The sequence below is a fragment of the Triticum urartu genome, chromosome 7 (assembly GCF_003073215.2).
Source record: "Triticum urartu cultivar G1812 chromosome 7, Tu2.1, whole genome shotgun sequence".
NCBI lineage: Eukaryota > Viridiplantae > Streptophyta > Magnoliopsida > Poales > Poaceae > Triticum > Triticum urartu.
The window spans coordinates 4331512-4466585 of record NC_053028.1 but is presented as its reverse complement, the minus strand read 5'-3'; the positions used below and the strand labels follow the sequence as shown (position 1 = coordinate 4466585).

The window sequence follows — 135074 nt, the reverse complement described above, 5'->3', positions numbered from 1 at the left end:
CCCCCAACACACACACACACACAGCTCATCCTCAGAAAGCACTATTGTGCACAAACAAATCAAGCAATCCAGCTGCAGAGAGCGACCATGGACCTCGCGACGGGGGCCATGGGCAGCCTGCTCCTCAAGCTTGGCCAACTCCTCACGGAGGAGTACAAGCTGCAGACAGGCGTCAAGGAAGATGTTGAGTATCTCAAGAGAGAGCTGGAAAGCATGTATGCTGCCCTCCGCAAGGTGGGGGGCGTGCCGCGAGACCAGCTCGACGAGCAGGTCAAGCTCTGGGCGAACGAAGTCAGGGACTTGTCATTCATAATGGAGGACATCGTCGACAAGTTCTTGATGCGTGTCGAGGGAGCTGAGCCAGCCATCAAGCCACACAAACTCAAGAAGCTCGTGAAGAAGATGGGAAACTTGTTCAGCAAGAGCAAGACCCGCCGTGAGATCTCGGATGGGATCAAAGACATCAAGGTCCGCGTCAAGGAGGCGGCCGACCGACGTGATAGGTACCGGGTCAACGGCATGGCTGCTAATCCAGTTGATGCAATCACTATTGACCCTCGCCTAGTGGCTCTGTACAAGGACCAGAAAGAGCTCATTGGTATTGATGATTCATTGAATGAGCTAACCAAGATAATGAGTGATGGGGATGGTGATGCGTCCAAGCAACTCAAGATACTCTCTATTTACCGAAAAAGGGTTTCCCCCCGCTTTGTATACAAAGCAACCAACCGAACCATACTGAGATAGGTGCTGGGGCGGAAGTAGCATAGACACGTCCAAAAGAAACGACAGAGAAAGAGAAAAAGAAACAAATGCCGACAACGGCGGATCAACAAAAACGAAGAAGCCTCGTGATCGCTGCGCCCACCGGAATCTACCCCTAGGCTCCAAGACTCCGAAGCGCCGGCACCTATCAACACCTCCAAGAAGGATCGCGACGATGATGACGCTGCTGCCAAGGGTTTCCCCCGGTACACGATGAGGCGAGAGGCAGGGTAGCCCCCGACGCCCTCCCGGAAGGTCAGGTGGCACCCTCAGGCGCCACCGTGCCGGTGTCGGCCACGCCGACAGGGGTTTCCCCCGATCCCAACCCGCACCTCGGGCACTCCGGATCCATCCACCAAACCAACCACCACCCAGCGCCAACGCGGTCATGAGGCCCCCACGCCGTCTCACCACGGCACCACGAAATGAGGGCAGTGCGGCGAAGGATCAGAGCCGGGACTAGGGCATCAACACCGTCGGCACGCGGGAGGGCCCCACCTTCATCGTCAGCGACGGTAGCCATCCAGACGCAATAGCAGGAGCACACCAGGCCCGTGGGCCCACAGGCCCGGCCGAGCCCTCGTGGGCCCGTAAAGCTCCCGCCTTCGCGCTGCTGCCGGCACGCCATCGGCGCCGACGCCCCATATCCGAGTCGCTCCTCCTCCTCACCGCGCCGCAGACAACGAGGCCACGCCGGGGGCCGGCCCACTAGGACCCAGATGGGGCCCGCCGGGCCCAGATCTGGGCCAGGGGCGCGACGTTGGCCACCCAACACCACCACGCCGCCCCGCCACCAAGGAGCAGCGCCGCCACCACGTCTGCCGCTGGCCACCCCGTCGGGTCACCGAACCGCCGCCAAGCCGAGCGACACCGCCGCCGCCCCCCTGCCCCGGGTCAGGAGGACGCGCGCGCGGGGAAGCGAGATCCTGCCGCCGCCGGCACCCCCCGGGCCGGAGCCGGGGGCGCCCACCGGCGACGGCAGGGGAGAGGAAGAGCGGAGCGAGGCCGAGTGCAGCGGCGCGGGGGCCGCCCCGGCCGCCTCCCGGGGAGGCGGGGCGGGGGGGGAAGGAGGGGAGGGGGAGGAAGGGCGAGGGGAGGGAGGGCCGGATCCGGGCCGCGCGCCGGCAAGGGCGGCCGGATCCCGCCGGCGACGGGCAGGGGGAGGCGGCGGCGGCTAGGGTTGCGGGGACGGGAGCGGGTCGCGGGAGCGGCTGCCCAGTCTGGCTATACCAATGGGATCAAGATACTCTCTATTTTCGGATTGGGAGGCCTTGGCAAGAGCCAAAGCACTGTATGATAACCTCAAAGTGGAGTTTGATTGCAGTGCTTTTGTTCCAGTTGGACGGAATCCGAGCTTGAAGAAACTTCGCAATGACATTCTCTTTGGAATTGACAAGCTAAAGCATCGGGATTCTACCTTATCGTCATGGGATGAAAGGAAGTTGATCGACGAACTTCGACTATTACTTGAGAACAAGAGGTATGCACCCTATTATGTAGCTTCATATACTTCAAGTAGTAAATGGGAAAATTAGCGTGCTGAACACACCTTATTATATAGTTTCCATGTTTCATACATGCTAAGTAGTAAATGGGGAAAAATAGCATCAAACCCAGAAGGTTTGAGTTAGATATGAGTGAAAAATTCTTTTTGAGACATCTTACATCGAGGGTTTGCATGCCCTATGGTCATTCTTGTATATTTTGCAAAAGGCTGTATTCTTGTATAATATCAAGTTTTTCACAACCTTCTTTGCCATAATTTGGGTTGGGACTTGCCCTCAGATGTTCGCCCACATTCATATATTCTAGAACTTCTTACAATAGATGTCAATTCAAAAATATCTCTAATATTGGATTAATCTTTTTAGATGGGGAAATTTTGTTAATAAAAACAGAGTTCTGGTCGATGAAATGGAATCAAACTCTGATAAGGTGTTGCATGCATGTCTCTCTCCTACACCCCTCCTTTTCCTTATTCAGTAATTTTTTTTGAAAATGAGGAATACCCCCGGCCTCTGCATTCCTTATTCAGTAATGTCAATTCAAGATTCGACAAGGAGGCTGACATTCATGCATCCCCATTTTAAATATATTTTACATACTTAGGGGGATTGTAGATGATTTTCACTAATTTTTTATATCTCTTGCGCTGTGGATGCCAATGACAGGTACTTGATTGTCATTGATGACATATGGGATAAAAAAATGGGAACTAGTTAAGACCGCTTTGGTGTGTAACAATCGCGGAAGCAGGACAATCACAACTACTCGTATACACGAAGTTGCCACAATCCCCAGTGAAGTATACAAGCTACAACCACTTTCTCTTGATTTATCCAATGATTTCATAGAAGATTATCTTGTGCTGCAGTAGAATGGCCTAATAATCTTCCAACAGAGGTATATGACAAAATTTTACATAAATGTGGTGGTGTACCATTGGCTATAATCACAATAGCTAGTTTGCTTGCTGGTAAACCTGTGGAGTTTTGGTCTAAGGTATACACTTCAATTGGTTTTGGGCATGAAGTAAATGAAGACGTGGAGAACACAAGGAAAATACTTTTATTTAGCTATTATGATCTACCTTGTCACCTCAAGACTTGCTTATTGTATCTGAGCATATATCCCGAAGATCATCTGATTGAAAAAGATAGTTTGATATGGAAGTGGGTCTGCGAAGGTTCTATCCATGCGGAACCAGGGGTAAGACTGTTTGAGATTGGTGAGAGGTACTTCAATGAGTTGGTAAACAAAAGCATGATAATGCCGGTAGAGAAGCGCAGGGATTCTGGCGTAAACATGGATGTGGATGTTGGCATCATAACTGGATGCCGCGTCCATGACATAGTGCTTGATATGATATGCCTATTGTCAAAGGAAGAAAACTTTGTTACTGTATTGGATAGTAACGAGCAATATGCAACTTCACATTGCAACGCTCATAGGCTAGCTGTTCATCGTAGAGTCCAACCACACTGGCTAGCACATCCACATCACAAGCAAGGTCACTGAATGCCATGTGCAATGCTGATATGTTACTATCACTTTCATGCTTTGAAGTTTTGCGTGTCCTAGCTTTAGAAGGCCCCGATGGCTCACACAATCCTAATCATCTTGAGCATGTTGGAAAGTTAGTGCACCTGAGGCACCTCAAACTAGCGAGCATGGATATCCGTGAGCTCCCAAAGGAAATAGGACTTCTGAAGTTCTTGCTGGTATTGGAGTTGGGTGGTGGAAATAAAATAAGTGAACTTCCAGAGAGTATTGGTCGACTAGGTCACCTCAAGTGCTTGAACATCTGTGAAACATACATTGAAGTGCCATACTGGATCGGAAAATTGACATCTCTCCAAGAGCTATGCCTACAAAAAATTAGTATGTACTCGAACTTTGTGACAGAGTTGGGCAAGTTAACAGAGTTGAGGAAGCTCCGCATTTCTAAAGGTTTAGTTATTTATGATGATAGTGCACTGAATAGTTGGGCGGAGTCTGTAGCCAAAGTGAGCAAGATCCAAGTCATAGACATTGGTTTTGTTCTCGTATATAGACTTTCCAGTCATGCCGACAACCCCTGGGAACAAAATATCCTTCCTCCGCAACTTCGTGTTCTACACATGGCCTACGAAGACCGTGGGCTATTGGCAAGGATCAATCCACAGGTTCTTCCGAACCTGTCCCGTTTAAAACTGTATGTATGCAGTCCAGAACTGGAGGTCTTTAGAAAATTCCGAGAGCTTGTTAGCCTTCAGATGGAAAATGTGTCAGCTTTCCACATTGACACTATGTGTGGTGCCGGTGCGTTCCCCAAGCTGAGAGTCTTCGAAACATATGGAACTCTTGGCTCGTTTGTACAAGGAGATATGCCGGTCCTTGAATCTCTTCAGTTCACCGTCATAGTACAGAACAATGATGACAACATTAGTGTTGACTTTGACTTTGGTAGCCTAGGGAACCTCCCTTTGCTTCAGGTAGTCCGAGTCCTTGTGCGGGCAACTGATGCGGACTACAAGAAGGCTAAGGCCCCTCCCAATGCTCCACCTTGTACAGGTGCTAAGCTTTCTACGTAGGCAAAAAATCTGATGTGGCAAGTTATTTAAAAGAAGAGAGATGAGTGTGGTGACCCCAAGAAGAACCAATGCTAAGCGCGTGAACCTAGGCAAAACATTTAAAAGAAGGGAGCCCACCAATACATGAAGAGCTTTAGCTGTTAAATCATTAAATGAAGCAAGCTTAGCAACCATAAGCTAAGCACCTATACATTGGGGAGTATAGTTGCTAAGCTATTTAATGTGCTTAGCATCTCATCTAAGCACCCATGCATTGGCAGCAGCCTAAGGAAACGGTGATGCATGCAATTTATATGCTTCCCAACCGTCCCCTAGTCACTTTCTACTATTAAACGAATTTATCTAAAGCATCGGATACGAGGTAATTTATCAGTGCTGTTTTCCATGGGCAGCTCGGGTTATTTTAAAGATTGAGCTAAGCTAGCCTTGTGTATCTAATCTCACGGATCTTTTCCTTCACTTTTTTCAGCTCCTGTACTGTTTGAGGTGCTAGTCGCGTATCTCAACCTGCACGAATCAAGGTACGTACGCTCCCTATCTACTACGTACTCCCTTTATTTTTATATACAAGGCCATTATAGAATATACATTTTGCATTTATATAAGGCCACCAACAATAATCAAGGCAAAATTAATGATATTTTCTTGTACTAAGAATCGGTTTAATACTTGCATGCATGCAATCATAATGACAGTCAGCTACTTCCTCCACTCAGTTTCTTTGCATGCATGCGGAGTATTAATAATCCCGGTAAACAAGAAGAAAAGTTGACTTCTAAAACAGACATTAAATTTGACATTGATACCTGTAATCCGAGTTTGTGGCCTTGTATATAAAAATGGAGGAAGTATTTGTTTCTCTTGTTTACATCTTGTCTTTTTTCTTTCTAGAGTAATTAGAGTAAAAGAGGAACAATCAATTGTTAATCAACTATAACAAAAAGCAATTTCCAATCTGCGTGCGCTACATATATATCTTTCTCATCATTTCAAATAACCATGCATGCATGCATGCTCCACTTGTACGTTTTTTGATAGTTACTTCATATATGTAGGCTGGAGGCGGTGTTAATAAATCGCAGTGGATACAGAAAAGATAGCAGGATGCTTCCATTTGTTTACTCTATTTATTGCTCTTTCTGACGGTGAAAAATTCAAAAAAATATATTTTGTGATCCGTAGAAAATGGAAAATGAAACCGCACTAAACCAAAAAGGAAGTGGTTTTTTTGGTATGTTTTCTTTTGTTGGCAGATGAAAAAAAAATACAAAATAAGGCTTGTTTGTTTTACTACCTTTTGTAGTAAATGAAAATGAAAATCACAGAAAAAAAGTTTGTTTCTCTGCCTTTTTGTAGTAATGGAGAATGAAAGTCACAAAAAAATGTTTGTTTTCAGGGTCGAGTAGTCTGTTGCTTCGTGTTAACTCAGAAAAAGAATTCTAAAAGAGGGTCTTGGGATTTCGTTACCATTTATTCGGTGTGTCGTTTAGCTTTGTATCTTGGGTTTTGGTTTTGCAGATCATGCCTGCGTGCGTGTGTGTCTTGTTCTTTGGGTTTGGGTTTTTGGTTTAGGGGGGTTCCATGTGTATATGGGGGTGTGTGGAGTGGGGGTGTAACTCCGCCTATGCTAAGATGATGTTATGCTTCATGTTGCATAGCCGGTCTCAAGCCCGAAAATAGGAGGAGGGGCCAAACTCTTCTTATCCTTGATTGTACCCATTACCTGTAGCATTTGCAGAGGCAGAGTATACAGCTGGTTTTTGGCATTTCCCTTTTTGCCTCTTAGAGTTCCATTTCCATTTAGAGTTATTTTTCCTGAGGGTGCAGCTATATCCTGGCTGCCATCCATACCCATTTGGTACATGATGTCTAGGAGAGATCTAACGGGCGATGGAAGTATCAGGTATGGCATGTTTATGTATGAAAATTTTGATGTAAAGGTGATGAGTCAATACCTTCCGTCTATAGTTTGATTCATGATTTCCGATCTGGATTGACAAAATGAAGCTCTGGCTGAAAGAGCAAACTGTTGTTGAAAGCTACTCCCTGGACAGGCTTATGCCAGATCAATTACCAGATACAGATAATCTTCCTATTTGGATTGCTGCGCAAAGGGCAGTCTCTCATTATGAAGGATCTCTGCCAGAAGCAATGCTAAAGTCTGATATTGAAACGAAACAATCTCAAAGCTATATGAGGTTAGATTCTGAGTATATGCTGATTACCTTCTGCTACTTAAGGGGCACATCTTTGGCTTCTGCTTTATATGAACTTAGGGGAAATCTACTTCATTAGTACTAGCTGAGACCAGGGTTTGACTATGAACCTCATAACCACTTGCTTATTATAAGTTTCCATAGTTTACAGTCTCATTTTCAGTTGCGTACATGCTTCCATGCCACCAGAACCCCAAAAGTACCGCTGTCACCCTTTTTTATCGGTTTCTTTCTTTTCCTACGTATATTATCGTTGAAAGAAGTGTGATATAATGAACACTAAATTGATAATCTAGTGTTTCCCTATTTATTTTTGGTGCCTACGTTGGCACTTGACCAGTATATATTCATGAATTTATGAAATATATTCTGCTTTTGCTTCAGGCCAAATTTTTTGCCTAGAATTACCCTTGCAAACATGTAGGAGCCAGCAAGCAGAGAATCTCGTGGCAAAAATATTTGGGAGATAATGAAAGCTTCTTTGGGGATTTTATTTGCCAAGTTACTCTCCGGGTGTCTAGGATTTGATATCTGAATCCGCTTGCTTACCAGTAGCTTATGAATATAACTATTTATATTATGGTTGTGCAGTATTCGCCATGTTGTGTGCAACATGTAACCATTTGGAGATGGTCTAGTGGAAGTGTGGAACAGAGGACTGGCCAATGTAGAAAATGTTGATAGATCCTTCAACAATGTGCAAAAACGTGATTCAGAACTCTCCCTTGTATTTTTTATAAGATTAAAAGCAGATGCATCTACAATGATGCGCATTGTTGTATAACTTAAGATGAGACCATAGACTGGGTAGCGCCACCTTGATTGAGAAATTCCAGTGCCTTCTGCGATGTGAAGAAACAGCTAGGACTGAATATTCCCAACTTGCCTGAAGAACAGTTGGAGTTACACAGTATTATGCTACTTAGGGATCGAAAGTAAGCATGTTGCATATACAAAAACAAGACTGTAGCCAGTTACCAACTGCAGTGTCAATGTCCCTGACGAACGCTTATTGTGCATTAACTGAAGGCTACAGAATCTTTCTGCAGCATATAGCAGTTGCTATCAGAACCGTGCCTTGCAATCCACCCTTCCCGATTAACATATCTGGGATTGGAGAAAAAGAATTAGCTTTCACTTTTTCTGAAAAAAAGGGAGCATGTACACGAAAGTACCTGCTGATGAGAAGTTTGATGTGGCAAGTTTCAGTTTCTCATAGTAACTCAACAGCCTGCACACTGACTGAAGAGTAATTTCATTGAAGAGATTCTGATTCACTGCGGTAGGCCACACCATATATTATTAAGATTTGTTGCCTAATTGGAAAGAACTGTAGCGGCTTACGCGTCATCGCCGAAGCGCGCTAGACCTCCACACTCCTCTCCGACCTTCGCTGGTGCTCCTCTCCTCTCCCCTCTCCCCTGCTTAGCAAGAAAGAAAACTGCGGTTGCTGAAGCCGTGCGCGAGAACTCCTGAAGTTACCAAGACAGAGAATAGCGGGGAAGCGCGAAGGGTGAAGTATGGATAGGGCGACGGCGGAGGTTCGTCGCCGGCGGCATGGAGCTTGGGGATCTGGGTGGTGGAGGCCGACGGCACGTGCCTCTGTCTTTTCTTTTTTCCTTTTTCATTCAAGGAGAGAAGCTGATGGTCTCCTTCCAAAAAAAACGAGATCAACCCAGGCTAGACTAGCCTGTTGGCATTTTTTTATAAAAGAAAACTCCGTGAGCACCAAACGCTCAAAGCCGAGACTTGAACCCTGGTGGACTGCCTGCAAACTCTCGCGCCTTACCAACCCAAGGGCTAACCCTCATTGGCTTTTATTTATAGGAGAAACTCCGCGAGCACCGCGTGTTAGAGCCAAGGCTCGAACCCGGGTGGACTGGCAGCTACCCCAGCTGCCCAGCCAACGGGTCGACGCCCCGTCCTCCCGATGGTCTCCTTCCTAGCTGCACTAAACTGGGCCAACTGCACATTGTTTCTGCTAGCCCAGTTTTTTCTGGCTTCCCGCATTCTAGGGCCCATTTCATCTTCTTCCAATCCCTCTTTTTCCATGCCGATTGTACGGTTGCCAACAAGGATGGTTCCGCCAGAGGAAAAGAGAACAAAAAGTCATGAAAAACTGTGGAGGACAGAGTATGACATGTGGACCAGGTGCCAAGTCCACAATATGAACATCCAAGCAAGATTTAGAATTGGTCTCGATATCAATGTCGAGGTCTGAATATGAACATCCAAATGAAGCATTATGGTTTCAAACGATACATACATATCTCGGGAGCATTATTTTTTCAATGGTGATAAATTTTATTCAATCGGGCGGAATTGGATCCATGAAGATCAGTGACATATAAATTACTGTTTAGAAATTCATCTCAATATTTCTGTCATTCATAAATATTTTCAATTGTACGAATATGTTTTAAAATAACACGTGAATTCTTTTGAAAATGACATGACGATTTTTGCATCCTTTTGAAATTATTTTTGTTATACAATCATAAGGAGTACTTGTAGTTTTGTTGCATGGGACCTTATTGGTTTGGAGTGGCATCCATGGCTGGTCTATAACCTTTTGTCGGATGTTCAAATCACAGACCTGGTACAATTTTTGCTGGATTAAATTTCTTTTATTTATGTTGTTCTGCCTAATTATATTTATAAAGCTTATGAATCACTAATTGATTGACTGGCTAGCACGCATAGTTTTAATTTTATAATTTGTCAGTTTATCCTCGAGTGACTTTTTTAATAAAAATATAATGCAAAAACCAAGTCCACACGCGTCTGTCTTTGCTATCTGGTCGCTGACAGCGGGTCCCATGCCATGCTGGCATGCCTCATTGGTGTCACAGACATATACAAACGAGTTTTAAACCATATAGGCACGAACATGTCAAGTTTTGGAATCGGTTCAGGGCCCGCTTGGATTATCGTTTTCCCTCCATAAAACATCGCGGTTACAAAACATCTGATCGGCTTGCTCCAGGTGGTTGTTTCACCGTATTGGGCTTGTAATGTTTACACTTGTGTCCTCACTTAGGTGCATAATCGGCCGGTTTACGATACACGCCTCGGCTGGTTGTTTTTAATCCGGGTGGAAATCAATCGTGGTTGGTATTATACATCTGTAAGCTAAATACAGCCGTATAAAGTTACACCGAATCCAATCGGGGTCTCAATGTATTTTGCAAATTCAGGCAGTAAAATATACATTCGTAGCAAATTCAAACACCACTGATGTATTTACCTTTCTATTCTAATGCTATCCGAGGGCTTCTTTTAAGTAGACGAGCCACTTATGTGCAGGCATGGGAGGAACAGGAGATGCCGGAGCTTGGGATGTTTGCCTCCTAGAAGCCGCTCTGGGGCAAGTGCGAAGAGCGACGCGCCCAACATTGGAGATTCTCTGAGATAGATGTTGTTGATGCCAAATGAGATGCTAGTACTACCTTGCTATGACTGTGGATCTTGATTTCTAATGTGCATGCTTTCTGGACTTAAAGATGGCAGCAATTCACAGCGTGGGAAGAAATTCCTACAGGTTCGGCTTGCTTGTGGAGAACTGTATCTCTTAACTGAGGAGCACTCGTTGCTCAAGCGTGGTTAAGTGCTGCACAGAGCACACTGATGGTCAGCCCAGGGCCTTAACCTGAACTTCCCCTGCTCTGCTCTGTTCTCTCAACTCTGCTTTGTCTGTAGGCTGTAGTTTACTTCCTCCGCTTTTGTTCTGTTTTCTCAACTCTGAATATTTGGCTGTAGCTATCTATACTCTCTTTCTTTTTGTTAGCAAGGAGAATACACACTAAATGCATATATCTATCGAAATGGCGACAGCTACATGTCTCAAACTCTTCGGTGCACTACTTGATGGTGGCAACACCACAGAATTATATATATCCACTCAGACTCTTGGGCGCAATGACAAATTACCATGTAATTAAACTAAGCACTCCTGACAGTATAGCATTTCTTGTTCAGATCGAGCTCAGTTATATATGGTTCATCGATCAAACACACACACACACATAATCTTTTTATTACAAACCAACACGATTTAGCCAGCCAGCCAGCTTGATGGATAGTGGCCCATTTCACCTCTTCTTCCAATCCCTCTTTTTCCATGCTGATTGTACAGTTGCCAACAAGGATGGTTCCGCCGGAAGAAAACAGGACGAAAAATCATACTGTGGAGGACAGAGTATGACATGTGGACCAGGTGCCAAGTCCACAATATGAACATCCAAGAAAGATTTAGAATTGGTCTCAATATCAATGTCGAGGTCTGAATATGAACATCCAAATGAAGCATTACGATTTCACAAGATACATAAATATCTCGGGAGCAATAATTTTTCAATGGTGATAAATTTTATTCAATCAGGTGGAATTGGATCCATGAAAGATCAATGACATACAAATTACTATTTAGGAATTCATCTCAAGGACGGTTATTCTTATCAACAGATGCACTAAGTTTCTTGGGAGAGCAACAACATTGGGCAGAAACTCCGTCTATCTGTTTGCAATAGGGAATTAGACCGTCGCAGTTACGCTTGCACAAGTCCAGATTGCATTCCACGAAAGGCATGAAGCATCCTCCTTCTGCATGTTCACAAAAACAATATTGTTTAGAAGAATACCCAGACAACAGCATGGCAAGCTATCATCCGCAAAAAAAAAAAACAGCATGGCAAGCTATCATCTGCAAAAAAAAAAAAAAACAGCATGGCAAGCTATGCAGATGCAAAACGATCCATATAACTCAACATTGTGAAATACATAGAAAATTAGCATCACATAGCAAACCATAGTGACTTATAGTTAGGTCAGAGATGCATGTACCTGGGCCAAACGCATCAGAAGACGAAATGACAGTAGCCACGAGCACAAGAGCCAACAAGCACTGGCCACTTGTGTTCTTCTTGAATATTTCCATCAGTTCCTTTTTCTTTCTCTAGCTTATGATGTTCTTCTGAATTTTCTGTGGGTTGCACTGATCTCTTTTGGCAGTACTTATATAGAAGCAAATTAATGTTTGCACTATCAATTTGATTCATTTACTATTCGAATTAATGCAATATTTGAGAAGAAAATGAATATTGTAAATTATTGGTGGGTGGTATTTATGATCATTAATTTTAGAAGGAAGAAATATTTAAATTACAGGCCATTATTGCCATTGTACCATGGCATGAAGTTACTTATATAGAAGCAAATTAATGTTTGCACTATAACTTGATTCATTTACTATTCGAATTAATGCAATATTTGATAAGAAAATGAATATTGTAAATTATTGGGGGAGGGGGGTATTTATATGATAAAAAAAATTAGAAGGAAGAAATATTTATTTACAGGCCATTACTACCATTTTAGAAGGAAGAGGCTCTGGAGTCGTTGTGGATGGCATCGGGAAAGTTTCAGGTGATACTGAACTTCATATGCTACCATGATACGGGCTTGTAGACCGTCGGATCTCAAATCCAACGACATCTGAGGAGTTGTTTTACTTGTGTGCAATTTTAGGACTCTTGGATGACTTTTTATAGAATGTTCAAGAACTCCTGGAAACCATTTGATCTGAGATCCAACGGCTCGCAAGAGCCCGTATCATGATAGCATCTAAACCTTGGTAACACCTGATATTTCTCCGGTTGGCATCGGGTGGTGGTTCTAATATCTCCGCAACACTTGCACCTCCATCTGACGCCGCGCTGTGAAGTAGGGTGTTGCCAGCCTGTGTTTTGCATCTCTCTCACAGCAATGTTGTACGTGGATTATTCCAACTCTTTGTTTTTCTGGCGTAACCAAAATACCTGAGAGAAACTAGAAGCTAGATTCATTTGCTGCAGGTGTACACAACACACTTACAACTAGACGATTTAATGGAAAATGGTCAAGTAGGAATGGCAGAAATGTAAATGTTCCTAAAACAAAATCATCGCGGCAATTCCAAATTGCCCAGCAAAGAGTGTGCACCGCGACCCAAATTTGTGCCTTGAGCTTTGGAGTCAACCCAGCTAACCAATTACTGAACATATTCGTGATGCTCCTTGGTGGAGGTAATAAATTAAAAGCAACGTGAATAGTAGTCAATACTGCAACTTGAGCTTTTCATGACAGGCCCGTTCATGCCCGTCGGTGGAGGACCCCGTGCTACGGTCATACCAAAAATAATACTAGCATGAATCTCTCATCTTTGGAAAAGAAAAAACTGAACATTTGAACCATTCTGGATGTGGATGGTGTGCCTTCGGTAAAGTAGATTCGGCGCCGCCGTAGATCGAGTATCACACAGTCTAGTGTCTGTTATCCTTGTTAAAAAGAAAGAGAGGATAGATTCCAGCCGCCATTAGCGTATGACACATCAAAGGTACAGCCAAATATTCATAGTCCAAAAAACAGAGCTAGAGCAGAGGAAGCGAGAGGCAAGTATTCACAGTCGAGGAAACAATTGTAGTCTGTATCAGTTCTTAGTGTTCATCTTTGCCCAGTGCTCATTGATGATCAATGGATCTTCGGCAGGTAACTTTTCCTTTATGTCTGTTGCACAACAAGCACGACACACAGAGAAACCGCAACCGTCAGCGTTTAGCCGATAAATCACAGTCACTTTCGTCATTGAGCACATGAATATGTTGAGCAGAGGAGCTGTTGGACACTGAATCCCGCTGCATCCTTCTTCAGTTAAGCTAGGTGTCGATTTATTCAGTTTCGTCAGAATAAGCATGCACCGGGAGTCTGTTCTCGTACATACACGTAGTCTTTGTTTTCTGCATGTAGTAGCTAGTTTCGCAGTGTTCGCTCTCGTGGGATGGCACGAGATCATGCCGGACAAGGCGGCGTTGAGGCAGCGTGGGAGTGGCCGTGGGATGGCGCGGCCGTTAGCTCAAACGTGGCCGGTAGACTAGGAAGAATCTGTTCCGTAACAGCATATAAATAAAAGTGAAGAAAACGCTGCAGTTGGTTGCACGCAGCACAAAATACTTTGTCTTCGTTCTTCAGTTCAGAGCGACGAGAGAGTGACAGAGCGCCAGCTGCAACAACAAGTGCGCAAGGGACTCTTGATGTTCAGAAGTAACTGATAGTACATATAAAGTTTGCTGATAGTAACATTTTTTGGAATCCAATGCAATACAAAAACAAAACATCTAGCAACTAAAAAAAGCCGATGTTTCTTCACGCACTTCGTCCGAGACTCATTCATATCTTCTAGTATTTTCCGAATGAAGGCCAGGCTGATGTTTCTGCAGCTACTGCATGACATATGAACAGAAGAGCGGTGTCAGTCAAAGATGATCATCTCATAGCACGTAAACAACAACAAAAGTCATTATAAGCGGAACACGATATCATTGCTATCAACATTTTTTTCCTTTATTCCCAGGAGGTAAAATATATGTTTTCTTCAAAGAGTTATATGCACAATTATTTAGGTATGCAAACATTTTTTAAACTATATTTTTAAATACTTGAACATTAACCTAAAAAAAGTACTCCCTCCATCGTAGAATAAGTGACTTAACTTTGTACTAACTTTGTGATGGAGGGAGTACATGAACATTTTTTTCTAAATTTGAAATAGTATGAGCACTTGACCATTTTACCCGCTTCTTTCTTATAAAATATAAAACGTTTTGACAAATACATTATGTTTCAAATATATGATGACATATTAATACACGTTGGACATCTTACAAATACACTATGATTATCTTTAAATAGATGATGAACTTTAAAATGCATGATATTTTTTGTAAATGGAAGATGAACATTCTTCTAATTACAATTAATTTTTTAATTCTTGTAGAACATTTAATATTATAAGATGGATATTTTTTTACGTGTGAGCATTTGTCAATACATGATAAACATTTACAATAAAGAGTTTTTCATGCATAATGGACATTTTTTCATGCACGATGAACAATTTTTAAATACACCATGAACATTTTGTAAATAAATGCTGCACATTTTTTCATGCACGATGAACAATTTTTAAATACACCATGAACACTTTGTAAATAAATTCTGCACAGTTTTTAATACGTAGTCGTAATTTTTCTATATACATGATGAAAATTTTATAATACACCATGAATATTTATAAAATACTACATGATTAGTATTTATGAATTATTTGATGATACTTTTTAAGCACACGATGACATTTTAAAGATGCATTGAGATATTTTCAGGTACACATTAATTTTATAAATATATGATGATCATTTTACAAACAATGTTATATATTTTGAATCATGGAGTACCGTTTTTAAATTATACATATGTTTTTTATATTGACCAATTTTTTTATGGCCATACTAGAACATTGTTTTTAAATTACAAGAATATATCTCTTTTGTATGATAACGTTTTTGTTATACAGAAATAAATTTTCCAATAGACATGATTTTTTTATATATACGCGAGTACTTTTTGAAATACATGAATATTTTAATTTAAAAACAGGTGATATTTTTTTAATTTACTCAAAAATATAAACAAAACAAAAATGTAAGAAGAAAGAGAAGATTAGGCGCTGCTGGGCCTAGTGCAGTGCCAAGCAGTGTAAGCGACTGGCCCCCATCGGAACTCCCATGGCGACTCCCCCCGCCGCCGCCGCCGCCGCCGCACTCACCCTGCTGCTCTCCTGCGCCTCGCTCGCCGCCGACCTCAAGAGGCTCCTAACCGGGTCCTCCGCGCCTCTGCGCCGGCCGCGCTCGGCAAGATGCCTGCCGTGCACGGGACTTTTCGCGCGGCGGCGCCAGCTCACCGCTTCCGTCAGGACTGCTGGGGAAGTGGGACGGCTCTGTCGCTGAAACCGGCGAGGGGAAGGAGGAGGAGGCTCTGATGGGGCAGGCCACAAGCCTCGTGTGGTCGGCGCACTCGATGTGCAACTGCAAGCTGAGCAAGGGCCATTGCTGATGCTGAGCTATGGGCAGCAGCTCATCTGAGAAATCGAAAGGCGACATGAAGAACAAGAAGAATAAGTGTTTCGGTTGGGAATTGAGGAACCAAAGCTGTCGCTCTTGTTTGATCCCTGCTGTCCCAAATCGGAGTCCGTTATGGATAAAATGAAGGAAGCTATGGGAAGTTCCAGAGGAGCCAATTTAGATAAAATTAGCGAGGAGGAGATTGCCTAAAGTTCCCAAGGTATGAATCAACCAACCACTGCGCACGTTTTTGTTACTTATATTCACTAGATTTCAGAAGCATCTTGAACAAATAGCAAGAGTCAATTCTCTGTATATAAATGTTTATCCTTACTCCTGTCCTGCTAGGGAACACCTGACTTTGGGGCAGATCAAATTGCCATAAGGCGGCGTGCGCTCTCGATAATAGCATGTGTATTTCAGTTGAAACTGATAGACCAGAGGACCGGCACTACTTGTTTCGATAATAACAAGTGTATTGGAGATGCACGGTGCTGTTGAAATTGATACACCCTCATGGGCAAATATGGTGAAGACTGGTATCTGACCTTGCTGTGCTGATCAGGTACATGCAGTTTCAGTGTCCTTTTATAATTAATTAATGTTAGCGGATGGGTTTGGTTTTGCTGAAAATCCCAAATTGTGTTTGATTTGTCATCTGCTGGTTCTGTATATAAATTATATTCAGGCAAGTTTAATTGTTGAATTGTTAGTATGGCGCCATTCAGCAACTCCCTCAGTCCTTTATTGCATTATATACATTCCTAAATGTTTGAACTTTGCAGTCTGGCCATCAAGTAACCTGCAGGGTGTTGAGCTTTGCTCTCTGCGGTATGACTACGATCTGACTTATTGCAGAGACATCCAGTAAGATACCATCTAAGCTCTCCTTGTTTTTGGTGATTAAACTACTCTGTTTGACTATGATCTGTTGACTGTGGCCAGATCTAACCATCTAAGCTCTCCTTGTTTTTGGTGATTCCAACTATTTGCCCTGTGCTTAATTTCCAAAGCGATTAATGTGTATGCAGATCAATTGATTGCTCATGGCTTTTTATGTCTCAATTCCAGGAAATCATTTCGACACGCTATGCATGCAGTGGTAGTAACTACTCTGTTTCTTGGCACCAGATCATACTGACACTTTGCGTCATTCTTTCGCTTTGTCGGCCAAGATGAGGTACCCTGTTCTCTTCCCCCTGCTCCTGGTTAGCTATTCAGATTAGCATGCATTTCGGTGATAAATGTGTAGGATCTACTCTCCTGAGCTCTCTGTCACCTTACATTTTGGATGTATACACAGCTAAAATTTAAAAAACTGTTACTGGTACTATTGAACATTACCGAAAAAGGCTTTCGCCCCGCTTTATAGATAAAGCAAACCACCAGAGCCATTCAGTACCACAAGGTTAACCCCCACACACACAGAGTAGCACAACATGAAATACAAGGGGTTCTGCTGAGGGCACAGCTCAACAAGCCCTAAAAATAAACAAAGGGGGGCGGTACAACCGCAGCGCTCGATAAAGCATCGAAGGATCTAATCCGGCTCGGGAGGTGGCGAGGGGAGCGGCGGAGCAAAGCGGAGAGCCATCAAGCGAAGGTCGGTGATGATGGAGGTGATGGCGTCGCGATCCTGGTGATGGCTAAGCGGCCGCCAAAGCTGCAAGAAGCCACACAATTTGAACACAGCGTCAGTAGCACGGCGAAGGGGGACCCGTTGAATGACAAGCTTATTACAAACGGTCCACAGCGTCCAGGCGAGCACCCCAATGAGCAACCACCTAATGTGGCGACCGGACTAGGGGGAGGACTGAACCTCGGAGAGGAGATCAGGGAAGTTAGTGTGACACCAGTTGCCACCGATGACCTCTCGGAGGCAGCCCCAAAGAAACTGGGCGGACACGCACGAGAAGAAGATGTGATTCGAGGTTTCCGCCGTCCCACATAGGGGCAGATACCATCACCGGGACCCTGGCGCCTCAGGACCTCCACGCTCGAGGGAAGCCGGCCACGGATCCATTGCCACATGAAGATTCTAATCTTGAGGGGGACGCGAAAAGACCATATGGAGTCGAGGACGCTTGGTCCGGGAGCGTGTGCGATGGCGCAGTAGAGTGACTTCGTGGAAAAGCGGCCCGAGGGCTCGAGACGCCAAGATAGGCGGTCGTCGAGGTGTTGCGATAAGTCAGGCTCATGGAGGGCCACTGTGTCAAGGAGCTCATGCCAAGCGGCAACCTCCGGCGGCCCAAATGGCCGCTGGAACGCGAGACGCCCTAAGTCAATAAGGGCCGACTCGACGGAGATCCTGGGTTCGACCGCTATGGAGAATAGGTTAGGGAACCGGGCCGCGAAAGGGAGGTCACCTGCCCATCGGTCAAACCAAAAAAGCGTGGCCGAACCGGTGCCAACCACGATGGATGTCCCAATGCGCAGGACCGGGAGGAGCTGAACAACAGACTGCCAAAACTGAGAGCCACCCGTCCTGACGCAGAAAGCGAGGGGCTGGTCGTGCAGGTACTTGCGACGGATTCCTATGATAAAATAAATGACTTTGTTGCCAATGTCCAAGCACAAAAAATTGCTGTTTCCAAACACGAAACATGGCGTAGTTTGCCACAGTATGGTCACAAAGAAGAAATCTTCGAGCATTGATATACAAAACGGGGGTTTCTTCTTTGCTTCGCTAAGACAGTCAAACACATACAAAGCGGGAGTTCCTGGTAAAATAGGTTAACACAAACTCTACATTGCCTGCATGCATTTGACGGCAATCTACCTTCCTAAAACTCCAGCACTTTGGGCAAGAGACCTCCATACACCAACTGAACCATGTGACTGCTATTTAGTTAAATATACGGTACAGAAATCTCAATCAAACACATACTGTGTGATATATACATACGATAAATGAACACGAGGTATGTTCAAAAAGATCAATAGTGGAAGTAACATTACAATAGAAGTACAAATTACAAGAATCAGTGACGGATTCAACAGTACGACATACATATGCATTACAAGAATCAATAATGGATGCAGTCTGTTTATTTAGCCCTCTAGAAGGCAACGCATACTTGATGAAACAACCCCCACTTAATTATACAATAGGTACCAGATGGTTTGTTGGTCAAATGAAAGATAATGTGACATATTCCAATCTCTTCACTCGGTGATTATCTTTGGCCACTTGCTGGCGTACTTTTCATCCAAGTACTTGGGTGTGTCCTTCAAATCATCTACCAAGAACTTGGTTATTTCATCTGCTTGATTACCAACACTGAGATGCACCTCTTGGAGGCTTTTGAGAGTCTCGATGCCGTAAATCCCTTCAAAGGCTTCGAACCGCATATCAATCCTCTCGAGTGCTGGCATTACCTCTTTTCCTGTAACTGCAAAGCTCAGCCTTGGAACCAGAGTTGCAAAGAAGCGAAGCAGCTTTAGACTCTTGAATCCTCCGGGTGGAATAATGATCTCCCTGTCGGTAAGCTGTTTATTTTCCTCAAGAATGTCCACTATGTCCCTATCATCCTTGGCTGCACTGAGTGTAAAGGTGAGCGTAAACAATTTGGGTAGGTCCTGGATGAGCTTGAAAGTGTCAGTCCGAAGAACAGTCACAGAAAGGGTCAGCTTATAGAGGTTATTGAGTTCTTTGATCCACTGTGGCGGCCTTTCCATCTTGCCAGACAACTCTAGGCCGATGATGTATCTTGGAGGAGTGGTCATGGTGTCTAGTGAGTTGATAAAATTAGAGCTCTCATCATTGATTGCCAATGTCTGCAGACCGCAGCTACAGAGGTACTCGATGGAGGAGCGTAATTGTTTGAAGGTCTGACCGCCCTCCCTTATATTGAGCTTGTAAATGGCAAGTTTCCTTAGCCCTGTCAGCTGATGAAGGCTTGCTACAGCTGATGAGTCCTCACCGATCTCAATCCCTGACAAGATCCGAAGTGCTCTCATCGGCTCCTTGTTCTTCTCATGTGGCAATTTCAAAGCCTTCTTTGTGTTTTTGTTCCCTCCATGCATGCTACGAAGCTGTTTGAGCTGTCCAAAAGCTTTTGGCAGCACCCCGACATTTGTCTCCCTTATGTCAAGAGTTTCTGGATACTGGAGCTTCTCAATCTTTGATGGGATCTCAGAAACCTCTGTTCGTCTGAGGCTCAAATACTTCAGCACAAGCATTTTACATATGTCATTCAAATGCTTATCTGTCAAACCCTTCCAGCCCTCAAGATCAAGCACTTGTATTATTCCATTATTGAATGAATGGAATGGGAGTCGTCGGTTTTGGCTTCCAAATGCTGTCAGTGACCGCACTTGAGACAAGTTCATGCCTTTTGTTGAATTCCCATGCTTGGAACCACTGCTTTGCATGGAGAGTCGACGGACTTTGTTGCTAGGAGTTGGCATCAGCCAATGTCCACCAACAACAGTAATAAAATTCTCTTCGCTTGACTTGGACACGATATATTCCAGGATCAGGTCATGAACTTTAAAGGATTTTACCTTCCCATTGCTGCTGTGATCCACGGGCCGTATTATCTTCCTGCTTACAAGTTGATTGAAGTATGTTTCTGCCACTTCCTCTGCACTCAGCCCTTGCTTCTCAGCAACAAAACATTCTGATATCCACCGCCGGGTCAGACGCTTCTTACTAATTTTCGAGCCCTTGGGGAATATGCTCAAGTACAATGAGCAGGTCTTGAGATCTGCTGGCAAATCATTGTAGCAATAATCAAGTATCCTTGTCACCCCCTCCAATGTAAGGGGAGCTACTTGCTCTGGAAATAATGACTTGCAAACTTTATTCCAATGGTTATTATCCTTTGTTGGGTTGCAGGCCACAAGGCCAGCCATGGTGACTATGGCCAAAGGCAGCCCCCCACAATATTTCCATATCTCCTCATGGACCTCTTCTTTCCCCCTTTCTTTGCTTCTCTGTGGATCAGAAACACGGTCATCAAACGGACCTTTGGCATTGGCATCACTTGGGACATCAGCTGAATGCAGATGATCAGTTCCATCTCCTTCAGAGGACTCAGCACCAACAGTATCCATTCTTTCGCTTTCTTGGCTGCTTGGGGATTCAGGAATACCCTGATGAAATAGACTTTTGGAGGCGGCATCACTTAGGGCATTAACTGTATGCAGATAATCAGTTCCATCTCTTTCTGAGCAAGCTACACCAACAGCTTGAAATCTTGTAGTTACTATTACTCTACTATCCTTATTATTATCATGTGGCAACCAATTCCTAATGGTCTCCCATGTTTGTACAGACCATATATCATCAATCAAGAGGAGATACCCTAATGGTCTCCCATGTTTGTACAGACCATATATCATCAATCAAGAGGAGATACCTGCCAAGAAACAGGAAACAAAATACAAGTGAGAAGAAGCATCCTTAGCTTATTTAAGTTCATACCACTGAGAAAAAAAAAATCCTCCAAACAGTCCAAGAGAGCCTTATACATGTTCAGATTCAACACAAATTTAACTAGTTTGACCCAACCTTTGTCCAAATTGCCATATTTTTATGAATTGGATGGATATAGTTTTCTGATTTTGATTCCAGTTTTTGGTCCAATTTTAGTATGTTACCTGCTGACTTTTTTTACAGAAATTTTTATTTATACTTGACTAGGTTCAGCTATAAAATTTGCTATTGGTAACAAGTTGAGGTTCAGTTATAAAATATCCACAATTATTCCTTGTGCAACCTTTTTTTTTTTTACGAAACTTCGTTGTGCAACTTTAACTAGGTGTTTAATTATCAAGGCTCAACTAGTTAGATATGGTTTTTATTTTCTGAAAAAATTTCCCTTTTCTCTTTCACCATTGTACATACTTCAGAATGAAATTGCTGTGGTAAACAACACAATTTTATCGCAGCATTACTACAATTTAGACACTTGATGCATATACACAGTCGTTACTAACTTACTACGAGTAATTTAGAAAAAAACAAGGAAATGATTTTGAGGTACCTCCTTCCAAGCAGGCGCGTTTTGAGTTCTTCAATAAGTTGGTCGCGATTCATTGTTTCTATCTTACTCTGCATGCTGCCATCATTGCTTTGCGGCCTGTGACCAGAGAGCAGTGGCACAACTCGCTTAACTGAACTTTTAATGTTGGTTGCTAGGCTGTTCTTCTCCACCTTCCCTGTGTTGCTTCCCTCCTGCACCTCCTCCTTTGTCTTGATTTGACTGTCTGCTGGCTTGATTTGCCCAAGACAATCCCTTAGGACTTCATCTTCATCGAAGTTCTGAGACACCATGACTGATGCCCGACAGTCAAATTCATTCCTGAAATCTCGGTACAATGCCATGGCAATGGTGGTCTTTCCCACACCACCGAATCCAATCAAGGACACAACGGCTCGATGAGAGCCTTTATCATGTTTGGTTAGCCAACCCTGGAGCTTCTCCATGTCCACCTGCACTCCCACGGGGTTCTGTGTGCGGATGAGCTGACGGCTTGCCACCAAATGCTCAGCAATGCCATACGTAACAACATGGGTTGCTCCGGCTTCGGAGCTTGTTCTTGGGTTTGGATTGTTCACTCCATATCTGCTGCGTCGTTCAGCAATGTACTGTGCTCGGACCTTGAGCTCGGCAATCTTGGAGGCAATGTCGCGGCGAGGCCAGAACGTCCACATCTCGTAGACTATCGTCACGATGAAGGAGCATCTTGCATCGTTGAGAGAGTCCTGAGGGAGGCGATGAGCAAAGTCATTGATGCAGTCTTCCATGTCGTATGCCATGTCACGAATCTGCTTCATCCAGTTCTTGAGCCGGCGATCATGGTCATCCAGGGCAGAGCCGAGGTCGCCAAGAAAGGCCTGCATGCTGGCGAGCTCGTCGCTGATGTACTGGATGTCGCCGCAGACACCACGGATCAGAGTGTACTCTTGGGCAAGGAGGCCGCCCAACTTGCCTAGGAGAGATCTCATGGTGGCTTCCGAAGCACCCACTACAAACTCCATCTTCCTTCTCTGTGCTCTTCACTACAACAATCTGCCCCCGGTTGTTGTAACTTGCATGTGCAAAGACAGTGCTCAGCAGTTGTTGATCTATGAAAGGAACGGAAAAAGGAAGATAAGGGTCAGCATGAATTATGGCTAGAAAAATAATTAATCATAAAAAGCTCCACAATCAGATCATGGAACATTTCTAGCGAATACCAATTTGCCCCCAATCAAAGAAATTATACGAACAAAAGTTTTACCAATGACTGTATTTTTTGCATATAGAATTTGCTAACCACAATATATATCAACACCACTAATCAAAAATGAAGATTGCATATAATGCTGAGGAAATTGTGGACGTTATGCACTTCATGGGATTTTCGAATTTGTACTTTTTATATGTCATAGTGCTAATTAATTGAGTGAAAAACATGCTCGCAATGATGGTAGGTTGCCAAGATCAACTGCCATGGCAAGTGGAACAAAAAGCTACCAGACAACAGAAATTGGAGTTGGGGGCAGAAGCGGCACCTGCAAACTGGACAATAAGCTGCTGGTCGCTGAAGTATGCACCCACCACAATCTCCATCTTCACCTTCGCTGTTGTTGCAAGTGCAGCAAAGGATGAGTGGGCCATAGAAAGTTAAAATCAAGTATAGACAGAGCTAGTCTATAGAAGAAACGGAAAAACAGCATAAAGGCGGGTCATCAATCATGGCGAGAAAAATAATTTAGGTAAAGGCTAGGCACATATAGTCAGAACATGAAACACTAAATTGTCCCCAACCCGATAACCTACCTATGGAAATATGGCAATTTGTACTCAGGTGGAAATTTACTCACCGATAGAAGGTAGATGCTAGTAGATAATACTCTGTTTATTAGGCATCTAGTATACCCTGTAGTACGGCTAGAAGATCTGGCTAATTAACCACAAGATTGAAACGAAAATCAACAAAATGTAGGTATCGCAACTTTTGTCCATGCTTGCACAGTTATGAAATTAATTTTCAGGCAATTGTAGACATTACATACTTCCTAGTTTTCTTGTCAACATGGCAAGAAAACAAGAGGCTATGCTCCTGATTGGTTCGATCTCTCTTCCTCTCTTCCCTCAAAAAGAAGAGAGAAACAAAGAAGGGGGGACACGAGAGGTGGGCACCTGCGATACTGGCCGCCAAATAGGCTTTAGCAGTCGGTGGCCGCCGTCGAAGGTGTCAGCAGCGGTGGCCTGCGTAGTGGCTCCCGGCCGGGCAGAGGGTTTAGCAGGCAGATGGAGGAACACTGCAAGCGGTGCCAGCGTCTTTGTTAGACTGGTTTGCCAGGTAGAGGTTGGGGAACCGAGGATGGTGGTGGACACAAGTGAAGTTGGCAAGCTGCTGGGCTTTTGCTTTTGCTGCTTTGCTTGCTGCATGCATGACTGACATCATGGCCATGGCCGTGCAAAGACACAAAGACATCATGATGGAACTTTGCACCTTTGAGAAGGGAAGCATCATTCCTGGAGCATGTCACCCCAAAGACACAAAGAAAAAAGAAGTGGTGACGCGTTATTGAATTATTCGAGGAAAGGTGTGGAAGGGGGACTTGACCAAAGGAACAAGATGCAACATTTTTCATTAGCGTCATTTCGTCATTTATCAGGCGCAACATTTTCTCTGGATTATGCAAGACACCAGGAAAGGTGTGGAAGGGGGACTTGACCAAAGGAACAAGATGCAACATTTTTCATTAGCGTCATTTCGTCATTTATCAGGCGCAACATTTTCTCTGGATTATGCAAGACACCAAAGGATCGCACACATCATAAATTCATCATTACGTTAAAGCGCTCAAAGCAAAATGGCAAGCTCAAAAAGAGAAAAAGAGATGGAATCACGAGGGAGGGACCTTTCAAAAGAAAAAGGAAAAAAAAGGAAGAACGATTCTTTTTCTTTTGGAAAAGAACACAAGTAGCTTTGCTCGTTTTCCAAGGAAAGCATCCACCAACAGGCACTCTATTCTTGGATAAAAGATTCCTGCTCTTTTTACTCAAGGAAAAAGAGAATCCCGTTTCTGGCTTCGCTTGTACATTGCCAGATCATGAAGAGAAAGAACCATTTTCTTATTGGTTGGATCAAGTTAGCCAGTTGAAACTCTGTCTCCTTCTATTCTGGGTTTGCTGCACACACACACACACACACACACACACACACACACACAGAGAGAGAGAGAGAGAGAGAGAGAGAGAGAGAGAGAGACAGAGCAGCCCGGGAAGGAGCCGGAGCTAGGCCTGTTCCTTCAGCTCCAGTGCATACGGCCTAGCTGAGCCATGGAGGGGGAGGGAGCTCCCGTGACAGCAGCCACGGGGGTCCTGGGACCCGTCGTAGCAAAGCTGGGTACTTTGCTGGGCAGCAAGTACAAGCTTCGGCGCCGGACTCGCAAGGACGTTAAGTCCATAAAATCCAAGCTCAAGTATGTGCACTCTATCCTTTGGATGGTATGGGGGAAGGAGACTCTTGATGCGCAATCCAAGGAGTTGAAGAAGGAAGCGCTGGACCTCGCCGATGATATGCATGACGCCATCGACGACTTCATCCTCACCATGGAGCCCAGCCGCAGAAACAAGCACCTGATGATGCAGATCAAGATCGAAGCTAGCCCCTTCGAAGGTTTCAGGACAAGAGTAGACGACGTGGTAGTCCGGTGCCGCAACAAGTGGACGAACAAGTCTGCTCAACCCATCTCCAACTTATTTTCAAGGAAGAAAAACACCAACCCCAGAATACCGCCGCCTCCTCCTCGAGCTCCATTTGTCCACAAGGATGCGGCGGAGCTGGTCGGTATGGGAAAATGGAGGAATGACCTCATCACATATCTGGTAGGAGGAGGAGGAGAAGAAGAGGCCACAACGGTGCAGCTGCAACTCAAAATGGCATCCATTGTTGGAATGGCCGGTGTGGGGAAAACAACCCTTGCCAGCCTTGTCTATGAGGAGATTGGAAATAAGTTCCAGTCCCAGGCTTTTGTGTCCGTCACTCCAACTCCCAACATGAAGGAGGTTCTCACAAGCATTCTCCAACAACTAGGAGCTGAACCACCTACTGGCACCCAAGCAAGAACAGAGGAACATATCATCCACACCATATCCAGTTTCCTGGAGAACAAAAGGTGCGCAAGTTTATAAAAAGAGCCTCTGTTTAGTTAATGTCTTCTGAAATGTGCACTGCTAACTAAATTCAAATTGTCCACTAACTAAATTTGGTAAAGCTGTCTACTAACTATCTTAATTGTACGTGCAACCAACTTGCCTAGGTACCTAGTAATAATTGATGACATATGGCATCATGGAGAATGGGACATCATCAGGAGGTCTTTTCCAGAAAATAATCTTGGCAGTAGAATTTTCATCACAACTCGTATTGCTTCTCTACCAGGAGATGATTTGGATAATAGCAAGCTCTACATCAGAATGAATCCTATATGGAGTTCTGAAAAGGAAAGATGGTTTTACGGACATGATACAAACTGGCTCTACATGCCCGATGAGGAAGAGGAAGATGTCGTTGCTCGGATGAAGCCTGAAATTGTTGGAGAAGGCTTTGACTGTGACCATCCTGTTGTGCGCATGTGTGGTGGCGTGCCGTTAGCACTACTTTGCATGTTTTCAGCAATGGCAATGGTCTGACAGCAACAAGAACAACTAGGGGTGCATGTAAAGGCATGTGATGTGCAAGATATGATTGAGAAGCAAGCTAAGCAAAGTGGAATTCAGAACACTCCAGGGTTTGAACCGTTGGTAGAGAGTTTGCAGCTTGGCTACACCAATCTTCCTCACCATATGTTGAAGACCTGCTTGTTGTACTGCAGTATATACCCTGAGAATTACCCTTTTCACATGAATGATTTTGTCATGAGATGGGTTGCTGAAGGATTTATTTATAAAGAGGATACAGGAAAAGATTATTTCGAAGAGCTTTGCAACAAGGGATTTATGCTGCATGTGGAGGGTCCGTTGGTTATGCCCTGCTACCAAATGAATCCGATGATGCGAAATTTCCTTGGATGGAAATTGCGTGAAGATAATTTCATTACTTGCAGTTCCGACATCACACCGCCATATGCATGTCCAATCCATCGGCTATGTATTGATGATTATCTAGTTGATGACGGTGCGGTGGAGGTGGTGGATACCTTGTTGGAACTGGATTGGTCCCAGATTCGATCTCTTGTTGTTTTTGAAGGTGCTAAGAGATATGTCCCTTTTGAGAAGTTGGAACGTGTGCGGGTGTTGGATCTTCAATATCATCAGCAATATCTTGTATTCGAAAAGTATCGTTTGATTTTTTTGGGGGATGTTGAAGTCAGAAAGGCTCTTGGGATTCATCATGTGAAGGATATATGTGGACTGCTCTCTGTGAGGCACCTATTCGGCCTAGAAGGGACAGGAATCAGTGAGATACCACTGGAAATAGTGAGGCTGCAACATCTGGAGACTTTGCAGGTAAGATTTACATGGATCACAGAGTTACCCAGTGAGATTGGAGACCTACAACAGTTGAAGACTCTGGTCGTGAGTCGAAACGCTAAGCTGGCGAAGCTGCCCAGGGAGATAGGTGATCTGCAACATTTAGAGACTCTGGACCTGAGCTATAACAGTCTCACGGAACTGCCACGTGAGATTGGGAACCTCCAGAATTTGAAGAATCTGAACCTGTATGCCACCAAGCTCGAAGAGTTGCCTCCGGAGACTTGGAAGTTGCAGCATTTGAAAACGCTGGATGCGGGTGATACAAGGATCACAAGGCTAGGCACTGAAATTGGGGACCTGCATCATTTAGAGACCTTGAACCTGAGTTACAACGAAGGGCTCACACAGCTGCCTCGTGAGATGTGGAAACTGGAGAATTTGAAGTGGCTGCTCTTGAATGGTACAGGGGTGGTGAGGATACCAAGGGAAATCCGAGGGCTGAAGAAGCTGGAGATTTTGAAATTAGACTCGACCATCATCGCACTACCATGGGAAGCAAGTCAGCTCCCAAAATTGGAGGGGGTGCCTGAGTGCGTCCGCCAAGCCTGGAAGAAGAGTGATCTTGTGTCTGAGTTAGCCGGGGAGATTCTGTCCATTAAACTGGTTAGTTCGACTGATTATAGGGGGGGCCTAATCGTCGGCAGGAAACACATGCACATTCCACGGTGGATCAAGGATCACTTGAACGACCTTGGCTCCTTGGATATCAGTATCTGCAAACTAGAGGAGCAGGATCTCAAGATTCTACGGGAGATGCCCAACCTGGAGTATCTCACGCTAAGGCTCGTAGTCATCCCAAGAAAGCCCATAGCCATCAGCGGTGAAGGATTCCCAAGGCTCTGGACACTCGTTGTTGACAGCCGCTGTGTGCCGCGGTTTACCTTCCAGGAAGGAGCGATGCCGAGGCTGCATGTAGTCCACTTCGAGTTCCAGTTCTATGGTGGCCCACCTCCACCTGCAAATAAACATCCTCTGGCTATGGGTATCAAACACCTCCAATGCCTATGGTGTGTCAAGTTTAGATGCAACGAGGAATGGTACGGAGGGGCTGCAGAGAGCAGCCTGTGCATGAGCACCATGATTGACGTCGTGAGGAAAGAAGCCCAGGAGCATCCCAACGAGATCGAATTTTCTGTCTCTGGTCGCAAGCGGGAGGATTTTCCAGCAAATGAGGAGCGCGGACATGCTTCCAGCAGTGGGACAAGCAAGATGGACAACACTCGGAACAGTGGGACGGGCGACATCGCGGCGGGGGAGGAAGAGACTTTTCCAGCGAAAGAGAGCGGAAAGGTTTCCACTTTCCAGCAGTGTGACAGGCGAGATCCAGGAAGAAGCGTGATTGGGTTTCGGGACAAGTATTGCTGAGGTAATCCATGGTGCTGGCTTCCCACTCACTTGTAATCTTATTGGCTCTTTCCATGCTGAAGTTTTTCGTTTTCATTTCAGTAAGCCTTGCACCGATCGAGGAACACCGTGCTGACACCTTCCAGGCTTTCCTCCTCCATATATGCATGAGATTTTGACCGTCCTGTTGAAGATGCATGAAGTAGGTGGGTGCGAAAAATGAGGAACAAACCTACCTACCTACTCCTCCATCTGATGCTGTCTGTGGCTTTCCTCCTCCTTCCTCCTGTTACACGCACGCACGCACGCACGCACGCAGTTTCTTCTTTGCCGTCCAAGTTATACATTTTTGGGTGCTACTGTAATATTTAGTCAAGCTTCCGTATCTTCATGGCCAGCCGGCCGGTGTTACTTGTTCATTTTTTATTTCAATATATAATATGCAAAACTGTCTTGTATTTAGGGACAGAGGTAACCCATGATATAAAACGTTTTTGGCAGCTAACATAACTTGCAAAAACGTCTTCGGGTGGAACGAATTAGATTACCATATTATGCTCTCATTTTTTTCATTCCTACTTTAAGTTAATGGGAAAAAAACTCCACAGACTAACGTCGATCATTGTAGGCAGGTCCAAACAGAAATAAATGTTAAGTAGAATCTTACACTTTTTATACTACATGCAAGATGCAACCATATCATACACGGGTAAAAGCAAGTCACATCACAGACGAGGAATTAAGCAACATTTTGGTTTGATACATACATAGAAACATATATAGGTGCCCTCAGGATTTCTCTTCTTCTTCCATTGTAATAGGAAGGACCTTGGTAAAACAACTACGTGTAGTACAACAGCAACCCGGCAAAAGCTAACTGATATCTTTTGCTACAAGATTAACCAAAATGATCAGGAACCAACAGAACAGAACAGAAGGAAGTAAGGCTAGCTGATAATGTTTCAATCTTCTTCAAACAAAGTTATACATCGACCAACAAATCTCAACATCAGGGAGCGCACTCCTGATCTGCTTTAAATTAGTAAGATCTAAATGAATACCAAATAAATTTTCTCTGGGTCACCATCCTCCAATCTATATATATATCAGTAACACAACATAGAAGAAGAAAATGCATTTAATCAACAAGCATAAACAACATACTAATACAGAAACCCTTGTAATTACATTCTTATTCTCATTCTTCTCACCAGTAATTTTCCCCCAGATGAATGACCAGTAACAAATGTAAAAATATATAAATGCGGCTCCAACTTAATGACACCCGCTAAAAGATGCGACGCATGCTCTCAGCCCGCCTCAAGGCTAACTAAAACCCTGGTAAAACCGAGAGATCAGCTATCCCCTTGGTCAAACTCGCAACCTTTTGTAGCAGCGCAAGCCGATTGTTACTGATCTTCATGTCGCATGAGCCATCACCATATACAAACATGATCAATTAGCCAAGGTACATGTGCGTATATACACTGTTCTTCTAACGGTAAAAGTGAAATGAATCATGAGATCTTGAAATGCATAGATTTGTGCTCACCGCCATGACGAAAACGTTATTGAAGAAAACCTCCAGGGGCTGTATCAAGAGCAGAGAAGCCTCGGCAAAGTTTTGACGCCAACGCCTGCAAGAGCGGTGAACAGAACACATGTGAGCTGAGCTGCATGAACCGTGCATCTGAAGCTTGTCGCTTTGAGGAATGAAGATAGGCTTGTGTACCAGGATGGATCTTATCGGCAACCTCCAAGTAGGCGCTCCACATGGCTTTTTCTTCATCTTTCTCGAATATGCTTGCATTGATCTGCGTGTTGCATTCACGGTGAGGCAGGCCGTTGATGGATACCACATCGGCAAGCTTACTTCATAATTCAAGCTGCACTCTGAGTTATAATGACAGTACATAACTATGTAAAAACAGCCAGTACCTCCCAAGCAGACTCAATTTGCTTTCCATGTATTATTCGAACTGGCCTTGAATACGCCTTGAGCCCTCGACAATTTTTGGAAAATCTTCAGTCCTTGAGAATGCTTCCATCTGCAAGTATCCACATAGCAAGACCGTCAGCAACAAACCCAGGACGCTTCCATAAATTTCAGCAAAGGTGTTAAGCGCATAAAACTTGAACGATATGATTTCTCACTTCAGCTGCTGTTTGTGATACCAGCATCTGTTTTCGGAAACGCAACACCAGAGAACCTTGGAAGTGTTACCTCAAACAGTGCTTGTGCAATATGTTCTGGAAGACCATCCCTCCAAGCACAATGGCGTGCCATAATTCCAGCAAGTGAAGTAAACTCTGTAACGGTCTAACATAGCCAATGAAGCTGCATCTTTGACAACTGGTATCATCCTCTCATTTATCCCGATGACAAGGGCCAGCCTCTGCAACAACATTTTCAACACGCGCTGCATAATCCAAATGCTAAACATGTTGTCATAAAGGACATGCAGACTGCCGAACGAAAGGCTCAGACTGGTGAACCAAATCTGAAGAATCATCGACAGAAGGAACCTTTTAGCAGAAGGATGCCTAGGCAGAAAGTATGATAAGCAAAACCGAACGTGTTTGCGTCTGAATTTGTGTATACAAAATCTGAAGAATTCTCAACAGGAGTGTCGACCGTGAACTGTTCTTCGGGCATCCCAGCCAGCTTACCTGCGGGAGATCCCTCGATGATGATGCTGTTAATTTTGTCTGTGTTTCGAGCTCAGGGCCTGGATTGCAAACTTCATCTTCACCGGGTTGCTGGCTCGACTCAGTGGGTTATCAGCGAGCTTTGAAGGCGGAAAGCAGTGGACAAAGATGGACAATCAGAACTGATGCATATACAGATACATATTGTAAGTGCGCTTCCTCTGCTTTGCTTTGCTTTCTGAACACTGAACACTTGCCTGTGGCTTCCTCTGTTTTTTGCTTTGCTTTCTGGACTCTGAACACTTGCCTGTGGCTTCCTCTGCTTTTGCTCTGCTTTCTGAACCCTGAACACTTGTTTGTAGCTTGTGGTTTCAGGTGTCGCACTAGACTTTCTTTTGAACAAATGTCGCACTAGACTATCTTCCTCCTTCCGAATAGAGCACGGGCGGAGATGCTGCCTTCTCACGTATATGGCGGCTGCTAAATCTCTTTCCGTTAGCAAGGAGAATACACACCAGACTTCGTGATATTTAGATACTCGATCTACAGCGCCGAATCTACTGCATCAGGAAACTTAACTAAGCCCGTGGGAACCCCACTCGAGCTCTCGATCATATACTAGCCACAGACGCAACACTTCTCGAGCTCTGGATAAGGGTCAAATAGTACATCGATGACACTTACTCAATCTGTATATGTTTGCATAGAACAAAGTCCATGTCTGAACGAACCCTACCTTAGAACAGAGACACTCGGGATGGACTTCTTTTAGTAAGTGGAGTGGCCCATGGTTGGAGTCTGTCCCACTCGAGTCTACTCGGGATGGTCTTCTTTTAGCCGTCCCACTCTTGAGTCTGTCCCACCACTCAGCCACCGGCTTGGGGCCTTCACGTGACACGGCCCCAAAATACTTTGATTATTCCAACACTTCGATTTTCTGGCGTAACCAAAATACCTGATAGAAACTAGAATCTAGATTATTGATTTGCTGCCGGTGTACACAACACACTTACAGCTACACAGGCTGCTGCCAAGCGCTTAGCACTAGGTACGATCGGTCTCATCTCGGACACGTTGTGAAGTATTTCGCCTTGGGTGATGAACGCAGTGCACTCAGGAGATTATGAAAAATAATCAAAGATTTGGCAATGTTTATCTATATTCAGTGCAGCCTTTGCTGACTAATATAAGGCTGAATAATTCGAGTATTATATTTATACAGACCAACCTTTTTGAAATGATGGTGACAGCCATTGCTGACCAAGATATGGTCGACATTCTCCCTGGAAAACTCTGCATGACTTTGGTGGTCATCGGCCATTTTCCATGTTGATGCTGATTGACATTGTCCTTTTCACCAGCCACTGCTAGGGAATGGTGACGCCTCTGGAACAGTCTGCAGCTAGGTGTCCGGTCTAACTTATTTCAACGAATGGTGATTGCCTTGTTGGAATATTCTACTGTAACAAAGTTTCTGGTATATGAAAGTTAAGGGACACAAATAACATCATATTTTGGTTGGAATATTCTACTTGCAGCATACACACGGCAGGCAAACATACACGACCATGTCAGGGATCTTCAATGCGGACCCTATTGACACCACTTTTTGGCTTGTAGATAACATCCTCAAAACTATCTCAATTGGAAATGTGTTTAACATGAAAATTCTTCACCTCGTCGCGGCGAACGGTTTTGCCTGTTGAATCATCTCAATCCGAGGCCGTTTGCAAAATTTAAATATCATACAGTCTAGTGTGTATTCCTTGCTAAAAAAAAGAGGGGATAGACAGCAGCCGCCATGAACGTGAGGTGGCAGCATCCGCCCGTCCTGTGGTCGGAAGGCGGATGATTTTCAAGCCCCTAATGGAGTCGACCTGATGCCCGAAACTGACCTGAAGCTACAGCCAAATATACAGGAGTTTAGAAAATAGAGCAGAAGCAGAGGAAGCTACATGCAAGTATTCAGAGTTCAGAAAACAGAGCATAGCAGAGGAAAGCTAGCTACAGGCAAGGCAACAACGATGAGAGGCAAACAGAGCAAAGCAGATGCTTGATTTCCCATCTTTGTCCACTGCCTTCTGCCTTCACTGGTCCACAAAGGTGAAGTCGCTGGAGTATTGTGTTTGGAATCCAGGCCTTGGTCTCAAAAGACAGATATCATCATCATCATCATCAATGGATCTCCGGCAGGTAAGCTAGAATATTGAACTGCCTACGAATATGCTAGAATATTGTGAACTGGAAACTCTCAGTATTCAAAGCATAGCTAGGGTTTCTCATCAAGATGGCCAGGTGCTGAGCTGGATCTTTCTTCAGGTGCCTAGTAGAAATCACTGCTGATGTTCTCTTTCCATTTTCTTACCACGAGTTCCTTCACAAAATTGTTCTGTTTTGTGTGCAGTATCTGCATTTGAAATAGTAACCAAACCTTGTGTCCTTTCAATTTTGGAGGAAGCAATTGTAGAACTCTGGAAACAGGGTGAACAGCCTATGATGGATCAGTGTCTCGTGAGTTTTTTTTTTTTTTTTGCACTTCTGCAGTTAACTGTTTTCATCCCATGATTCAAAGCCTTTGAGGTTCTTCTCTAGTTAGCCCTTTGGCTCTGCTCACAGTGACCAGAAAATTTGTGGCCAAAACTTTACGAGATCAAGTGCGCCCGGTCAACGGGCCACCAGATGGGTCCATGGAGAAACTGTGCCCAAGGGCAAGCTTTTCATCTCTGACAAGTGCCGACGCCTCGGCGAGGACGTCGAGCGTTCATATTCAGATATGCATTTCGACGCCTCATGGTCGATTCGAGGCAATTGGCAGTCGGAAGATAGGTTTTTGTTGTGATCCACCCCCCCCCCCCCCCCCCCCCCCCCCCCCACCCCCCGAGTAGTGTAAAAGATGGTTGTATCCTAAACAGATGGTTCTGCTGAGAACAGCTCTAAACACGGATACAAAAATGTATTCATCAGACAGAAACATTTCTTGCTGTGTACCATATACCTATTTCCTTGGTTGTTTTTAGAGAGGAGACAAGTGTAGAAATCCGAGACAGTTATATTCTGTCAGTATAGATCAAAGACCAGCATTGATTGATCTCGATTGATTAGTTAATCTAATTAATACCTGCAGTGTACGTATATAAACATACACTTCTCCATATGTCGTCTAGTTAATACTAGCTTATCTTGCTAGTCTGATATGGATCATATCATTAGTAGACCAAAAAAAAAAAATTAAAGTTCAAGGGCTCTCTCTTTGTCCTTCTTTCCGGTCTTTGCACTTGCACTGCACTACTTACTAATTGAAATGAAGAAAAACACATCAACATGGAAAAAGGAAGGAAGGAAGGAAGGAAGGAAACCAGCCTGAAGAATATAGGTTCAGATGGTTGCATACTTGCATGTACATTATCCCTGGAAACCAGCTCATTAATACTTATAGCGTGCATAGACAAACAATGTTTCATATTTCATCACGTTGATACTTCCTCTGTCCCACAATATAAGATCGTTTTTCAAGCTAACATAGCTAGAAAAAAATCTTATATTGTGGGACAGAGGGAGTAGTAGCTTATCTTTCTAGCCTGATGTGAATCATATCACTAGTAGACCAAAAATGCTAAAATCACAATTTAGGGCTCTGTCTTTATAGTTCTTTCCGGTCTCTGCTCTTGCTTCTGAAACCAGAAACTGAGCCAGTAAAAGAAATAATTTGCAATTCTAGAATCATTTCTGTGTGGCATATTTTCTAGCTAGAATCTAGTTATTTATTTATTGCGGGGACTAGCTATAATCTAATTGTTTCACGCACACAGAAAAACAAAGATACATGTATTATTTCTAATGGTGCTTAATTTAACCCATCATATTCTTGTTGATAAGCAACCAATGGATCTTGTTGCAGCCCGCAAGTGACACGCAATAGCTGAAGGGTGGATCATTTTGTAATGGCTACAAGGGCCCAAACGGATTTTCTGTTAATGATTTTGAAGAAATAGGAGGAGCTCTGTCTTCTGTACACACATTTATTTATATGTAGCTAATTGTCATACAAACCGGCAGCTACGTATGGTACGTATTACTAGTATAGGGCATGAAGGGTAATGCAGAAAACAAACTGCCATACAGATAAACTTATGTCTTACGGACAGTGTCTACATAATCAAACCGAAGAAAAACAACAGTCTGCTAACTGCACTGACGTTCATGGGTCAGGACGAGCATGCGGGGATGGCAATGGCAGTGTGGAGATAATCAAGATTATTAGCAGGTGACCGTTCAGCTGTTGAGAACACCTTAATCACTTGCTGCATCGTTGGACGGTGCGATGGATCAGGCTCTATGCACCGAACAGCGACGGCAACTACTTGAAATATTTCACTTGCGGTCTCAGCTTCAGGGAGTGGGAGACGGGTGTCCAGCAAGTTCCCAAGTAATATAGTTTTGTTGGGGTTGTCCATGGATGAAAGGAGATCCGCTGGATGATGTCCCATGAACAGCTCTAGAACGAGCACTCTGAAGCTATAAACATCACACTTCTCTGTCACCCTTGTTGTGTATGCAAGCTCTGAAGAAACATCAATGTAGAGTTAGTTTTGAACTTTTGATAATTATAAGACAATGCAAAATGCACCTTAACTAATTCACACAAACTTAACTTTGGTAATTATTAATTTTGAACAGAAAATGAAACATGGCCATTAACATGTTTGATTAGAGCCATGCGCGATCCTTGTGTATATAAAGCTAGCTATCTAAACTTTGGAGGCAGAATGCATAGAACTATATTTAAAATATTGTCATGTTACAGACATATATCTTCCAACTATTTAAACTATGCCAACGTTTCATCAATGCTGCTCCTGCATATTTAAACATGTAGTCCACTCAGAGAAGACAAAAACATTCAATATGTAAAATATCTAGCCATGGTTGATAACCGAGGTATACTAATGTACACTGTATAAACTAGAGAAAAATTGTATCATGGTCCTTACAAAATATGATAGCATTTTGCTGTAACCAACATACAGAGGTAAATTTTACCTGGGGCAAGATATCCTTTTGTGCCGGCAAGACTTGTGCAGTTTGACGCATCCACATCTAGTACTTTCGCTAGACCAAAATCCGAGATGTGGGCTTTAAATTCCAGATCAAGCAAAATGTTGTTGCTTGTTATATCTCTGTGAACTATTGGCGCAAAGCAGTCGTGATGCATGTAAGCCAAAGCAAGAGCAACATCCCGAGCAATATTTAGCCTCCTTGTCCAATCCAATTCAAGAGCAGTTTCCTTATGCTTCAAATATGCTGATAAGCTTCCTCTGTCCAAGTATTCATACACAAGGAATCTTCCCTGAGTTGCGGAGCAGTAACCAAATAACTTCACAATGTTGCGATGTCTAATATGCATCAAAGCATGTATTTCACGGTTAAATTGATCATCATCATCCACCATATGGATCTTCTTCACTGCAAATAATTCACCTGTTGATAACTGAGCTTTGTACACATATCCACTTCCTCCAGATCCAATGCAATGAGTGTCACTGAAATTATTTGTAGCATCAACAATTTTCCTATACACATCTTCCCCATCAAAGTTCCAAATGGCGAACATCTTGGTTTGTTGTACTACATTTGCAATTTCTGCCTTGGGTTTCTTCTTTCTGCATTGCCATGTTGCTAGTGCAGTGATAAACCCAAAGGATAGAACAACGGGTATAATAGCTAATAAAATAGCTCCAGACTTTTTTCCGTGTCCACTACTTCGAGGAAGATCACAAGGGGTCAAACCTTTCACGACACCGCACAATTCCTTATTATGCCAGAACCATCTGACCGGAGCTTCTTCAAAGAGCCTAGTATGTGGCACTGGCCCTTCTAATTTGTTGTAAGACACATCCATGGATAGGAGGCTGGTCATGCTCTGAAATGACGGTTGAATGTTGCCGCTGAGTGCATTGTGAGAAACATTCAAGGCTTGAAGCATATGAAGACCACCTAACACACTCGGAATAGCACCATCAATTGAATTGTCACTTAGATCCAACAGATCTTGCAGGTTTACCAAAATCCCTAGCTCGATAGGAATGGTGCCATTGAGGTGATTATGGCTCAACTTTAGAAAGTGAAGCTTAAGACAATTTCCAATTGATCTTGGTAACTGCCCAGTTAGGTTGTTTGATGATAAATCAAGATACTCCAAATTGTTCAGCGATCCAATTTCTTGTGGCACTTTTCCCTGGAGCAAGTTACCATAAAGGCTCAAATTGTACAATGTTGTTATATTGCCAATTTCTGGTGGAATTTGTCCTTCAAGCTTATTTAATGAAACATCAAGTTTCCTCAACTGAGATAATTTCCCTAAGCTTGATGGTATTACTCCAGTTATATTATTGTTTGATGCACGTAGCATGGTAAGTTTGTGGGACTCACCCCAACGATGAGATAATTTACCAAATAGTCTATTTGAACTGATATCAATATAGTCAAGATTTGGATGAGCTCCCATTCTGGTGATATCTCCTTCGAGGTTATTACGCTCAAGTCGAACTCTGACTAGGCTTGTACAACTTAGCAAGCTTGATGGCAAGGGGCCAACCAACTTGTTGTTCGTAGCGGACAAATATTGTAGCCGACCTCCCGCACAAAGACCAGATGGAAAGGCACCAGAGAGGTTGTTAAAAGCGATTGCCAACAGAACAAGATTCGTTAAATTGCCAATTTCTTGAGGAACTGAACCAGAAAGTTGGTTTTCGTTAAGCTGCAATTTAGTGAGTTTTGTTGAATTCCCTAAATTGTTTGGGATGGAACCTGAGAGTTTGTTATAACCAAGATCGAACACTTCCAAGTTCATAAGGTGACCTAACTCGTGTGGAATTTGACCAGAAAGTTGGTTTTGGTAAAGGTACAAGGCACTTAGTTTTGTCAAATTTCCTAAGTTGTTTGAGATGGAACCTGCGAGTGTATTTTTGCTAAGACTCAAGTATTCTAAGTTCACAAGGTAACCTAATTCTCGTGGAATTTGACCAGAAAATTGATTCCTTTGAAGTTCCAACCTAGTGACTTTTGTCAAATTCCCTAGACTCCTTGGGATGGAACCTGAGAGTGTGTTGTGACTAAGAAGCAATACTTCTAAATTGTTTGTGTAACCCAAGTCATTTGGAATTTTCCCCGAAAGTTGATTTGCACTAAGAAACATAACCTGCAAGTTCATGAGGTACCCTAATTCTCGTGGAATTTGCCCAGAAAGTTGGTTCTTGCCAAGGTACAAGATAGTGAGTTTTGTCAAATTTGATAAGCTATTTGGGATGGAACCTACCAGCTTGTTGAAGCTAAGGCGCAAGTCATTCAAGTTGACCAAATGACAAAGTTCTAATGGAATTTGGTCAGAAAGTTGGTTCTCGAAAAGGAGCAATGTAGTGAGTTTGGTCAAGTTACCTACATTGCGTGGGATTGAGCCAAAAAGATTATTACTAGACAAATCTAACGTAACCAAGTTCTTTAGGTGGCCTACTTCAGAAGGGATATGACCAACTAAGTGATTGTATGACAAGGTGAGTGTCATGAGATTGGTCATGTTGCCTATGTGCCTTGGTATTTCACCAGAGACTTCATTCTCATCAAGCATCAAGGAAGGGAGTTTTGTGAGGTTTGTTAGACCTAGTGGGATTGAGCCTCTTATCTGGTTGCCTTGCAGAAGGAGATTCTCAAGCTCCACGAGGGCCTTGATGTCAGGAGGGATGCTCCCGGCGAGGTGGTTGTGCGAGAGGTCAAGGTGCGCTTGGGTCGCCAGCGCCGAGAAGTTGAGCGACCCCAGCGAACCTCTCAGCCGCCTCCCCCGCAGGGAGATGCCACTGATCACTGGCTGGCGCCGGTGCATTGTGCATCTGATGCCGCGCCAGCTGCAGGGCGCGGAGGTGTTCTCCCAGGACCGCAGAGTGTACCGGCTTTCATTATCAAGGCTGACTTTCCAGGTGAGGAGCGCCCTTGCCTGCTCTGCGGGCACGGCTGCCAGGTCCGGCGCGGGGGCGACGGCGGTGGCCATCAGCAGCAGCAGCAGGGGAAGTGTGGCGAGAGAGGAGAGCATTTTGGTTGGCTCCGTCTCCATGACTATCATTTTGGCTGGATGGAAATCGCTCCGATGGTTGTGTGGGCGTTGGTGAGAGGTGTTTGCATGCTTGGCACCCCCTATTTAATACCACTACGTAGTACGTAGAGCTTTGCTAGGTCGACTCAGCATGGCGGTAAATGCTGGGCACCTTCTCCTTGGTTCTCAGCCTAGCTTGTAGATCGTTGCTTGTCCAAACCAAACAAACAAACCCCCACATCGAGTACTACGTAATACAGGACCCATTGAACTAATTATTTGTCGCTCAGATGGATGTATAGTACTAGATATATCCATTTGTATGACGAGTAATTTGGAACGGAGGAAGGACTTCTTTGCTCGGTGGTCTTTGAGTAATTGATGAGTATTTTCTCAGATTCTGTAGCAGTACTCACATCTGACCGAAGACGTGCATCCCACACCGTACTTCATCTGACGCTGCTGGGTTAGCACATGACCGTGTGCACACCATGCATGTTCAGAGATGAATTGACATGCCGTGTGTGCCCGGTCGGTCGTCTTCTCTCTCGACACATCATGAGCTAGCATGGCACCTCCACAATTGCTTGTGAGCTTCGCGTTGCGTCGGTCGTGAAAGTTGTACGCTCCAATCATACCACTTTAGACAATTGTATGCACAATCAATTGTGGACTCCAATCATACACACATATTGTAACTGATTTTTACAGCTCCATCGTGTAGAAACAAGGAAGACCACCTACTACTCTAGCTACACAGGTCAAGCCGTCAAGTACCCTAGCCCAGCAACAAATTCATACTACCTAGTACTCCTTTCATCCCAAAATAAGTGACTCAACTTTGTACTAACTTTAGTAAAAAAATGACTTAATTTTGTACTAGTTTTAGTATAAAGTTAATACAAAATTGAGTCACTTATTTTGAGACGAAGAGAGTACATGCCAACTACCAAAGACCGCCAAGACGACTGACTTGTCCCGGAATCACACCACTTAACCAGCCAAGCATTTGTACACTGCAAACAGCTAGCACTCGTCAAGTCATAATGAATGCATGTCGTTCACATGCAAGCGGAATCTACAACTTGAACCCTCATTTCCACGTCAAATGTCCCAACCGGACTGTCCGAACACTTTTAAACCTTGAACGTGGATGCCTATTTTAAATCGGTCATGTCTAGACGTCCGGAATCAAAAGACCGAGCCAAAATTGAGGGCCTGAGTAGGGGTCGACCCAGCCCCCTCCCCTGTCACTCACTCTACTCCCTACAAAACCCTAGCAACCGCTTCGTAGCGATGGGCAAGAAGATGAAAAAGGAAGAGCGCCAGCAATGCCCAGGCAATGTGGCTGCTCAATGGCTACCGCTCGGACGTAAATCTGATGATGCTCAGGGTTAAATGCAAATGGAGAAGTCTTCTGCAAGACCCGTACCTCATTTTGAAATTATCATTCCTTTAATGTTTTTGACTCTAACAGGAAGCTGATTTTTGTTACTCCATCTGAGACAGCAGCCCAGTTACATCACACACAAAGAATAGATGGGCCATTTTTATATGTAGAAACATATGCAAGTTCTTTCAGTTATCCGTAGTTTTTCAACTTGCATGGTAAAAAATGTATTTGTCCATAGATAAATACTGCCTCCGGTCCTTTTTAGTTCGCATATAAGGTTTACCTGAAGTCAAACATCGTAAACTTTGACCGAATTTATCTATACCAATATAAAAAGACCCAAATGGGCAGATCCGATTAATCTCGGCCATCAAATCATGTCAATCCCATGAAATCCTTTCATGTCGGACAGAAACATCCCAAAAGGGGTTGTGGTCCTACTTGAAACGCTTCATGAAATCCACATGAAAAAACTAGATGGGATGGTTTTCAAAGTGGATTTTGAGAAAGCATACGATAAGGTAAAATGGCCATTTCTTCAGCAGATTCGATCAGTCCTGAAGAATCCAGGTAGATTCTTTCATGCAAAAAGGGAGTGTTGGAATCAAAGTGAATGATGGCATAGGTCATTACTTCCAGACACACAAGGGTCTGAGGCAAGGAGACCCGATGTCACCGGTTCTGTTCAACATAGTGGTCAACATGTTGACAATCCAAATAGGAAGGGCTAAGGATGATGGCCAGGTAGGTGGCCTCGTTCCGCATTTAGTTGACGGAGGAGTGTCTATCCTACAGTACGCTGATGATACTATTATCTTCATGGATCATGATTTGGCAAAAGTAAGAAACATGAAGCTTGTGTTATGCTTGTTCGAACAACTGTCGGGGTTAAAGATTAAGTTTCATAAAAGTGAATTGTTCTGTTTTGGAAGAGCTAAAGACGAACAAGAAGCTTACAAACAATTGTTCGGGTGTGAATTGGGGTCTTTATCTTTCACGTATTTGGGTATGTCAATCCACCATCGCAAGCTTTCCAACAAAGAATGGAAGTGCATTGAGGATCGATTTGAAAAAAAACTAAGCTGCTAGAAGGGCAAGCTTATGTCATATGGAGGCCGACTAATTCTCATTAATTCGGTACTCACGAATATGCCTATGTTTCTCTTGTCCTTTTTTGAGGTATTAGTTGGAGTCCAGAAAAAGCTAGATTTCTATTGATCGCGCTTCTTCTGGCAGAGCAATGAATTAAAACGAAAGTACCGACTCGCTAAATGGGATATCATTTGTAGGCCGAAAGACCAAGGGGGTCTCGGCATTGAAAATTTAGAGGTGAAGATAGATGTCTTCTCAGCAAGACGGATGCCACATGGGCCCAGATTCTTCGTAATAAGTACCTTCAATCCAAAACCTTATCCCAGGTGACGGTAAGGCCGACTGATTCGCTTTTTTGGAAAGGACTGATGAGAGTGAAATCAGTCTTTTTCAACAGGACAAAATTTGTAGTTGAAAATGGTATTACCATGAGATTCTGGGAGGATACATGGCTAGGGGAGACGCCCTTTGCACTTCAGTATCCTTCTCTCTATAATATTGTTCAGCGAAGAGACGCTTATGTTGCAACAGTATTACAGTCCAATCCTCTTAATATTCAATTCAGGAGGACGTTAGCGGGAAACCGTTGGGAAGCTTGGCTCATCTTGTGAGAAGATTGATGGATGTTCACCTATCTCAACAACTCGATCAGTTGCGCTAGAAACTAACTAAGAATGGAGATTTTTCGGTTCAATCCATGTATTTGGATGTTATCAACTCTAGCTCTATTCCTCGGTCGAAACATGTTTGAAAAGTCAAAGTGCCTTTAAAAATTAAAGTGTATATGTGGTTTGTCCATAAACAAGTCATTCTAACTAAAAATAATTTGGCAAAACACAACTGGACATGATCTACAAGATGTAGCTTCTGTGATCGTGATGAATCCATCAAACACCTCTTTCTTGACTGCCCATTGGCAAAAAAATTGCGGCGGTCGGTCCACATAGTATTTAATATTACTCTTCCGAATACCATCAACACGTTATTTGGGACGTGGCTAGATGGGATAGATTCAAAAACAACGAGACATATCCGTGTAGAAGTATGTGCTTTACTATGGGCAGTTTGGAACTGCAAAAACGATTTGGTTGTTAACAGAACAACAAATATTCATTTGTTGCAGGTTATTTTCCGGGCCACTGCACTGATCCGTATGTGGTCGCTACTCACTTCGCCGGAAGGCAGAGAGCGTATGGTTACTGGATCTATCCGATGGGAGACGGTAGCACGGGCTATCTTCAACCGGTTTGGACGACGGTCATGTAATAGGATAGGTGTCTGTTTCTTATCTTATTTTTTGCCTGCCGGTTGTGGCCATCCTGTTATTTTGTTTATGCTCTTTGTGAGCTTTTTTCTTTTTTAAAATTGAAGACTTTTTTTAAACCTTTTGTTTATCAATAATATGGCTGTATGCATCGTTCTGATGCAGAGGCCAGGGGATAACCTCTTTTTTGAAAAAAAAAGAAAAAACTATCCATTTAAACGATGAGTAATTTGGGACAGACGGAGTACTTCGTTGCTCAGCGGTCTTTGAGCAATTGATGAGTATTTCCTCAGATTCTTTAGCAGTGCTCACATTTGACCGAAGACCGAAGACGTGCATCATCTGACGCGGCTGGGTTAATTAGCACACATGACCATGTGGACACCATGCATGTTCATCTGGGCGCCAGGCCAGAGATGAATTGACATGCCGTGTGTGCCCGGTCGGTCGTCTTCTCTCTCTCTGACACATCATGAGCTAGCATGGCATCTCCACAATTGCCTGTGAGCTTCGCGTTGCGTCGGTCGTGAAAGTTGTACGCTCCAATCATACCACTTTAGACAATTGTGCACTCTAATAATACATACATTTTGTATCTGATTAATTTTTACAGCTCCAACACAAGGAAAAAAGGGAAGACCGCTTACTGCTCTAGCTAGACAGGTCAAGCCGTCAAGTACCCTAGCCCAGTAACAAATTCATACTACATGGTACATGCCAACTGCCAAAGACCACCAAGATGTCTGAATTGTCCCAGAATCACACCACTCAACCAGCCAAGCATCTGTCCCCTGCAAACAGCTAGCACTCGTCAAGTCATAATGAATGCATGTCGTTCACATGCAAGCGGAATCTACAACTTGAACCCTCATTCCCACGTCAAATGTCCCAACCGGACTGTCCGGACACTTTTAAACCTTAAAAGCGGATGCCTATTTTAAATCAGACATGTCTAGACGTCCGGAATCGACAGACCGACCCAAAATTGAGGGCCGGAGTAGGGGTCGACCCCGCCCCCCTTCTTAATCCCCCCCCCCCCCCCGTCACTCACTCTACTCCCTACCAAAACCCTAGCCACCGCTTCGTAGCGGGGGCAAGAAGATGAAAAAGGAGGACCGCTAGCGATACCGGGCGTAGGGGCGATGTGGCTGCTCGGCCGCTACCACTCGGACATGTCACCGCCTCGCCCCGATGGGCAAGAAGATGAGAGGAGGAGCGCCAACAATGCCGAGACGATGTGGCTGCTCGGTGGCTACCACTCGGGCGTAAACATAGTGATGCTCAGGTTGAATGCAAATGGGGAAGTCTTATGCATGACCCGTACCACATTTTGAAATTATCATTCCTTTAATGTTTTGGATTTTTGTTACTCCATCTGAGACAGCAGCCCACTTACATCACACACAAAGGATTTTGTTTTTTTTTCTATTTTTCTGCACGCGTTTTCGGCTTTTAAATGGTTTTTTTCCCGGGTTTTTCAACGTTCCGGTTTTTCACCGGTCTTCCTTGGGATAAAAAAATGAAACTTTTTTTTGTGCAAAAAAATGCGTTTTATTTTTTTTCTTTCACGAGAGTCACGATTTTGCTTTCGCGAGAGGCACGGTTTTACTTTCGCGAGAGTCACGGCCGTGCCTCTCGAAAACGAAAAAAACACACATTTTCTATTTTTTTTCTTTCACGAGAGGCACGGTTTTGCTTCCGAGAGAGGCATGGACGTGCTTCTCGGAAACAAACGTGTTTTTTATTATTTTTTCCTTCCAAGTGAGGCACGGTTTTGCTTCCACGAGAGGCTCGGTTGTGCTTTGACGAGAGGTACGGCCGTGCCTCTCGGAAACGGCTAAAAAACCTGTTTCTGTTTTTTTCTTTTCGCGAGAGGCACAATTTTGCTTCAGCGAGAGGTATGGTTGTGCTTTCGCGAGAGGCACGGCCGTGCCCTCCTTGGAAACGAAAAAGAAAACGTGTTTTCTTTTATTTTTCCTTTCACGAGAGGCATGGTTTTGCTTCTGCGAGAAGCACGGTTGTGATTTTGCAAGAGTCACAGACGTGCCTCTTTCGAAAAGGGAAAAAACCGTGCTCCTAGTTCGGTGTTTTCGTCTGGGTTTTTTCGTCCGGTTTTTTTTGTGAAAAAAGTTTGTCAAAACCTATCAATATAGGATCTAGTTTTGAAGATCTCGACTCGAGAAATACAACGGTGAAAACGGTTCGAGATTTGGACGCACGGTTTAAGAGATAAAACATTTTGAATAAACGAATGTACGAGAAAAGGGTAAACTCCCAGGTTGTGACAAGTGGCGCACATGCAGTACGCCACTTGTCGCAACCTGGGAAAGTGGGAGTGATCTTTGTAACAAGTACTCCTCAACTAGTGATTTCTTTAGTTTGGATGTCGGATTTCAAGCAGCGAATATCTGTATATCAAATCATCTCCCTACTACAACAAAGGGTCCCGATAACGCCCACACGTGTGGGCGTTAAGGGGTCTGGCCACACATTTCGTGTGGTATCTAAGAGAACCAGCCCACACGTATACGTGTGGGCAAAACAAGTAATGCACACACGCCCGGTCTTTTGCCTCGCGGTTCCTCCAACACGCCTACATGTGGGCAAAATAGATAACGCCCACATGCCCGTACGTCCGTTCTCCTACCTCACGGTCCCGCATGCCCCGCGTGAAAGTCACCACGCGTCCCCGTAGTTGCCATGGTCCAGACCTTCTTTCATGTTCGTTTACCTGCAGTTACCATGTTGCTGAACTACAGTTGCCATGGTTGCTCAACTGCAGTTGCCATCTCAGGTCAAGTGCCAGATGCCATTTTTGGACAACTGCAGCTGTTGCCATGTATGGTCTGGTCTACTGCAGTTGCCATGATTTGAAAAACTTTAGGAGTTGCCACCTGCTAAAACTAGGCAGTTGCCATGTAACACTACAAAAAGACATGGCAAAATAACATGTTCGGGTAAAAGAGAGAGTTGTGATCGAAAATTCAAAGTGCTCGTCCTCGCCTGGGCACGTTATCGTGCGCCGTTGAACATCTTTGAAGTCTGACACAGCATCGGTTGTTGGACCAAGTTGCTTTTAATGTACTAACGGGTGGAGAACTATTCTGCTTTTAATGTACTAACGTCGTTTGCATGGCCGTCTAGTAACGGGAGTTGCGTTCTGTACTCGTGCCCAGTTTGACGTGGGTTGCACTTGGACTGTTTGGCCGGTCTGCAAAATCATTTTGGAACCCTGTTCCCGCACATCGCCACTAGACATACTATGCTTCTTGAAGTTACACGTTTATTCAGCTAGCAGAATCCTATAGTTACACAAATTCAGTTCTCACACCACACATGAAAATTTGATACAGCAATTCTCTACAAATCATTATACCCTACTCAACACGTTAGGATTGCTGCAACTGCAACTGTTCTACCCACAGTAAACTAAAGTGAAGACCAAGTAGCAGCATTACAACTAGGTTATTCAGCAGCAAGTCAAGGACCCGACCAGCCAGTATCACAATCAGCTATGCACCGAATGGCATGCAACTTTTAGGGCAAAACCACATGTCGTGATTGTCGTACCCTCACATCATAGCAGCACAGCAACACAGAATGCTCGAAATTGTCGCACTTGCAACCAAACTCTGATCCTCCATCACGCACCTAAACCTCATACACCACGCGGCACCATTTGCAATGCCTCAGGTATTTTACGCCTTTCTCCTCTTCAACTTGTATCACCCTGCCTCGTACAACACCTCTCCAAACTTCGTGCAAAACCGATCGCGGCACCATTTGCAATGCCTCAGGTAGGCGTCCTGATCCATATCAGGCACCTTCGTGCGAAACCGATCGCGGGGCACCTGCAGTGTCCCGAACGGCCGGAAGGATCGGACAGAACGGCCATATCCGATCCAGGAGCTCACCCCGGATCCCCACACACGTTGACCCACGTGGAGGCGCGGAGCTCCTCCGAACGGCCAGGTGGATCCGATCCAGGCACCCACCATCGAGCTCGACAGCAAGCTCCCTGTCGCCGCCTTCATTGGCTGTGTCCTGGGCTTGCCTGGTGCTGGCCTTTGGCGGCGGCGAAGAAGGAAAGGGAAGCGGGGGAGGCTAGGCTTTGCGCTATCTTCCGAATCTGTGAACATTTTTTTAATTTACTACAAACAAGTTTTTTATTCGCGAACATTTCTGAATTTTGGAACAATAGTCAAATTCATGAATATTTGTTTTGAATACTTGATTTTTTCAAGAATCCTTTAACATATTTTGAATCCGCAAACATTATTTTTGTATTCACGAACATTTTTTTCAATAGTTGAAATTTTTTCAAGAATACTTGCACATATTTTGAATTCGCGGACATTTCTTGATTTTGCCGTGAAGAAATTTTGTATTCGCGACACAGGGTGGACGTTCAAGAGGTTCATGCCCAACACAGACCTGTGGGATTCAGAAAGGAATCAATCAAAGATTTTTTTTGCTTAATTAACTATGATTGCACGAGAAGGCGCGGTGTGCCGTGATGACATCGATATCAAACGGCGCAGGCACCGTATGCGAATGTTTGACCCTACGTACCAACCTCCTGCTCTATACGACGGCATTCAATACATCATCCAACACGTCCTTGCGAGCTCGTCCCCGTCCCGTCCCGTCCCGTCGCCGATCGAATAGAAACTCTATCGATTAACTATTCCACATCTTGTAATGCAAAAATCCATTAAAACATGATTAATTGTGTAATTATAGGACAAGGAGTATTTGAGCTCGAGCTCAAATGACCCTGCAAGAACAGTAATATCAGAAAAAAATTAAGAAATATTCAAAAACATTCCGATGAACTTTGACAAATTTTTGAAGTGCTTGCAAATTTTCATCATGAGATCACATTTGAGGAAGGCGTGACGAAACGATGCTCTGAAAATGCTACTTTGAAAGCGTTTAGGAGCACTGATTTTGTTTTTTTGTCACGCCTTCCATGATTGTTACCATGATAAAAATTTGCAAGCACTTCGAAAATTTGCCAAAGTTCATCAGATTTTTTTTTGGAATTGTTAGATTTTTTTGAATTTTTACTGTTCATGCGGGCATATTTGAGTTCGAGCTCAAAAGGGTACTGTTTCTACTAATCTTTCGGCAAATTATAGCCTTAGATTGTTTAAATATCCAACTACGGCAACAGCTGAAATAATTTGAATATTATAGACCATGTAGAACTTCAACATTTCCAATGCGGACAGTGTCATACAATCTATTAGTCCATTGAAAAAAGCATGTCACCAAAATACCAAATTATAGGTACATATCTTGGGTACATGTGGCAATAAAATGATCAGTAATAGAGATTAATTAGCAATTGGCTCTACCTTCCTTTTCTTAGGCATGGTTAGTTAGTTCTTAGGAACTCTCTACTCTTTATCCGTTAGCAACAGACAAAATGTTGATCCTTAAAAAAAAAACAGACCAATACTATTTCTAAGTACAGGGTCTACAAAAAGAAATTACGTACTAGTTCATCCTGTGGCGGTTAGCTAGAATCAGGGAAGTATTACTGGCCGAAATGCATTAGTGCGTACAAATTTCTTAGAAGCTTCACGTAAGAATAGGATTTTTCTTAGGAACACGCCGTTTGCGCGCCGGACCGCGGCTGACGACAATTGTTATGTACCGCCATACGAGACCTGTACCAACGGAATACATGCACGATGGACCGTCCACCCAGCGTTATATTACACAGAGCCGTCGCCATATGACACTGTTGAACAGGGCATATCCGTTTCTATCTGTACGATCTCATTCAATGCACTGTTGAACGTGTCGCTGTCCGATTGGTACCTATACCGGGAGCAGGCGAGCTCGAGCGTGCCATCGTCGCTCTTGAGTTGTCATTTGCTTAGAAGCACACTGGGACAGTTGCCATGTACCGTGCAAAACACATGGCAACTGTCAGCTTTGAGTGTGGGAGAGGAGACAAGCATGTGGGCGAACTGATAGACGCCCACACACCAGCCCCTCTGCGTACGTGAAAACTGGCGTGTGGGCGAACTGCTAAATGCCCACACATCAGCCCCTCCGTGTGGGCGACCGGATGAATGCCCACACACCAGCCGAGTCCTAAGTGGCATAAAAAATCTGGCAAAACATGCCAAGATTCGTGCAAACACAAACAGATGTTGATCCATGTGTGTGGGCGAGATACAAACGCCCACACGTGTGGGCGTTATCTTTTCCCACAACAAATTATCAATTATAATTTTATTGTAAACTATAGAGGAAAATGAGAGGAAATTGGTGGAATTTGTTGAGAAATAAAACATAATGATCAATTGTATGGAAGAGATGTCTTTCAGGAGGTGTCTGTTGGGGAAAAGATGTCTCCCTAACACACTCCTTCACTATGTATATAAGTGGGTCCCCCACATTGCCATAAAACTAGTGAATCATTTGGACTCTTCCCTTGTCTCTTTTACTTTCACTCTACAACAGAATTGATTGTTTATTGCTTGAGCCTCATGGGCATATATTGTTGGGGAACGTAGCATGCAATTTCAAAAAAAATTCCTACAATTATGCAAGATCTATCTAGGAGATGCATAGCAACGAGAGGGGGAGAGTGTGTCCACGTACCTTCATAGACCGAAAGTGGAAGCGTTAGCTTAACGCGGTTGATGTAGTCGAACGTCTTCTCGATCCAACCGATCAAGCACCGAACGTACGGCACCTCTGAGTTCTGCACACGTTTAGCTCGATGACGTCCCTCGAACTCTTGATCCAGCCAAGTGTTGAGGGAGATTTTCGTCAGCACGACGGCGTGGTGATGGTGAAGTGATTCGCACAGGGCTTCGCCTAAGCACTACGACAATATGACCGAAGGAGTAAACGGTGGAGGGGGGCTCCGCACATGGCTAAGAAACAATTGATGGAGGTGGCCCCCCCCCCCCCCGCCCCCGTATATAAAGGAGGAGAGGGGATGAGGCCGGCCTAGGCACGCCCCATAGTGGGGAGGAGTCCTACTAGCGAGGACTCCAAGTCCTATTTGCCCCTCCCTTCCTTTTATAGGAGGGGGAAAGGGGAAAAGGAGAGGGAGAGGGAGAGGGAGAAGGGAAGGGGGCCGCGCCCCCTCCCTTGTCCAATTCGGACTCCCCATGTGTGTGGGGGGGGGGGCACCCCTTGCGGGCTGCCTTGCCTCTCCCCTATGGCCCATGTGGCCCATTACTTCTCCTGGGGGTTCCAGTAACCTCCCGGTACTCTGATAAACATCCGAAACATTCCGGAACCATTTCGGTGTCCGAATACTATCGTCCAATATATCAATCTTTATCTCTCGACCATTTCGAGACTCCTTGTCATGTACGTGATCTCATCCGGGACTCCGAACAATCTTCGGTCACCAAAACACATAACTCATAATACAAATTGTCATCGAACGTTAAGCGTGCGGACCCTACGGGTTCGAGAACTATGTAGACATGAGCGAGACACCTCTTCGGTCAATAACCAATAGCGGAACCTGGATGCTCATATTGGCTCCCACATATTCTACGAAGATCTTTATCGATCGAACCGTTATGACAACATACGTTATTCCCTTTGTCATCTGTAGGTTACTTGTCCGAGATTCGATCGTCGGTATCCTCATACCTAGTTCAATCTCGTTACCGGCAAGTATCTTTACTCGTTTAATAATGCATCATCTCACAACTAACTCATTAGTCACATTGCTTGCAAGGCTTATTATGATGTGCATTACCGAGAGGACCCAGAGATACCTCTCCGATACTCGGAGTGACAAATCCTAATCTCGATCTATGCAAACCCAACAAACACCTTCGGAGATACCTGTAGAGCATTTTTATAATCAACCATTTACGTTGTGACGTTTGATAGCACACAAGGTATTCCTCCGGTATCCGGGAGTTGCATAATCTCATAGTGGAAGGAATATGTATTTGACATGAAGAAAGCAATAGCAATAAAACTAAACGATCAACATGCTAAGCTAACGGATGGGTCTTGTTCACATCATTCTCCTAAATGTGATCCCGTTCATCAAAGGACAACACATGTCTTATGGTTAGGAAAATTAACCATCTTTGATTAACGAGCTAGTCTAGTAGAGGCTTACTAGGGACACGGTGTTTTGTCTATGTATTCACACATGTATCAAGTTTCCAGTTAATACAATTCTAGCATGAATAATAAACATTTATCATGATATAAGGAAATATAAAATAACAACTTTATTATTGCCTCTAGGGCATATTTCCTTTAGTCTCCCACTTGCACTAGAGTCAATAATCTAGTTCACATCGCCATGTGATTAAACATTAATAGTTCATTTGGCTCTGCTCACAGTGACCAGAAAATTGTGGCCAAAGCTTTACGAGATCAAGCTGCCTGGTGGACGGGCCACCCAATGGGTCCATGGAGAAACTGTGCCCAAGGGCAAGCTTTTCATCGCTGAGAAGTGCCGACTCCTCGGCGAGGACGTCGAGCGTTGCGACTCAGACATGATCATGGACGATTCGATGCAATTGGCTGTTGGAAGATAGGTTTTGCTGTGATAGTTGTATAATCATGTATGTGTCCCCCCTCCCCCGAGTAGTGTAAAAGATGGTTGTATCCTGTAAATACAGATGGTTCTGCTGAGAACAACTCTAAACACTGATAGAAAAATGTATTCATCAGACAGAATAATCATTTCTTGCTGTGTACCATATACCTAATTCCTTTGGTTGTTTTTAGAGAGGAGACAAGTGTAGAAATTAGAGGCAGTTATATTCTGTCAGTATAGATAAAAGACCAGCATTGATTGGTCTTATTAATACCTGCAGTGTACGTATATAACCATACACTTCTCCATATGTCGTCTAGTTAATATTTAGGGTTAATTATCCTTTTGCCCTCAGTGGTGTCCGTGTGCTCAGTTTTGCCCTCAGATGCGAATTGTGCTCAGTTTTGCCCGTAGTCCGTGCGCACCGACTCGTTCCGTGAACTCTCTGTCAGGTCAACGTTTTGACTCGGCCCTTATAGGTGGGACCAGGCGGCAGAGACGGCCAATTCTATTCAGACTGTTGCATGCGTGGCTTGTGGGACCCAACAGAGAGTCGTTGAGCTGAGAGCCGTTGCGGGTGTGCTATATAAGCGGGCGACACACAACGGCGGTGACCAAGGAGACAGAGAGCACGACGGTGACCACGGCGAGAGAGAGAGCACGCCGGTGGGAAGCTAGCTATGGAGGGCGCGGCGGTGGGAAGCTAGCTGTGGAGGGCGCGGCGGCGTTGAGATCCCCTTCGGCTCTGAGCTCCATGTCTTCCTCAAGCTCCCGCGCCACCTCGCGGATGCAGAGCCGGGCGCGTGTGGACATGCCTGTCTTTGTCTGTCCGCGGTGCCGGGCGGGCGTTGTTCGGAGGGTTTCTCACACACTGAGGAACCAGAATCGTCCGTTCTACATGTGCAGCGAGAATGGGGTCAGAATCGGGGCAATTGCACCATTTTCGTGGTCGGGATCTTTGAGGAATGGGTTGATCTGTTTGGTGTTCATGCAGGTGACATGCTTCTTTCTTTGGGTCGATGCTCTGGCCAAGACTCTGATGAATGAACTGCAAGAAGAGCATGAAGAATGGTTGTGCATGCTGCCACGAACGGCAGTGGCCGCAGCACGAGCTCCGGAAGAAGAGATGGAGGGCGAAGCATGCACTGACAGAGAGCTAGCTGTTGAGCTTAGTACGTTGAAGAAGAAGGTTAGGAAGCTTGAAGATCAAGCACTACCAATACTCATTTGCAAATACTTTTAGGCATTTGTAGGTATGGTAATCACACTGGTTGTAATGTTGAAAATGTATGGAAAGGCATGAATTATGGAGGAATTTGTAAGCTTGAAATTGTATGAGAAATTCACCTAGTTTAAATCTTGGTCAAAGTTGTTTAAATGTTGAAAAAAAAGAGAAGAAGTGACCAACATTTAAATATGTTGAAAAAAGAGAAGAAATGAGGAATTCAGAAACTTTTGATCAACGAAATGCAGCTCTCTGCTCTGCCTTTCTGTCAAAAAAAAAGGTTCCTCTTGGGCCAAATTCAGAGCGTAGAGCCAAGTGCAGGCTAGACTAATGGGCCAACTGCATCCAATTAGGCCCATTCGGGGGTTCTCTTGCGTGTTTTTCTGTTTTCTGTTCTGATTTAATTTAGGCAGTAAATCATCATGCTGAAACTTTTTGTGGAAACTAATTGAATTATTCCAGAGCCAAACAATTAAGGTTAGAAATTTTTTGGAGCTGTTAAATATTTAATAGCATTTTAATTAGTCCAATTCAAATACACCGTGATTTAAATCAAAGACCAAAATGTCATGGAAAATGTGCCTCAGCTCTGGTAGAGGTTTGCACCTGGTGCCAAAATAAATGAACATTTTTAAGGGCATTACATTGAGAAAAAAATAATTTGTCTAAAAAATGAATGGTGGAAAATGCACAAAAAATTGGTGCGGCTGGGGACTCGAACCCAGGACCGCGTGAGTTTGTGGCGTTTAGGGCTGCGCTGGTAACCGCTAGGACAGATGGAAAGACTTTGACATGCGTAGGGAAGGAAGGTATACATAGTGAGACCGTGAATGTTTGCACATGCGTGAGAGTGGTTTTCCTTTGTTTTGCACTGAAATTTTGGAGGGTTGGAAGGTTGAAAACGTATGTTTGCACTGCCACATGATTTTGGTTAGAGTGACACTTGGTTTAGGATATAACGGGAATAAATTTGCATGTTAGTTCATGACTTGTTTTTTTTGAATGAAAGAGAGGGCTTGTCACCCCCTTCGATTTTCATTAATGAAAACCACAAGTTCTCGAACTTCATGACTTGGTTTAGGGAAGAAATGATATGTTTGGGCATAGACATTTTTAACACACATAATAAACCCTAATAACTTAGATAAGATGCAACACACCGTACCCTTACATTAAGCAATAATAATAAGTTCACGGACACATGACGAAACATGACACGACATAACACGACATAGAAAAGCAACAAAATAAAAACGAAACATGACGAGCTTGACTCCGGGCTTGAACATCTTCATCTTGACCTCCTTCTTCAACCTTGGCCGAGCACCCCTTCAACACCGTCTTCAATTTCACACCTCCTCCTCCTCGTCATAGGGAAGGCAGTGCATCTGGCCTGGAGTGGGGAAGATGCTCTCGTAGTTGGTGTAGATGTTGTACACGGTGAAGAAGATGGCCTCGCAGCCGCACCAAAAGACTTGGCCGAGGAGCTCGCGCGTGTCAAACGGGTTGGTGAAGGTGACCGTGAGTAGTAGGAGGGTGTCGCCGCGGTCACGAACCTCGTTGAGGGTGAACATCCTAGGCAAGCCCCGTGGGAGGTGGGCATAGCTGGCTCTGAGGAAGGTGCGGGTGAGTTCGACGGAACCCCTCCACCTTGAAATAGCCCACACACGGAGCTCCCTCTCCACGAGCATGCCCGGTGGGTAGTGCAGCTCCGGCATGATAGGCGGACGGTTGAAGATCGGCCCGTTGAACTGCATCTTCACTTGGTTTCGCTTGGGGAGGGCTTGGTCGCTTGGGTGTTTGAAGTTGGAGAGAATGGATCGGATCTGGCTTGTGGGTGGGAGAGGAAGAGAGGCACCCCATGTATAGGCCTATGGGTGGGAGAGGAAGAGAGAAAGGATGAGAACGGTGCATGTGTGAATCCGGATGCGTGTGTATCCGTTACGTTTTGCACTCTTTCATTTTGCACGAAAACGATGCATGGGGCGCGTGCTTGCATCTGAATCACTGCATAGCTCTTTGACCGGGCCCGTGCATCTGACTCGCTGCCCTGAACCACTGCCGTAATGCCTAACTCTGAATCAATACGTGCATGGCCACCTAGCTCGCCTCGCTCGCCTCGCTCGCATGCATGCACGTCTGCCTCCCGCGCATGCAAACCCACGTCACCACCTCCCATGCATGCAAAGCCTGGAAAGGCTGAGACGGGCTATTTACTGCGGTCTCAGGCCCAGACAACGAGACAGCCCAACGGTCCATCCAGCGCGCCCGGTATTTGTTAAAAAAACAATCTCCCAGCCAATCAGATTGAATCTCGCGGATCGCCCCCTCCTCCCCGCAGATTCCTTCTAGAACGGTTAGATCGACGGCCCTTGATCGCCGCTAGGGTTAGACGGACGGTCCTTGTTCAGCGCTAGGGTTAGCGGGGTTTGGGAGGGGTTTGGAGCAGTCAAAGCTATGTTTGACCAGATTTCAAATGAGTATAATAAATTAAATAAAAATCATAAAAATAAAAAACCTGCGCACATAGTCTTCTTATGTCATATACTAACGATTTAAGTTGATAAACAAGGTTTACATACATTTAAACGATAAGTTCATGTGTATTATGTGATATCACGAGTATCTCAAACTCTCTTGTATGAAGTGAAGAGAAGTGTTTTGGGGAAATGAACATGAAAAATTCAAAAAACTCACCACAACTTCATTTTGGAGTGACTAAGAAGGATCCAGGCTTAGTTTTTCATTTTGATGTTTTAGACTTGTTTAAATCTTGGTCAAAGTCAAGTTTGACCAGAATTCAAATGAGCAAAACAAATTAAAATAATCAAAAATGGAAAAACCAGCGCACATAGTTTTGTATATATAGAATATATGTGTAGAAAAGTTATTTGGCTGATTTAGACAAGGTCGAAAAAAATCTTGCTTAGAAATGAGGCCATTTACCCTACCTTTGGACCCCTCTTTTTAGCACATTTTTCATGAAATTTAAAAAACCTCACCACAACTTCATTTTGGATTGACTAAGAAGGATCCAGGCTTAGTTTTTCATTTTGATGTTTTAGACTTGTTTAAATGTTGGTCAAAGTTTGGTTTGACCAGAATTCAAATGAGCAAAACAAAATTCTAAAAAATCAAAAAAAGGAAAAACCATCTGCTCATGCAAACATCATCCAACAGATTTAAACATCATGTCAAACATAGTTCTAACATAGGTCCAACATCATCCAACATAAATACAACATTATTCATAATGTTTCATAATTATTCATAAACAGCGTTGGGGCTTCTGCCTGTTCCTTGAGCTTCTTGCCATCACTTTGCTCCTCGTGCACCTTGTGCGCATTGATTCTTCTCTTCTCCTCTTGGTTGTCGGTACCTTGCGCGTCTTCTTCAAACCTATCATAGAGCTGTGCAAAACATAAATGGTAATGAGATCATGTCAAGTGATAAATGTACAGTACTATTTGACCCTTGCAAGATTTACATACCTAGTAGAACTCACAACAACAGAAGGTTGGTCACCATTTGGAGCCTCACTTGGATCATCATTTGGAGCCTCACTTGGATCACCATGATCACCATTTGGAGCCTCACTTGGATCACCACGATCACCATTTGGAGCCTCACTTGGATCACCATTTGGAGCCTCACTTGAATCATTATTTGGAGGATATTTTGGATCATCGTCAAAATCATGCGGCTGTTGACCATCATCATTTGGAACCTCGTCAAAATCCTCATCCGATGCAACCGGCTGTTGACCATCATTTTCATCATCTGTTGAGGCAACCGGCTGCTGATCAACATTTTCATCGAAGCCTTCATCGAAACTCTCTCCGAACGCTGGATCTACGTACTGTGTTATCACAATACTTACCGAAATGACCAGACCCACCACACCTTGTGCACTTACGCTTCCTCGCTCCAAGTCCAGCTCCTTCGCTGCGAGGTCTAATTCGACCCTTCCTTGGTCTACCTGCTGCTCTCTTCAGAACTGGAGCGCAAAGCTTGAATCCAGTGTCCACCATATCCCGTTGTTGTTTTCCCTCCATAGCAGGCAAGGCATAAGCATATGTGGCTTTGAACCTTGCAACAGAGTAGTAATCATGCACATACTACTGTATGTTCCCTACTGGACCTGCATGATAATGAAATTTCTGCATGTATTCTATCCTTATCCTATTCCTGCATGTTGATTTGAAAGACTCTACTAGATTATTGTGCACATAGTCAACTTTGCTCAGTTCACTGAATTGGCTTCTGGCCCATAACTTGGAGTGATGTGTTTCCAAGTATTCTTTCACTTTGGGATTCATGTATAACTGTCTCAAGTGGTATTTGTGCTTCCTCACACTGCAAGTCAAAGATGCTGGCCATAAATTGTCAGTATACACCTTTCCTTTGAATTTCTTCATGAAATTTGCAGCAAGGTGACGCATGCATTCCCTATGCTCTACTCCAGGGAACACATTGTCCACGGCCACTTCTAAACCTTTTGCAGGCATCTGTATGAATGACCAACCCATTGGGATGTGCAATAGCCTGGCGCAGATTATGCAAAAACCAAGTCCAGCTCTCCTCAGACTCTGTCTCCAGCACGCCGTAGGCAACTGGAAATACAAAACTGTGTGCATCTGAAGGAAATATGCCCTAGAGGCAATAATAAAGTTATTATTTATTTCCTTATTTCATGATAAATGTTTATTATTCATGCTAGAATTGTATTAACCGGAAACATGATACATGTGTGAATACATAGACAAACAGACTGTCACTAGTATGCCTCTACTTGACTAGCTCGTTAATCAAAGATGGTTATGTTTCCTAACCATGGACAAAGAGTTGTTATTTGATTAATAGGATCACATCATTAGATGAATGATCTGATTGACATGACCCATTCCATTAGCTTAGCACCCGATCGTTTAGTATGTTGCTATTGCTTTCTTCATGACTTATACATGTTCCTATGACTATGAGATTATGTAACTCCCGTGTGCCGGAGGAACACTTTGTGTGCTTCCAAACGTCACAACGTAACAGGGTGATTATAAAGGTGCTCTACAGGTGTCTTCAAAGGTACATGTTGGGTTGACGTATTTCGAGATTAGGATTTGTCATTCCGATCGTCGGAGAGGTATCTCTGGGCCCTCTCGGTAATGCACATCACTTAAGCCTTGCAAGCAATGCAACTAATGAGTTAGTTGCGAGATGATGTATTACGGAACGAGTAAAGAGACTTGCCGGTAACGAGATTGAACTAGGTATTGGATACCGACGATCGAATCTCGGGCAAGTAACATACCGATGACAAAGGGAACAACGTATGTTGTTATGCGGTCTGACCGATAAAGATCTTCGTAGAATATGTAGGAGCCAATATGGGCATCCAGGTCCCGCTATTGGTTATTGACCGGAGACATGTCTCGGTCATGTCTACATTATTCTCGAACCCGTAGGGTCCGCACGCTTAAGGTTTCGATGACAGTTATATTATGAGTTTATACGTTTTGATGTACCGAAGGTTGTTCGGAGTCCCGGATGTGATCACGGACATGACGAGGAGTCTCGAAATGGTAGAGACATAAAGATTGATATATTGGAAGCCTATGTTTGGATATCGGAAGTGTTCCGGGTGAAATCGGGATTTTACCGGAGTACCGGGAGGTTACCGGAACCCCCCGGGAGCTATATGGGCCTTAGTGGGCCTTAGTGGAAAAGAGAAGAGGCAGCCTAAGATGGGCCGCGCGCCCCTCCCCTCCCTTGGTCCGAATAGGACAAGGAGAGGGGGCCGGCCCCCTTTCTCTTTTCCCCCCTCCGCGAATCCTATTCCAACTAGGATTGGGGGGGGGGGAATCCTACTCCCAGAGGGAGTAGGACTCCTCCTGGCGCGCCTCTCCTAGGCCGACCGCACCCCCCCTTGAACCTTTATATACGGAGGCAGGGGCACCCCAGAGGAACAGAAGTTGATCCACGTGATCATATTCTTAGCCGTGTGCGGTGCCCCCTTCCACCATAGTCCTCGATAATATTGTAGCGGTGCTTAGGCGAAGCCCTGCGACAGTAGTACATCAAGATCGTCATCACGCCGTCGTGCTGACGGAACTCTTCCCCGACACTTTGCTGGATCGGAGTCCGGGGATCGTCATCGAGCTGAACGTGTGCTAGAACTCGGAGGTGCCGTAGTTTCGGTGCTTGATCGGTCGGGCCGTGAAGACGTACGACTACATCAACCGCGTTGTGCTAACGCTTCCGCTGTCGATCTACAAGGGTACGTAGATCACACTCTCCCCTCTCGTTGCTATACATCACCATGATCTTGCGTGTGCGTAGGAATTTTTTTGAAATTACTACGTTCCCCAACAGCATCAACTGCACAAGCTGCTACTAACTGTCCTTTAAACCTCCCTGTGAGAAAAGTGGCATCAATAGCCAAATAAGGCCTGCAGCCTGCCAAAAAACCCCAGCGACGAGCCTCAAAGCAGACAAAAACCCTCCTAAAGCATTCCTTGGTCTTTGTCACTCCCCTGAATGTGTACTCCACGGTGTGGTGATCAATATCTACAATACTGCCTGGGCTTGTCCTCTCCACTTCACCTTTGAATGAATACAACAATTGAAAACTTTCCTGCCAGCTACCATAAATAGAATCCATAGCATGTTGTTTACCATTGAACAACCTCATGTATGGTAAATCTATCTTGAACTTATCTTTGATGTTCTTCTGCAATTCCTTTGGACCCGCTGGTTGGTTTTCTTTCACCCACTTCTTTACTTCTTCTGCCACCCATCTTGACTTGGCTCTACTGATTGTATCCTTCCTAAGGGTTGATTCCTGGCATGTGTGCTTAAAAGGGTTCACTTTGACCTGAACATTAGTGCTATTTCGCATTTTAGATGCGAGCAGCCTCCATGGACAACCCTCAGTCGGACAGTGCACTCTGTAACGTACTTGATCGCTCTTGTCAACTTTGAAAGTACGTTCTACCTTGATGCAGTATGTCACAAGTGCATTTCTACACTCATTCATGGATGCAAAAACTGTACCTTCTTCCATATGAGGGTTCAAAGGGTCCCATTCTACAGCTGCAAGGTCTTCGTCCTCACCCACCGCGTCATCATCCACACGGACTGCATTGTGAGCCTCATCTTGGTTTTGAGCCCGAGGTGCCCGTCGTAAATTCTGAATAACATCAGAATATAGCTTCTCTTCATCAACCCCAGAATTGTAGTCATCAGGCTCCACTTCAAGGGGGACCCTACTGCCGTTGCCCAAACTTGTCAAGCCACCACATCGTCGCGCACCAACTGAACCGTTCTGGCTAGAGATGCCATTACGACGACTTGGTTCTCCCCGAGATGTTGCACCCGTCATCCTAGATCCAAATGCCTGCTCAAGCACATCAACTTGAAGCCTCACATGAAAATTATCTTTCTCTTTAATTTATGCCTAACAAACATGGTAGCCAGCTCTTCATCATTACTAACTATCACCCATTTCTTTTCCCCATCATAGTATTTGTATACCACTTCATCAAGCAAACTCCAAGGATATTGGCTACAAATTACCCCCCCCCCCCAAATTGTCTGAAACTTCAATTACTAGCCATTGGCAACCGATAATCGAAACCTCCTTGGTATTTCTTCGTATCCTTTGCATCAAACATGTACCGGTCCCTTCTAATGTGCACCAAGAAAGCAAACCGCAACTCCATCCTAACCGACGAAAAACAGAGGCGCAATCAGCACAGTAATTGGGCAAACCTACTCGAATCGACTATTCAAATGCACAAGTAAGCTCAATCTAAACAGGAGGCGTGACTTACCCCTCAGGAACCCAGTCGTGGACGCGGCGGATCTCTGGCCCGATGCCTGCCTCGCCAAATACTCCGGGGTCGCCGCTGCTCGCCATTTCGCCCTTGGGTTCTTCCTCCTAGTTCAAACAGCTCCAGCAACCCCCCACCTTTGAGCGCTCCGGCCGGGCGCACGGAAGGAGGCCGCACCGCGGGTCGAGCAAGTGGCGGGCGCTCCACCAGTGGCGTCGCAGGAAGGTGGCGGGCGTCGCAAGTAGTCGTGGAGCGTCGGTGCAGGACGGTAGCGGCGGAGCAGGCCGTGCAGCTGGTGGCGGGGCAGGTGCTGGCCGCGGCGCAGGTGGCGGCGGCGGTGGCGCAGGACAGAAGGCCGGCGGATGGGCAGAGTGGGCGTCGACGTGGACACCACTGGTGATTTGGGGATTTTGTTGCACGGGCCCACATGTCAGCTCCGGACCCACGTCCACGCGGTCCCACGTGTAAGCTCCGGACCCACAATCACTAACGCCGGCGGACGGAATGGACTCAAATCTGGCCGTTTGGCCTCGTCATAGTAGCTGTGCATGGACTAGGGGCAAAACTAAGCACAATTCGCATCTGAGGGCAAAACTGAGCACATCGACACCACTGAGGGCAAAAGGATAATTAACCCTAATACTTAATACTAGCTTATCTTGCTAGTTTGATATGGATCATATCACTAATAGACCAAAATAAATAAATTAAAGTTGAGGGCTCTCTCTCTTTGTCATTCTTTCCCCTCTTTGCACTTGCACTACACTTCTTACTAATTGAAATGAAGAAAAACACCACTACTTGGCAGGGCCGTCTACAAGCCTGTGCGAGCTGTGCACTTGCACAGGGCCCCAAAAAGTCAGGGGCCCCCAATTTGGGTCCAAATTCATGTACTAGTCTGAAACGTGCACCTTTTAGTTTTGGGCCTACGTCTGCCTGGTCGCTGAAGCTCACAGTTTGGGCCTCTTGGGGCTGGTCAGCTCCCGCTGATCGCTAGTCCATCATTCGGAAGTCGATCCCCCAATTCGGCACGTATGTGTATACGTAATTACGTATCCTGGGCGGCTTGGGGTCTTTCTCACTTTGGCAGTCAGATCGGCTAGTTCATAGGGCCATCAGGCGGCACGCAGCACGGCGGCATCACAATGGCACAGGAATTGGAGGCGCCGGTCCCGACGACACCCTCGCACCCACAAAGGAATAGAAGGGGGAAGGCTAGCAGGTTGAAGGAGTAATCGGTGCCCTGCGGCCAGCGATCGGCTACCCCATTAATTCATCTATCTCTGAGTTCTTGACAAGCCTATAATTTAGTATTCGAGAAGGAAAAAACAAGCCTATAATTCAAGGTTTTATCTTCTTCTGTTCTACTACTATCTTGAATTCTTTTTATTTTTACGGGGTACTATCTTGAATTCTTGGCAAGCCTATAAGTCATGGAGTTCCAATGCATTGATATTATTTTTGTTTTGGTTCATAAATAGAAACACTCATGCATTCTTGGTATTCTATGTGCGTTCTACTATGACACATGAAAGATTCAATGGATTGGCGACAATAGCACTTGAAAATGATGCCTTGGAGAAGATTAATTAAGAAGATACTCCCTCCGTTTCTTTTTAGTCCACATATAAGGTTTGGTCAAAGTCAACCTTTATAGAGTTTGACTAACTTTATATTAAAAAATATAAACATTCACAATATGAAATCAATATTATCAGATGCACCATGAAACGTTTGTTCATACTATATAGTTTTAGTATTGTAGATGCTCATATTTTTTTATATAAATTTAGTCAAACTTTATGCAGTTTGACTTTGACCAAATCTTATATGCGGAATAAAAAGAGACGGAGGGAGTATAATTAAAGAAGTCATTTCAAAGGACACAAGACGAAAGAATACAAGAAGGATGCCACATTTTGATAACACGAGGTTAGCTTATTGTTTTACTTATACCATTTGTGTTTTGCATCGGTATTTGGTATACTCCCAAATATTGTAAGAAATAACATACATTTAGGCCTCCTTTGGTTCATAGGATAGAAATTTTATAGGAATAGGAAAATCATAGGAAGTGAGATGACATGCATCTCAATTCCTATAGAGGAAGAGGTGTCATTTGGTGCATAGGATAGGAATTTTTCCATTGAGTCTAGGCTAATGTTTTTTTTCCTCCAAAATATGAAGGATAGAATCCTATCCTACATAGGAATAGGAATCCATTCCTACAAACCAAAGGCTTCAAAGGAATTTTTCCTTTGCAAATCCTATCCTATAGAATTCCTATAAAATTCCTACAAACCAAAGGAGGCCTTAGGTTATATAATCAAATGAGATTCTACTTGAATTATACTATAAGCTTTTTAAAGAAAATTAGGGCCCCATTTTGCTTTTCGCACTGGGCCCCTGAATTTCTGGAGACAGCCCTGCTACTTGGAAGGAAGGAAGGAAGGAAACCAGCCCGAAGAAGAACGATCTTATATTGTGGGGCGGAGGGAGTTGTAGCTTATCTTACTAGACTGATGTGAATCATATCACTAGTAGACCAAAAAGACTAAAATTACAATTTAGGGCTCTTTCTTTATAGTTCTTTCCGGTCTCTGCTCTTGCTTCTGAAACTAGAAATGGAGCCAGTAAAAGAAATAATTTGCACTGCTAGAATCATTTCTATGTGGCATATTTTCTAGCTGGAATCTAATTATTTATTTATTGCGGGGGCTAGCTATAATCTAAGTGTTCCACGCACACAGGAAAACAAGATACATGTATTATTTCTAATGGTGCTTCATTGTACCCATCATATTCTTGTTGATAAGCAACCAATGGATCTTGTTGCAGCCCCCAAGTGACACGCAACAGCTAAAGGGTGGCTCATTTTATTTTATTTTTGGAGAGAGTAAAGGGTGGATCATTTTGTAATGGTTACAAGGGCCCAAAGGGAGACCTCTGACAGAAGATGCAAATGGATTATCCATTAAAGATTTTGAAGAAATAGCAGGAGCTCCGTCTTCTGTACACACATTTATTTATTTATATGTAGCTAATTGTCATACCAGCCAGCAGCTATGAATGGTATGTAGTACTAGTACATGGCATGACGGGTAATGCAGAGAACAAACTACCATACAGATAAACTTATGACTTACGGACAGTGTCTACATAATCGAACCGAAGAAAAACAACAGTGTGCTAACTGCACTGACGTTCATGGGTCAGGACGAGCATGCCGGGATGGCAATGGTAGTGTGGAGATAATCAAGATTATTAGCAGGTGACCGTTTAGCTGTTGAGAACACCTTAATCACATGCTGCATCGTTGGACGGTGCGATGGATCAGGCTCTATGCACCGAACAGCGACGACAACCACTTGAAATATTTTACTTGCGATGTCAGCTTCAGGGAGTGGGAGACAGGTGTCCAGCAAGTTCCCAAGTAATGTACTTCTGTTGTGGTTGTCCATGGACGAAAGGAGATCCCCTGGATGATGTCCCATGAACAGCTCTAGGACGAGCACTCCGAAGCTATAAACATCACACTTCTCTGTCACCCTTGTTGTGTATGCAAGCTCTGAAGAAACATCAATGGAGAGTTAGTTTCAATAATTATAAAACAATGCAAAAATGCACCTCAACTAATTCATAGAATCTTAACTTTGGTAATTCTTAATTTTGAATAGAAAACAAAACACGGCCATTAACATGTTTGATTAGAGGCATGCGCGATCCTTGTGTATATAAAGCTAGCTATCTAAACTTTGGAGGCAGGATGCGTAGAACTATATTTAAAATATTGTCATGTTACAAAAGACATATCTTCCAACTATCTAAACTATGCCAATGTTTCATCAATGCCGTTCCTGCAGATTTAAACATGTAGTCCACTCAGAGAAGACAAAAACATTCAATATGTAAAATATCTAGCCATGGTTGAAAAACCGATGTATGCTAATGTACATTGTATAAACTAGAGACAAATCGTATCATGGTTCTTACAAATTATGATAACATTTTTCTGTAACCAACATAGAGGCAAATTTTACCTGGGGCAAGATATCCTTTTGTGCCGGCAAGACTTGTGCAGTTCGATGCATCCACATCTAGTACTTTCGCTAGACCAAAATCCGAGATGTGGGCTTTAAATTCCAGATCAAGCAAAATGTTGTTGCTTGTTATATCTCTGTGAACTATTGGCGCAAAGCAGTCGTGATGCATGTAAGCCAAAGCATGAGCAACATCCCAAGCAATATTTAGCCTCCTTGTCCAATCCAATTCAACGGCAGTTTCCTTATGCTTCAAATATGTTGATAAGCTTCCTCTGTCCATGTATTCATACACAAGGAATCTTCCCTGAGTTGCGGAGCAGTAACCAAATAACTTTGCAATGTTGCGATGCCTAATATGCATCAAAGCATGTATTTCACGGTTAAATTGATCATCGTCATCCACCACATGGATCTTCTTCACTGCAAATATTTCACCTGTTGGTAACTGAGATCTGTAGACATATCCACTTCCTCCAGATCCAATGCAATGAGTGTCACTGAAATTATTTGTAGCATCAACAATTTTCCTGTACACATCTTCCCCATCAAAGTTCCAGATGGCGAACATCTTGGTTTGTTGTACTACATTTGCAATTTCGGGCTTGGGTTTCTTCTTTCTGCATTGCCATGTTGCTAGTGCAGTGATAAACCCAAATGACACAACAACGGGTATAATAGCTAATAAAATAGCTCCAAACTTTTTTCCGTGTCCACTACTTCGAGGAAGATCACAAGGGGGCAAACCTTTCACAACACCGCACAATTCCCTGTTATGCCAGAACCATCTGACCGGAGCTTCTTCAAAGAGCCTAGTATGTGGCACTGGCCCTTCTAATTTGTTGTAAGACACATCCATGGACAGGAGGCCGGTCATGCTCCGAAATGACGGTGGAATGTTGCCGCTGAGTGCATTGTGAGAAACATTCAAGGCTTGAAGCATACTAAGACCACCTAACACACTCGGGATAGCACCATCAATTGAATTGTCACTTAGATCCAACAGATATTGCAGGTTTACCAAAATCCCTAGCTCAATAGGAATGCTGCCATTGAGGTGATTATGGCTAAGCTTTAGAAAGTGAAGCTTAAGACAATGCCCAATTGATCTTGGTAACTGCCCAGTTAGGTTGTTTGATGATAAATCTAGATACTCCAAATTGTTCAGCAATCCAATTTCTTGTGGCACTTTTCCCTGGAGTAAGTTACCAGAAAGGCTCAAATTGAACAACATCGTTACATTGCCAATTTCTAGTGGAATCTGTCCTTTAAGCTTATTTGATGAAACATCAAGTATCCTCAATTGAGATAATTTCCCTATGCTTGATGGTATTACTCCACTTATATTATTGTTTGATGCACGTAGCATGGTAAGTTTGTGGGATTCACCCCAACGATGAGATAATTTACCAAATAGTCTATTTGAACTGATATCAATATAGTCAAGATTTGGATGAGCTCCCATTCTGGTGATATCTCCTTCGAGGTTATTCCGCTCAAGTCGAACTCTGACTAGGCTTGTACAACTTAGCAAGCTTGACGGCAAGGGTCCAACCAACTTGTTGTCCGTAGCAGTCAAATGTTGTAGCCGACCTCCCGCACAAAGTCCAAATGGCAAGGCACCAGAGAGGTTGTTAAAAGCGAGTTGCATCAGAACAAGACGCGTTAAGTTGCCAATTTCTTGAGGAACTGAACCAAAAAGTTGGTTTTGGTCAAGTTGGAAGATAGTGAGTTTTGTCGAATTCCCTAAACTGTTTGGGATGGAACCAGAAAGCGTATTATCACGAAGAGACAAGCTTTCTAAGTTCACAAGGTAACCTAATTCTCGTGGAATTTGCCCAGAAAGTTGGTTATGGAAAATGTGCAAGGAACTGAGTTTTGTCAAATTGCCTAACCTGTTTGGGATGGAACCTGAGAGTCTATTTGAACTAAGATCCAACACTTGTAAGTTCATAAGGTAACCTAACTCGTGTGGAATTTGACCAGAAAGTTGGTTTTGGTAAAGGTACAAGATACTGAGTTTTGTCAAATTTCCTAAGTTGTTTGAGATGGAACCTGTGAGTGTGTTGTTGCTAAGACTCAAGTATTCTAAGTTCACAAGGTAGCCTAATTCTCGTGGAATTTGACCAGAAAGTTGGTTTTGGTAAAGGTACAAGGCACTTAGTTTTGTCAAATTTCCTAAGTTGTTTGAGATGGAACCTGTGAGTGTGTTTTTGCTAAGAATCAAGTATTCTAAGTTCACAAGGTAACCTAATTCTCGTGGAATTTGACCAGAAAATTGATTCCTTTGAAGTTCCAACCTAGTGACTTTTGTCAAATTCCCTAGACTCTTTGGGATGGAACCTGAGAGTGTGTTTTTACTAAGAAGCAATACTTGTAAATTGTTTGTGTAACCCAAGTCGTTTGGAATTTTCCCCGAAAGTTGATTTGCACTAAGAAACATAACCTGCAAGTTCACGAGGTACCCTAATTCTCGTGGAATTTGCCCAGAAAGTTGGTTCATGCCAAGGTACAAGTTAGTGAGTTTTGTCAAATTTGATAAGCTATTTGGGATGGAACCTACCAGCTTGTTGAAGCTAACGCGCAAGTCATTCAAGTTGGCCAAACGACAAAGTTCTATTGGAATTTGGTCAGACAGTTGGTTCTGGAAAAGGAGCAATGTAGTGAGTTTGGTCAAGTTACCTACATTGGGTGGAATTGAGCCGGAAAGATTATTACTAGACAAATCCAACATAACCAAGTGCTTTAGGTGGCCTACTTCAGAAGGGATATGACCAACTAAGTGATTGTATGACAAGGTGAGTGTCATGAGATTGGTCATGTTGCCTATGTGCCTTGGTATTTCACCAGAGACTTCATTGTGATCAAGCATCAAGGAACGGAGTTTTGTGAGGTTTGTTAGACCTAGTGGGATTGAGCCTCTTATCTGGTTGCCTTGCAGAAGGAGATTCTCAAGCTCCACGAGGGCCTTGATGTCAGGAGGGATGCTCCCGGTGAGGTGGTTGTGCGAGAGGTCGAGGCGCGTCATGGTCATCAGCGCTGAGAAGTTCAGCGACCCCAACGAACCTCTCAGTCGCCTCCCCCGCAGGGAGATGCCGCTGATCACTGGCCGGCGCCGGTGCCGGTGCATGGTGCACCTGATGCCGCGCCAGCTGCAGGGCGCCGAGGTATTCTCCCAGGACCGCAGAGTGTGCTGGCTTTGATTATCAAGGCTGGCTTTCCAGGTGAGGAGCGCCCTTGCCTGCTCTGCAGGCACGGCCGCCAGGTCCGGCGCGGGCGTGACGGTGGTGGTCGTCGTCAGCAGCAGCAGGAGAAGTGTGGCGAGAGAAGCGAGCATTTTGGTTGGCTCCGTCTTCATGACTATCATTTTGGCTGAATGGAAATCGCTCCGATGGTTGTGTGGGCGTTGGTGAGAGGTGTTTGCATGCTTGGCACCCCTATTTAATACCACTACGTACGTAGAGCATTGATAGGTCGACTATGACTATGAAGGTAAATGCTGGGCACCTTCTCCCTGGTTCTCAGCCTAGCTTGTAGATCGTTGCTTGTCCAAACCAAACAAACAAACCCCCACATCGAGTACTACGTAATACAGGACCCATTGCACTAATTACTTGTCGCTCAGATGGATATATAGTACTAGATATATCCATTTGTGTGACAAGTAATTAGAACGGAGGGAGAACTTCTTTGCTCGCTGGTCTTTGAGTAATTGATGAGTATTTTCTCAGATTCTGTAGCAGTACTCACATCTGACCGAAGACGTGCATCCCACACCGTACTTCATCTGACGCTGCTGGGTTAGCACATGACCGTGTGCACACCATGCATGTTCAGAGATGAATTGACATGCCGTGTGTGCCCGGTCGGTCGTCTTCTCTCTCTGACACATCATGAGCGAAGACCGAAGACCGAAGACCGAAGACATTTGACAGAAGACCGAAGACGTACATCCCACACCGTCACGCCATGCGCTTCATCTGACGCTGCTGGGTTAGCACACATGACCATGCATGTTCATCTGGGCGCCAGGCCAGACATGAATTGACATGCCATCCGTGCCCGGTCAGTCGTCTTCTCTGTTCTCTCTCTGACACATCATGAGCTAGCATGGCACCTCCACAATTGCCTGTAAGCTTCGCGCTGGGTCGGTCCTGAAAGTTGTACGCTCCAATCATACCACTTTAGACAATTGTATGCACAATCAATTGTGGACTCCAATCATACACACATATTGTAACTGATTTTTACAGCTCCATCGTGTAGAAACAAGGAAGACCACCTACTACTCTAGCTACACAGGTCAAGCCGTCAAGTACCCTAGCCCAGTAACAAATTCATACTACCTAGTACTCCCTCCATCCCAAAATAAGTGACTCAACTTTGTACTAACTTTAGTAAAAAAGTAACTTAATTTTGTGACGGAGGGAGTACATGCCAACTACCAAAGACCGCCAAGACGACTGACTTGTCCCGGAATCACACCACTTAACCAGCCAAGCATTTGTACACTGCAAACAGCTAGCACTCGTCAAGTCATAATGAATGCATGTCATTCACATGCAAGCGGAATCTACAACTTGAACCCTCATTTCCACGTCAAATGTCCCAACCGGACTGTCCGAACACTTTTAAACCTTGAACGTGGATGCCTATTTTAAATCGGTCATGTCTAGACGTCCGGAATCAAAAGACCGAGCCAAAATTGAGGGCCTGAGTAGGGGTCGACCCAGCCCCCTCCCCTGTCACTCACTCTACTCCCTACAAAACCCTAGCAACCGCTTCGTAGCGATGGGCAAGAAGATGAAAAAGGAAGAGCGCCAGCAATGCCCAGGCAATGTGGCTGCTCAATGGCTACCGCTCGGACGTAAATCTGATGATGCTCAGGGTTAAATGCAAATGGAGAAGTCTTCTGCAGGACCCGTACCTCATTTTGAAATTATCATTCCTTTAATGTTTTCGACTCTAACAGGAAGCTGATTTTTGTTACTCCATCTTAGACAGCAGCCCAGTTACATCACACACAAAGGATAGATGGGCCATTTTTATATGTAGAAACATATGCAACTTCTTTCAGTTACCTGTAGTTTTTCAACTTGCATGGTAAAAAATGTATTTGTCCATAGATAAATACTCCCTCCGGTCCTTTTTAGTTCGCATATAAGGTTTACCTGAAGTCAAACATCGTAAACTTTGACCGAATTTATCTATACCAATATAAAAAGACCCAAATGGGCAGATCCGATTAATCTCGGCCATCAAATCATGTCAATCCAACGACCTAGACTGCTTCAATGTCGAGCGCTCAACACGTTTAGCGTGCAGTTAATTTCATGCCAAATTTAGTGCTAATCACATAATAACAAGCAAATAATATCCTACTTAATATCCGCATGCACCTAATATACTTCCAAATTAACGTGAATTGCACGTACACATTGACTAGTAGAGAAAAATACCAACATTCAGAATGTGAAAATCAACAACATTAGATGCATCATGACTTTAGTTTTCATATTGTATAAATTTAGTATTGTAGATATTAATATTTTTTCATATAAATATGGTCAAACTTTATGAAGCTTGACTTCAGACAATTCTTATACGCAGAGTAAAAAGGACCGGAGGGAGTATGTAGGTACATAACTAGCTTCAGTTTGGATGTCGGATTTCAAGCAGCGAATATCTATATATCAAATCGTCTCCCTAGTACAACAAATTATCAATCATAATTTTATTGTAAACCATGTCTAGAAAGAAAGAAAAGAGTAATTTATTTACTCTGTTTATTTCCCTCATCTAGTGGGCATCTAGTGAGCTAACTAATACATGGAATGTTGTACTAATTAAATAACATGACGATGACCTTCTTAAGAATACTACCGGGTAATGTCACATGGGCAAGTATAGTACATCCATATATCTTCTATAAAATTAAGTTCCAACTAGACAAAAAGTACATATATTTAAAAATTAAATCGAAAACTTTGTTTGGAGATTAGGGATAAAACCCACTTGTGGACGTTGCCTCAAATACATCAGAGCAATATATTATTATTGAATGACAGTAAAGACAACATATATATTTGTCCATACCTATGTAGACAGGAGTAGCAAGAATACTGTATTTGGTACTGTGTAGAAGTGTCAAGAAAAATAATTGTGTAGGCTTTCAAAGTCAGCAACCATCATCAATAGTGTGATCATCCAATGTACTGAGACAAATGAAAGAAATTATAGTGTAGGATTACGGGATTACCTTTATAAGAGATGGACTTGGAAGTCGGCATATGGTGTACGATGGGCTTGGGCTCATGATGGGATGTCGGCACAATGTGTAGATGGCAGCAAAAAGGCCGGCGACCACCATACTCACACCATGTCCATGAGGAAGAGGATCGGTAGAGGCACGATGAGTTGAGGCCTCCATGGTATTCCATGGGAGGGGATCATGCATTGGCAAGGAGACCTAATCTGGTGATGGATGATCAAAAAGTTTAGCCCTTAGAATGAAGGGAATATTTTAAGCATTATTTAGGATTATGGGCTATGGCGCACAATACACGCTATAATTTTGGGTAAATGGACTGCTGGTTCATGCCTTCTATTTTGCACATAACACATATCAAACTCAATTACAAACTAAATAATCTAGCTATACAAATCAAGAAAATAAACGGAGAATCTACCATGCAGCCCCTCGACATCATTAATTCTCTTGTCGAAGCAATAATGATTTCTTATTTATATGTACACACAACATATAGTACATGAATTATCCATCAAAATGGTAGATGGACAATACCAACCGAAGTGGAGACTTTAGGTGTACTTGGAAGAGTAGATGCAATTTTAGTGTGATTTATAGGTACAACATATTGCAAATTTGCGGTAGCTAAAATCACTTAAGTAATCAAAATAAATATCCTAATCCCATTTGAGAGATCGGTATAATTTATTAGGTTAGTGCCTACATCTATAAATATTGCATGTGCACATTGAAGGTATAAAATCATTTGGTCAAAACATATTTAACTTGGGGCATCTCCAAAGCGGACCCTCAAACCTCCCGCAAGTGTATGGACCGTGTTGTCCAGACAGAACTTGCCATCCAACGCGGTCCTGTATCGGTCCGCGATGCGTCTGGATGTCCATTTTCCTGCAAACCCAAGACAAACAAAGGAGAACTTTGCGGGAGTCCAGACATCTGCCTGACCGAATCAAAAACCAAGACGTACCCTATCCTCCTTGTCCAGATGGCGGAAGACCGTGCTGCTATTTGGGTGATGCATGTTGCTTTCGCGGGAAGTGATAGGATAGCCTGTTGTTTGGCGGAAGGTTATAGCATGCATATATGTTGTATGTCGGAAGGTTTAGCATGTAATTGGCGGAAGGTTCAAACATGCAGCATGTTGTTGGCGGAAGGTTAGCTTGCATGCATGTGTTTACACTCTTTTTTCACCTTTTCAAGTGCTTTTATTCATTTAAAGTGTGATTGTTGTTAATATTTGTGGTGGAAGATTGTTGTTGTTTGGCGGAAGGCAGATGGATATTTGAGGTATATGGTTGGATGGATGACTCCGGTATCTATGTCCGGACACCAGACCGGACCGATTTTCAGACAAATATTGCGTCTGTTTTGCGTGTCGGTGTTGGAGATGCCCTTACATTGTTTCACCATTAGCAATCTAGACAACTCACTGTTGCAGCTTTACGAAAACATCACTAAATCTTCAATTGTGCATGGCATAAATTTAATAATTTTGTGAAAATTGCTTTAACTAACATTAGTAAGCATGCACGTGCAATGCACGTCTTACACATTTACCAAGTGAGATCCTGTTGTAAGAAAAAAATGTTTAAGAAAATATAAATCAAATGGGTGCTCACTCACTCAGATTGTATCTTTCGAGCGACAAAGGTATAAGTTGTTTCATCCATTATGTGTTCGGATAGTGCAAAAGAAAATAAATCTACCAATATTTTTAAAAACAAATTTGGCTATGTGTACATCCAAAATGTAAGGTTTCAGAGCTCAGGAGAGTTTAGATGCTACGGACAGCTTCTCACTTATCAAATAAATGAATGTTACAGTTAAAATCTAACAAGCTGGGGCAAACAATAAAAGAACTCATATCAAGAGCTTTCGTGTAACTAATGCACCCTCCTAATATCCCATTCATCTCTAGGGGACGAGGGCATCACGCATCAGGCGGCTGACAGTACGACCGATTGCGCAGGTAAGAAAAACTTTTTTTTAGAATACTCAAGGTTTATCAGCATTCTTTAGAACACCTGATATTTTAAAGAAATAATCACCTGTTTCCCAAAAATGGCCGTAAATTTTTAAAAAAAATGCTTATACAATGCAAAATAAAATGTTTGCATAATTTAGAAAGATGTTTATTGCCATTAAAATATACAATGTGCATTTGGAAACAAATGTTACGGTGTACTGAAAAAATTGTCAAAACATGTATTTTGTAAAAATGTACATCTTGTATTCGAAAAATGTCCAACGGATATTGATGTCTACTACGCAACCTTCTTCTTGTAGACGCTGTTGGGCCTCCAAGTGAAGAGGTTTGTAGGACAGTAGCAAATTTCCCTCAAGTGGATGACCTAAGGTTTATCAATCCGTGGGAGGCGTAGGATGAAGATGGTCTCTCTCAAGCAACCCTACAACCAAATAACAAAGAGTCTCTTATGTCCCCAACACACCCAATACAATGGTAAATTGTATAGGTGCACTAGTTCGGCGAAGAGATGGTGACACAAGTGCAATATGGATGGTAGATATAGGCTTTTGTAAACTGAAAATATAAAAACAGCAAGGTAGCAAGTGGTAAAAGTGAGCGTAAACGGTATTGCAATACTAGGAAACAAGGCCTAGGGCCCTCTCAACAATAATAACATAATTGGATCATATAACTATCCCTCAACATGCAACAAAGAGTCACTCCAAAGTCACTAATAGCGGAGAACAAACGAAGAGATTATGATAGGGTACAAAACCACCTCAAAGTTATTTTTTCCAATCAATCCGTTGGGCTATTCCTATAAGTGTCACAAACAGCCCTAGAGTTCGTACTAGAATAACACCTTAAGACACAAATCAACCAAAACCCTAATGTCACCTAGATACTCCAATGCCACCTCAAGTATCCGTGGGCATGATTATACGATATGCATCACACAATCTCAATTCATCTACTCAAACCAACACATAGAACCTCAAAGAGTGCCCCAAAGTTTCTACCGGAGAATCACGAAGAAAACGTGTGCCAACCCCTATGCATAGGTTCATGGGTGGAACCCGCAAGTTGATCACCAAAACATACATCAAGTGGATCACGTGGTATCCCATTGTCACCACAGATACGCACGGCAAGACATACATCAAGTGTTCTCAAATCTTTAAAGACTCAATCCGATAAGATTACTTCAAGGGGAAAACAATCAATTACAAGAGAGAAGAGGGGGAGAAGAAACATAAGATCCAACTATAATAGCAAAGCTCGCGATACATCAAGATCGTGCCAAATCAAGAACACGAGAGAGAGAGAGAAAGAGATCAAACACATAGCTACTGGTACATACCCTCAGCCTCGAGGGTGAACTACTCCCTCCTCATCATGGAGAGCGCCGGGATGATGAATATGGCCACCGGTGAGGGTTCCCCCCCCCCCTCCGGCAGGGTGCCGGAACAGGGTCCCGAGAGGTTTTTGGTGGCTACAGAGGCTTGCGGCGGCGGAACTCCCGATCTATCTTCTGTTCTGAAAGTTTTAGGGTACGTGGATATATATGGGAGCCGGAAGTACGTCGGAGGAGCCACGGGGGACCCACGAGGCAGGGGGGCGCGCCCTAGGGGGTGGGCGCCCCCCACCCTCGTGGGCGGCCCGTATCTCCCCTGACGTGCAGTCCAAGTTCCCTGGGTTGCTTTCCTTCCAAAAATAACTTCTCCAGTTGATTTCGTTCCGTTTCGACTTCGTCTGATATTCCTTTTCTTCGAAACACCGAAATAGGCATAAAACAGCAAATCTGGGCTGGGCCTCCGGTTAATAGGTTAGTCCCAAAAATAATATAAAAGTGGATAATAAAGCCCAATATTACCTAACACAGTAGATAATATAGCATGGAGCAATAAAAAATTATAGATACGTTGGAGACGTATCAAGCATCCCAAGCTTAATTCCTGCTCGTCCTCGAGTAGGTAAATGATAAAAAAGATAATTTTTGATGTGGAATGCTAGATGGCATAATTTCAATGTAATTCTTCTTACTTGTGATATGAATATTCAGATCCGAAAGATTCAAGACAAAAGTTCATATTGACATAAAAATAACAATACTTCAAGCATACTAAGAAAGCAATTGTGTCTTCTCAAAATAACATGGCCAAAGAAAGTTATCCCTACAAAATCATATAGTTTGGCTATGCTCTATCTTCACCACACAAAGAATTTAAATCATGCACAACCCCGATGACAAGCCAAGCAATTGTTTCATACTTTTGACATTCTCAAAACTTTTTCAATCTTCACGCAATACATGAGCGTGAGCCATGGATATAGCACTATATGTGGAATAGAATGGTGGTTGTGGAGAAGACAAAAAGAGGGGAAGATAGTCTCACACCAACTAGGCGTATCAACGGGCTATGGAGATGCCCATCAATAGATATCAATGTGAGTGAGTAGGGATTGCCATGCAACGGATGCACTAGAGCTATAAGTATATGAAAGCTCAACAAAAGAAACTAAGTGGGTGTGCATCCAACTCGCTTGCTCACGAAGACCTAGGGCATTTTGAGGAAGCCCATCATTGGAATATACAAGCCAAGTTCTTATAATGAAAAATTCCTACTAGTATATGAAATGGACAAAATGAGAGACTCTCTATCATGAAGATCATGGTGCTACTTTGAAGCACAAGTGTGGTAAAAGGATAGTAGCATTGTCCCTTCTCTCTTTTTATCTCATTTTTTTATTTTTTTATTTTTTTTATTTGGGCCTTTTCTCTTTTTTATGGCCTCTTTTTTTTTGTCCGGAGTCTCATCCCGACTTATGCGGGAATCATAGTCTCCATCATCCTTTCCTCACTTGGGACAATGCTCTAAAAAATGATGATCACATTGGTAGAAAAAGGGCCTATAGTCCCGGTTCGTAAGGGCCTTTAGTCCCGGTTCCGGAACCGGGACTAAAGTGTCGGTACTAATACCTCCCCCCTTTAGTCCCGGTTCAATCCAGAACCGGGACTAAAGGCCCTCCATGTGGGCAGTGCGCAGAGCCCAGTCAGGAGACCCTTTGGTCCCGGTTGGTGGCACCAACCGGGACCAATAGGCATCCACGCGTCAGCACTTCTGTGGCTGGGGTTTTTGTTTTTTTTTGAAAGGGGGGGGGGTTGGGGGTTTTGGGGGGTTAATTTAGGTGTTTCATATATTGTGTTAGCTAGTTATAATTAATAAAGAGAAGTGCCCTCTGTTATGTCCGTGCTTGGTCGACGCTACGTACTATACATACGTATATAGAGAGGACTAGACACGCTAGCTAGCTAGTAAGCAAACAAAGGAAACAGAAGATCGTCATGAACATATATGCATATATACAGAGAGAAGTGATATCGACCACCTCTCCTTCTCCGAGAGATTGGTCGAACAACAAGTTCTCGTATATCTATCTGACACTACCGGCTACATATATACAATAATTATCTCTTACAAATATAATCATACGGACTCAGGGTCCACATAGAATTCTCCGTCTTCAGGGATCACGTGGTCAAGAAAGAATGCCGCCAATTCCTCTTGAATTGCTCGCATGCGAGCTGGTGCTAGGAGTTCATCCCGCTTCCGAAACATCTAATTTGAAGAAGGGGGTCAATACATATATATATAAATGAATGAAACTCAACACAAATGATGGTAATAAAATAAAATTGTGAATGTTGTTATTTACGTACTTCATATTGTTCGTTAGAGTACCCGCCCCGCTCATAGGTCGTGTGGCGGATGGACTCGCAGATGTAGTATCCACAGAAATCATTCCCTTGTTCCTGCCACAACCACTTTACAAGAAATAGAGGTCAATCAAACTGATAAGCAAGAATGCTAAATGGTATTGATGAAACTAGCGCTTGAATCACTAGGAGATGCGCGGAACATGCTACTATAGTACTTACTTTCGGGTGTCTAAATTCCAGCTCCTTCGGCAGTCCCGGAACTGTTTTGGTGAATTTTCTCCAAACCCTGCCGGACAAAGAAAACAATTACTTGATATCAGGAAATGAACAAAGTTGCTGATATGGTGGATAATGATCGATTTAACTTACTTCTTGAGGATTTCAGTCATGTCCGCATACTCCTTGGGATCTTTTCGTTTAGAGTCCAAGACGGTTACTACTCCCTGCTCAAGCTTAATCTCTAGGAGAATATAGTGGAAACTGCACACACATGCATAACTCATGAATTACATTACTATAACCTTGACTAATATATAAGGGAAACTGAATACGCACAAGACAGTAACACTCACCTGAAGTTGTAAGGAAAGAGTATTATATCTTTGTTTTGATTTATTAGGAAGGATCGTAGCAAGCTGGCCTCGGTAGCTGCGGCATGAAGTTTAACCTGAGTTGCATCTATGAGATATGTGTTAATGAACCCAATATCACCGACTTGTCTTTTCTTCAATTCGACGATCTTCAATCTGCATAATATAGTGAGGATGATTATAAATACATGCAATGAAAGAGCTAAGCTATATAGAGAAACTTAATGATAGAAGTAGTACTACTTACAGACAGAAGCAGGCCACCGTTGTTTTATCGAGGGCCAATTGATTGAAAAACTGATAGAACTCCTCAAATGGAACAGGCAACAGATCAATTCCAACGAGGTCATGCTCCTTTTTAACTTTCACATACAAAGTACTCCTCCCCGCAGAGTCTCTGCAGATTTTCAAGTACCAATCATGCAATCTTCGCATCATCGTTGATAGAGATCTTTCATCTTTGACGAGAGGCTTCCCGTACTCGTATCTTTGTATCTGCACCTCCATGGGTTCATAATGTACTTCGTCGGGCAGGTAATCTGCAAGATTGCTATAACCGGGTATCATCCTCGGATCATTATCGACGTTGTGGCTAGGCACCTTGAGCGGGGGGAACGATTGCTTCGCTTGTTCGCCGAGCTGGGCAATTTGTTTCCCAGATCGTCGTTCTTTCAGCCTTTGATGACTGACAGTACTTCCCGACCGCTCCGCTTCGGCAAATTCCTTTCCAATAATGCGGTCATAGTTTCCTTTCGGCGGATCAGACTTCGGTGGTTTTGTCAGGGCAGCCAGAGTGCGCTTCACTTTCACCCGATCTACCTTCTCCTCCGGAGGTGGATGTTTCTTTGCTTTCACCCCTTCAAAGAATTTCTTCACTTCTTCTCGCGCGATCTCGGCGTTCTCCTCCTGGGTCCTCTCGTATGGTAACTTCTCTGGAGTCTTCAGAGAAGGACCGAATCTGTATGTCCTCCCGCCTCTGGTTGTACTGCTAGACGCCGACCGAGCAGACGTAGCGGTTGTCTTCTTTACTTACTTAAGAGGCGGAGGAGAAGGACTACGAGGCGCCGGAGCAGCTGGAGCGGCGGCAGGTCTCTTCCGCCCTTGCTGACGAGGCGGAGAAGGAGGAGGCTGGCTGCTCGGGCGCGTTGGCGCAGGCGGAGAAGGAGCCGGCCGAGGGCCCTGATCGTCACTTGCCGGAGGAGGAGGCGATGGAGGCGGAGTGCCCTGACTCGCCGGAGGAGGAGGCGGTGGCGTCCAGTTCGGAAGGTTGATGAGCTCCTTCCGCCATAGGCATGGAGTCTTCAGAGCAGACCCCAGCCGAGTCTCCCCTTCACCGGTAGGGTGGTCAAGCTGGAGGTCCTCAAATCCCTCCGTTATCTCATCCACCATCACCCTACCATATCCTTCTGGAATCGGCCGGCAGTGAAAAGTTGCGCCGGGTTCAGTAGGATAAACAGAGCCAACAGCCGCCTTGACCTTCAAATTCATCCATTGCGTCATAAGGAGGCAATTTTGAGACTCCGTTATAGCATCCACGGGATAGCTGGCAGGAGCTGTCAAGGCATGCTCCGGCTGAAGCAGCTCGGTGGAAGCCACGCTGCTTCTGCGCTGAGATGGCGGGGTAGCTTCGGGGGAGGCTTCGGCAGTACGTTTGCTGCAATTTGCTTCTCGTTCCTCTATCGCGTCTACCCTTACTTGCAGCGCCTGCATTTGGGTCTGCTGCACTTTTTTCCTCCTCTCATGGGATTTGTAACCGCCTGCGTCCGGAAACCCAACCTTCCACGGAATGGAGCCTGGTGTGCCTCGTGTCCGTCCAGGGTGCTCAGGATTCCCGAGGGCCATTGTGAGCTCGTCGTTCTCTCTGTCTGGAAAGAACGTCCCTTCCTGCGCTGCTTCGATATACTGCTTAAGCTTACTGACTGGTATGTCCATTTGATCGTTCGTCCAAATGCACTTCCCTGTTACAGGGTCCAGTGTTCCGCCAGCCCCGAAGAACCATGTCCGGCAACGGTCTGGCCAGTTAATTGTCTCTGGTTCGATCCCTTTATGAACCAGATCATTCTCAGTCTTGGACCACTTAGGCCGGGCTACGAGGTAGCCACCTGACCCCGTGCGATGGTGAAGCTTCTTCTTCGCAGCATTTTGCTTGTTTGTCGCCGACATCTTCTTACTCTTTTCTGATGTGTTGTAGGCCACAAATGCGGGCCAGTGATCTCTGATCTTCTCATATCTGCCCTTGAATTCTGGTGTCTCATTATTTTCGACAAACTTATTCAACTCTTTCTTCCACCTCCTGAATAGTTCTGCCATCCTCTTCAGAGCAAAAGACTTGATTAATTTCTCTTTAACTGGGTTCTCTGGATTATCCTCAGGAGGTAGGGTGAAATTTAACTTCAGCTCAGTCCAAAGATCATCTTTCTGCATATCATTGACATAAGACACCTCAGGGTCTTCTGTAGCCGGCTTAAACCATTGCTGGATGCTTATCGGGATCTTCTCCCTAACCAGAACCCCGCACTGAGCAACAAATGCGCTCTTTGTCCGGAGGGGTTCAATAGGTTGGCCGTCGGGCGCGATTGCTATGATCTCAAACTTTTCATCCGAGCTCAACTTTTTCTTCGGGCCTCGTCTCTTTACCGAAGTTGTGCTCGATTCGGAGGGCTAGAAAAAAGAACAAAGACTTAATTAATATGTGTACATACCCAAACAATGAATGCATCAATCAGCTAGTCAGCATAGGCTTAACTAATATATATACCTGGCCGGACTCGGTTCGGTCACCGGAGCCGTCATCACGGTCTCCTTCTTGCACCGGCATTGGGTCACCGGAGCCGTCCTCATGTTCTTCTTCTTGCACCGGCATTAGGTCACCGTAGCCAGCTTGTTCACCCTCTCCTTCCAGACCATCGGTTTCGTTGAGAAACAATGAGATGGCATCACTTCCTTCTGCGATTATGTCGCTCAACAACGCTTCTTTTGTTGCTTCGTCTAGGGCGGTGTCCATAGTTTCTACAAATATTTACAACATGGCAACTATTATTCAAACATGACAGATGGATATATTAGTGCCAAACATAGAACTAGCTACCTAATCATAGTAAGCTATCGGGAGGGGGTATATATCGACAACGATGACACTACATCTATGTCCCTCGATGACCCTCGTTCCCGATAAAAAAAAGAGGAAGAAGAAGAAAAATAAGAGGAGAAGAAAGAATAGAGGAGAGCTCCTCTATTCTTTCTTCTCCTCTTATTTTTCTTCTTCCTCTTCTTTTTTATCCTCTTCTTCCTCTCATGTTCGATAGGATCGCCAAGGGGTCGGGAGGTTGCCTAGTGTCAAGGGATTCAACAAAACCATGTCTTCATCATTAGGTGAAAGTAACATGTGCATGATGGTACGAAGCTCTTCAAAGTTGTTCTGGAATGGAGTCCCAGATAGGATAATTCGCTTTTTGGTACAAAGTTCAGCAAGAGCCTTCCGAATATCGCTATTTGGAAGGCCTTTGCTGAATTCGTACCAAAAGGCGGATTATTCTATCCGGGACTCCATTCCAAAACAACTTTGCAGAACTTCGTACCAACATGCCCTGGTTACTTCCGGCTAATGATGAAGGCATGGATTTCTTCAATACTTTGACACTAGGAAACCTCTCTCTACTTCCGGCTAATAAGAATAAGAAGAATAAGAAGAAGAAGAAGAAGAAGAAGAAGAAGAAGAAGAAAAGAAGAAAAGAGGAGAAGAAGAAAGGAATAGTGGAGAAAAGAGAAAATAGAACATATTCTATTTTCTCTTCTTCTCCACTATTCCTTTCTTCTTCTCCTCTTCTTTTTCTTCTTTTTTCTTCTTCTTATTTATTTCTCCTCTTCTTTTCGGTAGAGGAAACCCTAAATAGCTAGCAAGTATCGTGGGTGTGAGATACATGTGGCCTTCGGTGTCGGACACTACAGCTACGTCCCACAAGTGACGTGGGCATCGAAGCCCGCGCCACTTGTGGGATGTGGGTGTAGTGTCTGACACCGACGGAACATGTATCTCACACCGACGATACTTTCTATTTAGGGTTTCTCCTCTACCGCTCCTCGACCTCTCGACGACCCTCGTTCCCGATAAAATAAAGAGGAAGAAGAAGAAGAAAAAAGAAGAAAAGAAAGAATAGAGGAGAAGACTTCCTATTCTTCCTCTCCTCTTCTTCTCCCTCTTCTTCCCCTTCTTCCTCGCCTCTCTCATGAATGTCCGACGTTCTCGACCCCCCCCCCCCATGTGTCGAAGAAAAAAAAGAAGAAAAAAAAGAGAAGAAGAAAGGAATAGAGGAGAAAAGAGAAAATAGAATATATATTCTAATTTTCTCTTCTTCTCCTCTATTCCTTTCTTCTTCTCCTCTTCCTTTTCTTCCTCTCCTCGTCTTCTCCTTCTTCTTCTCCTTCTTTCTCTACTTATTTTCCCTTTCCTTATTTTACTTTTTCCTCTCCACTAACATCATCATATATATGAAAAAATGCGTATATGAAAAAAAACATCATCATATATATCATCAACAGAAAAAAAACATCATCATATCATCAACAGAAAAAAACATCATCAACATCATCATATCATCAACACGAAAAAAACATCATAAACATCATCATCTTATTTAGTTCTCTCGACCCCTCATCCCTCTCTCATGTTGTCGGGGAGGGGCTATATCGACCTCTCCGCTCATGTTGAAATTATCGGGGAGGGGGTATATCGACCCCCACCCCCCTCATCATGCATATATAGCTACCACATACATATATACATTGAAAAAAATTACATATATGCAACAAAAACATTAATACACAAATGAACAAAAAAATACATATATGAACAAAAACATGCTGTGAACAAAAACATTAATGTAATAAATCTAATAAGAAATTAATCTAATAAAAAACATGCTTTGAGCCGGATGGGCGCGGCGGCTCACAGTGGGGGCTCTGGCGATGGCGACGGCGGGGGAGGCAGGGGCGATGATGGCGACGGCGTCGGCGGGCGAGGGCGGGCCGCGGGAAGGGGCTAGGGCGCGGGGCAGGGGCCGGCGCGGCGACGACGTGGTCGGCGGCAGGGGCGGCGCGACGACGGCACCGGAGGCAGGGGCAGCGCGGCGACGGCGTCGGAGGTAGGGGCGGCACGGCGACGGCGTCGGGGGTAGGGGCGGCGCGGCGACGGCGTCGGAGGCAGGGGCGATGATGGCGACGGCGACAGGAGCAGCGCTGGGGCGTCGGGCACGAACTGATGGTGAAGTTGTAAAATTTTCACAAGTCCAGCTTATATACCAAAAGCATTGGTCCCAGTTGGTCCTACGACCCGGGACTAAAGGGGGGCATTGGTCACGGTTGGTGCCACGAACCGTGACCAATGCCCCCTTTAGTCCCGGTTGGTGCCACCAACCGGGACCAATGCCCTTGTGCTGCCAGCGCCCAAAAGTTTAGTCCCACATCGCTAGCTGAAGGGCGCCGGCACTGGTTTATAATCCCTGCTGTGCCTCCCCATTCGAGCTCCTCTCTAATGCAGGCTTTCGGGCCTAAACTTGCTACTGCCTGTGGGCCTATTGGGCCTCTTCGGGCCTGAATCCTGGCCCATGTAGGGTTTCTAGTCGTATTCAGGCCGTGGAGGCCCAGTAGGTGGCATTTTTTTTGGTTTTTTCTTTTTTATTTCTACATTTTTTGGTTTTTTATTTTTTTATTTCTACTTAAAACTAAATACTTACAGTTTTTTCGTGATTTCTTTTTGCTTTTAGGTCACAAAAATTATAAACTTTCTGTTAGTGCCATTAGTTTTAAATTTTGAATAGTTTAAATTTGAATTTTTAAAAATTTGTGTGAATCACTAGTTTATGAATAACTTTACTATAAAAATAGAATTTTTTTCTTCTTTGCTATTTATTTTTTATTTATACTTACAATTAAATACTTATAGTTTGATTTTAAATACTTTTATTCTTTCCCCAGTAGGTGGCATTTTTTTTTGGTTTTTTCTTTTTTATTTCTACATTTTTTGGTTTTTTATTTTTTTATTTCTACTTAAAACTAAATACTTACAGTTTTTTAGTGATTTCTTTTTGCTTTTAGGTCACAAAAATTATAAACTTTCTGTTAGTGCCATTAGTTTTAAATTTTGAATAGTTTAAATTTGAATTTTTAAAAATTTGTGTGAATCACTAGTTTATGAATAACTTTACTATAAAAATAGAATTTTTTTTCTTCTTTGCTATTTATTTTTTATTTATACTTACAATTAAATACTTATAGTTTGATTTTAGGTCACAAAAAATATATTCTTTTTGCTATTGAAGAATATTATAGTTTTATTTTAGTTGATCATAACATAATATTTTAATTGATTGTTTTTATTTTCATAAAAGTTTGGTAGTTCATTCTGTTTGCTATTAATTCATTTCACCCACATAGCATGTTCCAAAAAGTAGAGGGTTACGACAAAAACTTGATGCACTTCGTGTACAAAATGGACAATCACTTTCGGAGTATCAAAGTTTCGAACCATAAGACATCAAAGTTGGGATGGTATGATAATTTCACCCACATAGCATTTGCTTATTGCGGGAGAAAGTCTTCACTTTTTCTTTGCTTGTGTCATTTGCTTATTGCGCCGTAACCATGGATAATCTTCATTGTTTATCAGGATGCTTGGGTCAGCCTTGACATTGAAGGGAGGAATTTCATGAAACTTTTCATAATCTTCAGACATGTCTGTCTTGCCGTCCACTCCCAGGATGTCCCTTTTTCCTGAAAGAACTATGTGGCGCTTTGGCTCATCGTATGATGTATTCGCTTCCTTATCTTTTCTTTTTCTCGGTTTGGTAGACATGTCCTTCACATAGATAACCTGTGCCACATCATTGGCTAGGACGAACGGTTCGTCAGTGTACCCAAGATTTTTCAGATCCACTGTTGTCATTCCGTACTGTGGGTCTACCTGTACCCCGCCGCCTAACAGATTGACCCATTTGCACTTAAACAAAGGGACCTTAAAATCAGGTCCGTAGTCAAGTTCCCATATGTCCACTATGTAACCATAATATGTGTCCTTTCTGCTCTTGGTTGCTGCATAAAAGCGGACACCGCTGTTTTGGTTGGTGCTCTTTTGATCTTGGGCGATCGTGTAAAATGTATTCCCATTTATCTCGTATCCTTTGTAAGTCAATACAGTCAAAGATGGTCCCCTGGACAACAAGTACAACTCATCACAAACAGTGTTGTCACCTCCGAGACGTGTTTCCAACCAACTGCTGAAAGTCGTGATGTGTTCACATGTAATCCAGTCGTCGCACTGCTCCGGGTGTTTGGAGCGCAGACTGTTCTTGTGTTCATCGACATACGGGGTCACCAAGGTAGAGTTCTGTAGAACTGTGTAGTGTGCTTGAGACCAAGAATATCCGTCCCTGTATATTATTGAGTCTCTTCCAAGAGTTCCTTTTCCAGTCAGTGTCCCCTCATACCGCGATTTAGGGAGACCTATCTTGTTAAGGCCAGGAATGAAGTCAACACAAAACCCGATAACATCCTCTGTTTGATGGCCCATGGAGATGCTTCCTTCTGGCCTAGCGCGGTTACGGACATATTTCTTTAGGACTCCCATGATCCTCTCAAAGGGGAACATATTGTGTAGAAATACGGGCCCTAGGATGACAATCTCGTCGACTAGATGAACTAGGACGTGCGTCATGATATTGAAGAAGGATGGTGGGAACACCAGCTCAAAACTGACAAGACATTGCGCCACATCACTCCTTAGCCTTGGTACAATTTCTGGATTGATCACCTTCTGAGAGATTGCATTGAGGAATGCACATAGCTTCACAATGGCTAATCGGACGTTTTCCGGTAGAAGCCCCCTCAATGCAACCGGAAGCAGTTGCGTCATAATCACGTGGCAGTCATGAGACTTTAGGTTCTGAAACTTTTTCTCTGGCATATTTATTATTCCCTTTATATTCGACGAGAAGCCAGTCGTGACCTTCATACTGAGCAGGCATTCAAAGAAGATTTCTTTCTCTTCTTTCGTAAGAGCGTAGCTGGCAAGACCTTTATACTGCTTCGGAGGCATGCCGTCTTTTTCGTGCAAACGTTGCAGGTCCTCTCGTGCCTCAGGTGTATCTTTTGTCTTCCCATACACGCCCAAGAAGCCTAGCAGGTTCACGCAAAGGTTCTTCGTCACGTGCATCACGTCGATTGAGGAGCGGACCTCTAGGTCTTTCAAGTAGGGTAGGTCCCAAAATATAGATTTCTTCTTCCACATGGGTGCGTGTCCCTCAGCGTCATTCGGAACAGCTAGTCCACCGGGACCCTTTCGAAAGATTACGTAGTGTAAATCATTGACCATAGCAAGCACGTGATCACCGGTGCGCATGGCGGGCTTCTTCCGGTGATCTGCCTCGCCTTTGAAATGCTTGCCTTTCTTTCGACATTGATGGTTGGTCGGAAGAAATCGACGATGGCCCAGGTACACATTCTTCCTGCATTTGTCCAGGTATATACTTTCAGTGTCATCTAAACAGTGCGTGCATGCGTGGTATCCTTTGTTTGTCTGTCCTGAAAGGTTACTGAGAGCGGGCCAATCGTTGATGGTCACGAACAGCAACGCCTTAAGGTTAAATTCCTCCTGTCTGTGCTCATCCCACGTACGTACACCGTTTCCATTCCACAGCTGTAAAAGTTCTTCAACTAATGGCCTTAGGTACACATCAATTTCGTTGCCGGGTTGCTTAGGACCTTGGATGAGAACTGGCATCATAATGAACTTCCGCTTCATGCACATCCAAGGAGGAAGGTTATACATACATAGAGTCACGGGCCAGGTGCTATGATTGCTGCTCTGCTCCCCGAAAGGATTAATGCCATCCGCACTTAAAGCAAACCATACATTCCTTGGGTCCTTTGCAAACTCATCCCAGTACTTTCTCTCGATTTTTCTCCACTGCGACCCGTCAGCGGGTGCTCTCAACTTCCCATCTTTCTTTCGGTTCTCACTGTGCCATCGCATCAACTTGGCATGCTCTTCGTTTCTGAACAGACGTTTCAACCGTGGTATTATAGGAGCATACCACATCACCTTCGCAAGAACCCTCTTCCTGGGGGGCTCGCCGTCAACATCACCAGGGTCATCTCGTCTGATCTTATACCGCAATGCAGCGCATACCGGGCATGCGTTCAGATCCTTGTATGCACCGCGGTAGAGGATGCAGTCATTAGGGCATGCATGTATCTTCTCCACCTCCAATCCTAGAGGGCATACGACCTTCTTTGCTGCGTATGTACTGTCGGGCAATTCGTTATCCTTTGGAAGCTTCTTCTTCAATATTTTCAGTAGCTTCTCAAATCCTTTGTCAGCCACAGCATTCTCTGCCTTCCACTGCAGCAATTCTAGTACGGTACCGAGCTTTGTGTTGCCATCTTCGCAATTGGGGTATAACCCTTTTTTGTGATCCTCTAACATGCGATCGAACTTCAGCTTCTCCTTTTGACTAATGCATTGCGTCCTTGCATCGACAATGACCCGGCGGAGATTCATCATCATCGGGCACATCGTCTGGTTCCTCTTGATCTTCAGCAGCTTCACCCGTTGCAGCATCATTGGGCACATCGTCTGGTTCCTCTTGATCTTCACCAGCTCCCCCGTTGCAGCATCACCGTATTCAGGGGGCACATAGTTGTCATCGTACTCTTCTTCTTCGCCGTCTTCCATCATAACCCCTATTTCTCCGTGCCTCGTCCAAACATTATAGTGTGGCATGAAACCCTTGTAAAGCAGGTGGGAGTGAAGGATTTTCCGGTTAGAGTAAGACCTCGTATTCCCACATTCAGTGCTATGGACAACACATAAAACCATTCTGCTTGTTTGCCTCAGCCGCATCGAGAAACTCATGCACGCCCTTAATGTACTCGCGGGTGTGTCTGTCACCGTACATCCATTGCCGGTTCATCTGCGTGCATTATATATAATTAAGTGTCCAAATTAATAGAAGTTCATCATCACATTAAAACCAAAGTGCATACATAGTTCTCATCTAACAACATATAGCTCTCCAGAGCATCTAATTAATTAAACCATACATTGAAAGCTATGTAAAACATTTCAATGCGAAAACAAATGCGATCATAATCGCAACCAAGGTAACAATTGATCCAACGGCATAATGATACCAAGCCTCGGTATGAATGGCATATTTTCTAATCTTTCTAATCTTCAAGCGCATTGCATCCATCTTGATCTTGTGATCATCGACGACATCCGCAACATGCAACTCCAATATCATCTTCTCCTCCTCAATTTTTTTATTTTTTCCTTCAACAAATTGTTTTCTTCTTCAACTAAATTTAACCTCTCGATAATAGGGTCGGTTGGCATTTCCGATTCACATACATCCTAGATAAATAAAATCTATGTCACGTTGGTCGGCATAATTTTCATAAACAATAAATGAACCAATAGTTATAAAGATAATATACATACCAAATCCGAATCATAGACAGGACGAGGGCCGATGGGGGCGGATACCAAAACCATCGCACTATATAAGATGCAATAATAAATGTAAGAAAATGATACAAGTATCTATCTAAACATACAAGTAAGAATATTTTTCCTTTCAGAAAGAAGATAAGAACAAGAGGCTCACCACGGTGGTGTCGGTGATGAGATCGGCGCGGGTGATCGACGGCGGTGAAGACGGGGACGGGGCGTGACGGACCGCTAAATCTAGACAAATCTCGAGGAAAATGGAGCTTGGAGGTCGAGCTTCGAGAGGAGAAAGCTTAAGTAGTGTGGCTCGGGCATTCCGTCGAACACCTCATGTGCATAGGAGGTGAGCTAGAGCACCACAAAGCCCTCTCCCCCTCGGCCAGAAAAAACAAAGCACTGTGCTCTGCTCTTCCGCGAGGGGGTATATATAGGCACCTCATTGGTCCCGGTTGATGACATGAACCGGGACTAAAGGGAAGCCTTTGGTCCCGGTTCAAGCCACCAACCGGGACCAATGGTGGTGGGCCAGGAGCGAGGCCCATTGGTCCCGGTTCGTCCCACCAACCGGGACAAAAAGGTCCAGACGAACCGGGACCAATGGCCCACGTGGCCCGGCCGGCCCCCTGGGCTCACGAACCGGGACCAATGCCCACATTGGTCCCGGTTCTACACTGAACCGGGACTAATGGGCTGAGTCGGCCTGGACCATAGCCCTGTTTTCTACTAGTGTTATCACACTTTTATTTTTCTTACAACTCAACAATTACAACTCGATACTTAGAACAAATATGACTCTATATGAATGCCTCCGGCAGTGTACCGGGATATGCAATGATTCATGAGTGACATGTATGAAAGAATTATGAATGGTGGCTTTGCCACAAATACGGTGTCCACTACACGATCATGCTAGCAATATGACAATGATGGAGCGTGTCATAATAAACGGAACGGTGGAAAGTTGCATGGCAATATATCTCGGAATGGCTATGGAAATGCCATGATAGGTAGGTATGGTGGCTGTTTTGAGGAAGGTATATGGTGGGTGTATGATACCGACGAGAAGTGCGCGGTATTAGAAAGGCTAGCAATGGTGGAAGGATGGGAAAAGTGCGTATAATCCATGGACTCAACATTAGTCATAAAGAACTCATATACTTATTGCAAAAATCTAGAAGTTATCAAAGCTAAGTATTAAGCGCATGCTCCTAGGGGGATAGATTGGTAGGAAAAGACCATCGCTCGTCCCTGACCGCCACTCATAAGGAAGACAATCAATAAATAAATCATGCTCCGACTTCATCACATAACGGTTCACCATACGTGCATGCTACGAGAATCACAAACTTTAACACAAGTATTTCTCAAATTCACAACTACTCAACTAGCATGACTCTAATATCACCATCTTCATATCTCAAAACAATTATCAAGCATCAAACTTCTCTTAGTATTCAACACACTCATAAGAATTCGTACAAATCTTGTATGCTTAGCATATTAGGATTTTAAGCACATTACCATGCTATTTAAGACTCTCAAAATAATATAAGTGAAGCATGAGAGTTCATTTATTTCTTCAAAATAAAACTACCACCATGCTCTAAAAGATATAAGTGAAGCACTAGAGCAAACAACAAATTACTCCGAAAGATATAGGTGAAGATCAATGAGTAGTCGAATAATTATGCAACTATGTGAAGACTCTCCCATTTAAGAATTTCAGATCTTGGTATTTTATTCAAACAGCAAGAAAAGCTAAAGAAAATAAAATGACGCTCCAAGCAAAACACATATCATGTGGTGAATAAAAATATAGCTCCAAGTAAAGTTACCGATGAACGAAGACGAAAGAGGGGATGCCTTCCCGGGGCATCCCCAAGCTTAGACGCTTGGTTATCCTTGAATATTACCTTGGAGTGCCTTGGGCATCCCCAAGATTAGGCTCTTGCCACTCCTTATTCCATAGTCCATCGAATCATTACCCAAAACTTGAAAACTTCACAACACAAAACTTAACAGAAAACTCGTAAGCTCCGTTAGAGAAAGAAAACAAAACACCACTTCAAGGTACTGTAATGAACTCATTCTTTATTTATATTGGTGTTAAACCTACTATATTCCAACTTCTCTATGATTTATAAACTATTTTACTAGCCATAGATTCATCAAAATAAGCAAGCAACACAATGAAAACAGAATCTGTCAAAAACAGAACAGTCTGTAGTAATCTGTAACTAACGCAAACTTCTGGAACTCCAAAAATTCTAAAATAAATTGGTGGACCTGAGGAATTTGTTTAGAAATGATCTACAAAAAGAATCAACTAAATAGCACTCTCCAGTAAAAAGTTCTAGCTAATCTCGTGAGCGCTAAAGTTTCTGTTTTTTACAGCATGATCATAAATACTTCACCCAAGTCTTCCCAAAGGTTCTACTTGGACAAACATTAATTAAAACACAAAACTACATCTAAACAGAAGCTAGATGGATTATTTATTCCTAAACAGAACCAAAAATCAAGAAACTAAAAATTGGGTTGCCTCCCAACAAGCGCTATCGTTTAACGCACCTAGCTAGGCACGATGATTTTAATGATGCTCACATAAAAGATAAGAATTGAAACATAAAGAGAGCATCATGAAGAATATGACTAGCACATTTAAGTCTAACCCACTTCCTATGCATAGGGATTTTGTGAGCAAACAACTTATGGGAACAAGAATCAACTTGCATAGGAAGGTAAAACAAGCATAACTTCAAAACTTTAAGCACATAGAGAGGAAACTTGATATTATTGCAATTCCCACAAGCATATGTTCCTCCCTCATAATAATTTTCAGTAGCATCATGAATGAATTCAACAATATAACCACCACCTAAATCATTCTTTTCATGATCTACAAGCATAGAAAATTTACTACTCTCCACATAAGCAAAATTCTTCTCATTAGGAATAGTGGGAGTATCATAAGAGACTTGAATACTATGAATTGTTTCCACATTAAAAGAGTAATGTTCAGAGAAAGGGTACTCATAATCATGACAAGTTTCATAAATATAATCATCACTACTCTTTATAGCATAAGTTTTATCACAATAATCATCATAAGTAGCAACTTTGTTCTCATCATAATCGATTGAAACCTCTTCCAAAATAGTGGATACATCACTAAATAAAGTCATGACCTCTCCAAATCCACTTTCATAAATATTATAAGATTCAACATCCTCCAATATTGTGGGATCACTACTTCCTAAAGTTGACACTCTTCCAAACCCACTTTTATACATATAATCATCATAGGTGAAAGGCATGTTATCATCATAACTACTTTGCATATCAAAACTTGAGAGGCTAAAAATATCATCATTATTAAACATAGCTTCACCAAGCTTGGGACAAACATTAACTGCAGAAAATATATTTTCAAATATGTCATCCTCATCAAACATAGCTTCCCCAAGCTTGGGCCTTTTCATATCATAAGCATAATCACTCTCATCATTAATAGTATGGATAGCACCAATAGTATAGCAAACATTATTATCGTATTCTTCCAAGCAGGTGCCAAAAAGATTTTCAAGATCATAAGGAGTATCATTATCTTCCCAATCATAATCATCACAACAAGCAATAGGCATAACAAGATCATCATCAAGTGTATCATCTTCATTTTCATGAGGGAAAGCAATAATAGGAGCAACTTTATTTGGGATAGATACCTTTTTACCTCTCTTCCTTTTTCTTTTCTTCTTCTTTACCACATCATGTGTGGGTTCAATCCTCTTTTTGGAGCTCCTTATTAATGAGATTGGTTGAATAGAAGACTCCTCTTCGTTACCTGATTCATCATAAGAAATAATAGGAGGATATTGGGAAGTCTCTTCCCTTTCATTAGCATTCTCTTCATCCTCTATTTGTTTTCTTTTCTTTATGTAGTTGGCAATATAAGGATTTTCAATGCAATTCACCGCACAATACATATAAATTTTCTCTATATCAAAATGAAGAACTTTATTAAGGGCAAATTTGGAATATCCTTAATTCTATGTTTCAGTTCTTCATAACCCAAGAGCAAACTAAGTTCATTATGATGTGCAAGGGAAATCAAGTCATCACAATTTTTCGACACGATATGCTCATGAAACAATTTGTATTGGGTACTAAAATGATCGCGTTCATTGCAAAGTTCACATGTAGGGCTAAGAAAAGATAAATTTTCAGCACATTCATCTAGCTCTTCTTGCAACAATTTGGTTTCTAAGTACTTATGCCTCTTGCAATATCTATCTTCCCTATTTGGTGCGTACTTACAAACCCAATCTACTCCACAAAAATTGACATGTTTATAGGAGACATTTTCATCATAACTAGTGCAATCATCATTAGCATCATGGATATTCAAAGAATTCGTACTAACAACATTGCAATCATGCTCATCATTCAAATATTTAGTGCCAAACATTTTAGAGATCTCTTCCTCTAGCACTTGAGCACAATTATCCTTTCCATGATACTCACGAAAGATATTAAAAAGGTGAAGCGTGTGAGACAAAATCAATTCCATTTTTTTTGTAATTTTCTTTTATAAACTAGACTAGTGCTAAAACAAGAAACAAAAAGATTCAATTGCAAGATCTAAAGATATACCTTCACTTACCTAGCCTCCCCGGCAACGGCGCCAGAAAGGAGCTTGATGTCTACTACGCAACCTTCTTCTTGTAGACGTTGTTGGGCCTCCAAGTGCAGAGGTTTGTAGGACAGTAGCAAATTTCCCTCAAGTGGATGACCTAAGGTTTATCAATCCGCGGGAGGCGTAGGATGAAGATGGTGTCTCTCAAGCAACCCTGCAACCAAATAACAAAGAGTCTCTTGTGTCCCCAACACACCCAATACAATGGTAAATTGTATATGTGCACTAGTTCGGCAAAGAGATGGTGATACAAGTGCAATATGGATGGTAGATATAGGCTTTTGTAAACTGAAAATATAAAAACAGCAAGGTATCAAGTGGTAAAAGTGAGCGTAAACGGTATTGCAATGCTAGGAAACAAGGCCTAGGGTTCATACTTTCACTAGTGCAAGTCCTCTCAACAATAATAACATAATTGGATCATATAACTATCCCTCAACATGCAACAAAGAGTCACTCCAAAGTCACTAATAGCGGAGAACAAACGAAGAGATTATGGTAGGGTACGAAACCACCTCAAAGTTATTCTTTCCAATCAATCCATTGGGCTATTCCTATAAGTGTCACAAACAGCCCTAGAGTTCGTACTAGAATAACACCTTAAGGCACAAATCAACCAAAACCCTAATGTCACCTAGATACTCCAATGTCACCTCAAGTATCCGTGGGCATGATTATACGGTATGCATCACACAATCTCAATTCATCTACTCAAACCAACACATAGAACCTCAAAGAGTGCCCCAAAGTTTCTACCGGAGAATCACGACGAAAACGTGTGCCAACCCCTATGCATAGGTTCATGGGCGGAACCCGCAAGTTGATCACCAAAACATACATCAAGTGGATCACGTGGTATCCCATTGCCACCATAGATACGCACGGCAAGACATACATCAAGTGTTCTCAAATCTTTAAAGACTCAATCTGATAAGATTACTTCAAGGGGAAAACTCAATCCATTACAAGAGAGAAGAGGGGGAGAAGAAACATAAGATCCAACTATAATAGCAAAGATCGCGATACATCAAGATCGTGCCAAATCAAGAACACGAGAGAGAGAGATCAAACACATAGCTACTGGTACATACCCTCAGCCCCGAGGGTGAACTACTCCCTCCTCGTCATGGAGAGCACCGGGATGATGAAGATGGCCACCGGTGAGGGTTCCCCCCCCCTCCGACAAGGTGCCGGAACAGGGTCCTGAGAGGTTTTTGGTGGCTACAGAGGCTTGCCGCGGCGGAACTCCCGATCTATCTTCAGTTCTGGAAGTTTTAGGGTACGTGGATATATATGGGAGCCGGAAGTACGTCGGAGGAGCCACGGGGGCCCCATGAGGCAGGGGGCGCGCCCCCCACCCTCGTGGGCTGCCCGTATCTCCCCTGACATGCACTCCAAGTTCTCTGGGTTGCTTTCCTTCCAAAAATAACTTCTCAAATTGATTTCGTTCCGTTTCGTCTCCGTCTGATATTCCTTTTCTTCGAAACACTGAAATAGGCATAAAACAACAAATCTGGGCTGGGCCTCCGGTTAATAGGTTAGTCCTAAAAATAATATAAAAGTGGATAATTAAGCCCAATATTGCCTAAAACAGTAGATAATATATCATGGAGCAATCAAAAATTATAGAAACGTTGGAGACGTATCAGATATCACAAAAGAAATCCACCTATGCTTTTAAGATGTACATTGTGTACCGAGAAAAAAGTAGACATGTGTTGAAAAAAAAGCAAACGGATAAACACTCATAAAGAAACAAAAAGAAAAGCAAAAAAAAAGCAAAGAAACCAAAAAAGAAACAAAAGAAAACCAAAGTATAACAAAGAAAGAAAATCAAAAAACCAGTAAGAGAACAAAGAAAACCAACGCAAAGTCAATAAAAAAGAAAAACTGAAGAGAACCGGTTAAAAAAAATGAAACCAAATGAAAAAAGCAAAAGAAATGAAAAAACTTAGAAACCCTGGTTTGGGAGTGTTGGTTGTATGCAATGGAGGTGAAAGAATTGCCCTGTATCTTGGCACGACTGAGTCACTAGGCATTGCCATGACCCAATAATTTTTTGGCTCGGTCTAGCGAGCGGCCGGCTGCTCGCTACTCGTTGCGAGTGGCCGGCCTAAAACAGAAAGTTTTGATCCCCTAATCTATAAATAGCAATTATTTGTTTTTAGATAGAGCTTCAGAGCGGCAGGTGAAAAAGAAATCACCTGGTCCCCTTGTCCACAAAAGGAAATTGACCATCTAGTTTGCTTTTCAATTTCGTTTTAGAAAAAAAGTCATAACTTTTAAACCTAGCATCGAAATTAAGATCCGTTTTCACGGTAGGAATCCTGGTGACGTTCTCTTCGAAAGTAGATCCCATATGACTATGTTTTGACGAATTTTTTTTGTGCAATTTTCTCTCCGTTTTGTGCAATTGCCTAGCCACGATGTGCAACTTGCTGACAGGGATGTGCAACTTTTCTCCTACACCGCATACGTGCAGTTTTCAAATATGGTACCTCCACCCCCAAACTACCTCCTTCTAGTGAGATGTGCAACTTCGTCTGTTGCCCAGGCCAACTGCATAGTAGTTGTGTGCAACTTCCCCCCGCCCGTGGATGTGCTTCACTATTTGCTGTATGGGCCGACGACCTAACAGTGGATGTGCAACTTCGGATACTGTCACGGCCAACTGTCTAACAGTGATGTGCAACTTTCTCTCGTACCCCCATGGATGTGTAGTTTCCCTGCTAGCACCTGGCCCAAACCACCCCTGCTAGTGAGATTTGGAACTTTAGCACTCTGTTTATATGCAACTTTTCAATACCCTCATGAATGCCAATTTTTCACCATTCAATTGTCTCTGCCTGTGAGATGTGCAACTTTATATGTTGCTATGGCCAACTACTTAGCAGACTATGTGCAACTCTGTTTGTCGCCCCCGCCAACTGAAAATCATGTCCACAAATAGGAAGGGCAATGGGTTGCACATTGACTAATAGGCAGTTGGCTTGAACAATAGACTAAGTTGCACATATCACTTGCAGGGGAGGTGGGTGTAGGGTGTGCCATCAGTGAAAAATTACACATCCACGAGTATGAAGGAGGGTTGCACATCGACTATTAGATAGTTGGTCAGGACCGTAGACTAGTTGCACATCAAAGATGTCATGGTTGCCAGATTGCAATCTCATGGGAAGTTGAATCATGGAGATCCAAAAATTGATTTTGGAAAAAGTTGCACGATGTAGTACTAAAGTTGCACAATACAGTACTAAAGTTGCACCATATAGCACCAAAGTTGGCACCGAAAAAAACTCGTCGAAATATATCCATGCGGGATCTAGTTTCAAAAATCTCGTCGCAAGAATTCCAGCAGTGAAAACGGATCTGAATTCCAACGCGCGGTTCAAAAGATATGACTTTTTAAAATTTGAAACTCCGAAATGAATGTGCGTGGATCTGTTCTTTTCAGAATGAGGTAATCAGTGTGAACGCATTTAATGCTAACAATCACATGCGGTAGAAGACAGAAAAATTAACACATACAAGCATGCAAGACCGGCCGCCCGTTTTGTCCAGATGGTGCGCGTTAGACCTGGCCATGGGCAGCCCGGCCCGGCCGGCCCGGCCCGGCCCGAAAAAGCCCGACCCGGCCCGCCCGACGCTGCTCCCGGGCTGGGCTTGGGCCTAGATTTTGAGCCCGAACGCCGGGCCAGGCCGGGCCCGGGCCCATCGTTTTCGCGTTTTTCTGAAGGACGGGCCGGGCCGGCCCGAAGCCCGACGGGCTTTTATGTGTTCGGGCCGGGCTCGGGCCCAAAAAACAGGCCCGACGGCCGGGCCGGGCCGGGCTCGGGCCTGGGTTTTTTGCGTCGGGCTTGGCTAGGCCCGGCCCGAAGCCCGGCCCGGCCCGAGGTATGGCCAGGTATAGTGCGCGTGCACCGGGAAGAATTTGGGTAATTTTTTCGGGTTGTTTGCCTTAGTATATCCCCTTCCAAAAATTAAAACGGGTAGTTCGGACAGATGTTGGGGGTGCTTCCCAAAGCTTTTGGATAGCTCAAATGGCTCTGTAGCATGCTTGGAGGAAACAAAACGCAAAGAAGTTGCCACATGAGAAGAACAGGGAGCCGATGAAAGAACTTTTTATTCTATCGGGAATTGAGATCGGTAGCGAGCCTTTGTCAGCTGATCAGGCTAAGAAAGCTTGCCATTTACAAGCTCAATATAAGGGAGGGTGGTAAGACCTTCAAGCTCAATGTAAGCTGTGTTCTACGGACTCTTGCGATCAATGAGGCGGCTCTGATTTTATCAACTCAATGGACACCATGTCCGCTCCTTCAAGATACATCAGTGGTATGGAGCTGTCTGGCAAGATGGAAAGACCCCTACATTGGATGAAAGATCTCAATAACCTCTATAAGCTGACCCTTTATGGTGTCCGTACCGATAGTTTCAAGCTCGATGCATGAAAAAAATATTTGACCATAAAAAGTCTGGAACTCATAAAGTTCAATATTACCAATGAAAGTTTTCTGAATTTTTGGCTATGTACACATCCAAAGTGTACTCCTTCCATTCCTAAATATAAGTCTGTTTAGATATTTCAATATGGACTACATAGGGATGTATATAGACGTATTTTAGAGTGTAGATATACTCATTTTTCTTGGTATGTAGTCCATATTGAAATCTCTAAAACAAATTTATATAGGAACCGAAGGAGTAAGTTTTCAGAGAGCTCACGAGAGTAGATACTAAAATAACTCATATCAAAAGCTTTGGTATCTCGATCATCTCTAGGGGGTGGGGGGATCGCGCACCGCACGGCTGACACGGCGAGCGGTTGCGCGGTTTAAGAAAAACAAGAAGAGACTTAATTTCTTTTTAGGATGCTCAAGTTTTATCAGCCCTTTTTTTTAGGGGTTCAAGTTTTATCAGTTTCTTTTTTCTTTTTGAGGGAACGTTCAAGTTTTATCAGCTGGTCGCTCTCAGTCCTATGCTGCTGGGCGGGCAACTACTGGCCCAATTGCTTACTTTGTTTTTTATTTGAGCTGCTGCACGGCCCATCATGATCCATCGAAGTAAGCTTCATTCAGAGACGCTGGACGGCCCACCATGATCCATCGAAGTAAGCTTCATTCTGCCCGTCCTCTTCCGAATTCTCAAAAAAAAAAAAAAAAAAAAGAGCCCGTCCTCTTCCGGTCATCGCATCCCTCGCCAAGCTAAGATCCCGGCGGGCGCGGACGACGACCACGTGACCCTCGACGGCGGGAGCATGCAGCAGCCACGCGCGTGGTCGTTCCTTCGCCGGGCGAGCGCCGGCAGCTCCGGTTCTTCCTTGTCTCCCGGCCGGTGGAATCTCCACTGGGTCAGCCTGCGTGCCTGCTTGCACGCCAGGTGCTTGTTTTTATTCCTGACTGAGCTTCCGTTTCCATTGGTGTCTGGCTAGTCCTAGTTCACTGTTCCACTGTGTCTAGCTACATTGCTGCTTCTGAGTGCATTCAGAATCATGAACCATCTTGGTGTTTGGGTGGATGTTTGCTTCTGAATCATGAATTCCTGCCGTCCACCTAGCATGTTACCGGATAGTGATTTTTTTTCTTCTTTTTTGCACGGCAGCGTACATGCTTATGTGGGTGTTATAGGAACAACCCTTTGTAATTCTCTTTCCTTTAATCCAGCAAATAAAAATGTCCCTTTATATGTAGCCCTCTCCTTGGCGACAGCCCTCTCTCGATCTCTCGCATCCACTGTCTCCAGGTTTCACAAAGAACATAGAGACAAACAGAGAAAACAGAGCAGAGAGACACCAGACCAGATATGTGTCCGGGCAACACTTGCCCTTTCTTTCATTACTTGGCAACACCTTCTTACCAGCAATGAGTGCTTCTCTAACCAGCAACGAATCCTCTCAGCCAACAAATGCGTACATACTTGCTCTCTTACTAGCAACGAGTGCTTCGTTCGTGTCATAATAAGATTTGTACCGACAGATGTATGCTGGCTGCTAACTCCATTCTTGTTTTTATCATTGACTTGACAGGACGGAGGTTTCGGCCACGGTCGGTTCATTGATTCCATTCGTGTTGGTGGTGTTGTGATACCTAACCACAAGAGGGTGGAGTGCGCACTGCAGTCCAGCCATGGCATTGGACGGGCACGCGGCCGTCACATCCTTTCAGAGCTCAATTTGGAAAATAAGGTCACCAAGGACCTCTTCAAGTAGGAGACCATCACCCTCCGTGAGGGGATCGTAAAGGACATGATTGAAGGTGACCTAGTAAGTCATTCCCCTTGTTGCTAGCCTTGTTATATTCCCTTTGTTATATTTGTGAATCTGTGCCACTAGCCTTGTTATATTCCCTTTGGTTCTTTCAGGATGGTTTAACTTTGTGTTTTTTTTTAATTTGTGGTTTAACATACATGAGGCATATAAATGAGGCATTTTTTTGTATGATATGTATAAGATTGTTTTTTCTAACATTTCATGTCTTACTTTCAACAGTCATATTCTTACCTTAATAAGAACAGCTCTGGTCCCAACTATGGTTTTGTATCATTGGACTGCTCCTGGGCATTGTAACAGTGTTGTGGTTTTTCAGTGCATGGTCAGATAAAAGCATATCTGCATCTCAACAGAAGGTGTAACTAAAGGGAAACACCATGATCACAGCAGAGCTGTGCTGCCACCAATAGACTTTACAAGTGAACAGTCATCAGGTGTGCAATTCAAGTCAATATAGCATCACTAGAAGATGAAGTGTGAAATGGACAGTCGGTAAGCATGCTGCAGTTTAATGTGTTGTATGTGTTTCAATTCCAGCAAATCATATTGACACACTATGCAAGCAGCAGTAGTGTAACAATCTCTGTTTTTTTGGCAGCAGATCATATCGACACTTCTTATCAATCTTTTTCTCAGAGCCGAGATGAGGTACCCTATTCCTCCCCCTTCCCCTGGTTTTTTCTTCAGTTTAACTTCCGTCTCTGTGCTAAATGGCTGGGAGTAGGATCTACTCTCCTGAACTCTCTGAAACCTTACGTTTTGGATGTATAAGCAGCAAAAATTTCGAAAACTTTCACCGGTAATATTGAACTTTATGTGTAGGGAGACAAACTTTCTATGATACAGTAAAATGATTTTGCTGTCAATGTCCAGAGTTGGACAAAAAATCGGCCCTTTCCAAAAACAAAACATGTCGTAGTTGGCTACAGTATGGTCACTAAGAAGAAATCTTTGAGCATTGATATACATTTGGGGTTTGTTCCCAAAGAAAATGTTCTTTTTCTTTGGGTACAAGCAAGCTTGAATGTTTTTTCCAGGACATCATATCGACACGCTATGCAGTGGTAGTAACTACTCTGTTTCTTGGCAGCAGATCATATTGACACTTCGCATCATTCTTTCGCTTTGTCAGCCGAGATGAGGTACCCTGTTCTCTCCCCCATGCTCCTGGTTTGTTCTTCAGATTAGCATCCATTTCTGTGATAACTGACTGTAGGATCTACTCTCCTGAGCTCTCTGAAACCTTACATTTTGGATGTATACACAGCCAAAATTCCAAAAACTGTTACTGGTTATATTGAACTTATATGCATTCGAGAATTCCTCTGATAAAATAAATGACTTTGTTGTCAATGTCCAAACACAAAAATTGGCTGTTACACAAAACGTGGTGTAGTTTGGTAAAGTATGGTCGCAAAGAAGAAATCTTCGAGCATTGTCATACATAACGGGGATAATCAAACACATACAAAACGGGAGTTCCTGGTAAAATAGGTTAGCACAAACTCTACATTGCCTGCATGCATTTGAAGGCAATCTACCTTCCTAAAACTCCAGCACTTTGGGCAAGAGACCTCCATACACCAACTGAATCATGTGGCTGCTATTTAGTTAAATATAGGGTACAGAAATCTCAATCAAACACAAACTGAAGGATATATACATACCATAACCGAACACGAGGTAAGTTCAAAAAGATCAATAATGGAAGTAACATTACGATAGAAGTAAAAATTACAAGAATCAGTGACGGATTCAACAGTACCACATACATATGCATCACAAGAATCAATAGTGGATGCAGTCTGTTTATTTAGCTCTCGAGAAGGTGACGCAGACTTGATGAAACAACCCCCACTTAATGATACAACACATACCAGATGATTTGTTGGTCAACCTAAAGATACATATTCCAATCTCTTCACTCGGTGATTATCTTTGGCCACTTGCTGGCGTACTTTTGATCCAAGTACTTGGGAGTGTCCTTCAAATCATCTACCAAGAACTTGGTTATTTCATCTGCTTGATTACCAACACTGAGATGCACCTCTTGGAGGCTTTCGAGAGTCTCGATGCCGTAAATCCCTTCAAAGGCTTCGAACCGCATATCAATCCTCTCCAGTGCTGGCATTACCTCTTTTCCTGTAACTGCAAAGCTCAGCCTTGGAACCATAGTTGCAAAGAAGCGAAGAAGCTTTAGACTCTTGAATCCCCCAGGTGGAATAATGATCTCCCTGTCAGTAAGCTGTTTATTTTCCTCAAGAATGTCCACTATGTCCCTATCATCCTTGGCTGCACTGAGTGTAAAGGTGAGCGTAAACAATTTGGGTAGGTCCTGGATGAGCTTGAAAGTATCAGTCCGAAGAACTGTCACAGAAAGGGTCAGCTTATAGAGGTTATTGAGTTCTTTGATCCACTGTGGGGGCCTTTCCATCTTGCCAGACAACTCTAGGCCGATGATGTATCTTGGAGGAGTGGTCATGGTGTCTAGTGAGTTGATAAAATTAGAGCTCTCATCATTGATTGCCAATGTCTGCAGACCGCAGCTACAGCGGTACTCAATGGAGGAGCGTAATTGTTTGAAGGTCTGACCACCCTCCCTTATATTGAGCTTGTAAATGGCAAGCTTCCTTAGCCCTGTCAGCTGATGAAGGCTTGCTACAGCTGATGAGTCCTCACCGATCTCAATCCCTGACAAGATCCGAAGTGCTTTCATCGGCTCCTTATTCTTCTCATGTGGCAACTTCAAAGCCTTCTTTGTGTTTTTGTTCCCTCCAAGCATGCTACGGAGCTGTTTGAGCTGTCCAAAAGCTTTTGGCAGCACCCCGACATTTGTCTCCCTTATGTCAAGAGTTTCTAGATACTGGAGCTTCTCGATCTTTGATGGAATCTCAGAAACCTCTGTTCGTCGGAGGCTCAAATACTTCAGCACAAGCATTTTGCATATGTCATTCATATGCTTATCTGTCAAACCCTTCCAGCCCTCAAGATCAAGCACTTGTATTATTCCATTATTGAATGAATGGAATGGGAGTCGTCGGTTTTGGCTTCCAAATGCTGTCAGTGACCGCACTTGAGACAAGTTCATGCCTTTTGTTGAATTCCCATGCTTGGAACCACTGCTTTGCATGGAGAGTCGACGGACTTTGTTGCTAGGAGTTGGCATCAGCCAATGTCCACCAACAATAGTAATAAAATTCTCTTCGCTTGACTTGGACACGATATATTCCAGGATCATGTCATGAACTTTAAAGGATTTTACCTTCCCGTTGCTGCTGTGATCCACAGGGCGTATTATCTTCCTGCTTACAAGCTGGTTGAAGTATGTTTCTGCCACTTCCTCCGCACTCAGCCCTTGCTTCTCAGCAACAAAACATTCTGATATCCACCGCCGGGTCAGACGCTTCTTACTAATTTTCGAGCCCTTGGGGAATATGCTCAAGTACAATGAGCAGGTCTTGAGATCTGCTGGCAAATCATTGTAGCAATAATCAAGTATCCTTGTCACCCCCTCCAATGTAAGGGGAGCTACTTGCTCTGGAAATAATGACTTGCAAACTTTACGCCAATGGTCATTGTCTTTTGTTGGGTTGCAGGCCACAAGGCCAGCCATGGTGACTATGGCCAAAGGCAGCCCCCCACAATATTTCCATATCTCCTCATGGACCTCTTCTTTCTCTCTTTCTTTGCTTCTCTGTGGATCAGGAACACGGTCATCAAACGGACCTTTGGCATTGGCATCACTTGGGACATTAGCTGAATGCAGATGATCAGTTTCATCTCATTCAGAGGACTCAGCACCAACAGTATCCATTCTTTCGCTTTCTTGGCTGCTTGGGGATTCAGGAATACCCTGATGAAATAGACTTTTGGAGGCGGCATCACTTTGGGCATTAACTGTATGCAGATAATCAGTTCCATGTCTTTCTGAGCAAGCTGCACCAACAGCTTGAAATCTTGTAGTTACTATTACTCTACTATCCTTATTATTATCATGTGGCAACCAATTTCTAATGGTCTCCCATGTTTGTACAGACCATATATCATCAATCAAGAGGAGATACCTGCCAAGAAACAGGAAACAAAATACAAGTGAGAAGAAGCATCCTTAGCTTATTTAAGTTCATACCACTGAGAAAAAAAAAATCCTCCAAACAGTCCAAGAGAGCCTTATACATGTTCAGATTCAACACAAATTTAACTAGTTTGACCCAACCTTTGTCCAAATTGCCATATTTTTATGAATTGGATGGATATAGTTTTCTGATTTTGATTCCAGTTTTTGGTCCAATTTTAGTATGTTACCTGCTGACTTTTTTTACAGAAATTTTTATTTATACTTGACTAGGTTCAGCTATAAAATTTGCTATTTGTAACAAGTTGACGTTCAGTTATAAAATATCCACAATTATTCCTTGTGCAACCTTTTTTTTTATGAAACTTCGTTGTGCAACTTTAACTAGGTGTTTAATTATCAAGGCTCAACTAGTTAGATATGGTTTTTATTTTCTGAAAAAATTTCCCTTTTCTCTTTCACCATTGTACATACTTCAGAATGAAATTGCTGTGGTAAACAACACAATTTTATCGCAGCATTACTACAATTTAGACACTTGATGCATATACACAGTCGTTACTAACTTACTACGAGTAATTTAGAAAAAAACAAGGAAATGATTTTGAGGTACCTCCTTCCAAGCAGGCGCGTTTTGAGTTCTTCAATAAGTTGGTCGCGATTCATTGTTTCTATCTTACTCTGCATGCTGCCATCATTGCTTTGCGGCCTGTGACCAGAGAGCAGTGGCACAACTCGCTTAACTGAACTTTTAATGTTTGTCGCTAGACTTTTCTTCTCCACCTTCCCTGTGTTGCTGCCCTCCTGCACCTCCTCCTTTGTCTTGATTTGACTGTCTGCTGGCTTGATTTGCCCAAGAACATCCCTTAGGACTTCATCTTCATCGAAGTTCTGAGACACTGTGACTGATGCCCGACAATCAAATTCATTCCTGAAATCTCTGTACAATGCCATGGCAATGGTGGTCTTTCCTACACCACCGAATCCAATCAAGGACACAACAGCTCGATGAGAGCCTTTATCATGTTTGGTTAGCCAACTCCGGAGCTTCTCCATGTCCACCTTCACTCCCACGGGGTTCTCTGTGCGGATGAGCTGACGGCTTGCCACCAAATGCTCAGCAATGCCATACATAACAGCATGGGTTGCTCCGGCTCCAGAGCTTGTTCTTGGGCTTGGGTTGTTCACTCCATATCTGCTGCGTCGTTCAGCAATGTACTGTGCCCGGACCTTGAGCTCAGCAATCTTGGAGGCAATGTCGCGGCGAGGCCAGAACGTCCACATCTCGTAGACTATCGTCACGATGAAGGAGCATCTTGCATCGCTGAGAGAGTCCTGAGGGAGGCGATGAGCAAAGTCATCGACACAGTCTTCCATGTCGTATGCCATGTCACGAATCTGCTTCATCCAGTTCTTGAGCCGGCGATCGTGGTCATCCAGGGCAGAGCCGAGGTCGCCAAGGAAGGCCTGCATGCTGGCGAGCTCGTCGCTGATGTACTGGATGTCGCCGCGGACGCCACGGATCAGAGTGTACTCTTGGGCAAGGAGACCACCCAACTTGCCTAGGAGAGATCTCATGGTGGCTTCTGAAGCACCCACTACAAACTCCATCTTCTTTATCTGTGATCTTCACTACTACAATCTGCCCCCCATTGTTGTAACTTGCAAGTGCAAAGACAGTGCTCAGCAGTTGTTGATCTATGAAAAGAACGGAAAAAAGGAAGATAAGGGTCAGCATGAATTATGGCTAGAAAAATAATTAATCGTAAAAAGCTCCACAATCAGATCATGGAACATTTCTAGCGAATACCAATTTGCCCCCGATCAGAGAAATTATACGAACAAAAGTTTTACCAATGACTGTATTTTTTGCATATAGAATTTGCTGACCACAATATATATCAACACCACTAATCAAAAATGAAGATTGCATATAATGCTGAGGAAATTGTGGACGTTATGCACTTCATGGGATTTTCGAATTTGTACTTTTTATATGTCATAGTGCTAATTAATTGAGTGAAAAACATGCTCGCAATGATGGTAGGTTGCCAAGATCAACTGCCATGGCAAGTGGAACAAAAAGCTACCAGACAACAGAAATTGGAGTTGGGGGCAGAAGCGGCACCTGCAAACTGGACAATAAGCTGCTGGTCGCTGAAGAGTCTTGAGCAGTCACTGGGCAGGGCAGCCACCGTCGAAGGCAGTGGCTGCACAGGAAGGTGGAAGCAGGTGCGGTGTACTCCTGTCAAACTCTATTTTCATGGTTGCTTCCTATGCACCCACCACAATCTCCATCTTCACCTTCGCTGTTGTTGCAAGTGCAGCAAAGGATGAGTGGGCCATAGAAAGTTAAAATCAAGTATAGACAGAGCTAGTCTATAGAAGAAACGGAAAAACAGCATAAAGGCGGGTCATCAAGTGGGCCATAGAAAGTTAAAATCAAGTATAGACAGAGCTAGTCTATAGAAGAAACGGAAAAACAGCATAAAGGCGGGTCATCAATCATGGTGAGAAAAATAATTTAGGTAAAGGCTAGGCACATATAGTCAGAACATGAAACACTAAATTGTCCCCAACCCGATAACCTACCTATGGAAATATGGCAATTTGTACTCAGGTGGAAATTTACTCACCGATAGAAGGTAGATGCTAGTAGATAATACTCTGTTTATTAGGCATCTAGTATACCCTGTAGTACGGCTAGAAGATCTGGCTAATTAACCACAAGATTGAAACGAAAATCAACAAAATGTAGGTATCGCAACTTTTGTCCATGCTTGCACAGTTATGAAATTAATTTTCAGGCAATTGTAGACATTACATACTTCCTAGTTTTCTTGTCAACATGGCAAGAAAACAAGAGGCTATGCTCCTGATTGGTTCGATCTCTCTTCCTCTCTTCCCTCAAAAAGAAGAGAGAAACAAGGGGGAGCACCTGCGATGCTGGCCGCCGAATAGGCTTTAGCAGTCAGTGGCCGCCGTCGAAGGTGTCAGCGGCGGAGGCCTGCGTGGTGGCTCCTGGCCGGGCAGAGGATTTAGCAGGCAGAAGGAGGGACACTGCGAGCGGCGCTAGCGTCTGTGTTGGATTGGTTTCTTGGGTAGAGGGCGGGGAACCAAGGATGGTGGTGGACACAAGTAAAGTTGGCAAGCTGATGGGCTTTTGCTTTTGCTGCTTTGCTTGCTGCATGCATGAACTTTGCTTCTTTGAGAAGCGAAGCATCATTCCTGAAGTATGTCACTCAGTCACTCACTCCAAAGACACAGATAAAAAAGAAGCGGCGGTGCGTTATTGATTCATTCGAGGAAAGGTGTGGAAGGGGGACTCGACCAAAGGAACAAGATGCAACAGTTTTCATTAGCGTCATTTCGTCATTTATCAGCACAACATTTTCTCTGGATTATGGAAGACACTAAAGAATCACACACATTATAAATTCATCATTACATCAGTACGCTCAAATCAAAATGGCAAAGCTCGAAATGATAGTGTTCCACAATAACAAAGAAAAACAAAAGGGAAGGGTGATTCTTTTGGAAAAGCACCGAGTAGCTTTGCTGTTCTCCAAGGAATGCATGCTGTTCTTGGGGCAAGTAAATTAAGGCGAGCATCCTGTTCTGTTCCTTGCTTCGCTAGTACAAATGGAGCACTGCTTTTCCGAAACAAAAGCAGTAAAAACATCTCCAATACGTTTGAGATGCTTGTCTTGTTTGAGTAGCCATTCATTCATTAGAAAAATCAAAAGAAGCACATCGATCTCTTCCTCCTGCTTTGCCAAATCATCAAGACAAAGAACCATTTTTCTATTTGTTGGAATCTGGGTTTGCTGCAAGGCAGGAGAAGGCATAACTTAATCTCACCTCTGCTATGATAACCAGCTGAAGTAACCATTTGGAGGTTGATCTCCACATTCCACCCAGATAGACACAATTCACAAGGTCAGCCGCCGGCTCCTGCTCCGGCTCTCCAGTGCATACAGCCTGCACGGCCTAGCTGAGCAATGGAGAGAGCTCCCGTGACCGCAGCCACGGGGGCCTTGGGGCCCGTCGTAGCCAAGCTGGGTGCTCTGCTTGGCCGCGAGTACAAGCTTCGACGCCCGACGCGCAAGGACGTCAAGTTCATCAAATCCAAGCTCAAGTCTGTGCACTCCATCCTTTGGGCGATATGGGACAAGGAGATTCTTGATTCGGAATCCAAGGTCTTGAAGAAGGAAGCGCTGGATGTCGCCGACGATGTGCACGACGCCATCGACGACTTCATCCTCACCATGGAGCCCAGCCGCAGAAACAAGCACTTGATGGTGCAGAGCAAGATCGAAGCCAGCTGCCCTTTCCAAGATCTGAAGAAGAGGGTAGATGACGTGTCGGGCCGGTGCCGCAGCAAGTGGAAGTGGGAGAAGAACAAGTCTGTTGAACCCTTCTCCAGCTTATTTTCCAGAAGAAACTCCAAATCCAGCCCTCCCAGCAAACCGCTTCCTCCTCGAGCTTCATTCGTCCACAAGGATGCGGCGGAGCTGGTTGGTATGGACATCTGGAGAGATGAGCTCATCACATTCCTGGTAGGAGGAGGAGGAGGAGGAGAAGAAGAAGAAGAAGAGACCACAACGGTGCCGCCGCAGCTAAAAATGGCATCCATTGTTGGAATGGCTGGTATGGGGAAAACAACCCTTGCCCACCTTGTGTACGAGGATGAGGAGATTAAAAGTAAGTTCCAGTCACGGGCTTTTGTGTCCGTCACTCCAAATCCCAACATGAAGGAGGTCCTCACAAGTATTCTCCAACAAGTAGGAGCTGAACCACTTGCTGGCACCCAAGCAAGGACACAGGAAGATCTCATCCACACCATATCCAATTTCCTAGAGAACAAAAGGTGCGCAAGTTTATAAAAAAACAACCTCGATTTAAGTAATGTCTTCTGAGATGTGTAGTGCTAGCTAAATTTAGATTGTCTACTAACTAAACTTGGTCAAGCTGTCTATACTAACTATCTTAATTGTACGTGCAATCAACTTGCCTAGGTACCTGGTAATAATTGATGACATATGGCATCGTGAAGAATGGAACATCATCAGGAGGTCTTTTCCACAAAATAATCTTGGCAGTAGAATCGTCATCACAACTCGTATTGCTTCTCTACCAGGAGATGATTTTGATAATAGCAAGCTCTACATCGAAATGAATCCTATATGGAGTTCTCTTAAGAAAAGGTGGCTCTATGGATTTTATAGGAAAGATGTCACTACTCAGATGAAGCCTGACATGGTTGGACAAGGTTTTGACGGTGACCATCCTATTGTGCGCATGTGTGGTGGTGTGCCGTCAGCACTACTTTGCATGTTTTCAGCAATGGCAATGGTCCGAGAGCAACAAGAACAACTAGGAGTACATGTAAAGGCATGTAATGTGCAAGATATGATTGAGAAGCAAGTTAAGAGAAATGGATTTCAGAACACACAAGGGTTTGAACCGTTGGTAGAGAGTTTGCAGCTTGGCTACGCCGATCTTCCTCACCATATGTTGAAGACTTGCTTGCTATACTGTAGTATATACCCTGAGAATTACCAATTTTACAGGGATCAACTGGTGATGCGATGGGTTGCTGAAGGATTTACTTATAAAGAGGATATAGCAAAAGGTTATCTTGAAGAGCTTTGCAACAGAGGGTTGATGCTGCGTCTAGAGGGTTTATCGGACATGCCCTACTACCAAATGAACCCGATGATGCGAAATTTCCTTAGATGGAAATCGCGTGAAGATAATTTCATTACTTGCAGTTCCGACATCAGATTGGCATATGCATGTCAAGTCCATCGGCTATGCATCGACGATTATCAAGTTGATGATGGTGAGGTGCAGGTGGTGGATACCTTGTTGGAACTGGATTGGTCCCAGATTCGATCACTTGTTGTTTTTGAAGGTGCTGAGAGATGTGTCCCTTTTGAGAAGTTGGAACGTGTGCGAGTGTTGGATCTTCAATATCATCATCATTATCTTAAATTCGTACAGTCTCTTTGGATATCTGTTCTGGATTTCGAGGCCCTTGGAAATCAGCATGTGAAGGATATATGTGGACTGCTCCGTGTGAGGCACCTATTCGGCCTAGAAGGGACAGGAATCAGTGAGATACCGCCGGAAATAGCAAGGCTACAGCATCTGGAGACTTTGCAGGTAAGATTCACATCGATCACAGAGTTGCCCAGTGAGATTAGGGACCTACAACAATTGAAGACTCTGGCCGTGAGTCCGAACCGAAAGCTGACAGAGCTGCCCAGGGAGATAGGGGGTCTGCAACAATTAGAGACTCTGGACCTGAGCTGGACGAGGCTGACGGAGCTGCCACGTGAGATCGGGAACCTCCAGAATTTGGAGAATCTGAACCTGCAGTGCACCAAGCTCAAAGAGCTGCCTCCGGAGATTGGGAAGTTGCAGCATTTGAAAGCACTGGTGGTGTGTGCAGCAGGCATCACAAGGCTAGGCAATGAAATTGGGGACCTGCAGCCTTTAGAGACCTTGGACCTGAGTTTCAACGGAGGGCTCACACAGCTGCCTCGTGAGATGTGGAAACTGCAGAATTTGAAGCGGCTGCTCTTGAGTGGTACAGGGGTGACGAAGATACCAAGGGAAATCGAAGGGCTCAAGAAGCTGGAGATTTTGAAATTAGACGATACCATCAGTGCACTGCCTTGGGAAGCTAGTCAGCTCTTGAAATTGGAGGGAGTGCCCGAGTGCGTCCGCCAAGCCTGGAAGAAGAGTGATCTTGTGTCCGAGTTAGCCGGGGAGATCCTGTCCGTTCAACTTATTGATTGGTTGAATGAAAGTGGCGGGCTAATCGTTGGCAGAAAACATATGGGAATTCCAGGGTGGATCAAGGATCACTTCAAGGACCTTGGGTCCTTGGACATCAGGATGTGCAAACTGGAGGAGCAGGATCTCAAGATTCTGCGGGAGATGCCCAACCTGAAATTTCTCACGCTAAGGTTGGAAGTTGTCCCGAGAGATCCCATAGCCATCAGCCGTGAAGGGTTCCCATGCCTGAGGGAACTCGTTGTTGACAGCCGCATGCCACGGGTTGTCACCTTCCAGGAAGGAGCGATGCCGGAGCTGCAAAAGCTCGTCTTCGAGTTCCAGTTCTACGGTGGCCCACCACCAGCTGCAAATAAAGGAGACCCTCAGCTGGGTATCAAGCACCTCCGGCGCCTCCTGTGGGTAGAATTTAAATGCAACTTGGAATGGTATGGAGGAGCAGCAGAGAGCAGCCCGTGCATCAGCGCCATGATTGACGTCGTGAGGAAAGAAGCCCAGGAGCATCCTAGAGAGATCTGCTTTCGTGTCTCTGGCCGCAAAGATGAGGACTTTCCAGCGAACGAGGAGAGCGCACAGTCTTCCAGCAGTGGAACAAGCAAGATCAATGACACTCCAAATGGTGGGAGGGGCGAGATCCAGGAGGAGGAGGAAGAGACTTTTCCAGCGAACGAGAGCGGAAAGGTTTCCGGCAGTGGGACGGCCAGCGAGATCGAGGAGGAGGAGATCCACGAAGAGGAAGAAAGGTGATTGGGTTTCTTGACGAGTATTGCCGAGGTAATACATACTCTTGGCTCTTTCCTTGTTTTATTTATTACCGCCACTATATATAGCTAACTAATGCACTTACTTGTACAGTCGTCCTAATTTGCAGGTTGGTTGGTTATTTCATCGTCGTAATTAATGACTGCCTCAAATCTATCTGCAACCATCTTCAACTATATATCTATGGCTCTTCTTCAGGCTTTCTCCATCTTATGCTAGCTAGCTGTTGCTTAATTTCCATTGTCATATACAACCAAGGCTTCCAAGTTGAGTTGGCCCTTCAAAGGCACCTGTATCTATATGGCACTTCAAAGGTGCGTCTGCCTTGCACCGTGCAAGTGGTGGAACACTTTGAATTAGGGCTCGGTATTGTCATGTAATTTATTTAATAGTAAGTAATCGCTTTGAAGGGAGCCCAACAATTTGATCCTCGTATCTACTAGAGTAGGTTTTATCATGCACTTAATTGTTATCAAAACTCTCTTCTTATTATGTAATAATAATAAATGTGACGAGTTTTCTTGTTTGTTTGTGATCGAGCTAACGCTCAAGCAGAAATTATATTATATAGTGTTTCACAGGTCCACAGTAATATAAGATCGTTTAGATCACTAAGTAGCTGTGGGGGGGGGGGGGGGGGGGGGGGGGTATGTACTGATTGATAAGAGTAAGCAGTTGGAATTAATTAGATTACGAGTATATCCGTCTACATATTATACATCTCTCTTCTTAAACAGACAGAAGGAAGGCTAGCTCCAACTGTTTCAATCTTCTTAAAAGAAAATTTATACACCAACAAACAAATATCAACGTCAGGGAGCACCCGCCCGATCTGCTTGAAACTGGTAAGATCTAAATGAATGCCAAATAGGTTTTTCCTGGGTCCCCATCCTCCAATCAAAGAGGATCCCAAATAATATCAGCAACACAACACACAAGAAGAATAAAAAATGGCTCCAACTTGAGGACACCAGCTCAAAAATGGGACGTACCCTCTATCTCGACCGCCTGCTTGCTCCAAGGCTAACTAAAACCCTGGTAAAACCGAGAGGTCGGCGATCCCCTTGGTCAAACTCGCAATCTTTTGCAACAGTGCCAGCCGATTGTTGCGGATCCTCTCGTCTTCCTGTTCCATGGGCCATCACCATACAAGTTTAATTAGCAAAGGTATAGATATGTGCATATATACACTAACACATAGATTTGTGCTCACCGCCATGACGAAAACATTGTTGAAGAAATCCTCCAGGGGTTGTATCAGAAGCAGGAATGCCTCGGCGAAGGTTTTGATGTCGACTCCTGCAATGGCAGTGAACAGAATAGAGTACAGGTGAGCAGCATGAACTGCAGATCTGAAACATGTCATTTTGAGAAATGAGAATAGTAGAGTTGTGTACCAGGATGGATCTTATCGGCAGCCTCCAAGTAGGCGCTCCACAAGGCCTTTTCTTCTTCTTTCTGGAATGCGCTTGCGTCGACCTGCATATCGCATCAGCAAGCTTGGTTCATGACTCAAGCTGCACTTTGAGTATGTTATAAAGAATTGCGTTGGTACATGTCTACGCTAAAGCAGCTCATACCTCCCAAGCAGACTCAATTTGCTTCCCACGTATAATTCGAACTGGCCTTGAATACGCCTTGACAATTTTTGGAAAATCTTCAGTTCTTGAAAAAGCTTCCATCTGCAAGTGTCCACATTTTTCGATAAAGGGCATTTTTATTAACTCAAAATGTTGCAAGTGTCCACATAGCAAAACCATCAACCAAAAACTCAGGATGCTTCAATAAATTCCAGCAAGTTAGTAAACACATAAAACGTAAACACAGATATTTTACACCGCATAATATGGAGTTCCAGGTTACAAATACAGTCTTTGAAATTAGCTTCTAATCCACAGAGCATTAAAAAATTGATCTTAAGGTTTAGCAATATATGATTTCTTACTTCAGCTGCCGTTTGTGATGCTAGGTAAGGGCAGTTTGCACGCTCCATAAGCACTGACCGGACTATTTCATAGTTAATTCCTTCGTCCACCTGATACAAAATGAGGAAACAACGAGTCAGTTAAAAAAGACATGGAATTTTACTCACATACAGGTTTTATAACAATGTTTATATGTCTATCCTCAGTACATTCTAAGAGGATGTTGTTATGACAGGTCAAGAAGATACTTACCAAAAAATGTTCCAGTCTCTCGTGTTACAAATTGTACTACCTAAGAATAATTTTATCACACTTCTCATAAACCATGTATTCATGAACAAACTACATAGTGATGAATCTGAAATATATACTGACCTCATTTATTACGTCACTGTCTATTCTTATAGGCTGAACGTCTGCCGCCAAGGTGAAGGCCTTCGTGAGGTCAAAGTTCTTCTTGTTCTCAACCAGTATTTGGACATGTGTAAAATATATTATGAGAATATTTCGTATGCAATGGTATGTGCAGTGTCATCTTTCCTTACCAGTCCATAAGAGATCCTTCTCAGTCCAAATGTATCATTTGAAGAACTTGGCTGACATCCAGCTCCAAACTGACCCACTAGGCAGTCTAATATGTAAAAATAAAGATATCATTAGCAGACTCTCATGGTTCTCTGTATGTACCAAAAAAATATGTTTTCAATTCAGCGTCTGATTAACAACGGCAATATATGTGCAGGAAGTACCTGTCAGCAACCGCAAGGACTATCCAGCCTCTGTTTTTTGGAAAAAAAAAATCGCCAGATAAAATAAGAATATGCTGAACAAAAGAATCTACTGAACAACCTTCTACCTCTAGCATGCAGATCAGCACACCTTGCTATATATATGTCCCTAGACGAAGAGTGTTCTGCAGAATACAAATACTAAACATGTTTTCCAAAAAGGACGTGCAGCCTGCCAAACAAAAGGCTCAGATTTGTGAAGCAAAGCTGAACAATTATCAGACAGAAGGAATCCTTGAGCAGAAAATTCAGACTTGAAGAGGAGGCCCAGGCAGAAAGTATGATGAGCGAAACCGAGTGTGCTTGTTTCTGAATTTATGTATTCAGAATCTGAAGAATCCACAACAGGAATGTCAACCGTGAACTGTCATTCATGCATCCGGCCTGCTCACCCACGGGAGATCCCGTGATGATGAAGCTGTTAATTCTGTCTGCCTTTCGAGCCCAGGGCCTTGATTGCAAACTCTGTTGAGCTCCAGCGACTTATCTTCGTCAGGTTGATGGGTCATCAGCGAGCTTCGCGAAAGCATAATGCAGAGGACAAAGATGGACTCGGAATACTTGCATGTTGTTTCCTCTGCTTTTGCTCTGTTTCCTGAGCTTTGAATGTTTGCCTGTGTCTTGAGGTATCCTACTCTTGTTGGGGCCAGACAATCTTCCTCCTTCCGACAACAGGATGGACGCAGATGTTGCCTATCCTCTTTTACACCCATACCTAACACTTAGAGATCAAGCCGCGACGCCCTGACCCGAGCTCTAGGAAAGGATGGTGCCAGCGCCAGGCAACCTTCAAGCCCAGGGACTTAACCTGAACTTCCTCTGCTCTGCTCTGGTTTCTCAACTCTGCTTTCTCTGTTGGATGTAGTTAACTTCTTCTGCTTTTGCTCTGTTTTCTCAACTCTGAATATTTGGCTGTAGCCTCCTCACGCTAATGGTAGATGTATCAAACTCTTTCTTTTATTTTATATTCGATCGAAATGACGGCAGCTAGATGTATCAAACTCTTCGGTGCCTTACTTGATGGTAGCAACACCACACCACAAAATTATATATCTCCACTCATACTCTTCGGTGCAATGGCAAATTACCATATAATTAAACAAAGCACTCATGAAAGTATATCATTTCTTGTTCATATCGAGCTCAGTTGTACATGGTTCATCAATCATTCACACACACACATAATCTTTTTTTTTTTTTGCAAACACGCAAAAGACTTGTGTGAACGAGAAGGATTTACAAGGTGTTACAGACCCCAAAGCCGGGTTGGGAGAACGGCAATGCACTAGTGGTAACGATTAGGTGCCTTCAATCCTACTTAGTCCTTTATCTCCAGAAGGATTGCAACCCCACAGCGCCAGCTCTACACCATAAGTTGGCTTCAGCCACAATGCCAATGCACACGTGCGCGGCCGTGCTCGGCGAGTTGTCAAATGTCCCCGCGTTGCGCTTGATCCATAGGCTCCACACGACCCTGTCGAAACCTTTGCACGCCAGTTTTGAGAGTCCGCGACGAGGGTAAGGCCACCATTCCTGCAGGGCGTCCACTTGCGGCGTCGCGCTATGCTCTGTAAAACTATCTTAGGTGCCAATGCTATGTTTCACAGTATAGGACAGTCACCTGAAACAGAACCCTTAATTCCAGCCGAATCAGCCACATGGCCCTGGACCGCGGGCGTCTCTCTGGAGCAGAGGAGTCGAGAGACAGAGAGAGAAACCGGAGAGGTGGCGAGCGAATGATTTTGCAGGCAGCGGCACCAGCGCCAGTGCCGGAGCCATCCTATTTCAGAGCTTGAGTGGAGACCCTGATCGCGGCTTCATCTCTAAGTGTTGGATCTGTAGCTAGAAGCTAGGGTTCCTGATGCTTTCCAGATTTAGGTGGGGGTAGTCCTAGTTTGCGATCGCAATACAGTCTACAATGAGGGACGGCATCTCCCACCGTCCTGTGCTTGTTCAGGAGGAAGATGGAGTCTGCATTTTTTTCTGGCATCCAATTGCTATTGAAGATGGTCCGAACACTAAGTTTTAAAAAGGAGACGGAAGGAGTGGCAGTTTAATGGAAGATGGCTCACAGTCACAGGTAATTTACACAAACCAATTGGGTTAAATTCTTCTAGTGCCCTCCTAGGAGTGTGGCTATTAAAAACGAGGTGAAGTTAGGAAGTCATATTTTTGAGTTAAATAATAAATATATTCAAGTGGCAAGTGATACGGAAGCTGAATATTTGTGGAGTGCGGTTAAGTTTCACACTGAATATTCAGATCGGTCCTATTTCTTTCAAGATGGCCATTGTAGTGTGGACTAAAGAAACAGAACCGGATGCATGCTTAATCATGGATATTTTAATTAAAATATTCCGGGCAACGCCCTAAACCTGATGTGTAAGTGGTTGGGCAACTCGGTTGCTAACCTCGTGGAGTCACACGCACGCTTGTGATTAGATAAGGATGGATGGTTAGCTTGAAAAGAGGACAGGATAGCAAGATGAGATGCGTTGGCGCATATCTCTCCCGACGGTGCGTTCGGCCGAACAACCCTGGTGGCGCGCATCGTCGGGAGAGCCTCATCGCCCTACCTCCCTCCGATATAAAGTCATCGGTTCCTCACGCACAGAAGGGAGGACACGGGGAAAAAATTCCCACAAATTCACAGGTATCACCAGTGGACAATTCGCAAACAAGTCGGCAACGCAGTTTGCAATGACTCAGTGGAGTTGTGCGTTAGGATATTAAATCTTCATTTTGTTATGGCGTGCAGAAAATTACAGGTTATTTGGTGCAGGGTAAAACTGCCCAGCATGATTATCTTTTGTCATTTTTTTTATAAAATCACCCACGAGTTATTTAAGCACCGAACTTTGTCGAGATGAAGAAGACTCGTGCTAGAGTGCTATGCGGAAAATCTCAACTCAGTTGAGTCGGTGAAGAGTGGGTAACCACTGATATGTGTTAGGTCTGACGTTGAGAGTAGGAATTGCGCACGCACGAAATATCCAACTTGCACCATGTCATCCATACATACGTGAAGGCTACGATGGCTAGGCTAGCTCTCATATCATTCCTATCATGTACTCCCTCCGTTCCCAACTATTCGTCTTTCTAGAGATTTCAAACAGACTACAACATATGAATGTATATAGACATATTTTAAAATATAAATTCACTCATTTTGCTCCGTATGTAATCATTTATTGAAATCTTCAGAAAGACAAATATTTAGGAACGGAGAGAATAGGATATGATGTCAAGTTTCTTCTCCAAGTATCTATACATAGTCGATGAGGAGAATCAGCTCCCCAAGTCCTTTTCATCGAGCTTGTGGGCTGGCTGGCTGCATGGCAATGCGGCCACATGCAGTTATACTTGGCAAGGTCATATATATTAACTAGATAATTCCCCGCGCGTTGATGCGGAACTATATGCTACCAATAATGTTTTTGAGCATTATTACACTTCATCACAATAAAACATCTAGTGTAATTTTTAGTCAATAAAGAGATATTGTACAAAAAGATATTGAGTGGTGAAGGTTGGCAGAAGTAATGTTATAAGTCGTTCACCTGTTTATGTATTTGAAAAAAAATTTCTCACCAAACACATTTGGCTGAAGAAAAAAGTAATAACATTCCAATAAACAATTTAAGGCGGAAAATATGAGGGCAGCCTCTAGAACACGTTCTCATATATCATCTACACACATACTTGTTGTACTCCAAAGAGTTACAATTATACAGAAAGCACAAATATGTAAGAGTAGGGATATATTTTTAATTGTCAACCAAAATACAATTTCATAATATTAAAAAAGGTCGTTCAACTCTCTGGCGCTCAATCATCGCTACTTGTGAGCACACTTGGTCTATACATATAGTAAAAGAACAATATTCGCTGCAAATGCATACCTGAATTGAAAAAAAAATATACTTCATGATTATGAAGCACAATAAGAAAACTTGTTGACAAACATCCGATTGATGAGATAATAATAATTAGGTGATCAGTCCAAAAACATAAATTGGCCTTTTTCAATCACAAATGTGATACCTCATTAGGTGCCTGAACTCCAAGAGGAACACCAAAGAATAATCATAAATTTAGGACAAGCTCAGTCTGCATATTCAACCAACTTCTTGGGTTCTTGTTTTCATGTTGCTCCTAGCTTCTGCTGCATGATAAGTGCTGAGGTGGCGACGGTTGTTGATAATCAACAAATTCCCCTGTCAAGAAGATTCAAACGGCATAGACCCACTTCCATTCGCTTCCCGGCACTGGCAAACGTCACAATGCCAGAATAGAGGTGGAGCCAGGAGGACTTATTTAGTAGAGACGCCGTCGTTGCTATCTCAACTCCTCCCCCTTGTACCAAAACCAAACAATTTGCCCCACCCAAACCAGATGGTAGCTAGCTCCCCCCTCCCCCCCCCCCACACACACACACGCACACACATCCATGTTTCTCCAAGAGGGTGCCACAGCCGAGTGGAACACCGATCCGACTAGCAGGAATGGAGGAGCCAAAACCCTAACCTTCGCCTCTCTCATATGCATCCCTGCCACTATCACAATTAGGTGATTAAGTTTACATTTAAGAAGCAAAATTCAGGTACACACATCAACATGAAGAAGCAAAATTCAGACACACACATCGCGCCGTCCCGCTCCGACGAGGCCGAGCTCCAGACCTCTCCCCTGCCCACTCGGCGAGGTGAAGCTCGGTTTGGTCGGGAAGTCAAGCGCCAGACCTCGCTGTGTCCCCCAGATGCTTTGCATCAACACCCCAGTGCCGCAGGGCATCTTCACGACGAGCCCCACAACCTCCTCCTACCTCCCGTCATCACCCTGCTAGCTCCGGCAGCAGCCGCCACGCACCAAGCCATCGAAACCCGAGCTCCTCTGCCACCCCTGCATCGACTACAAGCTCCTGGTGAGCTCCGCCTTCCATTTCTCCCGCTCTCATGAGTCTCCTGGCAAGCACCCGTGGCTGGGACGATGATGGTGAGGGCACCAATGCATTCATGACGAGTGTGTTGGTATTGACCAGAGGAGGAAGAAGAGTGGGAGTGAGAATGATGGGTAGGCCCTACACCAGCCTCATATTTGAATCAAACGTTGTGAGTTCTTGCATGCCACATCATCATATATGGAGGGACCCAGCTGTCAGTTTTTCCGTCAAACAACTTTTATCAACTGATCAGCGTTTTTTGCAAACTGTCATCACAAAGATGGTGGTCTTTTGAAAAAAAAAATCTGAATGGTAGGGGTTTTCGGAATTAGGGTCCCCAATTGTGGTGGGTTTTTGCAATTTACACCCATGTAAGCCCTCCCTTTTTTCTTTCAAAAATTGGTTCAAAGTTGGGGAGGGGGGCATTGGCCCCCTCATATTGACACATTGCTCTGCCTCTGCATTGCCTTCACCATGGCCACTGCGGCATCCTCCTCGGTGACCTGCCGCCTCATATATATGTAAGAGATCGCGGCCGAGCATGACCTTCACCATAGCCACTGCGTCATCCTCCTCAGTCACCTGCACAAGGCCTGCCCGGCACGCCGGCTAAGTGGCTGCTGCGGCACTATGGCAGGGTAGCCGGCGGGCGGCAGGGTGGCGGGGTGGCCAGAGGGCGGTTAAGCAGGGAAGATACTCCGCGTTGGAGTAGCACCGTGTACAAGACCGGGCTCGCCAGATGACCCTGAGACAGAAAGTATTGGCTAATTAGTAAATCCAGAGATCGGGCTCAGTTTATATATAACCTACAAATAACTAAAGCAGCCCATATTAGAACTGTTGTCACGTACCGCCATGTCCACGCTGGAGATCAGGCTCTGATCGCGTGCGCCCGAGCGATGTCGTCCAAGTTAGTGCCGGCACCGTGATCCTACCGCCGAGCCCAAGCTCAGGGTCAGGCTCCTCGCTGGACGAAGCGGCGAGGATGCTTAGGTGCGAACTGCTGATCATAGTCGGTGCTCCGAGGCCCGCCGAGCCCTTAATATGGACGGCAGCAACCCAACACAGCCCACCCAAAAACACTTGCAACATCTCCTTCCTGCTCTACTACCACTACCACTACCATTTGTCTGCTACTGGACGGTCAGCTACAACATTTGTCTGCTTCTGGCAACAACTTGGTTGGACCCTTACCATCAAGCTCGCTAAGTTGTAAGAGCCTAGTAAGGGTTCGACTTGAACGAAATAACCTTGAAGGAGATATCATCGGGATGGGAGCTTATCCAAATCTTCTCTATATTGATGTCAATTCAAATAAATTGTTCGGCAGATTATCTCATCTTTGGGGTGAGTGCTACAAACTTACTGTGTTACATGCATCAAACAACAATATAACTAGAGTAATACCATCATGTATAGGGAAATTAACTCAGCTGGGGATACTTGATGTTTCATCAAACAAGCTTGAAGGACAGATTCCAAGAGAAATCAGCAAGGTAACGATGTTGCTTAACCTGAGCCTTTCTGGTAACTTGCTCCAGGGAAATATGCCACAAGAAATTGGATCACTTAACAACTTGGAGTATCTAGATTTGTCATCAAACAACCTAACTGGGCAAATACCAAGATCAATTGAGCACTGCCTAAAGATTCACTTTCTAAAGTTGAGCCACAATCACCTAAATGGTACATTTCCTAGCGAACTTGGGATGTTAGTAAACCTACAAGATATGTTAGTAAACATCGTCACCGCGGTGGTTTCCGTGGTCATCGTGGTGGCCGAGGCGGTCGAGGTGGCCGCTATCGTCCACGTCAGCATTCTGTGGTTGTTGACCAGACGGCTGTTGGCGGGGCTACTGAGGAGCCTGGGTTGTCTAGCCAGGCTATGGAGGTGGTGACGGCACTGGCTGATGTGGAGGTTCCTGGGAATGTTGAGGTCGGGTATATGTCGGTGGAGGCTTCTGACAGGACTGATCTGGACAGGGCGGCCAAGTGGGCGCGCAAGAAGGAAAGAATGTTGTGCTACCGCTGTGGCGAAAAGGGCCATTTCATTGCTGAGTGTGTGGCAGTTTTATGCGATACATGTGGGAAACCAGCCCATGACTCGGGGGCATGTCCGCTTTTGAGGGAGCAGGTACCGACTCTTATGATGCATGGAGTGTACTGTGCCGAGCTCACGTTTTTTGAGTCTCCGACCGAGAGGGAGGTTCCTGATGAGGCTCAGAGTGTGACCACTAGGGTTGTCAAAGTGACCAAAGGAGAAGTCTCTGAGACCCAGATTGTGCAGCGGCTCCGGGAGCTTGCGCCAGGAGACTTCCACTGGGAGCTTGTCAGTCTCGAGGCAAATTTGTTTAGGGTTGAGTTCCCGACAGTGAAGGATTAGCAGAGGCTGCTGAGTTTTGGGATGTGCAAAGTGCCAGGCACTGAGGGCATCCTTGAGTTCCAAGAGTGGAAGTTGATAGAGCCTCAGGGTAAACCTCTTACCCAAGCCTGGTTGCGTTTTTCGGAAGCTCCTTCGAAGCCTATGCAGGATGCTAGGGTCGTTGCTAGCTTGGGCATCATGGTGGGAAAGCCTGAGCGAGTAGATATGGCCTTTACTAGAGCTCATGGGGTTGCTCGCCTACTGGTTAGTATTTTGGATATTGAGTTTGTGCCTGATGTGGTCAAGTGGGCATATCGAGGCCAGATTTACAACCTTGAGATTGAGTTTGAGGATGAGAGCCTATTTGCTGAGGCACCTACCGTGACTGACGTTGATATGCACGAGGGTGATGACGATGCGGGAGTTAAGGAGACTCCGGTCGCTGATCCTGGACGACAGATGTCCGAGGGACCGGGGTCTGTTGCTCAGACGACCGGGGATGGGACGGCGCCTCCTTCCTCGGTGCCGTCGACCACTCTGAGATTTGGGTCTATCGAGCCTGCTACTGCACCTCCGAGACTATGGAGCGAGCGGGTGGAGTCTTTTGAGGATTTTGAGCACTCTTTACCTGCGTTGGACTTTGAGGGCCCGGGCATGAAGGGTTCTTGCGCGGAGGGGAGTCCGGAGCTAGTGTTCTCGCCTCCCTCGGATACTGTTGAGACGACGGAACTGCAGGTGGTGGTTCCGAGCTCTGAAGGGGGGTCGAGGCAGGTGGCCTCGACGCCTTCTTCTCCTCTCGCTCAGGTCGGGGCTACCGTGATGGAGGCTTTATCTTCGGGGGGGGGAGGGGGCAGGTGGCCTCGGCGCCTTCTTCACCTATCCCTGGGCCGGGACTGTAGGTGGCAGGTCCGGTCTTTGGAGGGGGCTCGGGGCGGGTGGCCTCGGAGCCCTCTTCACCTTCCGCGCCTAGGGTGGCCGCCCTACCGTTGGCGCCGGCGAGCACTCTTGGCCAGCGGCCTGGGGTGGATGGGGAGCGTGGTCAGGCGGCCCATGGTACCCCATCAACTTACTCGGCGCCTTCTTCCGGTCGTGGAGACCGGTTGAGTGTTCGGGGGTGACAAGAGGTCACTCCCCGGGCAACTTCACTCGGGAGGAGGTGATAACGTTCGACGGGATTCCGGACCAGGCGTCTGAGGGCCGACGGTTGAGCTGCCGTCTTCAGGGCCATCCGGAGTTGGACGACATGCAGCAGCGGTGCGCCATGAGGGTGGCCAAGCTTCGTGATGTCCAGGTCACTACTGGTATGTCGGTTAATACTTCTAATTCCATCTTGCATTTTTCGAACGATGAGATTGTTGATAATGCAAACCAATTAGGGATTTCACTAGGTAGTAATGAGGGTGAAATTTCTAATTCCATAAATGATTTGCTGGATCTAGAGGCCGAGAGGGCTTTAGATATGATTCGTAACTTAGCTGCCGTCAAACCCATGAATGACTCCGAGATTGATGCTTTGGGGGTCCGGGTGCTGGATGATTTTTGTGCCAATCTCGCTAATCCCCTCCCGGAGCCGGAAGAGGAGGATGAGAGTGTCGAGATTGATGTAGTAAGACCTCCAAAAACTGGGAGTGAGGACCGGGTGGACATGAGTGTTGGAAATATGCTCTAGAGGCAATAACAAATTAGTTATTATTATATTTCCTTGTTCATGATAATCGTTTATTATCCATGCTATAATTGTATTGATAGGAAACTCAGATACATGTGTGGATACATAGACAACACCATGTCCCTAGTAAGCCTCTAGTTGACTAGCTCATTGATCAATAGATGGTTATGGTTTCCTGACCATGGACATTGGATGTCGTTGATAACGGGATCACATCATTAGGAGAATCATGTGATGGACAAGACCCAATCCTAAGCCTAGCACAAAGATCGTGTAGTTCGTATGCTAAAGCTTTTCTAATGTCAAGTATCATTTCCTTAGACCATGAGATTGTGCAACTCCTGGATACCGTAGGAATGATTCGGGTGTGCCAAACGTCACAACGTAACTGGGTGGCTATAAAGGTACACTACGGGTATCTCCGAAAGTGTCTGTTGGGTTGGCGCGAATCGAGACTGGGATTTGTCACTCCGTGTGACGGAGAGGCATCTCTGGGCCCACTCGGTAGGACATCATCATATGCGCAATGTGACCAAGGAGTTGATCATGGGATGATGTGTTACGGAACGAGTAAAGAGACTTGCCGGTAACGAGATTGAACAAGGTATCGGATACCGACGATCGAATCTCGGGCAAGTACAATACCGCTAGACAAAGGGAATTGAATACGGGATTGATTAAATCCTCGACATCGTGGTTCATCCGATGAGATCATCGTGGAACATGTGGGAGCCAACATGGGTATCCAGATCCCGCTATAGGTTATTGGCCGGAGAGTTGTCTCGGTCATGTCTGCATGGTTCCCGAACCCGTAGGGTCTACACACTTAAGGTTCGGTGACGCTAGAGTTGTTATGGGAAATAGTATATGGTTACCGAAGGTTGTTCGGAGTCCCGGATGAGATCCCGGACATGACGAGGAGCTCCAGAATGGTCCGGAGGTGAAGATCGGTATATTGGACGAAGGGTATTGGAGTCCGGAATTGTTCCGGGGGTACCAGGTGATGACCAGCGTGTCCGAAAGGGGTTTCGGAGGCCCCAGCAAGCGTTGGGGGGCCTTATCGGCCAAGGGGAGGGGGCACATCAGCCCACTAAGGGGCTGAGCGCCCCTGCCACCCCATCTCACGTAACCAGGAGAGGTGGGGGCGCTATCCCTAGGGCAGCCGCCCCTCCCGGCTTGGGGGGCAAGTTTCTTAAGGAGTGGGGGCGCCCAAACCCATCTAGGGTTTCCCCTGTGGCCGCCGCCCCTCCCCTAGGGAACCCTAGGGCGTCTCCCCCTCCTCCCTTCCCCCTATATATAGTGAGGGAGAGAGAGGGCAGCCGCACCCTTCCCCTGGCGCAGCCCTCTCCCTCTTCCAACACCTCGTCCTCCTCCGTAGTGCTTGGCGAAGCCCTGCCGGAGAACCACGAGCTCCATCACCACCATGCCGTCGTGCTGTCGGAGTTTTCCCTCAACTTCTCCTCTCCCCTTGCTGGATCAAGAAGGAGGAGACGTCCCCGGGCTGTACGTGTGTTGAACGCGGAGGTGCCGTCCGTTCGGCACTAGGATCATCGGTGATTTGGATCACGACGAGTACGACTCCATCAACCCCGTTCACTTGAATGCTTCCGCTTAGCGATCTACAAGGGTATGTAGATGCACTCTCCTTCCCCTCGTTGCTAGATTACTCCATAGATTGATCTTGGTGATGCGTAGAAAATTTTGAATTTCCGCTACGTTCCCCAACAGTGGCATCATGAGCTAGGTCTATGCGTAGTTTCTATGCACGAGTAGAACACAAAGTAGTTGTGGGCGTCGATTTTGTCAATTTACTTGCCGTTACTAGTCTTATCTTGATTCGGCGGCATTGTGGGATGAAGCGGCCCGGACCAACCTTACACGTACGCTTACGTGAGACCGGTTCCACCGACTGACATGCACTAGTTGCATAAGGTGGCTGGCGGGTGTCTATCTCTCCCACTTTAGTCAGATCGGATTCGATGAACAGGGTCCTTATGAAGGGTAAATAGAAATTGGCAATTCACGTTGTGGTTTTGGCGTAGGTAAGAAACGTTCTTGCTAGCAACCTATAGCAGCCACGTAAAAACTTGCAACAATAATTAGAGGACGTCTAACTTGCTTTTGCAGCATGTGTTTTGTGATGTGATGTGGCCAAAGGATGTGATGAATGATATATGTGATGTATGAGATGATCATGTTCTTGTAATAGGAATCACGACTTGCATGTCGATGAGTATGACAACCGGCATGAGCCATAGGAGTTGTCTTAATTTATTTATGACCTGCGTGTCAACATAAACGTCATGTAATTACTTTACTTTATAGCTAACCGTTAGCTGTAGTAGTAGAAGTAATAGTTGGCGAGACAACTTCATGAAGACACGATGATGGAGATCATGATGATGGAGATCATGGTGTCATGCCGGTGACGATGATGATGATGGAGCCCCGAAGATGGAGATCAAAAGGAGCAAAGTGATGATGGCCATATCATGTCACTATTTGATTGCATGTGATGTTTATCATGTTTTTACATCTTATTTGCTTAGAACGACGGTAGCTTAAATAAGATGATCCCTCACTAAAATTTCAAGAAAAGTGTTCTCCCTAACTGTGCACCGTTGCGAAGGTTCGTCGTTTCGAAGCACCACGTGATGATCGGGTGTGATAGATTCTTACGTTCGAATACAACGGGTGTTGACGAGCCTAGCATGTACAGACATGGCCTCGGAACACATGCAAAACACTTAGGTTAACTTGACGAGCCTAGCATGTACAGACATGGCCTCGGAACACGGAGGACCGAAAGGTCGAACATGAGTCGTATAGAAGATGTGATCAACATGAGATGTTCACCGATGATGACTAGTCCGTCTCACGTGATGATCGGACATGGCCTAGTTGATTCGGATCATGTATCACTTAGATGACTAGAGGGATGTCTATCTGAGTGGGAGTTCATGAAATAATCAGATGAACTCAGTTATCATGAACATAGTCAAAAGGACTTTGCAAATTATGTCATAGCTTACGCTTTAGTTCTACTGTTTTAAATACGTTCTTAGAGAAAATTTAGTTGAAAGTTGATAGTAGCAATTATGCGGACTGGATCCATAAACTAAGGATTGTCCTCATTGCTGCGCAGAAGGATTATGTCCTTAATGCACCGCTCAGTGAGCTGAACCTCAAGCGTCGGTTGTGGATGTTGCGAACATCTGACATACACGTTTTGATGACTACATGATAGTTTAGTGCGTAATGCTAAATGGTTTAGAATTGAGGCACCAAAGACGTTTTTGAAACATCGCAGAACATATAAGATGTTCCAAGGACTGAAATTGGGATTTCAGGATAGTGCCCGCGTCAAGAGGTATGAGACCTCTGACAAGTTTCCTAAGCCTGTAAACTAAGGAGAAAAGCTCAATCGTTGAGCATGTGCTCAGATTGTATGAGTGCTACAATCGCTTGAATCGAGTGGGAGTTAATCTTCCAGATGAGATAGTGATGGTTCTCCAAAGTCACTGTCACCAAGCTACTGAAGCTTCGTGATGAACTATAACATATCAGGGATAGATATGATCCTTGAGCTATTCGCGACACCGCGAAAGTAGAAATCAAAAAGGAGCATCAAGTGTTGATGGTTAGTAAAACCACTAGTTTCAAGAAGGGCAAGGGCAAGAAAGGGATACTTCATGAAACGACAAATCAGTTGCCGTTCTAGTAAAGAAACCCAAAGTTGAACCCAAGCCCGAGACTAAGTGCTTCTTTAATAAGGGGAACAGTCACTGAAGCAGAACCACCCTAGATACTTGGTAGATGAGAAGGCTGACAAGGTTGACAGAAGTATGTATTGGACATACATTATAAATGTGTACTCTACTAGTACTCCCAGTAGAAGAAGGGTATTAGATACCGGTTCGGTTTGCTAAGTGTTAGTAACTCGAAATAAAAGGCTACAGAATAAACGGAGACTAGCTAAAGGTGAGACGACGATATGTGTTGGAAGAGTTTCCAAGGTTGATGTGATCAAACATCGCACGCCCCGTCTGCCATCGGGATTGGTGTTTGCGTTGAGCATAGACATGATTGGATTATGTTTATCGCAATACGATTATTCATTTAAGGAGAATAATGGTTACTCTGTTTATTTGAATAATACCTTCAATGGTCTTGCACCTTAAATAAATGGTTTATTGAATCCCACTCGTAGTGATACACATGTTCATGCCAAAAGATATAAGATAGTAATGATAGTACCACATACTTGTGGCACTGCAATTTTAGTCACAATGGTATAAAACGCATGAAGAAGCTCCATGTTGATGGATCTTTGGACTCGCTTGATTTTGAATCACTTGAGACATGCAAATCATACCACATGAGCAAGATGACTGAAAGGCCTCGTTTTCAGTAAGATGGAACAAGAAAGCAACTTGTTGGAAGTAACACATCTTGATGTGTGCAGTCCAATGAGTGCTGAGGCATGTAGTGGATATCGTTATATTCTTACATCACAGATGATTTGAGTAGATGCTAAGTATATTTACTTGATGAATCACGAGTCTGAAATATTGAAAGGTTCAAGTAATTTCAGGGTGAAGTTGAAAGATCGTCGTGACAAGAGGATAAAATATCTATGATATGATCATAGAGATGAATATCTGAATTACGAGTTTGGCACAGAATTAAGACATTGTGGAAATTGTTTCACAACTAATACAGCCTGGAACACCAAAGTGTGATGGTGTGTCCGAACATCATAACTGCACCCTATTGGATATGATGCATACCATGATGTCTCTTATCGAATTACTAGGCATTAGAGACAACCACATTCACTTTAAATAGGGCACCACGTAATTCCGATGAGATGACACTGTATGAACTATGGTTTAGAGAAAACTAAGTTGTCATTTCTTAAAAGTTTGGGGCTGCGACGCTTATGTGAAAAAGTTTCAGGCTGATAAGCTCGAACCCAAAGCGGATAAATGCATCTTCATAGGACACCCAAAACAGTTGGGTATACCTCCTGTCTCAGATCCGAAAGCAATAGGGATTGTTTCTCGAATCAGGTCCTTTCTCGAGGAAAAGTTTCTTTTGAAAGAATTGAGTGGGAGGAAGATATAACTTGATAAGGTTGTTGAACCTTTACTTCAACCAAGAGTAGCGCAGCACAGGAAAAATGTTTCTGTGGCACCTGCCTCAGTTGAAGAGAAAGCTAATGATGATGATCATGGAGCTTCAGATCGAGTTACTATAGAACCTCATAGGTTGACAAGGGTGTGTACAACTTCTAAGTGGTAACCCTGTCTTAAAGATCACGTTGTTGGACAACGATGAACCTATGAGCTATGGAGAAGTGATGGTGGGCCCGGATTCCGAAAATTGGCTTGAGACCATAAAATCCGAGAGAGGATCCATGTATGAAAACAAAGTGTAGACTTTGGAAGAACTACTTGATGGTCGTAAGGCTGTTAGGTACATGTGGATTTTAAGAAGAAGACGGACGTGGACGGTAATGTTATCATCTATGAAGCTCGACTTGTGGCGAAGAGTTTTTCACAAGTTCAAGCAGTTGACTACGATGAGATTTTCTCACCCGTAGCGATGCTTAAGCCCGTCGGAATCATGTTAGCATAAGCTGCATTTATGAAATCTGGCAGATGGATGTCAAAACAAGTTTCCTTACCAGTTTTTGTAAGGAAAGGTTGTATGTGATACAATCAGAAAGGTTTTGTCGATCCTAAGGATGTTAAAAGGTATGCTAGCTCCAGCGATCATTCCATGGACTAGAGCAAGCATCTCGGAGTCGGAATATACACTTTGATGAAGTAATCAAAGTTTATGGGTTTATACAAAGTTTGTTGGAAACTTGTATTTACAATAAAGTGAGTGGGAGCACTACAACATTTTTGATAAGTATATGTGGATGACATATTGTTGATCCGAAATGATGTAGAACTTCTGGAAAGCATATAGGGTTATTTGAAAAGTGTTTTTTCAATGGAAAACCTTGATTAAGCTGCTTGAACATTGAGCATCAAGATCTATAAGGATAGATCAAAAACGCTTAATGGTACTTTCAAATGAGCACATACCTTGACATGATCTTGAAGGTGTTCAAGATGGATCAACCAAAGAAGGAGTTCTTGCCTGAGTTGTAAGGTATGAAGTTAAGACTTAAAGCTCGACCATGGTAGGAGAGAGAGGAAGGACGAAGGTCGTCCCCTATGCTTTTGTCATAGGCTCTATACGGTATGCCATGCTGAGTACCGCACCTGATGTGTGCCTTGCCACATGTCTGGCAAGAGGGTACAAAGGTGATCTAGGAGTAGATCACCAGATAGCGGTCAAAATTATCCTTAGAGGAATAAGGATATGTTTCTCGGTTATGGAGGTGATAAAGAGTTCGACATAAAGAGTTACGTCGATGCAAGCTTAACACCTATCCGGATAGCTCTGAGTAGAGATACCGGATACGTATAATGGACCAACAATTTAGAATAGCTCCAAGTAGAACAGTTATTTGAAATGGCTCCAAATATAGCATAGAGATTTGTGAAGTACATACGGATCTGAATGTTGCAGACCCGTTGACTAAAACCTCTCTCACAAGCAACATGATCAAACCTAGAACTCATTGAGTGTTAATCACATAGTGATGTGAACTAGATTATTGACTCTAGTGAACTCTTTGGATGTTGGTCACATGGCGATGTGACCTGTGAGTGTTAATCACATGGCGATGTGAACTAGATTATTGACTCTAGTGCAAGTGGGAGACTGTTGGAAATATGCTCTAGAGGCAATAACAAATTAGTTATTATTATATTTCCTTGTTCATGATAATCGTTTATTATCCATGCTATAATTGTATTGATAGGAAACTCAGATACATGTCTGGATTCATAGACAACACCATGTCCCTAGTAAGCCTCTAGTTGACTAGCTCGTTGATCAATAGATGGTTACGGTTTCCTGACCATGGACATTGGATGTCGTTGATAACGGGATCACATCATTAGGAGAATCATGTGATGGACACGACCCAATCCTAAGCCTAGAACAAAGATCATGTAGTTCGTATGCTAAAGCTTTTCTAATGTCAAGTATCATTTCCTTAGATCATGAGATTGTGCAACTCCCGGATACCGTAGGAATGCTTTGGGTGTGCCAAACGTCACAACGTAACTGGGTGGCTATAAAGGTACACTACGGGTATCTCCGAAAGTGTCTGTTGGGTTGGCGCGAATCGAGACTGGGATTTGTCACTCCGTGTGACGGAGAGGTATCTCTGGGCCCACTCGGTAGGACATCATCATATGCGCAATGTGACCAAGGAGTTGATCACGGGATGATGTGTTACGGAACGAGTAAAGAGACTTGCCGGTAACGAGATTGAACAAGGTATCGGATACCGACGATCGAATCTCGGGCAAGTACAATACCGCTAGACAAAGGGAATTGAATACGGGATTGATTAAATCCTCGACATCGTGGCTCATCTGATGAGATCATCATGGAACATGTGGGAGCCAACATGGGTATCCAGATCCTGCTATTGGTTATTGGCCGGAGAGTTGTCTCGGTCATGTCTGCATGGTTCCCGAACCCGTAGGGTCTAAACACTTAAGGTTTGGTGACGCTAGAGTTGTTATGGGAAATAGTATGTGGTTACCGAAGGTTGTTCGGAGTCCCGGATGAGATCCCGGACATGACGAGGAGCTCCAGAATGGTCCGGAGGTGAAGATCGGTATATTGGACGAAGGGTATTGGAGTCCGGAATTGTTCCGGGGGTACCAGGTGATGACCAGCGTGTCCGAAAGGGGTTTCGGAGGCCCCGGCAAGCGTTGGGGGGCCTTATGGGCCAAGGGGAGAGGGCACATCAGCCCACTAAGGGGCTGAGCGCCCCTCCCACCCCATCTCACGTAACCAGGAGAGGTGGGGGCGCCATCCCTAGGGCAGCCGCCCCTCCCGGCTTGGGGGGCAAGTTTCCTAAGGGATGGGGGCACCCAAACCCATCTAGGGTTTCCCCTGTGGCCGCCGCCCCTCCCCTAGGGAACCCTAGGGCGCCTCCCCCTCCTCCCTTCCCCCTATATATAGTGAGGGAGAGAGAGGGCAGCCGCACCCTTCCCCTGGCGCAGCCCTCTCCCTCCTCCAACACCTCGTCCTCCTCCGTAGTGCTTGGCGAAGCCCTGTCGGAGAACCACGAGCTCCATCACCACCATGCCGTCGTGCTGTCGGAGTTTTCCCTCAACTTCTCCTCTCCCCTTGCTGGATCAAGAAGGAGGAGACGTCCCCGGGCTGTATGTGTGTTGAACGCGGAGGTGCCGTCCGTTCGGCACTAGGATCATCGGTGATTTGGATCACGACGAGTACGACTCCATCAACCCCGTTCACTTGAATGCTTCCGCTTAGCGATCTACAAGGGTATGTAGATGCACTCACCTTCCCCTCGTTGCTAGATTACTCCATAGATTGATCTTGGTGATGCATAGAAAATTTTGAATTTCCGCTACGTTCCCCAACAACGAGGACCAGCCCTAAGCGCAAATGGAAGCGCAAGATTTACCCGACGTCCGCGGTACGTAGGAGTGCTAGGATCCGCATGGCTAAAAAATTCCGTGATGAGTTATGAGAGGAATCTTTTGAAATAGCAGAGGTCTTAAGGACTTGGCTAAAAGAAGGTTTCTTGCAGAAGCATCCATCGAGCATAGATTGGAATTTATTGCGTTGTCAGAAACTGGTAGAGAAAATTTCTCACCACAATTTCTCAATACTTTATCGGGTGGTATTGAGTTTGACTGGCACTGTCTGCCACCGAGAGGAAGATCGGGAGGGATCTTACTTGGTGTTAGATGCGAGCCTCTCGAAGTTCGAAGTTTGGTCATGGGAGATTTTGCTTTTAAGTTCTGGGTGAGGTCTAAGGTTAATGGATTTGACTGGGCTCTGGTGGCGGTGTACAGTGCCGCACAGTCAGAATTCAAACCAGATTTCTTGGCCGACCTTGTTAGAGTTTGCGGGTCTGAGCAGCTCCCAATCCTGGTTGGGGGAGACTTTAATATTATTAGGAGGCGTGATGAGAAGAACAATGATAATTTTGACGGGAGATGGTCGTTCATGTTCAACACTATTATTGAAAGCTTGGATCTGAGAGAGATTGAGCTTTCAGGTAGGAAGTTCACATGGGCTAACGCCATGCCAAATCCAACATTTGAAAAGTTGGATCGGGTACTTGCAAGTGTCGAATGGGAACAGAAGTTTCCCTTTGTAACAGTTCGGGCTCTCTCTCGTGGGATTTCTGATCACACGCCTCTTTTTCTTGACTCTGGTGGGGCTTCCTACACGGGCAACAAGAATTTGTTCTCGTTCGAGCTTGCGTGGTTCGAAAGAGAAGGCTTCCTGGATCTCGTACCAGAGAGTGGGCTAAGGATGTAGGCGGTAGGAATGCGCTTGAGCGCTGGCAGAATAAGATTAGGCACCTGAGAAGTTTCCTACGTGGGTGGGCTAAACATCTTAGTGGGATTTATAAGGTTGAAAAGGAACAGCTCCTTGCCCTTATTCGGTCCTTAGATGTAAAAGCAGAAACCACGGTTTTGCCAGCCGCCGAGCTTCATACCAAGCTTGACGCTGAGATGAGGCTGAAAGAACTCCTTCGTGAAGAAGAATTAAAGTGGGAACTGCGGGCCAAGGTACGAAGAGTGGTCCAGGGGGACGCGAACACTCAATTCTTCCACATGATAGCCAACGGCAAGCATAGGAAGAAGAGAATCTTCCAGCTTGAACAAGATGAGGGTACGATTATCGGCCAGGAAAACTTAAAGCTTTACATTACTGAGTACTACAAACAATTGTTTGGACCACCAGAGGAGAACTGTGTGTATCTGGATGAGTCTAGGGTTGAAGATGTACCTCAACTTACCACTGTTGAGAACGACATTTTAACCGCTCCTTTTTCGGAAAAGGAGGTATTCGAGGCCATCTCCCAGATGAAAAATAATAAGGCACCCGGTCCGGATGGTTTCCTGGCTGAGTTTTATAAGAAGTGCTGGCATATTATTAAAGGGGACCTGTTGCCGATGTTCCATGATTTGTTCTCGGGACACTTGCAACTTTTTCAGCTTAACTTTGGTACAATAACCCTGCTTCCTAAGAAAACAGAGGCCGTGAGAATCGAGCAATTCAGGCCTATCTGTCTTCTGAATGTCAGTTTCAAAATTTTTACCAAGGTCGGGACGATTAGGCTCACACAGATCGCGCATGCCATGGTGCAGCCTACTCAAACCGCTTTCATGCCGGACAGGAACATCCTGGAAGGGGTTGTGGTCCTTCATGAAACGCTCCATGAGATTCACACGAAAAAACTTGACGGAGTTATTTTCAAGGTGGATTTCGAGATGGCGTATGATAAAGTCAAATGGCCGTTCCTTCAACAGGCCTTACGCATGAAGGGCTTTGATGAAGCTTGGGGACGCCAGGTGGAATTATTCACGCAAAAAGGGAGTGTTGGCATTAAAGTGAATGACGATATAGGTCATTATTTCCAAACGCATAAGGGTCTGAGACAAGGTGATCCTATGTCTCCCATTTTGTTCAATATTGTGGTTGATATGTTGGCGATCCTGATAGGGAGGGCGAAGGAGGCCGGTCAGGTGGGTGGCTTGGTGCCTCATCTAGTTGATGGTGGTGTGTCAATCCTGCAATACGCTGATGATACAATCATCTTTATGGAACATGATTTGGCAAAAGAAAGAAATATGAAGTTGGTGTTATGCTTATTCGAACAATTGACTCGATTAAAGATTATTTTTTATAAAAGTGAGCTATTCTGCTTTGGTAGAGCCAAAGACGAACAAGAGGCTTATAGACAATTGGTTGTGAATTGGGGGCTTTGCCTTTTATGTATCTAGGTATTCCCATTCACCATCGTAAGCTAACAAACAGAGAGTGGAAGTGCATTGAGGATCGGTTTGAGAAGAAACTGAGTTGCTGGAAAGGAAAACTCATGTCTTATGGAGGCCGATTGATTCTTATTAATTCGGTGCTCACGAGTATGCCTATGTTCCTCCTTTCCTTCTTTGAGGTCCCAGTTGGGGTTAGGAAAAGACTGGACTTCTATCGATCCCGATTTTTCTGGCAGAGTGATGAACTTAAGAGAAAATACCGACTTACCAAATGGGATATTATCTGTCGACCAAAGGACCAAGGGGGGCCTTGGTATTGAGAATCTCGAAGTCAAGAACAGATGTCTTCTCAGTAAGTGGCTGTTTAAGTTGTCAGTTGAGATAGAGGCAACGTGGGCATAGATTTTACGTAGTAAATATCTGCAGTCCAAAACCTTGTCCCAGGTCACTCTGAGACCAACTATTTCGCCGTTCTGGAAGGGGCTTATGAGAATCAAAGCTACCTTCTTTAACAGAACTAAGTTTATTGTCGGTAATGGCAACAATACTCGATTCTGGGAGGATACGTGGCTTGGGGACGTGCCTTTGGCAACCCAGTATCCGTCCCTATATCGTATTGTTCAGCGTCGTGAGGCTCTTGTTGCCACGGTTATGCAGTCCATTCCACTCAATATTCAGTTTAGGAGGGTGCTTGTGGGCGATCGATGGGAAGCATGGCTTCACTTGGTGCGTAGACTGATGGAGGTTCAGTTAGCTCCTCAGCCCGATCAGTTGTGTTGGAAGCTTACTACATTTGGGGAGTTCACAGATAAATCAATGTATATCGATATCATTAACTCTAGTGTTATTCCTAGTTCCAAACATGTTTGGAAAGTCAAAGTTCCTTTGAAGATTAAAGTGTTTATGTGGTTTGTCCATAAACAAGTAATTTTAACAAAGGATAATTTGGTTAAGCGCAACTGGACAGGTTCTACTAGGTGTAGTTTCTGTGATCGGGACAAGACTATCAAGCACCTCTTTTTTGACTGCCCGTTGGCAAGAGTTTTGTGGCGCTCTGTGCAAATTGCCTTTAACATTACTCCTCCGACTTCGGTCAACACGTTATTCGGGACATGGCTTGCTGGGATGGAGTCCGAAACAACTAGACACATTCGTGTAGGAGTTTGTGCGTTGTTATGGGCAATTTGGAACTGCAGAAATGATTTGGCTTTTAACAGAACAACAACTATTCATTTTTTGCAGGTTTTATTCCGGGCTACTGCGCTGATCCGTATGTGGTCCTTACTCCGACGGAGGCCAGGGAGCGTTTGGTTACTGGATCTGTCCGGTGGGAGATGGTAGCGCGGGATATCTTCAACCGGTTTGGATGGCGGTCATGTAATAGGATAGGCGATTAGTTTACCTATCTTCTCTCTTGCCAGCCGGTTGTGGCTTGTTGGGCATTTTGTTTTGGCGTTGAGGCTCTGTGTGAGCTAGCCGTTCTTTTTGTTTCCATACTTTAAGACCTTGTTGAACCTTATTTACTTTTTAATAAATGTGGCCGTATGCATCGTTCTGATGCAGAGGCCGGGGAGTCCCCCCTTTTCGGAAAAAAAGTGACAATTCAATTGTTGGATCTATTCCAAGTCTGTTAGGCGGTCTTGGTATGCTTGAAGCCTTGAATCTTTCTCACAATGCACTGAACGACAGCATTCCACCATCATTTCGAAGCATGACCAGTCTCCTATCCATGGATGTGTCATACAACAGACTAGAAAGGTCAGTGCCACATACTAGGTTTTTCGAAGAAGCTCCAATCAAATGGTTCAGGAATAATAAGAAATTGTGTGGTGTTGTGAAAGGTTTGCCCCCTTGTGACCTTCCTTGAAGTAGTAAACAAGGGAAAAA

General features: G+C 44.2%; 4 protein-coding genes and 2 pseudogenes across 6 annotated transcripts; 3 read left to right on the top strand and 3 right to left on the bottom strand.

Moving 5' to 3' along the window:
- Positions 1-15: 15 nt before the first annotated feature.
- Positions 16-4838, top strand: LOC125525666 (annotated as a pseudogene).
- A 14017-nt stretch (positions 4839-18855) lies between these two features.
- LOC125524019 (disease resistance protein Pik-2-like) lies at positions 18856-106903 on the bottom strand. Its single transcript, XM_048689099.1, has 5 exons — positions 105970-106903; positions 105160-105340; positions 21981-23065; positions 21299-21353; positions 18856-21252 (listed from the first exon to the last, which is right to left on the bottom strand). The coding sequence occupies exons 3-5, from the start codon at positions 22976-22978 to the stop codon at positions 19156-19158; spliced, it is 3150 nt and encodes a 1049-aa protein (XP_048545056.1). The 5' UTR covers positions 22979-23065; positions 105160-105340; positions 105970-106903; the 3' UTR covers positions 18856-19155.
- On the top strand, positions 24989-29560 carry LOC125524016 (annotated as a pseudogene).
- LOC125525660 (MDIS1-interacting receptor like kinase 2-like) lies at positions 30788-39549 on the bottom strand. The gene is made up of 8 exons (XM_048690661.1): positions 38418-39549; positions 36507-38252; positions 35736-36027; positions 33832-33937; positions 33362-33367; positions 31127-31213; positions 30972-30998; positions 30788-30865 (listed from the first exon to the last, which is right to left on the bottom strand). The coding sequence occupies exons 1-8, from the start codon at positions 39547-39549 to the stop codon at positions 30788-30790; spliced, it is 3474 nt and encodes a 1157-aa protein (XP_048546618.1).
- On the bottom strand, positions 63986-68299 carry LOC125524018 (MDIS1-interacting receptor like kinase 2-like). Its single transcript, XM_048689097.1, has 4 exons — positions 67623-68299; positions 66999-67118; positions 64941-66797; positions 63986-64468 (listed from the first exon to the last, which is right to left on the bottom strand). The coding sequence occupies exons 1-4, from the start codon at positions 68296-68298 to the stop codon at positions 64113-64115; spliced, it is 3009 nt and encodes a 1002-aa protein (XP_048545054.1). The 5' UTR covers position 68299; the 3' UTR covers positions 63986-64112.
- Positions 97848-111144, top strand: LOC125524017 (disease resistance protein PIK5-NP-like). 3 transcript variants are annotated; one of them, XM_048689096.1, is made up of 9 exons: positions 97848-98067; positions 98714-98950; positions 99273-99448; positions 99558-99604; positions 100050-100098; positions 105079-105263; positions 106911-107901; positions 108050-110609; positions 110691-111144. In XM_048689096.1, the coding sequence occupies exons 7-8, from the start codon at positions 107033-107035 to the stop codon at positions 110580-110582; spliced, it is 3402 nt and encodes a 1133-aa protein (XP_048545053.1). In that variant the 5' UTR covers positions 97848-98067; positions 98714-98950; positions 99273-99448; positions 99558-99604; positions 100050-100098; positions 105079-105263; positions 106911-107032; the 3' UTR covers positions 110583-110609; positions 110691-111144. The 3 variants fall into 3 exon arrangements, with proteins under 3 accessions (XP_048545053.1, XP_048545052.1, XP_048545051.1); XM_048689095.1 differs by having other exon boundaries at positions 99555-99604; positions 110707-111144; XM_048689094.1 differs by having other exon boundaries at positions 99555-99604.
- The last annotated feature ends 23930 nt before the right edge of the window (positions 111145-135074 follow it).

Bases quoted from the DNA above. Each gene is read 5' to 3' on its own strand.
- LOC125524019 (XM_048689099.1), bottom strand. From the start codon at position 22,978: ATGGAGTTTGTAGTGGGTGCTTCGGAAGCCACCATGAGATCTCTCCTA. The intron at 21,354-21,980 runs GTACCTCAAAAT...GTTTCTTGGCAG, and splicing joins ACGCGCCTGCTTGGAAGGAG to GTATCTCCTCTTGATTGATG. The intron at 21,253-21,298 runs GTATCTCCTCTT...CAAACATGGGAG, and splicing joins AAACATGGGAGACCATTAGG to ACCATTAGGAATTGGTTGCC.
- LOC125525660 (XM_048690661.1), bottom strand. From the start codon at position 39,549: ATGCTCTCCTCTCTCGCCACACTTCCCCTGCTGCTGCTGCTGATGGCC. The intron at 33,938-35,735 runs GTCACCTGCTAA...CCCTGTTTCCAG, and splicing joins GTGTTCTCAACAGCTGAACG to AGTTCTACAATTGCTTCCTC. The intron at 30,999-31,126 runs GTTTACTTCACT...TTCCGAAAACAG, and splicing joins CTATGTTAGACCGTTACAGA to ATGCTGGTATCACAAACAGC.
- LOC125524018 (XM_048689097.1), bottom strand. From the start codon at position 68,298: ATGAAGACGGAGCCAACCAAAATGCTCGCTTCTCTCGCCACACTTCTC. The intron at 67,119-67,622 runs GTAACTTGACCA...CAAACAACTTAG, and splicing joins CTCAATTCCACCCAATGTAG to GAAATTTGACAAAACTAAGT. The intron at 66,798-66,998 runs CAGGTTCCATCT...CCTTGCACATTT, and splicing joins TCTTAGCAACAACACACTCA to TCCATAACCAACTTTCTGGG.
- LOC125524017 (XM_048689096.1), top strand. From the start codon at position 107,033: ATGGAGAGAGCTCCCGTGACCGCAGCCACGGGGGCCTTGGGGCCCGTC. The intron at 107,902-108,049 runs GTGCGCAAGTTT...CAACTTGCCTAG, and splicing joins AATTTCCTAGAGAACAAAAG to GTACCTGGTAATAATTGATG.